At 42.2% G+C, this 121896-nt stretch overlaps 1 protein-coding gene across 2 annotated transcripts; it reads left to right on the forward strand.

Annotated features, from left to right (window-relative positions):
• Positions 1–63309: 63309 nt before the first annotated feature.
• On the forward strand, positions 63310–121635 carry ccdc93 (coiled-coil domain containing 93). 2 transcript variants are annotated; one of them, XM_033024623.1, is made up of 23 exons: positions 63322–63451; positions 65866–65979; positions 72446–72540; positions 73116–73227; positions 74880–74978; positions 77241–77297; positions 83176–83276; positions 87566–87602; positions 89231–89317; positions 91239–91289; positions 94339–94425; positions 95398–95514; positions 97403–97465; positions 102535–102608; positions 104228–104309; positions 105388–105462; positions 106023–106094; positions 107393–107501; positions 108399–108481; positions 113114–113151; positions 116902–116986; positions 119353–119466; positions 121380–121635. In XM_033024623.1, the coding sequence occupies exons 1-23, from the start codon at positions 63356–63358 to the stop codon at positions 121434–121436; spliced, it is 1905 nt and encodes a 634-aa protein (XP_032880514.1). In that variant the 5' UTR covers positions 63322–63355; the 3' UTR covers positions 121437–121635. The 2 variants fall into 2 exon arrangements, 1 of the variants encoding a protein (XP_032880514.1); XR_004412629.1 differs by lacking the exon at positions 113114–113151 and having other exon boundaries at positions 63310–63451.
• Positions 121636–121896: the final 261 nt, after the last annotated feature.

The following is a 121896-nucleotide window of genomic DNA, read 5'->3' on the forward strand; positions in this document are numbered from 1 at the left end:
GGAGCAATCCAAGATATTTTCCCTGTTCATTTATTTACAATATGTAGGTGTTCACTGGCAATCCATTATTTATGCAATGGCTGCCTCGCCAACAGTCTGTCTTTCTGTTCCTTCTTTGTTGTTTTATAGTATGTGTTAAATGTATGTTTTAGTGTAATTTAGCTGGTTTTAATGTGGGGGGTGGGAGTTGGGGGAAACTTTTTTTAAATCTCTTACCTCGACGGAGATGCAATTTTTTTTCCTAACATCGAGGAATTGGCGGCCTCTGTTGGAAACCGACCGTGATCTCCAACCACAGGCGCCTGCGGGACAACATCATGGAGCTCATGATCCTTTTGCCAGGGATCGACCTCGGAGCTCCAACCGTGGGTCCTTGCGGACTTAACATCACAGAGCTTGCAGTCTCTGGTCAGAGCGACATTGGGAACTCCAAGCCACAGGAGCTTCAACCGCCCCGATGTGAGAGCTTCGACCACCCCGACCGCGGGGCAGTCAAACCATCCATCGGGCCAATTGAAGCCGAATTGCCTTCTATCTCAGTGAGGAATGTGGTAAATCCGCTGTGGTGGATGTTTATGTTAACTTTTATGTAGTTGTATGTTTTGTTGCTTTTTTTTTTGTATGGCTGTATGGTAATACGAATATCACTGTACCTTAATTGACACACTTGACAATAAAAGACCCTTGAAAACCTTGAACCCTTTTTGACCATCAATTGACCCCAAACTGAACAGAGAGTTAAAGGTCAATTAGGATGATGGATCTGGACTCAGCTATAAACTGGACTGGGGAAAGATAGAAGATTTCTTGAAGAATCCCAAAACCAAATAGATTTTTACCACCACTCAACTGTTTCATAAATACTGTTGAGGCTAGCTTTAAAAAAAAAATCTAAAATCTATATTTACTTAATTACTAAAGTTTTGATTCCCTGGTGGCAATCACAAACGTATGTATTGTGATTAATGGCCCAGATCTCTAGCTACTTGTCAAGTAGGTTAACTACTACACTACTGTGCCCCTCTGATACAATGCGTGGATAATAGCTTTCACTTTCAGTTGTTGAATAAAGTCAGCAATTTTTACTCTGAGAACATGGGGAGATTTGTGTGATTATATATAAGATATTGCACTGGTGATGATGCGTTACAGGAATTCTTTCATGAGTGTGAAAGAACCATAATTCACAACCACTGCAGCTACTTGTAAGTTATGATGATCTTTCACATGCACATTAAATAGGTCTTGTAATGCACCGTCAACAGTGTGATATTTTATTTATTCGATTTGTACAATATATGTTTCCTTTAAAATGTATTCTGTAGCATGTTAGGTCATTTCTTGCAAATGTAACTTTTCAATCATTTAGCTATGTTAATTAATAACCTATAAATAAACCCTAATTTTTTAATTAATATATGATGATCTAGAAGAGAAAGAATAGCACTTCCACTACATTATTTCAACTACTTTGCTAACTTAGATATTACTCATCTCTTCCCACCCAAACGACCTCCATCCCAGATACATCTCCTGCGATTGCAGAGTAAAGTAACACCTGTCCATTTACGTCCTCCTTTGACTCCAACCAGCGACCCCAGCAGACATTCCAGGTGAAACAGAGATTTACACGCACCTCCTCTAACCTCATCTACTGCATCCAGTGTTCCTGATGTGGCCCCCTGTCCATTGACAAGACCAAGCTGGACACTTGAGCTTGGTCCACCAAGGCCTACCGGATCTCTGTTGCTAACTATTTGAACTCCCCGTCTCATTCCAATGCTGACTTTTCTGTTCTGGACCTCCTCCATTGCAAGAGTGAGGCCCCATGCAAACTGAAGGAACAGCACCTCATATTCTGCTGGGGCAGCTTATGAAAATTGAATTCTCCAATTTTAGGCAACTAACCCACCACAGCCCCTTTCTCCCTCCTCTTTCTCCCCCAAGAAACCCCCATCCCCTTTCATTATCTCCACAAAGACAGAACCCAAGATCAGGATTGAACCCAGCTCTCTGGCACTGTAAGGCAGCTGCTCTTCCAGCTGATCCACTGAGTTGACCTCATATATTGTCTATATACTTTCAGACTGCCCGTCTGATATTCATTTTGGTATGAAGCAGTTTACTTTGGCTTCTACTTCGGGTATAATGAATCTGCATAGCCTCAGCAAGATTCTGAACCATGCATAGGACATCCTTAAGCAGTGAGAAAACTGGTCTACCTAAGGCCTCAATCATAACTTCAAGCTTTGCAGTATTAGCATTTTACCATTAGAAAACAAAACAAAAAAATATGCAGATGATAAAAAATTGGGAATAAAACCAGAGAATATTGTAAATGCTCATCATGTCAGGCAACCTCTCGGGGAAAAAAACAGAATGAACGTGTCAGGTTTATGACTGTTCATCGTGCTTCTGATCTATTGATTATTTCCAGAGTTTCTGCTGTTATTCCTCATTTCACCATTTTAATTCTTTAGAGGCCAATTGTGGTACAGAAAAAAAGAGGATTGCTGGAGGAATTCAGCCTGTCAGGCAGCATCTGTGGAGGGAAATTGATAGTTAACCTCTGGGTCAAGACTGGATCAAGGGTATTGGATCCAAAATGTTAATTATTCATTTCACTCCACAAATGCTGCCTGTGTCCCTCCAGTAGCTCTCCTTTTTTCTGCTAAAGATTCCAGCATCTGCAGTCTCTCGTCACACTAATTGTGGTAAAGATATGTTTTATGGCTTTGCAGGTAGTGTACTTCACAAGCAGGAAGCTGCTCAATCACTCATGCTATGTAGAATATGATTCCACTTCTTTTCAGTGACACATATTTGATATAAAATGGTGCTTGTGAACATTGTTTGAAGACTGTACCTTTTACAAATTGTATTATGTGACTCTCTCTCTCTCTCAATCTCTCTGATTCATAATCTTATGATGTCTTCTCAGCCCTCTACTATGCTCCATATACACTCACAACTATGCAGCAAAGTACCAATCTAACTCAATATACAAGTTCACAGATGACACCACTGTATGGGCCGGATAGCAAATAGCGACGAGACGGAATACGGAAAAGAGATTGAGAACCTTGTAACTTGGTGCCAAGACAACAATCTCTCCCTCAATGTCAGCAAGACAAAGGAGATTGTGATTGACTTCAGAAAGTGAAGCAGTACATATACCCCAGTCTAAATTGATGGTGCCGATATAGAGGTGGTCAAAAGCTTCAAGTACCTAGGAATAAATAACACCAGCAATTTGTCCTGGATAAGCCATATAGAAGCTATGGCCAAGAAAGCATACTAAACGCCTCTACTTCCATAGGTTTAGGAAATTTGGCATGTCCCCAGCAACCCTCACCAACTTCGACAGATATGTCATAGAAAACATCTTATCAGGATGCATCACAGCATGGTTTGCAAACAACTCCATTCAAAACCGCAATAAATTGCAGAAAGTTGTGGGCGTAGCCCAGACCATCACACAAACCAGCCTCGTGCAACTGGTTCCTCAACTTCTTCATCAGCAGATCTCAATCAATATGGATTGTCAACAACACTTCCTCCTCAATGACCATCGACACAGGAGCACATTAGGTCTGCATGCTCAGTCGCTTGTTCAACTCTCTTTATTCCCATAACTGTGGAAGCAGGCACAACTCCAAGCCATCATTACATTCGCCGATGATACAACATTTGTTTCACAAATAACATGTAACAACGAGTCAGGGTACTGGAGAAAGATCAATAATCTAGTTGAGTGGTGCCAGAACAACCATCCTGCTCTCAGCATTAGCAAGGTTGTGGAGCTGATTGTTGACTTCAGGAAGGAAAAACAAAAGGGTCATGTGCAGCAGGAAAGCAGTGGAAGGAGTCAACAGCTTTAAGTTCCTGGGCATACATATCCCTGATGATTTATTCTGGGCCAAGCACATTGATGCCATCACAATGAATGCTTACAAATGTCATGACTTCCTCAGACATTTGAGGAGATTTGGTATGTTGCCAAATATTCTATCGAACTTCTGCAGGTTCAAGAACAACATTTTCTCATCAACCGTCAGGTTCTTAAACCATTCTGCACAACCCCAACTGCAACCGTACCTCAATACCGAATCACTACGGACTTGCGGTATTATGTTTTTGCGCTATCATGGTCTAGTTTACCTTACATAACAGATAATGTATGGAATATTTATTGTTTTTGTGGCATCTAATGTGCTTTATGTAAAGAAAGATGCTGTAAATATGCGTAACAATATGAAATAGATGTTTATAGGTGATAGAAGCAGAATTAGACCATTCAGCCCATCAAGTCTACTCTGCCATTCATTCATGGCTGATCTATCTTTCCTTAACCCCATTCACCTACATTCGCCCCATAAACTATGACAGCTGTACTGATCAAGAATCTATCTATCTCTGCCTTAAAATAAAATAGAATTGTACAATTGATGTACAGTAGAATTGTCCGTTGACTAAAACTAGAATTCTTAAGGAGATAATTTTCACTTTATTGTTGGCTAAAATCATTAACTCAGATGTGAAGCAAGCGATTCATTCCCATTCACCCCAAGGCTGTAACGTAAAATTACCCCATTTAGTGTTGCATGTGCACCATCTACTGGTGCATTTTGGTTCAACCTTGTATTAGTACAAACAATGATAACAGTAGGCTAGATTATGCACTTATCTGTATTAGAGCTATTTTGACAGTAAATCAATACTGGAACTACCGATTAGCTGCCATAGAACTAAGGCTATATATATCCTGCTTTAGCACCAGCTAAAATACTGCTGGTTTAAGTTAAGCCATCTATTTAAATCAAAGTTGATGCAATATAAATGCATTTGCTTAAAGGTCTATAAATGAGTTTATATTTTTTAGTGACAATAAATGCTCATGAATGACATGGTCTGTAACAAACAGCAAACATATTTGGAAATGGAATATTGCTTTAAAAAAGTATAAAAATACAAATAATCTGCCTTTGCAGGAGTAGCACTCACTTTTGCACAGTGCAACATTAGAGAGAGGTCTATATCATACGTTTAATTTAAACATATTGTGAAGGGCAAGTAAATTGCCACTGTATCTCAATAACAGTCAAAATGGCAAAGCTTATCCACATCAGGAAAGAAGAGTGGACACCAGTTGTAAATACTTTGTCAGTAAAGGTATTTTTCAAGGAATAAATGAGGTACACCAAAACTTTTTAGCAGAAAAGGATAAATATTTCTAATGAGCCCATGGATTGTGTTAGTCTTATTACTTTTGTGGGGTAAGTTAGTTTAAACAGTTATACCGCACAGAGCCATCTAATTTTGGTGTGATTTGACAAATAATAGCACAGACAAGAAACTGATCCCATTGCCAATTCTTAAAAACCTATCAGTAATTAAAGCAAGAAATAGGTTAAACTTTGTTCCAGAATCATGTCGATTAATAATTTGCTTCTAGAGCTTGTTTTCAGCCAACAAAGCTGTCACTTTTTAAATGTCAACTTACTTGCAATAATTTCAAAGCAGAGTTTTACAACGTGGTATAGGCAAATTGAATGATTGGGTAAAACTATTGAAGTAGGATCTTTAATGTGGGGAAATGTTAGATCAGATGTGGGGTGCCGCACGATTGGCAACCCTGTCTGTTTTTTCGTTTTATTTTTGTTATTTTTAGTGCGTTTAAAAAGTTTGTGTAAATGTTCTCTGGTTTGTTTTATGTGGGGAGAGGGGGAGGGGGTTGGGAGCAACTTTTTTTTCAGTCTCTTACTATGCCGGAGGTGCAATTGTTTTCCGGACCGCATCTCCGGTTGCTCTGCGGCCTAACATCGTGGAGCTGGAGGCCTCCTCGGACTGACTTTGAGCCCCACCGCGGGGCGTGGACTTAATATCGGAGCTGATCCCTTGCCTGGGATCGCTCCAACCGTGGCCTGCGGACTTTACATCGAGAGCTTGCAGTCTCGGGAGAGGCCGCATCGGGAGCTCCAACGACGCAGAGGTTTGACGCCCCGACCCGGGGTCCGATCGCCCGGTGCGGGGTAGCTGACATCCCCCCCGATGCAGGAGCTGGTCGCCCCGACGCGGATGGCCCAAATACCGCCGGCTACGGGAGTCAAGATCGTTCTGTTAACGGAAGGCTCGAGGCCCCCGACCATGGGAGAACAAAGAAAGGAAGAGATTGAACTTTTTTTTTCGCCTTCCATCACAGTGAGGAATGTGGAGAAGTCACTGTGATGGATGTTTATGTTAAAATGTATTTTGTGTTTTGTGCTTTTTATTTGTATGACTGACTTGGCAAATGAAATTCCTTGTATGTTGCAAAACATACTTGACTAATAAAGTATTATTGTATTGTATTGGAAAGACAATTTGACTATTTTACAAATGGTGAGAGATTAAGATTTAAGGATGGATTTGGGAGTTTTTTCCCAATTTAGCTGTGTGAAATAAATGATGAATAAAGAACATGTTTTTGTACGTACATATTTTGTACAAAAATAAAGGGCAGCACAGTGGCCCAGATGATCCAACCACTGCCTCACAGCGCCAGACACCTTCATGAATGTTCTTCATTCATCATTTATTTCACACAGATAAAATGAAAAAAAAACTCCCAAATCCATCTTTAAATCCTAACCTCAGGTTCTGTCTGTATGGCATTTACACCTTCTCCCTGTGACCGTGTGGGTTTCCTCTGGGTGCTCCAGTTTCCTCCCACATCCCAAAGATGCATGTGTTAGCAGGTTAATTGGGCACTGTAAATTTCCCCTGGTATGTAAGGGAATGAATGAGAAAATGGGAAAACATAAAACTGATGTGAACAGCTGATTGATGATCGGTGGACTCCTTGGCCCAAAGTCCCTTTCTCCATGGTGTATGACTAAGGATGCGTAATAGGTATAAACATAGGGAAACAGCACATTGCATTTCACTTGAACAGAATCAATCAAAAATCAAAATGAAACCAAAAAAGCAGATATTGAAGCCAGTGGTGGATATATGTTACTCACCATAATAAGAGATGACGATAACCAGAGTTTGATATAAGAATGACAATTTTGACAAATTGAAGTGTCTTTTGAGGGATGGGAACAACATTAGGAAAGTCGTCTTGCATACGATAGGACAAAGGGGCATGAGAAGAGGCCATTTTTTTACGATAGTCTGGCTATGATTGGATAGGTAATAGTGGAATTATTTTAAGGATCAGACATATAAAAAAGTGGAGACAAGACAATTAAAAGTTCGATTATACGATGATCAAGGTGACTTGAGTACGACCACTGTTGTGTGTAACAAGTGTAGAAATGTTACAAATTATTTATTGCACATGTCACTACTACTGTAACTTCAGTTTACACATATAAGCTATGTGCCTTTATTGCTAGGGGGATTGAGTATAAAAACACGGAGGTCTTGCTGCAGCTGTACACAGTATTAGTGAGACCACATTTGGAATACTGTGTACAGTTCTGGGGTCCATACTTAAGAAAGGATGTACTAGCCCTGGAGGCAGTGCAGCGAAGGTTTACAAGATTAATTCCTGCAATGAGGGGATTGACATATGAGGAAAGGTTAAGTAGGCTGGAACTCTACTCTTTGGAGTTTAGAAGAATGAGAGGCGATCTCATTGAAACATATAAGATCGTGAGGGGCCTTGATCGGGTGGATGCACCGAGGATGTTCCCAATGATCGGGGAAACTAGAACTAGGGGACATAGTTGCAGAATAAGGGGGGGCTCTTTTAAAACTGAGATGAGGAAGAACTTCTTCACCCAGAGGGTGGTTAATTTATGGAATTCACTGCCCCAGGGAGCAGTGGAAGCAGAAACTTTAAATATATTTAAGACTAAAATAGATGGTTTTTTAGCTGCCAAGGGGATAAGGGGCTACGGGGAGAGGGCAGGGATATGGACCTAGGTATGGTTAGTATAGTAAGACCTGAGTGATCTCCTGGACAAGTGTCGATCGCCTGGATTGGGGTCGGAGAGGAATTTCCCGGATTTTTTTCCCGAATTGGACCTGGGTTTTTATCCGTTTTTTTGCCTCCCCCAGGAGATCACGAGGTTCTTGGGGTGGAGAGGGGTGATAGCGGTATAAAGGGGAGGGTAGTGTCTTGTGTTCTGTGTCTTGTGTCTACTGTTTGTGGGTAAGTGTGTCTGTTTAGTGTTCAGCCATGAGCGAATGGCGGTGCGGGCTCGACGGACCTGGTGGTCTACTCTCGCACCTACTTTCTATGTTTCTATGTTTCTATGTTTCTAAGCTATGTTTCTGACTATTTTCTGGAAATTATTCATAACAGTAGTGATGTCCATACACCTCTGTGGAGATCTTGTGCCATAGAGTAATGGTAAGGAAAGTGAGTATTTTACAAAACTGTAAAATGGACAAGGACTAAAAGGGAAGATGGAGATGAACCTTTCAAAGAAAAAGTGTTTAAGACATGATTTTTTACCTAGGGAGATAGTTAAGGATTAGTACTACAAATATAAGGCAACTGACTTAGAATTGAAAATGTTGACCAGAAATTCACAAACATCGGAAATTCTAAAAGGAAAACAGACTTTGTGAACAGAGCAGCCTTTGCAGAAACCCCTATTAATCTTAGTAGCCTCTGGGAAACTATTTGAACATCTTTTGTGACCTTTACTTGTTAACATTTGCAACCTAGGTTTTTGGTTATAGGGCAAACATCCTTAATTGTACTCGGATGCGTAAGCTAACTTATTCTTTCAAGCCCATTATTAAAGTTACTTCCTGTCCTTACATTTGATTTATATTTATTTTGTAAGCTATTTTTGCAACATGTATAAGCAGTCTAACAGCATAAGGGGTAAAGCATTTAGCTGTAAATTCCAGAGCTGCCTGTCAATCTATCCCATCTACCCCTGTCAGGAACAGCTTTCATCTGTTCTTATCTCAAGGCTCCTTTATACGAGGGCATTGGTGCACTGGGTCATAGCGTTTCTGAGTAAAGAAGACATTAGCATAGATTACATTTACTTGAGGCTGACTGTATATGAATAACAAAGAGGTTTTTTTAATAACCTGCTTTGGCTCCTTGTTTGAAGTACTGACTCAAACAGGACAAAAATAAGCTGAAGTAAAGATGTGTAAATCATATATTACAATAAGTGATACAAATTACTATTAACAATATTATCTGGTGAAGATGCAACATGCTTGCACCAAATACATTAATTATTAAGTAGCACAAATAATAATTTGGTATACTATCATTAAACACAGTAATTTCTACTTTATGTTCTAATGTGCTATAAGAATGATATCTAACCTGATTTAAATCTCATATGACTTGCCTACATAATTCCACTGATAATTTCCAAAAAGTCTATGAAGGCTTTAGATATTTTGATTACTTTAATATTGGCCTCACAATGTTTTAATAGTAAAATAATAGTTTGAATTCAGCTGTGCATGTGTTACATAAAGTTTAAATTACCTGAACCAGAGAAAATATGCAGCTGAGATCCAAGGAACAGTAAAAGAACAGATGAGGAAACTTACAACAATACAGAAAAGGAATATTCAATAGAGACCTCACTTTTGATGGGCTACTGGTTGACAGCAAATGTGTGCAAATGTGAACTGTATATAGTGAACTTTAACTCTGCATTGTTTTTAAACATCATGAATTATATCTTTAATTTTGCATTTTTCGGTTAACTATTAAAAACCACACCATTATTTTAGATTTTGAATAGTCTAAGAATATGGCTATGAACATTTTGTTACAGCATTGAACTTTTGCACGGAAATGTGTAATGTAACATTGGAACTGTCAATATTGATAATAGCAAAATCTTGATGTTTTGTCAGAAAATAAGAACTTTAATTGCCAATGAGTAAATAGTATGGAAGACAAAGAACAAACACATTGCACTATATAATTTTCTTGTTTCCTGGTCCAAATAACCTTCATAGCAGAGCACCATTTCACGTCAAAATGTAGTCTCAAAGTCTAGACCAAAATATTTTCATGATAATTTACAAACTAGTGTGTTCATTACTTTGAATGTAACCTTATAATCGTAATCAATTATTTTTATCTAACATTATCTAGTATGAGTTTCTTCCCTTTGGCTACAGTCTTTGGTAGGTGTAGGTTTATTATCTACCTGTAACAAAATCCAGCCCTTGTCCCTCCAGGCACAGTCCTTCTATTAGAAGCATAGCACTGCTGACTTGCATTTATTGGGATGCAATGTGTAAAGCTTATGATAACCTAATTCAAACACAAGGCACAACACTGGTGATGTCAAATTACAGAAGACAAGGATCATTATCAGATTGTTTCTATGAACTCACCTCACAATTTGCACCATCACACTCTTTAAAAACGTTGAAATAATTCTTGTTACTAATGTTTCACATTCAGAATGTAATTTATATTGTTATTTCATATTTCTCCCAACATAGAAGGAGGCCATATTAGCATATTACCAGATAACACATTTCAAATTTGTATCACCCTAAGCAAATAAATTCTATTGCATGGTAGAATGTTTTATGTATTACACAATACAATTTTACCTGAAAACTGAGTGCATTCACAGAGTGCTTTAAAACATGATATTATGGCACATTATAGAGGTTTGTGTGAACGATAAAGTTGCAGGCAGAGACAACTGGCATGCACAGCAATGATGCGAATCAGCATGCAATGTATTATAAATGTCACTGTTTTCATATGAACACGTTGTGAATGGCATAGACCTTAAATGTAAGATCTGGCCATTACAGGAGAGTAAAGGTCTGATCCAACAATACATGAAGAACCCAAAGCCCATTATGTCTTTGCCAGTTAGATCATCATTAAAATTTTAATTTAATTTTTGCTGGATAATCCCTGACTTCATCTTTCTGCAACCCAAATTTCCCATTCTCCATTACTAGAGGGCCCAAAAAACAATACTCCGGATGACCACTCACAACCCTAGGATCCCCTATTGGTCTTCGGATGCGTGTGGCGCCCATCTCTCACTAACCCACTGCTCACCATGGTTCAAATCTACCCTCAAAGTGGTCATACTAGTTGAACCAATGATCTATTATGAACTGCCACTTTCAGAGATCCCACACTGTCAGGGAACCATGTAAAAACATTCATGGCTTTTCTCACACTTCGCCACTAATGAAATTTTCATTAGCAATTATATGCAGATGACGATCACCATTCTAATTCATTCACTGTTCTGCACATCATGCACTATACTCTATGGACTCGCACAAAGGGATGCAAGCCCCCATATAGCACCATTTTAACGAGATCTTATGTCATAGGAATTTCTCGGCTATCATTTTTTTTTTTGTCATCTTTCAGTAAACATGACAACAGTCTTCTTCAGCCCTTTGAAGATTTACTTTTTCATTAAGATTGCTTCCACTGGTTTAAAATTAATAATCGCATAAGGTATTCAAATTATTATAACAAAAGAGAGACATTTATTTTCAATGTATGACAATTTTTACGTTTTAGTGCTCAAAAGCCATCATTTTAAGAAAATATGACATTCATTGTGAGAAAATATAATTTTTTGATATTTAAAAAGATGATTAACTAGAATCCAAAATAAGTAATGAAACAATTATATCATGTTTATTTTCCGCTTCAAGGTAAATATAGTCAAAACATTAGAAGTGGTTGCCTATAAGTGGATGTTAATGGTTGCCATATTTTACTATCTGAAAATCTGGGATCCATGCAATTGTATTCTAAAAGCCCCTTGCTGCAAAATATAGATAAATGCCATTTATGGAAAATTCCAAAATAACTAGCCAATTACCTTGACAGCTCTTATTAAATCATATCCAATGAAATTAACAGCAATAGTGGCATCTGCAGATCTCAGGAAGTCATTAAATGTTATTTTCATGGTTACGATAGCAGTGTCATGTACAATAAATAATTTTACTTCTAATCTCCTGAACATTTGCTGCAAGTAGTCTGCAGTCAAAGTTTTTATCACGAGCATAGCAGAAAATATCAGGAAATAGTGTTTGCAATGATGATCTAACTTTGAACGCATTGCAAATCACAGGGTAAAGAGTTCGAAATGTAAAATAAGTTCCAACCGATTACTTTGAAATTCAATTATCTGCCAGACTTACATCAATACTTCTAGCATAGTTTTGACTAATGCATTGATTTATTATGGCTTTGCACTGAAGCGTGTCATTAGATTGGTAGCCTGTTCAATGTTAAGGTTGAAAATAGGTGTGGATTTGACACAGGATGTGGCACCAGATAGATTGCACAATGTCCATTTGGCTTTCTCCTGCAGTATAACAGGTGATGCAATCCAGACGAGGCAAAATACTCCAGCTACAAGGTAAATTGTCAGTTACAGCTGGCCAGAAGGGCAGAGACGTTATCTCTGAGACTTATCTGTGCTCTATCAAAATTAAAATGGAGTCAGCTAAAAGGAGTTTAGGTAAATTGCAAAACCAGTAATTGCCTAATCAACTGCAGAAAATAACTGTGGCTGGACCCAGAATTTCATATCATCGAGTTACAACTTGCCAAAAATTCATAAAAGCTACAAATACTTACAATAGAAATCACAGGGTGCTTACAAAACAGGAGGAAGCTATTTGGCCCATCATAGCTACAATAGCTCGCTACCAAAACAACTCTCCATGAAGGCCTTTGTCCATGGCACCCTCTGCCAGCTCTTTCTCTAATATGTTAAGATTTAAAATTTGCTAGATTTTTTTACCATCATTTGTTTTAAAAATGTGTTTAGTTTAGAGATACAGCGCGGAAACAGGCTCTTCGGCCCACCGAGTCTGGGCCGATCAGTGATACCCCAACATTAACATTATCTTACACACACTAGGGACAATTTACACTTATACCAAGCCAATAAACCTACAAATCTGTACGTCTTTGGAGTGCGGGAGGAAACCGAAGATTTCGGAGAAAACCCACGCAGTCACGGGGAGAACGAACAAACTCCATACAGACAGTACACGTAGTTGGGATTGAACCCAGGTTTTTGGTGCTGCAAGCACTGTAAGGCAGCAACTCTACCGCTGCGCCACCGTGCTGCCCTAAAATTCTGGATAACATACTCAGAAGTGATTCAGTAATTTAAACTAGCTGAATTAAATCAAGCAATTAGGTCTGCATACCATTTCATCAGCAACTTTTAAAGGCCTGTCCCACCAGCATGCAATTACATGATTCTAGCGCGATCAAACGTGGTCGATTGAGGCGTACGGCCACGCGGGGCCGGTTCCACTTCGAACTGCGGAGGCGTATGGAGTTGTGCGGGGCTGGTCCTGACATCATACTCACCAATCAGCTCGGCAGGAGGCGGGCCGACTGAATTTGGACGTTGCGCGGCGTCGGGTGGTGACGTCATCACGCTACGGCACGCCAGGCAGTGACGTCATCGCGCAACGCCACATGCTAGGCATACGCCATCAAGACGCGGCGTACGACGTCAAGACGCTGCGTACGACATCAAGACGCTGTGTACGCCCATCGAAACGCTGCGTACGCCCATTGAGACGCTGCGTACGGCCTCAATGCGGCTGCTGCGTAATTTCTTCATTGCTAATTGAGGAGCAAATCACAAATGTTTCTTTCAGCTGCAAATCAGCCACTACTTACATAAAATAGTATTCACAGGATAAACTGTCCAGCAGATCAGATATTACATTGTATTTAGAATTTAAATGCAATAAGCATTGATTGCTTAGATGCTATTCCCTATTATCTCACATTCTGGAATGAATATTTGATAGCTATGACCTTCATTTCCTTGAAATATAATGTGTTTTTTAATTCATTGGGCTAGAAATTTCTTTACTACCTTTTAACAAAAAAATAAAATAGCATTCTGAATTATTCTAATGCTGTTTGTGGAAATCATATCAAGACCAACATCTTATGTTGCTAGTTTCAGATTTCTCAGTATTATGCTGTGCTGCAATTGAAATAGTCACCATGACATTCTTGATTGATCTGCTAAATGTTTTGTTGCTACCATCAGTTGCCTTGCAAGTACAATTTCCATAGCCGGTTCTTTCAAAGGCCAAGGCAATTTTGGATCCAGTTTGCCAACTTGCTCAGAATCACATGGGACCAAACATTTTCCCATGTACCTGTCTAACTGCTTCTTAAACGTTGGGATAGTCCCAGCCTCAATTTCTCCGACAGCTTGTTCCATACAACCAGTCACCATGTAAAATGGATCTACTGATTTGTCTACACGATAAATTTAGTTAAATCTTCAAAGGATCTGCCCTTGACTAAGACCATGTTTGCTGCCTCTGATTAGTTCCTACCTTAATAAGTGATCATTTGTTTCTACCTTAGAACATTTTCCAATACTTTCTTTACCATTAATGTTAGGCTCAAGAGGGTCTACAGTTACTTGCATTTTTCCTTTTTTGAAAAGTTGCCATCCAGTAATCTGATGTTACTTGTGTCCATAGAAGACTTACAGTATGTCAGAGGTCAAGCAGTCTCTTCTCTTGCTGGCCACTACAACCTGGGGTAAACCTCATCTGGTCCTTGGGATTTATCCACCTTTAAACTTGCCAAGGCATCAAGTACCTTCCCTTTATTTATGGAGGCCTGCATTGAACATCACCTACTCTTTGAAATCTTCAACTACAAAATCTGCTTCCTTTCTAAATCCCAACAAAAGGTTGTATTTTTGGACCTCACCTTCTGTCTCCATACCTAGATTGTTCATGTGATCCCTAATGGGTCCAATATTTTCCTTAGTTAAAATGTTGTACATCATCTCCTTATCAAATGCCTTAGGATTTACACAAATCCTGTCTACCAGTGATATTTCATGGTCCTTGGCAATATCTCTTTGCCTTCCTAATTTTCTTTTTAAGTGCTTCCTTACACTTTTTATATTCTTGACAGGCTTCCCCTAACATTACTTATCTATACCTGCAATGTGGTTCCTTTTTTGTGCTTCCTCCCTCAATATCTCTCGATATCCAGTTTTCTAGACCTACTGCTGCTGGCTTTTACCATGACAGGAGCATTTTGGCCTTGAACTCTGGCTATTTCTCTTTTTAATGTTTCCTACTGTTAGATGTAGACTTACCTACAAGTAGATGCTCTAAAGTCCTCCTTATATTAATGATATCAACTTTACCCTAATTTAAGATATTAATTACTGGCCCATCACTATCCTTTTCCATAATCACTTTAAAATATACCGAGTTATGGTTACAATCTCCGAAATGGTTCTCTAGTGACACTTTCCTCTTGACTAGTTAATTCCTCAATGTCCAGAAATGCTACTTAACTAGTTGGTCTACCTACAAACTACGTTGAAAAGCTCTCCTGGACATACCTTCAAAATTCCCCCCCCCCCCACTCCCCTCTGAGCCATTAACACAAAGGCAATCCAATTTTAATATTTAGGAAACTGAAATCCCCAAGTATGATAACCCTATTTTTATTGTATCTCTCTGAAATCTGGGTAATATTTGCTCCTGTATCTCCTGTTGACTATTAGAAAGTCTGTAATACATCCCCAACAAAGTGATACCACCTTTTTGTTTCTAATCCCTACCCATACGGCTACATATGATGAAACTGCTAGGATATCCTCTATCAATACTGAAGGATTGCAATCTTTGACTAATAGTGAAATATGCCTCCCCTTTTAACACCAACCCGGCCCCTTCCACTATATTGCCTGAAAATCTTTTACCCTAGGTTACTAGTCCTGCCCATTTTAAAAACAAAATCATATACCCCCATGTTAATTAAAACTTTCCCTTAATCTATTTTATTAGTCATACACCATCCCCAGAAACAGTCCCCATAATCCAAGATCATAAAACCCTTCATGTTACAATGTCCCTTCAGCCGTGCATTCATTTTACCTATTCTTCTGTGACTACATTTATTAGCTTGTGGAAGCATTCAGAGATTACAACCTTTTAAGCTGTTCTCTTTAGATGGTTACCTAGCTTCCTAGATCAATGTTGCTGAACCTCGTCCTCCTATCTATGAAATGATACCACAGCCTCTTGCTGTTCACCTATTCTCAGACATTCTGAGCTTTCTTTACGGCCTTGCTAACCTAAAGTATAATGCATAGCAATTGGTGTATTAATACTCTGATATCCTATTGTTCCTCTATCACACAAAGATTTACACCCAGATATAAACCTTATAACCATATAACAATTACAGCACGGAAAACAGGCCATCTCGGTGCCGAACACTTATTTTCCCCTAGTCCCATCTACCTGCACTCAGACCATAACCCTCCATTCCTTTCCCGTCCATATACCTATCCAATTTATTTTTAAATGATAAAATCAAACCTGCCTCCACCACTTCCACTGGAAGCTCATTCCACACAGCTACCACTCTGAGTAAAGGAGTTCCCCCTCATGTTACCCCTAAACTTCTGTCCCTTAATTTTCAAGTCATGTCCTCTTGTTTGAATCTTCCCTACCCTCAATGGGAAAAGCTTATCCACGTCAATTCTGTCTATCCCTCTCATCATTTTAAAGACCTCTATCAAGTTCCCCCTTAACCTTCTGCACTCCAAAGAATAAAGACCGAACTTGTTCAACCTTTCTCTGTAACTTAGTTGCTGAAACCCAGGCAACATTCTAGTAAATCTCCTCTGTACTCTCTCTATTTTGTTGACATCCTTCCTATAATTAGTCGACACAAATTGTACACCATACTCCAGAATAGGCCTCACCAATGCCTTGTACAATTTTAACATTACATCCTAACTTCTATACTCAATGCTCTGATTTATAAAGGCCAGCACACCAAAAGCTTTCTTTACTACCCTATCTACATGAGATTCCACCTTCAGGGAACTGTGCACAGTTATTCCTAGATCCCTCTGTTCAACTGCACTCCTCAATTCGCTACCATTTACCATCTACGTCCTATTTTGATTTGTCCTGCCAAGATGTAGCACCTCACACTTATCGGCATTAAACTCCATCTGCCATCTTTCAGCCCACTCTTCCAACTGGCATAAATCTCTCTGTAGACTTTGAAAATCTACTTCATTATCCACAACACCACCTATCTTAGTATCATCTGCATACTTACTAATCCAATTTACCACACCATCATCCAGATCGTTGATGTACATGACAAACAGCAGTGGACCCAACACAGATCCCTGATGCACCCCACTAGTCACCGGCCTCCAACCTGACAAACAGCCATCCACCATTAAGGACCTGCAGATGCTGGAAGATCGAAGGTACACAAAAATGCTGGAGAAACTCAGCGGGTGCAGCAGCATCTATGGAGCGAAGGAAATAGGTGATGTTTCGGGCCGAAACCCTTCTTCAGACTGATGGGGGGTGTGGGGGAGAAGGAAGGAAAAAGAGAGGAGGAGGAGCCCGAGGGCGGGGGGATGGGAGGAGACAGCTCGAGGGTTAAGGAAGGGGAGGAGACAGCTCGAGGGTTAAGGAAGGGGAGGAGACAGCAAGGGCTAGCAAAACTGGGAGAATTCAACGTTCATGCCATCCGGACGCAAGCAACCCAGGCGGAATATGAGGGATGCCATCCGGACGCAAGCAACCCAGGCGGAATATGAAGTTGGAGCCCTACCTCCCAGTTCGGACCCCAACCGGACCATCGGTACTGACTGGCTATCCACCGGCATACCCAGCAATTCTCTAACCGGGCACTGAGATCCACCCTGGTCGCGATGCGCCGGCACCAGCAGGACCTCACATCGACACTCCCTGAACTTCAGGCCTCACTAACCCATACCTGCAACGGACCCCAATTATATTTCATCCGCCGGAAGATCCACCTCTTCAATCAAAAATTCCTGGCCTACCTTAACTCCACCAAGGACCTTAAATTATCCCGCCTCCAGGCCGCTCCCGACGCCCCGCGACTCAACCACCAGCAGACTCCAGGCCCCAGCTCTGGCCTGCATCGCCTGCCCGAGTCCCGCAACGCCATCTTGGCCACGAGGAGTGTCTTCAATACTCACCAGGACGCCGCCTTCACCGACCTCCACATCGATGCCGCCGCCGACCCTCACCTGCCTACCGATGACGCCCAGCCTCGCCACTTCTACGGTAACTTGGACCCCCTCCCCATTGCTGATTCCTCCGACCCGCGCCCTCCGGGACCACCCATCCTCATCGCCGCACCGGGCCTACCCAACATCGCCGCCGCACTGGGCCCATCCAGCATCGTCGCCGGACCGGGCCCACTGAACATCGCCGCCGCACTGGGCCCGCCTAACATCGCCACCGGACCCTACCCACCGGACACCGCCGCCGGACCCGACCTACCCAGCAACGCCGCCGGACCTGACCTACCCGGCATCGCCGCCGGACCGGGGCTCCCCCAACATGGCCGCCACAACGCACCCGACTCATCTTGCCGCCCCGCCGACCATGCACCCACCGGGACCTCCCACGCATCGCCCGCGGACCCCGACTCAACTGCCACGGGACTCCGACCACCGGGTCCGGTGACCCGCGCCACTGGACTCCGACCTTCAGGTCCGGTGACCCGCGCCACTCCACCCCCCTCCAACTACCCACAGCCGTCGCCTTACCTGGAGCCTGGACTCTGCACTGCTAACTCCCACTCTCCTGGGCTTAACTCCACTGGGTCCTAGTGCCCGTCTGCCCAGCCTTGCTAACATCAGTGGCTGTTCCACTGACTCTCCCCCATCCCCCTCCAACTATGTCACCCCCGCTCTTCCCCACCCACATTACAGCCCTCTCACCCCCCACCCTCTGACCACCCACCACCTGACCACCCACCACCCCTCCAACACCCACAACCCCCCCCCCCCCCCCTATACATCGCCCTGTCCCCAGTCCACCCACCTGCCTTCCTCTGGCCCCAACTCCCATCCCTGCCGGGTGTTCACCATCCCCCCCGACCTCCCACACCGAACGGTCTGTCCTCAGCAGAGGTCTTACCTTTGTCCCCCTCCGTCCCCATCTCAATGAGTTCCGCGCCCATCATGACTTGGAGCGCTTCTACCGTCGCCTCCGCCTCAGAGCGCACTTCCATGGGAAGGAGTCCTCGCCCCCCAATGATGACCCTTTTTCCCGTCTCCAACGCACCCCCTCCTCGTGGAACCCCTCTCGTAAAGTCCCGGCTCTGGAACTCTTTATCCAGAACTGCCGCCATGACGTCAACCGCCTCAACTTCTCCACTCCCCTGTCTCACTCCAATCTCTCCCCCCTGAACGCACTGCCATTGAATCACTCCGCAAAAACCCAGATTGGGTTATCAAACCAGCCGACAAGGGAGGTGCCGTGGTAGTCTGGCGCGTCGATCTCTACAAAGCTGAGGCCACGCGCCAACTCTCGGACACCTCCTCCTACTTACCCTTGGACCATGACCCCACTGACGAGCACCAGGCCACCATATCTAGCACCATCACCGACTTCATCAATTCCCACGCCCTGCCCGACCAAGCTTCCAACCTCATCGTTCCCCAGCCCCGCACGGCCCGTTTTTACCTTCTCCCCAAAATCCACAAACCCGGCTCTCCCGGCAGACCCATTGTCTCTGCTTGTTCGTGCCCCACCGAACTCATCTCCACATACCTTGACTCCATACTATCCCCCTTGGTCAAATCCCTTCCCACCTATGTTCTAGACACCTCAGACACTCTCCGCCGCCTCCGCGCATTCCACTCTCTAGGCCCTCACCCCCTCATCTTCACCATGGATGTCCAGTCACTCTACACCTCCATCCCCTACCAGGATGGCCTCAAAGCCCTCCGGTTCTTCCTCGACCAGAGGAGCAACCTATACCCAGCTACTGACACCCTCCTCCGCCTAGCGGAGTTGGTCCTCACCCTCAACAACTTTACGTTTGACTCCTCCCATTTCCTCCAAACACAAGGCGTAGCTATGGGCACACGCATGGGCCCCAGCTATGCCTGCCTCTTTGTCGGGTACGTTGAACAATCCCTGTTCAATATGTACCAGGGCCCCATCCCCGACCCCTACCTCCGTTACATTGACGACTGCTTTGGGCCACCTCCTGCACCCACACACAACTGACTGACTTCATCCACTTCACCACCAACTTCCATCCAGCACTCCAATACACCTGGACCATTTCCGACACTACCCTACCATTCCTTGACCTCACCATCTCCATCGCAGGGGACAGACTTCTGACCGACATACACAACAAACCAACTGACTCACATGGCTATCTGGACTACACGTCTTCCCACCCTGCCCCCTGTAAAGACTCCATCCCCTACTCCCAATTCCTCCGCCTACGCCGCTTCTGCTTCCAGGATGAGACGTTCCACACCAGGGCATGGGAAATGTCCTCGTTCTTCAGGGAACAGGGATTCCCCTCCGCCACCATAGATGAGGCTTGCACCAGGGTCTCATCCATACCCCGCAACACTGCTCTCTCTCCCCATCCCCGCACTCGCAACAAGGGCAGAGTCCCCCTAGTCTTCACCTTTCACCCCACCAGCCGGCAAATACAACAAATAATCCTCCGCCATTTCCGCCACCTCCAACGTGACCCCACCACTCGCCACATCTTCCCATCTCCCCCTATGTCTGCCTTCCGCAAAGACCGCTCCCTCAGCAAATCCCTTGTCAATTCTTCCCTTCCCTCCCGTACCACCCCCTCCCCGGGCACTTTCCGTTGCAACCGCAAGAAATGCAACACCTCTCCCTTCACCTCCCCCCTCGACTCCATTCAGGGACCCAAGCAGTCGTTCCAGGTGCGACAAAGGTTCACCTGTATCTCCTCCAACCTCATCTACTGCATCCGCTGCTCTAGATGTCAGCTGATTTACATCGGGGAGACTAAGCGGTGGTTGGGCGATCGTTTCGCCGAACACCTCCGCTCAGTCCGCAATAACCTACCTGAACTCCCGGTGGCTCAGCACTTCAACTCCCCCTCCCATTCCCAATCCGACCTCTCTGTCCTGGGTCTCCTCCATTGCCAGAGTGAGCAACACCGGAAATTGGAGGAACAGCACCTCATATTCCGCCTGGGTTGCTTGCGTCCGGATGGCATGAACGTTGAATTCTCCCAGTTTTGCTAGCCCTTGCTGTCTCCTCCCCTTCCTTAACCCTCGAGCTGTCTCCTCCCATCCCCCCGCCATCGGGCTCCTCCTCCTCCCTTTTTCCTTCCTACTCCCCCCCACCCCCCATCAGTCTGAAGAAGGGTTTCGGCCCGAAACGTCGCCTATTTCCTTCGCTCCATAGATGCCGCTGCACCCGCTGAGTTTCTCCAGCATTTTTGTGTACCATCCACCATTACTCTCTGGCATCTCCCATTCAGCCACTGTTGAATCCATCTTGCTACTCCACCATTAATACCCAACAATTGAACCTTCTTAACCAACCTTCCATGAGGAACCTTGTCAAAAGAACTTCCTACTTTTCCTACTTAGTGAGCTAACATGCATTTATCTATAATGAATCTGTTCTGTAAAATATTTGTCCATTCTGTGTTTATTAATGTCTTTGTGCAAACTGTCCTCAGTATTAAATATCCCACTCCCCCCTCCCCACCCACCACCCACCCAATTTAGAAATAGTGTTCTTGATCCCAACGTAGCAATCACTAATGTAAATTGTGAATAACACTGACAGCACCACTGATCGGTGTGACAAACACTATCCACATTCTTCCAACTAGCAATTTACTCTTGGACTTAAAATCTTCCTTCCCTCTGCAACCACTTACCCAGTTTTTCCATCCCTCCTATCCAAAGATGTTGCCTTCCTGCTGAGTTACTCCAGCATTTTGTGTCTATCTCCAGTTTTGATGTTGTCATTGACCTGGAACATTAGCTCTCACCACTTTCTTTCTTCTCTTCAGACAGTAATCTGCTAAACATTTTCATTTCATTTTAGATTTCGTTTTAAATTAACTTTGAAATTATTTTTTTAGTTCGCAAACCATGACTGCATACTTTGACATTCATTATGGGGTATGTTTTTGAGAGCCTTATCTACTTCTTCTACTACCTCTTCAAAAATGTCAATGTTTGTGAGGTATGGTCTTTTCAATTGAAATCCATGCTGATTCTTTGTTATCATACAGTGCATTCAGAAAGTATTCAGACCCCATCACTTTTTCCACATTTTGTTACGTTACAGCCTTATTCTAAAATGGATTAAATTCTTTTTTTTTTTAAATTATCAATCTGCACAAAATACCCCGTAATAAAAAAGCAAAAAAAAGGTGTTTAGAAATTTTTGCAAAATAATTAAAACAAAATAACTGAAAGATCACATTTACTTAACTATTCAGATCCTTTACTCAGTACTTTGTTGAGGCACCTTTGGCAGCGATTACAGCCTCAAATCTTCTTGGGTACGATGCTACAAGCTTGGCACACCTGTATTTGGGTAATTTCTCCCATTCTCCTCTACAGATCCTCTCAAGCTCTGTCAGGTTGGACGGGGAGCGTTGATGCACAGCTATTTTCAGGTCCCTCCAGAGATGTTCGATCGGGTTCAAGTCTAGGCTCTGGCTGGGCCACTCAAGGACATTCACAGACTTGTCACAAAGCCACTCCTGGGTTGTCTTGGCTGTGTTCGTAGGGTTGTTGTCCTGTTGGAAGGGGAATCGCCCCAGTCTAAGGTCCAGAACGTTCTGGAGCAGGCTTTCATCAAGGATCTCTCTGTACTTTGCTCTGTTTATCTTTCCCTCGATCCTGACTAGTCTCCCAGTTCCTGCCGCCGAAAAATATCCGCACAGCATGATGCTGCCACCACCATGCTTCACCGAGGTATAGAAACATAGAAATTAGGTGCAGGAGTAGGCCATTCGGCCCTTCGAGCCTGCACCGCCATTCAATATGATCATGGCTGATAATCCAACTCAGTATCCCGTACCTGCCTTCTCTCCATACCCTCTGATCCCCTTAGCCACAAGGGCCACATCTAACTCCCTCTTAAATATAGCCAATGAACTGGCCTCGACTACCCTCTGTGGCAGAGAGTTCCAGAGATTCACCACTCTGTGTGAAAAAAGTTTTTCTCATCTCGGTTTTAAAGGATTTCCCCCTTATCCTTAAGCTGTGACCCCTTGTCCTGGACTTCCCCAACATCGGGAGCAATCTTCCTGCATCTAGCCTGTCCAACCCCTTAAGAATTTTGTAAGTTTCTATAAGATCCCCTCTCAATCTCCTAAATTCTAGAGAGTATAAACCAAGTCTATCCAGTCTTTCTTCATAAGACAGTCCTGACATCCCAGGAATCAGTCTGGTGAACCTTCTCTGCACTCCCTCTATGGCAATAATGTCCTTCCTCAGATTTGGAGACCAAAACTGTACGCAATACTCCAGGTGTGGTCTCACCAAGACCCTGTACAACTGCAGTAGAACCTCCCTGCTCCTATACTCAAATCCTTTTGCTATGAAAGCTAACATACCATTCGCTTTCTTCACTGCCTGCTGCACCTGCATGCCTCCTTTCAATGACTGGTGTACCATGACACCCAGGTCTCGCTGCATCTCCCCTTTTCCTAATCGGCCACCATTTAGATAATAGTCTGCTTTCCTGTTTTTGCCACCAAAATGGATAACCTCACATTTATCCACATTATACTGCATCTGCCAAACATTTGCCCACTCACCCAGCCTATCCAAGTCACCTTGCTGTCTCCTAGCATCCTCCTCACAGCTAACACTGCCCCCCAGCTTAGTGTAATCCGCAAACTTGGAGATATTGCCTTCAATTCCCTCATCCAGATCATTAATATATATTGTAAATAGCTGGGGTCCCAGCACTGAGCCTTGCGGTACCCCACTAGTCACTGCCTGCCATTGTGAAAAGGACCCGTTTACTCCTACTCTTTGCTTCCTGTTTGCCAGCCAGTTCTCTATCCACATCAATACTGAACCCCCAATGCCGTGTGCTTTAAGTTTGTATACTAATCTCTTATGTGGGACCTTGTCGAAAGCCTTCTGGAAGTCCAGATACACCACATCCACTGGTTCTCCCCTATCCACGCTACTAGTTACATCCTCGAAAAATTCTATAAGATTCGTCAGACATGATTTACCTTTTGTAAATCCATGCTGACTTTGTCCAATGATTTCACCACTTTCCAAATGTGCTGCTATCCCATATTTAATAACTGATTCTAGCAGTTTCCCCACTACCGACGTTAGACTAACTGGTCTGTAATTCCCCGTTTTCTCTCTCCCCCCCTTCTTAAAAAGTGGGGTTACGTTTGCTACCCGCCAATCCTCAGGAACTACTCCAGAATCTAAAGAGTTTTGAAAGATTATTACTAATGCATCCACTATTTCTGGAGCTACTTCCTTAAGTACTCTGGGATGCAGCCTATCTGGCCCTGGGGATTTATCGGCCTTTAATCCATTCAATTTACCCAACACCACTTCCCGACTAACCTGGATTTCACTCAATTCCTCCAACTCCTTTGACCAGCGGTCCCCTGCTATTTCCGGCAGATTATTTATGTCTTCCTTAGTGAAGACGGAACCAAAGTAGTTATTCAATTGGACCGCCATATCCTTGTTCCCAATGATCAACTCACCTGTTTCTGACTGCAAGGGACCTACATTTGTTTTAACTAATCTCTTTCTTTTCACATATCTATAAAAACTTTTGCAGTCAGGTTTTATGTTCCCTGACAGTTTTCTTTCATAATTTATTTTTCCTTTCCTAATTAAGCGCTTTGTCCTCCTCTGCTGGTCTCTGAATTTCTCCCAGTCCTCTGGTATGCTGCTTTTTCTGGCTAATTTGTACGCATCATCCTTCGCTTTGATACTATCCCTGATTTCCCTTGTTATCCACGGATGCACTACCTTCCCTGATTTATTCTTTTGCCAAACTGGGATGAACAATTTTTGTAGTTCATCCATGCAGTCTTTAAATGTCTTCCATTGCATATCCACCGTCAACCCTTTTAGAATTAATTGCCAGTCAATCTTGACCAATTCACGTCTCATACCTTCAAAGTTACCTTTCTTTAAGTTCAGAACCATTGTTTCTGAATTAACAATGTCACTCTCCATCCTAATGAAGAACTCAACCATATTATGGTCACTCTTGCCCAAGGGGGCACGTACAACAAGACTGCTAACTAACTAATTAAGCCCTTTGTCCTCCTCTGCTGGTCTCTGAATTTCTCCCAGTCCTCCGGTATGCTGCTTTTTCTGGCTAATTTGTACGCATCATCCTTCGCTTTGATACTATCCCTGATTTCCCTTGTTATGTATGGTATTGGCCAGGTGATGAGCGGTGCCTGGTTTCCTCCAGACGTGACGCTTTGCATTCATGCCAAAGAGTTCAATCTTGGTTTCATCAAACCATAGAATCTTGTTTCTTATGCCTTTTGGCAAACTCCAAGCAGGCTGTCCAAACTCCAAGCATGGTGGGCGCGGAACTTATTGAGATGGCCTTCTACTGAGGAGTGGCTTCCGTCTGGCCACTCTACCATAAAGACCTGATTGGTGGAGTGCTGTAGATATAGTTGTCCTTCTGGAAGGTTCTCCCATCTCCACAGAGGAACTCTGGAGCTCTGTCAGAGTGACCATTGGGTTCTTGGTTACCTCACTGACCAAGGCCCTTCTCCCCCGATTGCTCAGTTTGGCCGGGCGGCCAGCTCTATGAAGACTCCTGGTGGTTCCAAAGTTCTTCCATTTAAGAATGACGGAGGCCACTGTGCTCTTCGGGACCTATAATGCTGCAGACATTGTTTTATACCCTTCCCCGGATCTGTGTCTCGACACATTCCTGTCTCGGAGGTCTATGGACAATTCTTTTATCTTCATGGCTTGGTTTTTGCTCTGACATGCACTGTCAACTGTGGGACCTTATATAGACAGGTGTGTGCCTTTCCAAATCATGTCCAATCAATTTAATTTACCATTGGTGAACTCCAATCAAGTTGTAGAAACATCTCAAGGATAATCAATGGAGACAGGATGAACCTAAGCTCAATTTTGAGTGTCATAGCAAAGTGTAAAAGTGTAAGTGTAAATTCCTTATCTGTAAATATCACTTATGTAAATGTGATATTTCAGTTTTTTTAATTACTTTGCAAATATTTCTAAACACCTGTTTTCGCTTCTTCATTCTGGGGTATTGTGTGTAGATTGATGATAAAAAAAATAATTTAATCCATTTGAAAATAAGGCTGTAATGTTAAAAAAATTGGAAAACGGGGTCTGAATACTTTCTGAATGCACTGTACTTACTGTAAGTTAACTGGTGTAAGACTGATGTTCCCCCTAATTATTTTACAACAGGCTAATCAGTGAATTGCCACCAACTGTTCATGTACTTGAACCAGGCAAGAATATCAAGCAATGATAATTCCTTATTCAGTGCTGATATACCTTCATAATACCTTGGTTGAAAGGTTTCAGTAATCTTAATGCAACAGCTGACAAAGATACACTCTCTGTAACTTCTATGCTACAACCTGGAAATATGACTACCTTGGGGCAAGTCGGTCAATGATGCACGATTTCTAGTGACTGATCAGGTTACCTCTCCAACTGCAATAATCTTATGGTGGAGAGATTTCACATTTATAACACAACCCTGCAAGCCATAGGTAATTGTAACTGCAAATCCCTCTTTAATCTTACACAGTCATACTAATTTTTGCATTACCTCCATGACCTGAGCAAATAGGGATTCATCAAAAGGCTAGATACTCCAACTTTTCTGTATGGTTCCTGTGTCAGCTCCTTAATATAATTTTAAAATGTCAGATACAGTAAATGCCATTCTGTTTGTTCCTAATAAAATACTGTTAGTTAGACCAATTCCTGATGGTTTGATCAGAATTTGAGGGTATATGGGCCATCAACTGCGTTATTAACATGTACTGTTTTTTCCACTCTTCCTGAAGTTATGTCTCCACTTGTCTATTAGCCCCTGGATATATTCAATTCCTCTTCTTAAATATACAGATCACATTAGCCATTCGCTAGTATGCTGGCACCACAGCATTTCCCAACAAATTATCTAATGTGTGTTGAAATGTTTTCTGCTCTCTCTTCCATACATTATTTTTAAATGTATGGGTCTATGTGGATGAAGGAATTTATTATTTCGTGCATTTGGCTAGTTAATATAATATATTTTATTTTTCTACTTTAAATATACCTATTTCATTAATCATCGTCCAATGTCATGACCACCTCTCCCATCAATCTGATAAATTTCCACGCATCCTACCACCCTGATAAATACTGGAACAAGATAATGATTTAATATTTCTTTTCTTTCCTTATCATTACATATGCTATTGTTCTGTCTACTTATTAATGTTTACTCCCAGTCCAACCATTTACTTTTTAATGATGCAGCTAAAATATTTTTTATTTACATTATTTAAAATAATTTTATTATTAAAAACACTAAATGCTGTAAATACTCATCAGATCTATGTTAATTCTGTTCCTCCTTTTTAGATTTGTTGAGCGCATTAAAGATTTTGAGAAATGATTGTTTGACAAATGATCTGGAGGGAAAGTCCAAATTATGTAGGATGAACTTTTTTAAGGGCCAGGCTTCTTAAAAGGTCATGTCATAAGGGATAGTAGAATTAGGCCATTTGGCCTATCAATTCTACTCCGCCATTCAATCATGGCTGATCTATCTCTCCCTCCTAACCCCATTCTCCTGCCTTCTACCCATAACCTCTGACACCTGTACTTATGAGTGAGAAAAGGAAAAACTTATTTCAACAAAATATCTTGAATGGATCATTGTTAGATGAGTGGAAGGTGACAACGAAGCATACAGTCAATCTCTCCTTATAGCTAATACCCTCTACACCAGACAGTATTCTGGTCCTGGGCCTCCTCCACTATCAGAGTGAGGCCCAGTGCAAAATGGAGGAGCAGCACCTCATATTTCGCTTGGGCAGCTTACAACCCAACGATATGAATATGGACTTCAATTTTAAATATTGCATTTGGTTTAATGGTTGGGATTGTTTAAAATGTCTTTTCAGTGTTTTGACGTGATTTTAAAAAAAACATTGACTTTGAAAGGCTTCAAATACTTTCAACTAACTAGGATTAAAAGCAATAAAAAAAACTTATCAGCTTTAATAAATGGCAAAACAATGCATAAGTCAAAATAATGCACAATGCTATCTGTGCAGGCTTTCTCTGCTATTTTGTGGGCAGGGCTTCCTTTTGCAGATTAAATTATATAACTTGTCTCATATTAACCTTCCAAATACTCAATGAATGAGTGACCTCAGCTCTGTGAAGATGTTTTCTGCAGGTTTGGGTCATATTTTATGACAGCCAGGGTCTGCATAAATATACAGTATTATCTTTGTTTTCCAACTCAATTTCCACGTTAAATTATGTTCACTTTCTCAAGTTCTTATTTTGAATTTTGGTGATATATACCCTTTTATCCCTTTGCCCCTCTACCTTCCTCTGCTGAGGTAATGTTGTAATGTTCTCTTTTTGAAAATTGAGACATATAAAAAAATAAATGATATGCGGTCTAACCTGCTACAACCTTCTACAAACCTGCTGGTGAAAATCAGAAATAATGTTGGAATTAACTGACCTCTAGTGGCCAAAGAATGTTACAACCTTGATATAAAGTTAAAGTAAAAGTGACCTGGATATAATTTACATACCTATAAATATTAATTTATCTATTGAGAAATACCCATATATTATACACTTGCTTCTGAAGTGACTTACTTTCATCTCTCTGTCTGAAAGTTTATTTCACGCACTCTGCATGGAATATTTTCTACTACAAAGTAAAAACACAGCTGCTGGATTTGTGAGGAAAAAACAAACTTCTGGAGGAACTCAACGGGTCAGGCAACATTTGTGGAGGGAAATGGACATTTGACATTTTGGGACAAGAACCTTCTTTAGACAGGGTCTGACCTGAAATGTTGTCTTTCCATTTCCCTCACAGATGTTGCTGCATCCGCTGAGTTCCTCCAGCAGCTTTTTTTGCTCAAATCAACCTTGTTAATAACCTATATGTTTCTTTGCCATTATCTCATCTCCTTTCCAAAAGGACACACTAATGGAACACCTGTAAAGGATGATATTCCAAAAAAACATGATTAATGTTGAATTAGACAGAAAAGATGCTGAGAAATAGAAATATTGGCGGCATGGGATGGCTGAGGGTTTAGAGTTGTCTTGTTTGCAGAGGATCTTAAATTAGGACAGGGAGGCAGAAACGTGGAAATCCAAAAGTAAAACAATGAAGAACAACTCTGTTCTGTTCTGTTCCCAGCATTCCCACGAATGAAGGATGTACAGGGGATTAAAGGCCATACTTTTAGATTAAAGGTGTACACAAATAAGAAATGAGTGAGGTGAGAATTTAAATAGCAAGATAGAAAATGTTAATTATTAATATTTGGATATTCAAAACCAAATAGGTTTACAGAGTAAATGAATTGATCTATTTGGATATAAACAGTAAAATTTAGCCAAATGGGCATATAAATTATTAATTCAATTAAATTATATAATCGCAGTTTCGGCAGTACTCAGCTCATCAGTATAAAGGATTCTATGACGAATGATGAAAGATGAGATAGAGATGGAAGGTAATTTACCTGGTTCCAGGTTGAAAACCCCAGGACTGCCCAATCTTTTCATGAACTAAGAAACATGATTCTGTACTTTGCTCCTCTCACCTTAAAGCTTTGCCCTCTAGTCTTTGACATTTCCTCCTGGGGAAAAAAGTTAGATCATCGACCCTATTTTTGCCTCTCATAATTTTATATACTTCTATCTGATCTCCTCTCAGCCCCTTCTCCAGCAAAGACAATCCAAGTTTGTCCAATCACACCTTGTAACTAATACCTTCTCATCCAGATAACATTCTGGTAAACCTCTCCTGCAACCCCTCCAAATCATCCACATCCTCCCCATAATGGGGCGAGCAGAACCACACATACTCCAAATATGGCCAAACCAAAGTCCTATAAAGCTACAAAATGACTTCCTGATTCTTATACTCCATGCCCTGAGCTATGATGGCAAGCATACCACATACATCTTTTAACACTCTATCAGCTTGTCTTGATACTTTCGGGGCCATATGGGCCTGGACCCTAAGGTCCCACTGAACATTAATGCTATTAAGGGTATTGCCATCAACTGTACACAGTCCTATTACACTCTACCTTCCAAAGTGCAACACCTCACACTTGCTCGGATTAAACTCCATCTGCCATGTCTCTGCCCATTTCTGTAGTTGATCTACATCCCATTGTATATTTTGACAGCTTTTGTCACTGTCCACAATTCTACCAATATTGGTGTTGAATGCAAATTTATTAACTAACCCACCTACATTTATAGAATGAAGATAGACACAAAATGCTGGAGTAACTCAGCAGGACAGGCAGCATCTCTGGAGAGAAGGAATGGGTGATGTTTCAGGTCGAGTCTCTTCTTAAGACTTAACCAACATCTACAGTTCCTACCTACACATTCTACCTACATTTATGTCCAAATCACTTATATACATCATAAACAATAGAGGTCCCAGAACAGATCCTGTGGAACTCCACTGGTCACAGATCTCCAGCTAGAATATTGCCCACATAGCCCTTTGTCTTCTATGAGTAAGCCAGTTCTATATTCTAGTGAACAAGTCACTGTGAATCCTATCAATCTTAATCTTCTGGATCAGTTTACCACAGAGCACTTCATCTAATGCCTTATTAAAATCCATGAAGACAGCATCCACCACTCTTCTATTGATCACCTTTGTCACCTCTTTTAAAAACTCAATCAAGTTAGTAGGACATGACATCCTATGAAATACTTCAGTGAACTAGCTAAAATTAGCTTGAAGCTTAGCCTCCAGTCTTACACAACTACAAACATCAAGAGTATACTGCAGGGAACTAAAGACAATGTATCTTGGTTCTGAGCAGAATCAAATGGGCCAAATGGTTTCCCATTAATCCTGTTGATTAGTTGATCACTCCAACTGGAAGTGTGTTGGAAGTAAAATGCAGAACTGAAGAATGATAAATAATGTATCGGCAATAACACAGCCTCACATGACACTAATCTGAACACTGAGACTATCTTGATTGTGGACTCGTTTGTTATCATAATTGTTTGCTTGCCATAGTGAATCAAAAGAAAGAATGGGACAAATTGCCAGTCAGACAAATTTGATCAGGAGGTCCACCATCACTCCTAGTAGAACATATTAAAAGTTTTAGTAAGGTTGGAAAGGACATGTAGACCTGATTCCTGCATTTCTCCAGATGCACATGTGCTCTGTGCCTGTAGATGAACAGAATTCACGCTGCAATTAGTGAAGGAACTCTGGAGATGGTGAGTGAGCCACTCACCCAGGCGATGTAATTCCTTGTGGCATCCTAAGAAGAAACTTCTGTTTCCTTCCCTTTTCTTGAAGATAGTCATGATTATGATGCCTGTGAGGTCCTCTGGCATATTCACGCCTTCTGAGAAATGGATAGTGAAGCTGTGGATTTTTGATTAAGATTCCTCACTGCTGGATTTCAGAGCTTCAGCAGACTTCAATCACACTACCAATTGTAGAGCAGGTGCCCTTCAGATTTGATCATCAACGGCAAGTGACCGAAGGTACTGTCAGGTATAAGGAACTGTGGCTGGATTCATACTGGAGCATCCACGATGCTGAGAAAGTCGTGGATAGCACGTACAGCGAGTTGGTCACACTGCAGGTAAAAGGTAAGAGGACAGAAAGGGAACGGGTGGCCAATAGCCAGCAAAGCAGTAGGCAGGTAGTGCAGGAGTCCCCTGCGGTCATCTCACTCCTAAACAGGTATACCATTTTGGATACTGTTGAGCGAGATGGCTCATCAGGGGAATGCAGCAGCAGCAGCCAAGTTCATGGCACCATGGGTGGCTCTGCGGCACATGAGGGGGGGAAATAGAGTGGAAGGGCAATAGTAATAGGGGATTCAATTGTCAGAGGAATAGATAGGCGTTTCTGCGGCCGCAAACGAGTCTCCAGGATGGTATGTTGCCTCCCTGGTGCAAGGGTCAGGGATGTCACTGAACGGCTGCAGAACATTCTGGAGGGGGAGAGTGCACAGCCAGTTGTCGTGGTGCATATTGGCACCAACGATATAGGTAAAAAAAGGGATGAGGTCCTACAAGATGAATTTAGGGAGCTAGGAGATAAACTTAAAAGTAGGACCTCAAAGGTAATAATCTCTGGATTACTACCAGTACCACGGGCCAGTCAGAGTAGAAATAGGAGGATATTGCAGATGAATACGTGGCTTGAAAAATGGTGCAAGGGGGAGGGATTCAAATTTTTAGGGCATTGGAACCAGTTTTGGGGGAGGTGGGACCAGTACAAACAGGACGGTCTGCACCTGGGCTGGAATGGAACCAATGTCCTTGGGGGAGTGTTTGCTAGTGCTGTCGGGGAGGATTTAAACTAATGAGGCAGAGGGATGGGTACAAGAGCAGAGAGGCAGGGGGTGTAAAATGAGGGTAGAAGCAATAGGTAGCAAGGTAAAAAGTAAAATTGGCAGGCAGACAAAACCAGGGCAAAAATCAAAAAGGGCCACTTTTCAACATAATTGTATAAGGGGCAAGAGCATTGTAAAAACAAGCCTGAAGGCTTTGTGTCTCAATGCAAGGAGTATTCGTAATAAGGTGGATGAGTTGAACGTGCAGATAGCCATTAATGATTATGATATAGTTGGGATCACGGAGACATGGCTCCAGGGTGACCAAGGCTGGGAGCTGAACATCCAGGGATATTCAATATTCAGGAGGGATAGAGAGAAAGGAAAAGGAGGTGGGGTAGCGTTGCTGTTTAGAGAGGAGATTAACGCAATGGAAAGGAAGGACATTAGTTTGGAGGATGTGGAATCGGTATGGGTAGAGCTGCGAAACACTAAGGGGCAGAAAACGCTGGTGGGTGTTGTGTACAGGCCACCTAACAGTAGTAGTGAAGTTGGAGATGGTATCAAACAGGAAATTAGAAATGCGTGCGACAAAGGCAAAACAGTTATAATGGGTGACTTCAATCTACATATAGATTGGGTGAATCAAATTGGCAGGGGTGCTGAGGAAGAGGATTTCTTGGAATGTATGCGGGATAGTTATCTAAATCAACATGTAGAGGAACCAACGAGAGAGCAGGCTATTTTAGACTGGGTATTGAGTAATGAGGAAGGGTTAGTTAGCAGTCTTGTTGTACGTGCCCCCTTGGGCAAGAGTGACCATAATATGGTTGAGTTCTTCATTAGGATGGAGAGTGACATTGTTAATTCAGAAACAATGGTTCTGAACTTAAAGAAAGGTAACTTTGAAGGTATGAGACGTGAATTGGTCAAGATTGACTGGCAATTAATTCTAAAAGGGTTGACGGTGGATATGCAATGGAAGACATTTAAAGACTGCATGGATGAACTACAAAAATTGTTCATCCCAGTTTGGCAAAAGAATAAATCAGGGAAGGTAGTGCATCCAGTGGATAACAAGGGAAATCAGGGATAGTATCAAAGCGAAGGATGATGCGTACAAATTAGCCAGAAAAAGCAGCATACCAGAGGACTGGGAGAAATTCAGAGACCAGCAGAGGAGGACAAAGCGCTTAATTAGGAAAGGAAAAATAAATTATGAAAGAAAACTGTCAGGGAACATAAAACCTGACTGCAAAAGTTTTTATAGATATGTGAAAAGAAAGAGATTAGTTAAAACAAATGTAGGTCCCTTGCAGTCAGAAACAGGTGAGTTGATCATTGGGAACAAGGATATGGCGGTCCAATTGAATAACTACTTTGGTTCCGTCTTCACTAAGGAAGACATAAATAATCTGCCGGAAATAGCAGGGGACCGCTGGTCAAAGGAGTTGGAGGAATTGAGTGAAATCCAGGTTAGTCGGGAAGCGGTGTTGGGTAAATTGAATGGATTAAAGGCCGATAAATCCCCAGGGCCAGATAGGCTGCATCCCAGAGTACTTAAGGAAGTAGCTCCAGAAATAGTGGATGCATTAGTAATAATCTTTCAAAACTCTTTAGATTCTGGAGTAGTTCCTGAGGATTGGCGGGTAGCAAACGTAACCCTACTTTTTAAGAAGGGAGGGAGAGAGAAAATGGGGAATTACAGACCAGTTAGTCTATCAGTAGTGGGGAAACTGCTAGAGTCAGTTATTAAAGATGGGATAGCAGCACATTTGGAAAGTGGTGAAATCATTGGACAAAGTCAGCATGGATTTACGAAAGGTAAATCATGTCTGACGAATCTTATAGAATTTTTCGAGGATGTAACTAGTAGCGTGGATAGGGGAGAACCAGTGTATGTGGTGTATCTAGACTTCCAGAAGGCTTTCGACAAGGTCCCACATAAGAGATTAATATACAAACTTAAAGCACATGGCATTGGGGGTTCAGTATTGATGTGGATAGAGAACTGGTTGGCAAACAGGAAGCAAAGAGTAGGAGTAAACGGGTCCTTTTCACAATGGCGGGCAGTGACTAGTGGGGTACCGCAAGGCTCAGTGCTGGGACCCCAGCTATTTACAATATATATTAATGATCTGGATGAGGGAATTGAAGGCAATATCTCCAAGTTTGCGGATGACACTAAGCTGGGGGGCAGTGTTAGCTGTGAGGAGGATGCTAGTAGACTGCAAGGTGACTTGGATAGGCTGGGTGAGTGGGCAAATGTTTGGCAGATGCAGTATAATGTGGATAAATGTGAGGTCTCCAAATCTGAGGAAGGACATTATTGCCATAGAGGGAGTGCAGAGAAGGTTCACCAGACTGATTCCTGGGATGTCAGGACTGTCTTATGAAGAAAGACTGGATAGACTTGGTTTATACTCTCTAGAATTTAGGAGATTGAGAGGGGATCTTATAGAAACTTACAAAATTCTTAAGGGGTTGGACAGGCTAGATGCAGGAAGACTGTTCCCGATGTTGGGGAAGTCCAGGACAAGGGGTCACAGCTTAAGGATAAGGGGGAAATCCTTTAAAACCGAGATGAGAACAACTTTTTTCACACAGAGAGTGGTGAATCTCTGGAACTCTCTGCCACAGAGGGTAGTTGAGGCCAGTTCATTGGCTATTTTTAAGAGGGAGTTAGATGTGGCCCTTGGGGCTAAGGGGATCAGAGGGTATGGAGAGAAGGCAGGTACGGGATACTGAGTTGGATGATCAGCCATGATCATATTGAATGGCGGTGCAGGCTCGAAGGGCCGAATGGCCTACTCCTGCACCTAATTTCTATGTTTCTATGTTTCTAAGGTCATGACAGGATCCGTAAACACAACATCTTTTACTAAGATAGACAAAAATGCTGGAGAAACTCAGCTGGTGAGGCAGCATCTATGGAGCGCAGCATCCTTCGCTCCATTGATGCTGCCTCACCTGCTGAGTTTCTCCAGCATTTTTATCTACCTTCGATTTTCCAGCATCTGCGTTCCTCCTTAAACATCTTTTACTAAGATATATGATTCACCAATGATGCAGCCTTAATCAATGATGGTTGTGAAGAACGAAACACATTGCAAGTGATTGTGACCGGATTGGTGGTCAAAGTATCGATATCCCGATGGGGACATTTCACCTGCAGTCTTGAATTGACTGTAAGTTAAAATGAAGGTATACATTATTATTTTCAGATCCACATTCGGTTATAGCATAAAAGTGTCATCATATGTTGATAATATTTCCACATGCATGTATAATGCTGCAAAATTAACTAATATTCTTCTGTGTTTTATGACCAAATTTGCCAGCTCAAATATCACGAGGGCATGGGGATACAGCAAAGTAGAAGCAAACATGTTCAAGCAAACACAAAATCGATTTTATGTGTAACTAGACCAACAGGGACCCGTTGGGTCCCTGCCACACGGGAGGCCTGGTCCCCCAACACAAGCCGTTCCCCTTATTCCAGCACTCACCCATAGCCGACAACTGCGCAGGGACTGCTCATTTCGCCTTATTCAGCCTCCCTCATCTTTAAACTTAAAAAAAAAATGCATTTGCACTTGCTAGGGCGAGCAGAACTCAGTGTACTTGGATAGCAATAATATTGCGAGCAGGGCTAAGCACAGGGTTAAGCACAGGGAAAAAGCAGTTATTTTTTCCATGTTTCTGCACATTTGTGAACATTTTCATAAATAACTTGGGAAATAATGCATCACATTTCCAGATGAGGCGATTTTTGACATCATGGCGTAAAACTATCGGAATATGTAAACATTTCACCATTAGCGCGGCGTGATTTTGAGGAGATGTGAAACGCAGACGAACAAATACACACTCACACAAATACACACACATCCAAGATCAGAGTTTTATAAATATATATAGATTTCACACGATGGAACCTTCTAATTTCTGATAATTGAGTCAACTAACTAGCTCACTGGCTAGGAAGATTTATGTTTGAAGTGTAATTTCAGCAGAATAACCATATCAGTTTTCAATTTTTTAAACCTTAGTAGTTCCCATGTGTTTCCTTAACAGTGATAAGATATAAGATGAGTAATGAATTATGAAACACTATTTGCATTACGCTTGCCAAATTGCTTATAATGTGATTTAGATCAAGAATTAGATAACCATTTAAAACATACTTTGGAAATTAACAAGGAGAACAAAAAGTGCCTTGGATTTAAACAGTACAGGTAGTGGAAAATTGTTTCCATGTCACTTTCCTGCAGTAATCAGACACCACTGTCTCTTTTAAGAACACAGCTGCTACTTTAACCATATGTGGTCATTGAAATTGACAAGCAATCACTTCTATTAACACTTGCACAATGATATTCTATTAAACAATTTAACATTTAGTATTCACCCGGCAGTAACAAAAATAAAATGATTGCAATTAAATATACTTTTTTTAATATCCTGAGAGCCTGAAACTCTCTAGCCCCTAACCCCATTTCCCCATTGACACAACTGTCTTTATAACACAATTTTCTAGTATACAAGGTTTCTTGGGAATAGCAGACTTGCATTTAAAGAAATTATATTTAATATAAATTAAATTATATTTATATTAAGCCCTGTCCCACTGTACGAGTTAATTCAGGAGCTCGCCCGAGTTAAAAAAAAAATCAAACTTGTGGTAGGCACATAGAATGAATGTAGCGGGTACATCGGAACTCAGGGACATCTCTTTGCGGCTCATAACACTAACGGCAGGCACTCGGGAAATGCAATAAGCTCGGGAAGACTCGTGAAGATTTTTCAACATGTTGAAAAATGTCCACGAGAGCGACCATTACCGTAAATCGCCGAGTTCAAATCAGGGCAAACTCGGGAGAACTCTTGAATGAACTCGTACAGTGGGACAGGGGTTTTAATTTGTAATGTGTGTTTCAATGTAATTCACTCTGTAAAATAGTTGGTAGACAAAAATGCCGGAGAAACTCAGCGGGTGAAGCAGCATCTATGGAGAGAAGGAATAGGCGACGTTTCGGGTCGAGACCCTTCTTCAGACTGATGTCGGGGGGGGGGGGGGGGTAGGGAAAAAGGAAGAGGCAGAGACAGTAGGCGTGTGGGGGAGCTGGGAAGGAGGGAGAAAGCAAGGACTACCTGAAATTGGAGAAGTCACTGATCATACCTCTGGGGTGTAAACTACCCAAGTGAAATATGCTCTGTTCCTCCAATTTGCACTGGCCCTCACTCTGGCAATGGCGGAGGCCCAGGACTTGGAATGGGAGGGGGAGTTGAAGTGCTGAGCCACCGGGAGATCAGTATGGTTATTGCGAACTGAACAGAGGTGTTGGGCGAAGCAATCACCAAGCCTGCGCTTGGTCTCACCGATGTAGAGAAGTTGACGCCTGGATCAGCTGATGCAGTAGATGAGGTTGGAGGAGGTGCAAGTGAATCTCTGCCTCACCTGGAATGACTGCTTGGGTCCTTGGATGGAGTCGATGGGGGAGGTAAAGCGACAAGTGTAGCGGTTGCAAGGGATAGTATCAGGGCAGGGGGTGGTTTGGGTGGGAAGGGATGAATTGACCAGGGAATTATGGAGGGAACGGTCTCTGCGGAAAGCGGAAAGGGGAGGAGATGGGAAGATGTGGCCAGTGGTGGGATCCCGTTGGAGGAGGCGAAAATGTCAGAGGAAAATAGTTAATCACTCTGAAAGATAGTAATATTCAGTTAAAAACAAACATATTGTTATTATTCAAAATTGATCAACGATATTGGCTGCATTGGACAAATGGTTGGACAAAGGCCAGAGATGAAAAGACAAAAAGTGTGAGATAGGAGATAGATAGAAGAGGTGCAAATTGTGAAGCCAGAGGATGGGGACAGATGAAACCATAGGTGGAAGGGGACAGGGGAAAGGGCGGGGAGAAATGGGTGCAGATCCACCTGGGACACAGGAAAGAGAGGGGGATAAAAAGGGGAGAGAAGGGAGGGAGGGGGGTAGTAAGTTATAGTCAGAGTCATTCAGCATAGAAACAGGTCCATCGACACAACTTGCCCACACCAGCCAAGATCCCCATCACCACTAGTCCCACCTACTTGCATTTGACCCATATCCTAAACATTTCCTATCCATGTTCCTGTCCAAATTTCTTAAATGTTGTGACAGTACCTGCTTGAACTACTTCCTTGGCAGCGCGTTCCATATGCCCACAACCTTTTGTGTGGAAAATGTTGCCCCTCAGGTTCCTATTAAATCTTTCCCCTCTCACCTTAACCTATGTCCTCTGGTTCTTGATTCTCCTACTCTGGGTAAAAAAAAAAACTCTGGTACTCTGGCATTTACCCTATTAGGTTAGTTACCTAAAGTTGGAGAATTCAATGTTCTTACCATTAGGTTGTAAACGACCTAAATGGAATGCGAGGTGCTGTTCCTCCAGTTTGTATGTGGCCTCACTCTGACAATGGAGGAGGCCCAAGACAGAAAAGACAGTATGGGAATGGGTAAGGGAGTAAAAATAGTTTGGATCTGGGAGATCCAGCAGGCCTATGTGGACCGAGCGCAAATGTTTGCCAAAATGGTCATCTAGTATATTCTTGGTCTGGTTGATGTGAAGGAGACTACATCAGGAATGCCGAAAGCAGTATTTGCGAAATGGTTGCCTATTCTATTCTTGATCTCATTGATATAAAGGGTCCTCTGCATTATCTAGTCTCCACAACATTGGAGAAAGTAAATACAGATTTGGTGACAGCTCCTGCAGATAGATTCATTTGCCAAGTGTGCCCCTTGATTCCAATTTCTTGCCACACTAATTCTCCATCCCATTCTGAACCATCTATATCTGGCCTCTGCACTGTTATAATGAGGTACAATGCAAGCTTGAAGGACAACAATCCTCTTCTGTCCTCATTGTTGAATTCTCCATCTTTAAATAACTTGCTCTTTCTATCTCTTTATATCAGAACTGGCATTTCCACCTGTCATCACTGTGATTTCAGCCTGTTAATAATTTCAGCTTTCTCATTTCATAAAAGATCCACTGACTCCCTGTTTATTCAAAGAAGGGAACAAAGAAATGTTAATTCTGTTTTACTTTCATAAAATACTGGCTGCTTAGCTGAGTGTTTCCAATATTCTATATTGTATCAGATTACCAGCATTTGCAGGTTTTTAATATTCATTCCATAATTTTATTCCCTGTTAATGTCATTTATGTCTTACACCTGCACCAATGAATACAATGTTGAAATATGAAAATAGTAAATATGTTACATCCAGATTTCTGGAATTAAGAGATGCAGAAAAGGCATTAGAAACATAGAAACATAGAAAATCATATATTACTATATGATTCATAAATACGTCTCAATACATTAATTACCTAATATACTTTAATGTTGTTAATTGTTTCCTAATTGTAATAGTTATCAATTGTGTACATAAAATGATCCAGACAATATAGTATAATTTGCTACTTAAATAATATATGATTTAATCTTTTTTTTTAATGATTGATACATCATATGAAGATAAATCTAAATTCTCCCACACTATCATGAATAACTTTACATTACAGTGTATGTATCTTGTGCATACATTAAGCTAAACAAAGTAACATTTATTTTATGCTGTAACTATATTCTATCTTGATTCGCCCATGGTGTCCTTGCAGCTGTATCCTTTGTTTTCATTTACCTTATAAAATGTAAATGGTGATCAAGCTGCACACTTTGAAAGAACTGATGCAGCTAATCTTATGATATCTTTGTTAAGCTCCTGGCAGCTATTTCTGTGCATCCCACTTCAATTTCCCATATCTCTTTATTTGTCAAATCATACTTCATTTGCAAAGAAACTAATACATATGTACTATCAGATGAAGCATCAGCAATGACATCCCTTTGACAAGGTAAAAGTTTATCAATTAAGATAGGCTAAGGTTATCTTTGATTATTGAAATACTTTTTTCAAGTATTGAAAATCATTTGTAATTAACTCTGGAATGGTATTAAACATCTTAAGTAATTTTGTTGATCCCAGGATTTGATAACTTTTACAATTGACAATATCATATAATCTTCTTCTGAGATCAGGTATCTGGGTTTATCTGCAAATAGATGAGAGGAAATTTGCAAATACTGCTTATGATTTTTTTTTTAAATTTCAGCTAGCCTGTACATTTTATATCTTTCCCTTTCAAGTCTGTTGGTTTGCAGAATGACATTACAATTTGTATTCTATATTGCACCATGCCATACATTAACCTATTTGTTCTTTAGTTATTATCTCTGCATTCCAGTCACTCTCTTGGAAAAGTACAGTACGTGTCAATCAAAAATGAACATGACTCTTTATAATTCTGGTCAGATGTTTTTTTATTGTACATATTTTTACATTATGCTTTTTAACTGAATATTAATCCTAATAATCTAACATTCACCTCGTTCATAATCACAATGCAAAGATTTTACATGTCCTCTCAAAACCAGAGTAAAACCAGGCTCATAATACTTTATTTCTCTGTGAGTGTGTAGCATTAAAATTCACTTTATGTCTGGTTATGTTTATGAAGGCAAATTGTGCTCAACACAATTCATTCTTTAATCAAATATATTAGACTTTGTTGGAAAAAGTTAATGATAAAACCCTTAACTACATTGATGTACAATGGGATCTTGAGATTCATGTCCATAGCTCACTAAAAGTAGCAAAACAAGTGGATAGAGCAGTAAAGAAGGCTTGTGGTAGGCTTGCCTTTATCGGTCGGGGCATTGAGTATACGAGTCAAGAAGTCATGTTGCAGCTTTATAAAACTTTCGTTAAGCCACATTTGAAGTCTTGTGTGCTGTTCTAGTTTACAAGTTGGATGTGCAGGCTTTGGAGAGTGTTCAAGTTTACTAGGATGTCTGAATTAAAGGGTACCAGTTATAAGGAAAGGCTAGGCAAACCTTTTTTTTGAGCACTGGAGGCTGAGGGAAGACCTGATAGAAGTTTGTAAAATTATGAGAGGCATAGAAAGGGTAGACAATCAGAATCTATTTCCCTCGAGGGAAATATCAAATACTAGAGGGCAAGGCTTTAAGGCTAGATGTGGAAAGTGCAGGGCAAATTATTTTTACACAGTGGTGGGTGCCAGGAATGCTCTGCCAGGGATGGTAGTTGGAGCAGATGTGATAGTGGTATTTAAGAGGTTTCTACATAAGTACATGAATATGGATCTCATTCAGGCAGAAGGGATAGTTTTAATTTGGCATCATCTTTGACAGCAACATGGGCTGAAGGGCAAGTGCCTGTGCTGTACTGTGTCGGAAGGAACTGCAGATGCTGATTCACACTGTAGACACAAAATACTGGAGTAACTCAGTGGGATAGGCAGCATCTCTGTAAAGAAGGAATGGCGACGTTTCGGGTCTGAAGAAGGGTCTCGACCTGAATCATCACCCATTCCTTCTCTCCAGAGATGCTGAGTTACTCTAACATTTTGCATTGATCTTCCTGTGCTGAACTGTTCTATGTCCATGTCTAAGTAAACTAGCAGCATTTTTGTTTAGTTCAGCCTGTTCATTTCCTCCAGAGATACTGCCTGACCTGCTGGGTTACACCAGCATTTTGTATCTTTTTTTTGTGGACCAGCATCTGCAGTCCCTTGTATCTCTATCCTCACTCTAGGAATCTTTGGCTAGGTATCATTTAAAACAGAATAACCTTTTGGATCGAATGGAGAGCAATGAGCATTTAAGGCTAGGTTAAGACTATATTTTTAAGAACTTTGAAACTTAAAGGATTCAAGTTGATGCCGGAAACATAGCGACTCTTCTAAACTCTCTCAGTATAATCTACTGTTCTTACATTCTTGCACTTGGTATACTTGTTCTCATGTACAGTAAAATTTTACTGAATTGTATACAAAAAAAGAATTTCACTGTACATATGACAATAAAGTACCATTGAACATTAGTATTGATAAAGACTAAAAGCCAGCAACTCGTGTGTTTTTTTTAGACTTTTTTGTTATTTTTAGTGTGTCTAAATGTGTGTTTAATGTTTTTCGGTAGGTTTGATGTGGGGGGTGAGGGGAGGAAATAGGGGGAACCCGTTTCCAGTCACTTACCTCGACGGAGATGCAACGTTTTCCTTGTCGCATCTTCGCTCCCCTCGCGGCCTAACAACTGGATTGGTGCAGCCTCTCCAGACTGGAGACCGGCCCAGAGCTTCAAGCAGCCGGCATGGCGTGCTTACCATCGCAGAGCGGGAGATGGCATCCTTTGCCGAGGATCGCCAGTGTTGGAGCTCCAACCGCGGGGCCTGTGGACTTTAACATCGTGAAGTCGCGGTCTCTGGTAAGAAGCGGCCGATTCGGGAACTCCAAGCCACGCAATGTGTTCCGATCCGTCCCGACATCGAAGTATCGATCATCGCGACGAGAGGGTCTGAACATCTGTAGTGGGGACTGCGGAGGGTTCAAGGCCACAACCACGGGTGAACAAAGGAGGAAGATGACTGAACCTTATTGCCTTCCATCACCGTGAAGAATGCTGATTCCACTGTGGTGGATGTTTATGTTAAATTCTATTGTGAATTGTGTTCTCTTTACTTGTATGGCTGTATGGTAACTCAAATATCACTGTACCTTAAATGGTGCATGTGACAATAAATGTGAACTTCAACTTGAACTATGGATGTTACAATTGTCTTTTTGCAAGCTGAATGGATTTCTTACAGTTAAACTTGGAAGTGTGTGTGTGTGTGTGTGTGTGTGTGTGTGTGTGTGTGTGTGTGGGTGTGTGTGGATGTGTGTGGATGTGTGTGGATGTGTGTGGATGTGTGTGTGTGTGTGTGTGTGGATGTGTGTGGATGTGTGTGTGTTATTTTGCATGTGATACGTATCTCCTCGAAAACCAGACACAAAAACGTCCTCTCTAGATTTCCACTCCTCTCTAGATTTTGTCAATTATTTCCCCACATTTTGAATAAAATTGTTCACAAAACATCAAAAAAAAATAAAATCCAACTGCTGCATGAGCCAAAGTGCCACCTCACAGATGTCCCATCACAATGGATCTAATTTACATATATGACATCACAATGGGACAGTGAGGGAGATTGGAACCTTCACGTGTTCCCACTAAAATCAAACTGTTTAATTTCACAGTTTAAAAAAATAAATTTGCTGTATTCATTGACAGCTTAGATCAGACAAGCTGTGTGTGTGTGGAGGGGGAGGGAGGGAGAGGGGAGGAGGGGACGGGGGGGGGGGGGGGGGGGGGGGGGGGGGGGGGGTGGTTAGTGTGTGTGTGACACGGCAGGCTGCTCCCCTGAATTCCATACAGCTGCCGACAGCTTTCGTGCATGAGACGCGTACGCTTCATTTCCAGAACATTCTGAACGCGTGACGCACGGTTGCATTTAACTCTCTCTCCCTCTCCCCTTCTCTCTCTCCCCATCTCTCTCACTCTCTCCCCCCTTCCTCTCCCCCACCCCCTGCCCTCCCCCACCCTCCCTCCCTAAACCCCCCTCTCCTCCACCCCTCCCCTACCCCCTTCCCTCCACCCCTCCCCTACCCCCTTCCCTCCACCCCATCCCCTCCCCTCTCCCCCTCCCTCTCCCCCTTCCCTCCCCCCTCTCAGCCCCCCTCTCTCCCCTCCCCTCTCTGTCCTCCCATCTCTCTCACCCTCCTCCCCCCTCCTCCCTCTCCTCCCCTCCACTCCCCTCTCCCTCTGTCTCTTGCCCTTCTGTCTCTGCCTCTTTCTCTCAGTCTCTCCCCATTCTCTCTCTGCCCTCACTCTCTACCCCCCCCCCCCCTCTAGATGAGCCTGTGAGTTGGGGGCTATGTGTTAGTGGATAGGGCGGTTATGGGGTAAAAGGAGCAAATTAATAATATTAATATAATATCAAGGGGGGTAGTCAGCATGTGTGCGGGGGGGCAGTTAGTGTGTGTGATGCTACATGCCGCTCTCCCCCCCCCCCCCCCCCCCCCCCCTCCCCCGCAACCACACTTTGGGGGAACAGACCCAACGGGTCTTGGTCTGCACTTGGTCTAGTACTTGGTTTAAAGCTGTGTGTGTGTGTGTGTGTGTGTGTGTGTGTGTGTGTGTGTGTGTGTGTGTGTGTGTGTCTGTGTGTGTGTGTGTGTGTGTGTGTGTGTGTGTGTTATTTTGCATGTGAAATGTATCTCCTCGAAAACCAGACGCAAAAACGCAGAGATTTTTACAATTTTAGTAGGGATTTAATTTATAATAATAAATTTTATATTTAATGGGCGCCTTTCATACAAAATCTCAAGGACACCTTACATAGTAAACATATAATCGGAATATAACAATAAGGACATCACAGAGACACAAATCAAAAACAGGATTCAATCCAAAAACAGAAAATCAAAAACACAGTGTGAAGAGGGAGCAGCGGCAACCAATTCGTGCCAGCGTCCACTCTCCCTTCACGTCAGCCATCTTGGACACAGACCTACAAGACTACAGTTAGACAAAAAAAAATCATCCCCCCACAGTGGATAGCACTGTGGAGGAAGGCACAATGTCCAGTCCCCACCCCTTGTTCATCCCAAAGTCAGGCTTATTGGGGCCACCGCAATTGCCTCTACGGAGGCCCGATGTCCCTGGCCGTTCTCACCGGGTGGTCTTGCCCCGGCGTCGGGAGAGTCCTTTCGGCGGCTGGGCCACTTGGAACGGCCGCTTCATGGTTGGAGCCCGCGGCTGCCGAAGCCGACAAGGCCGCGCCGGTTTGGAGCTCCCAGGCTCCAGGTGAAAAAGTCGGCGCCCCGCTCTCCTCACTGCCGCCTCTACGCACGCCGTATCTCCGCACGCCGCCTCTCCGCTCCGCAAACCCGCAGCCCGGAGATGTTGCTCACGGCGGTCCAGCTCGCCAGAGCTCCAGCGCGGCGACCCAGGCAAGGCATCGCCCGCTCCGCTCCGCTCCGCTCCAGCGCTCCAGCGCTCCAATGCAGTGCCGCCACGCATTTATGAGTTCAGAAATCCACTCCTCTCTAGATTTCGTCAATTATTTCCCCACATTTTGAATAAAATTGTTAACGAAACATCAAAAAATGTTAAAATCAAACTGCTGCACGAGTCAGTGCCACCTCACAGATGTACAATCGCAATGGATCTCATTTACACATATGACATCACAATGGAACTGGTGTGGGAGATTGGAACCTTCACGTGGTCCCACTAAAATCAAACTGCTGCATATCACAGTGCCACCTCACAGATGTCCAATCGCAATGGATCTCATTTACATATATGACATTACAATGGAACAGGCGTGGGAGATTGGAACCTTCACGTGGTCCCACTAAAATCAAACTGCTGCATGAGTCACGGCGCCATCTCACAGATGACTAATCACAATGGGACAGGGGTGGGAGATCTCTCCCCCTCCCTCCCTTTCACAATGCCATTGCTCCTGGCCGAACTGCCCCCCCCCCCCCCCCCCGCCCGCCAGCCTGCCTGGTGGCCCCGCCCACTGACCTCACAATGCCATTGCACCTGGCCCAACTGGCCCCGCCCGGCCCTGCCCCCCCCCCCCAGCCTGCCTGGTGGCCCCGCACGGCCCCGCCACCCCAGCCTGTCTGCAGGACCCACCCCCCAGCTCCCAGGTTGTAGATTCTATTGATTTTCATTGAATTTAATTTAATTATTTGTCACTTAACATCACTAATTCTTAACATTATCTTTTAATTTCAAAGACAGTTAAAAAAAAAAAAATTGCTGTCATCATTGACAGCTTAGATCGGACCCGCAGTGTGTGTGGAAGGGGAGGGGGGAAGAGGGGAGGGGAGGGGAGGAGGAGAAGGGGCAGGTTAGAGTGGGGGTGGGTAGTGTGTGTGTGTGACGTGGCAGGCTGCCCCCCTGAATTCCAAAGAGCTGCCGATAGCTTTCGTGCATGAGACGCGCACACTTCATTTCCATAACATTCTGAACGCGTGACGCACGGTTGCATTTCGCCCTCCCTGTCTCTCCCCCATCTCTCTCTCCCCATCTTTCACTCCCCTCTCTCTCTCCCCCTCTCTCTCTCTCTCCCTTCCCCCTCTCTCTCTCCCCTTCCTCTCCCCCACCCTCCCTCCTCTAAACCCCCTCCACCCCTCCCCCCTTCCCTCCATCCCATCCCCTTCCCACTCTCCCTCCCCCTCCCTGCCCCCCCACCTCTCCCCCTCCCCCTTCCCTCCCCCCCTCTCAGCCTATATCTCTCCTCCCCTCTCTCTCTCCTCCCATCTCACTCACCCCTCCTCCCCCACCCTCCCTCCCTTACCCACCCTCCCTCTCCTCCGCCCCCCTCTCCCTCTGTCTCTTGCCCTTTTGACTGCACCTTTCTCTCTGTCTCTCCTCATTCTCTCTCTGCCCTCACTCTCTACCCCCCCCCCCTCTCTAGATGTGCCTGCGAGTTGGGGGCTATGCGTCAGTGGATAGGGCGGTTATGGGGTAAAAGGAGCAAATTAATAATATGAATATAATATCAAGGGGGGTAGTTAGCGTGTGTGCGGGGGGGGGGGGGTAGTTAGTGTGTGTGATGCCTCATGCCCCCCCCCCCCCCGCAACCACACTTTGGGGGAACAGACCCAACGGGTCTGCACTTGGTCTAGTGTCTATTAAAACTCTTTGTGTGTGTGTGTGTCTGTCTGTGTGAGTGTGTGTGTGTGCGTGTGTGTGTGTGTGTGTGTGTGTGTGTGTGTGTGTGTGATTTTGCATGTGAAAAGTATCTCCTCGAAAACCAGATGCAAAAACGCGGAGATTTTTACAATTTCGATAGGGATTTACCTTATGAGTTCAGAAATCCACTCCTCTCTAGATTTCGTCAATTATTTCCCCAGATTTTGAATAAAATTGTTCACAAAAGTCCAAATTAAAAAAAAATTAAACTGCTGCATGTCATAGTGCCATCTCACAGATGTCCAATTACAATGGATCTCATTTACATATGCTATCACAATGGGACAGGTGTGGGAGATTGAAACCTTCACATGGTCCCACTAAAATCAAACTTCTGCATGAGTGCCATCTCAGATGTCTAACCACAATGGGACAGGGGTGGGAGATCTCTCCCCCTCCCTCCCTTTCACAATGCCTTTGCACCTGCCCCCCCCAGCATGCCTGTTGCCCCGCCCGCTGACCTCACAATTCCTTTGCACCTGGCCCAACTGGCCCCGCCCTGCCACCCCACAGCCTGCCTGGTGGCCCCCGCCCAGCCCGCTGACCTCACAATGCCTTTGCTCCTGGCCCAACTGGCCCTGCCCCCCCCAGCCTGTCTGGTGGCCCCACCCAGCACCGCCCCTCCACCCTGTCTGCTGCCCCCCCCCCCCCCCCCCCCGGCCTGCCAGGTTGTAGATTCCATTGGTTTTCATTTAATTTAATTATTTGTCACTTAACATCACTAAGGAGAGGGGAGGAGGTAAGTGGTTAGAGGGAGGAGGAGAGGGGGTGGTTAGTGTGTATGACGCCGCAGGCTGCTCCCCTGAATTCCATAGAGCTGCCGACAGTTTTCGTGCATGAGATGTGCACGCTTCATTTCCAGAACATTCTGAATGCATGACGCACGGTTGCATTTCGCTCTGTCTCTCCCCCATCTCTCTCCTCCTCCCTCTCTCTCTCCCCCTCTCTCTCTCCCCCCTTCCTCTCCCCCACGCCCCTGCGCTCCCCCACACGCCCTCCCCTAAACCCCCTTCCCCCCTCCCCTCCACCCCTCCCCTATCACCTTCCCTCCACCCCATCCCCTACCCCCTCCCCTCCACCCCTTCCCCATCCTCCCCCTCCCTTCCCTCCTCTCCCCCTCCCTTCCCTCCCCTTCTCTTCCCCCTCTCCTTCATCCCATTTATCTCACCCCTCCCCCCCTCACCCACCCTCCCTCACCCCCCCTCCCCCCCCTCCCCCACCCTCCCTCTCCTCCTCTCCTCCTCCCCCTCTCCCTCTGTCTCTTGCCCTTCTGTCTCTGCCCCTTTCTCTCCGTCTCTCCCGATTCTCTCTCTGCCCTCACTCTCTACCCCCCCCCCCCCCTCCCACCCCCTCTCAACACGCCTGCGAGTTGGGGGCTATGCGTCAGTGGATAGGGCGGTTATAGGGTAACCATATAATAACCATATAACAATTACAGCACGGAAACAGGCCATCTCGACCCTTCTAGTCCGTGCCGAACACGTATTCTCCCCCAGTCCCATACACCTGCGTTCAGACCATAACCCTCCATTCCTTTCCCGTCCATATAACTATCCAATTTATTTTTAAATGATAAAAATGAACCTGCCTCCACCTCCTTCACTGGAAGCTCATTCCACACAGCCACCACTCTCTGAGTAAAGAAGTTCCCCCTCATGTTACCCCTAAACTTCTGTCCCTTAATTCTCAAGTCATGTCCCCTTGATTGAATCTTCCCTACTCTCAGTGGGAAAAGCTTATCCACGTCAACTCTGTCTATCCCTCTCATCATTTTAAAGACCTCTATCAAGTCCCCCCGTAACCTTCTGCGCTCCAAAGAATAAAGCCCTAACTTGTTCAACCTTTCTCTGTAACTTAGTTGCTGAAACTCATGGCAACATTCTAGTAAATCTCCTCTGTACTCTCTCTATTTTGTTGACATCCTTCCTATAATTAGGCGATGAAAATTGTACACCATACTCCAGAATTGGCCTCACCAATGCCTTGTACAATTTTAACATTACATCCCAACTTCTATACTCAATGCTCTGATTTATAAAGGCCAGCACACCAAAAGCTTTCTTTACCACCCTATCTACATGAGATTCCACTTTCAGGGAACTGTGCACAGTTATTCCCAGATCCCTCTGTTCACCTGCATTCTTCAATTCCCTACCATTTACCATGTACGTCCTATTTTGATTTGTCCTGCCAAGATGTAGCGCCTCACACTTATCAGCATTAAACTCCATCTGTCATCTTTCAGCCCACTCTTCCAACTGGCATAAATCTCTCTGTAGACTTTGAAAATCTACTTCATTATCCACAACCCCACCTATCTTAGTATCATCTGCATACTTACTAATCCAATTTACCACACCATCATCCAGATCATTGATGTACATGACAAACAACAGTGGACCCAACACAGATCCCTGTGGCACCCCACTAGTCACTGGCCTCCAACCTGACAAACAACCATCCACCATTACTCTCTGGCATCTCCCATTCAGCCACTGTTGAATCCATCTTGCTACTCCACCATTAATACTCAACCATTGAACCTTCTTAACCAACCTTCCGTGAGGAACCTTGTCAAAGGCCTTACTGAAGTCCATATATACAACATCCACTGCTTTACCCTCATCAATTTCCCGAGTAACCTCTTCAAAAAATTCAAGAAGATTAGTCAAACATGACCTTCCAGGCACAAATCCATGTTGACTGTTCCTAATCAGACCCTGTTTATCCAGATGCTTATATATATTATCTCTAAGTATCCTTTCCATTAATTTGCCCACCACTGACGTCAAACTAACAGGTCTATAATTGCTAGGTTTACTCTTAGACCCCTTTTTAAACAATGGAACAACATGCGCAGTACGCCAATCCTCCGGCACTATTCCCGTTTTTAATGACATTTGAAATATTTCTGTCATAGCCCCTGCTATTTCTACACTAACTTCCCTCAATGTCCTAGGGAATATCCTGTCCGGACCTGGAGACTTATCCACTTTTATATTTCTCAAAAGTGTCAGTACTTCCTCTTCTTTGATCCTCATAGTTTCCATAGCTACTCTACTTGTTTCCCTTACCTCACATAATTCAATATCCTTCTCCTTGGTGAATACCGAAGAAAAGAAATTGTTCAATATCTCCCCCATCTCTTTTGGCTCTGCAGATAGCTGTCCACTCTGACTCTCTAACGACAATTTTATCCCTCGTTATCCTTTTGCTATTAATATAGCTGTAGAAACCCTTTGGATTTACTTTCACCTTACTTGCCCAAGCAACCTCATATCTTCTTTTAATTTTCTAATTTCTTTCTTAAGATAAGGTAAAAGGAGCAAATTAATAGTTAGCGTGTGTGCGGGGGGTAGTTAGTGTGTGTGACGCCGCATGCCACCCCCCCAGCCACCCTCCCCCGCAACCACACTTTGGGGGACCAGACCCAACGGGTTTACACTTGGTCTAGTAACTTATAAACTTTTTGTGTCATAATCAAGAAAGTGCAAAGAGGAGTTTCCTGTTAATTCAAATTCATGGGAATGGCTGCAACAGTTTTTCTATTTGTATTTTAGATTTCCAGCAGCTGCATATTTTTCATTTTCAATGATAATTAGTAATATTATAATATGACCTGCCAGAAGACCAGTAAATGTTTTAATTCTGGATTCTAATCATGTTCCTGGTTCATAAGTGTTTAATCTCCCTTGAGAAGTAGTTGATTCAAATCATTATTAATCAGAACTGGGACTTTGTCTTTCAATGCTAATAATGTATGTTAATCTAAGATAATAGGTTAAATGTGTGTAATAAAATGAGCAGTAGGCTCCTTATAGTTGATAATGGGTATACTCCTTACGAAATAACAATTTGCCTGATCACTACCTCATGATAGAGTATTAACCTAAATTTCTACACACACAGTGTAGGCAGACCTATTTTCAGTGGTGACCATAATAATTTCCTCCCACCATTTTGTCAATTACACTAGGCATAACAGATGTTCTGGAAGCTACCTGATAATGCACATTGGACTGCCTACCATGGGTGAGTAACTTCAAACATGGTCACTTTTCAGCATTCGGTCATCTGTATTGTTTATTGCTTTTGATGATAATGATATTTGCTTGGAATATTTATTCATTATTTTTAATTCTAATTCTAATTCTAATTCTAAAGGCCCCCAACTGGAAACTGCCAATTTTGTGAATAAAGGTATGGAAAAATATGTAAATTATTTTTTTTACTGGATAGTTTCTAACTCTAATTGCTCACAGTGGGCTTTTGATCAATTCTTTCTTTACACCACTCTCAAAATCACCTGCTGCATATTTTCCCCAAATCATGCAAGTTATTGAAATATCATTATAGAAACAAATATGTAATTTTAGAACACCTCTTACAAGTGTGATCCTTTGATAAATCTTGGAGGATTCTCTAGGTAAACACTCCACAAGGCATTGGAAGCATATTGGTGGTTCTTCCATCAGACTCCTGGCAGATGAGTGGAGATGCACCATGTGGCTTGTCCCTTCCAGTCATTTTCTGCCGTGTAGAATAGAGTGTGTTAACTGTGACATGATACGCATTAACATTCAATGTCTCAAATTTGCATAATTTTTAAGAAGAGCTGAATAAAGTCTCAATCCCTCATCACTCAGCCTGTAAGATCTCATAACTCTGCCCTCCAGCAATATTGCTCTCTTGGGTTTTAAACTGTCTGACATTCATGACAAATAACAAAGCCAATTTCATAGTATTGTGTCTCAGTGGGAAACTGTCAATCATTATAACTCTCCCTCTGACACTCTAGGCATAAATGTTAATAATCAGAAATATAAAAGGCACACGATAAAAAAAATCATGTGATCACAATATCTTGACAGGTTTGCACAGTGATGAAATTATAGATTTTCCTGTTTATCCACCATATCACTACCATCCACTTTTAAAGCATGATCAACTGGCAATAAAATACTGTGTTACCTGCCATTCTCTGGGAAATAAACATCTATCATAGGTCCACCATCTTCTATTTTAAATATACTGTGACATTCACAGATTCCTTCAAAGGTAAAATTGATTGACATTTCAGTCTAATCTCAGGGTATATTCTGTGAAGCTGTGGGGAGTATTACATCCCATGCTAACTAAGGCAGCTACACATTCAGCTGCAAGTTTCCATCAATCACAGCACAAAATGAGCAGACATGAACCTTCATAATTATTCACATTAGACATCTAAAAAAGTTACCGTAGGCAAGGATTGAACACTACTGAGATTAAATAACTACACTGTGTAATCATTACATGCAATTTTAATCAATGTTTTTTTCTTTATAAGGACTTACCTCTAGTGTAGTTTTGCGTCTCTAGTGGCACAAGAATCGCAAATATTATTGGAGCATAATCATGCCAGTTCACTACCGAGTAGAAGGGCATTTCAATAGGAACTTCACAAAATGTAACATTAAGACTTTGGGGTCTTGGGCAAACCACAATCTTTTTTGTGTTTCTAATACCCTAAATATCATACAAACACTGCCTCCTAATAGTTGGAGCTTAACCACAAGCGGAGAATTGTTGTTGTCTAACACACATTCTCGAGTAAGGCCATAATATCCACAATGTTGTGATATATAGAGATGACTCATTAGACCAAGTTATGTGAACATACACTACTGAACGCCTATGATCATCCGCAAAGACATTTGCTTCTGCATATAGTCTGTTTGGTATGAGCCGGTTGGTGCAGATTTTCTGTTTTCTTTGTGCTAATTTTGAAGACAAAGATGCCACAGGCACCGCCAAATTTATCCAAGCTTTCCTTCGTCAGTTTCTGAGCTTGCATTTGAGTGCAGTCATCATCATAGATGCCCCTTAAACTGTTTTTTTGGACTTTGGTTTTGCAAAGAGCAATATAATTCATGTATCTAAGGATGATTCCACCATTTTTAATCAGGGTTGGCAAAAGGCAGCGTTGCCGAGAAGAAGGGTCCCGACCTGATACATCATCAATTCATGTTCGCTAGAGATGCTGCCTGACTCCACTAAATTACTCCAGCACAACGTTTGAAAACCAGCATCTGCAGTTCCTTGTTTCAACATCATACTAAACAATGGAGGGGCAAGCACGCAGATCTGATGCACACCAGTAATGACCAGGGATGCATCTGAAGACTGTCATCTCGTTATTCTGGCCATCAAACCTCATGGAGTTGTTGGACAATTAGAACATAGGACATAAAAAAAGAACACCACAGGATCACGTCCAAAATATCTGTGCTGGACATAATTGTAGATTAGTTACTTACACTAACCAATGGTAGTAGTTTATTAGTAGTAGCTCCGCCTGCCATGCAGTTTATTTTATCAGAATTCAGTTCATACTGTTAGTCGAATAGCTGCTATGCTTGCCTTAACAATGTGCTGGTGTACTGAGAGTAACCTTTAATGAATATGTTGTACCATGTTGTGCGAGTGACTGACTCTTTTACATGGAGTCAGAAGTGGCTTCCTACCCACCCTGCGTTTAAGTATATTAGTTACTATTTTGTCCATCCAGTTTGTTTTGTGTACTTGTTATCACTACCATGGCTCACACACTTCGCTGTCCAGATCCTCTGATCTTTGACTCCGACATCGCTGAATGATGGCGCCTCTTCGAGCGCGACTACACCCATTACATTCGTGTTTCTCATTGCAACAATCCACCTGATGTGCATGCTTCTGTACTCTTAAATCTTGCTGGCCCTGAAGCAATGAAGCGCGCGGAGCGTTTTAAATACGCGCCTGCTGTTATGGACCACAACAACCAGATTGTGGCGCCTGCAGAAAAAAATCGAAGACCCTGCGGTTTTACTTGCTAAGTTCAGACAGCTTTGCGACCTTAGAGCCAACTCCATAATTGAACACAATACGTTTTTTGCTCGCTTCCAGCAACAAGGTGAACTGATTGAGAACTTTTTGAGTGATTTAAAACACATGGCTGCATGCTACTGCTTTGGAGATTTATGGGACGATCTCATCCGTGACAAACTCGTAGCAGGTTTATTCAGTGACAAAGTGCGAGACGAATTGGAACACAGAATTGACTTTGAACCAAGTTGAACATGCTTGCATAATCGCTGAACTTACTACTTCGCACACAAGGTCTGTAGGCTCTGGGCAACGATCCCAATTTAATGTCCATGCTACCGACACCTCCTACTGTAGCCGACGTCCACAACCCACCCCTCCCTGGCAGCCTCAAAGGTCTATTGAACAGTGCCCCAACTGTAACAACACCCATGCTCCAGGTCGAGAATTCTGTGCCGCCTACGGCAAAATTTGCCACTACTGTAAACAATTTAACCACTTCATGAAATCTTGCCATTCTCGTGCGGCTCGTTCATTCCCAAGACAAAATGTACACCTGTTCAAACATGAACCTACTGATAACAGTTCTGAGAGCTGGAAGTGCCATCCCCTACTCTCCTACCTGTGAGCCAAGATAACAGTTCAGACATTCACTTCCTGTTCGCTTCCACTAACAAGCAACTTTACCTTTAAGTCTCTCTGCTCATTAACAGCAACATTGCACTTGCAAAGCTTGACACTGGTGCGAAATGTAATGTCATGTCTTTATCTGAATTTAAATGTATACGTAAACTGAACATGTTGAAAACACCACGGCTATGTTAGGAGCCTATGGGGGTGAGGTATTGCACCCCCATGGAGAAACACGGAGCAACGTGGAGTTACAGGCTCACAAACTAACGTTTTTCATTGTTCGGGGGGATTCTGCAACCCTGCTTGCAATCAACGCATGCCAGGATCTACTCCTGGTCTCCTTTGGGGCTGCTGTCCATCAAATCTTTCCCATTGAGGGCTCCACTCAGCAGATACTTTCACAATACAAAGAACTGTTTGACGACAAGCTTGGAAGGCTGCCATCAAGTACAATATCGCCACTGATCCAAATGTCACTCCTGTGGTCCAAGCTCCATACCGTATTCCGCATGCCATGCACAACAGAGTATACAATGAACTCCAGTGGATGGTGTCCCTGGGTGTCATTGCTATGTTTACTGACCCATCTGACTGGGTTTCCACCATGGTGGTTGCAACAACAAAAAAAGGAAGAAATCCACATCTGCATCAACCCCAGAGACTTCAACACAACGATCAAACACCCACACTGCTCGATGACGACGGTACAGGAAGTTGCTGCTCAGATAGGCAGTGCATCTGTGTTCTTTGTTCTGGATGCCAAAAGTTTGTTTTTGCAGATCCTGCTGGACTCTGACTCGTCCAACCTCACCACATCCGGCACCCGCTTTGGCCGCTACAAATTCCTGAGAATGCCATTTGGCATCAACTCTGCCAGCGAGGTTTTCCAGTGCACGATGGAACAATTGCTTGGGGGGTATCCGTGCGCTATTATTGTCCATGACATTCTCGTTGCCGGACACAACATGGCTGAACATGATGCCAATCTAATTAAAGTACTAGACCGTGCTAAAGACATCCATCTCAAGCTTATCAAAGGTATCAAAGGTATTTTATTGGTCACATTCACATACACCGAGGTGTAATGAAGTGAAATGCTTTTTGCCATTTTGCAGCACACAAAGAAAGAATACAGACATAACACCAATGAGAGTCTTAAACACAAAGAACATCCCCCCACAATGGCTCCCACCATGAGGGAAGGCACAAAGTCCAGTCCCCAACCCCAGTTCACCCATAGTCGGGCCTATTAACCACCTAAAATGCAGATTTCGGGTCATAGAATTCAACTAAGTCGGCCATGTTTTCACCAGTGATGGCCTCAGACCGGACCCATCCAAGACCACTGCTATTAATGAGATGCCAGTTCCCACTGACGTTACGAGTTGACAGAGATTCCTGGGAATGGTCAACTACCTGTGGAAATTCATTCCCAAACGCAGCGATATCTGCCCCCCTGCGGGAACTGACACACAAAGACACTGCCTTGTCTGGGTACTCACAGCTCCAAAGAGCCTTAAAAATCCTAAAGTTGCAGATGGCCAGTGCTTCCACCCTTGCCTACTTTGCTTTAGAGTTGCCAGTGACAATCTAGGTATGTTGCAAAACCTACCTTCAGTGGGGCTGCAGATCTGTCCCTGCCCGTGTGCGCGATTTTGGCGCCGTTGAGAGGGGGGCGGGTTTAAAACGCGATTTTCCCTAGGCTATTCAAATCGAGGTTGTTCAGCCTACTCAGTTGCTGACGAAAAATCGCTGCGAGGTTCATTCGCTGCAGCTATTTTTAAACTTAATTGGTTAATTTAATTGTTATAGTAGGTTAAAAATTATCCTCTAAACCCGTGACCGCCGACAACGGAACGGATCTCATACAGGGGACAACGGAAGGTAGGTTGTTTATTTTTACATTAAAAAGGGCTTCTTAAGATCCCTTTATACAAAGTTCTATGTTGCAAGTAGCTAATTTGGGGCCCCATTAAATCCCGCAGTATTTTTCTGGGCATATGGGGTACAAATCCACCGCAATGGGAACTTTCCAAACCAGCGCGTTCCACAGGATCCCACTCGAAAGATGATTTAAATGGCCATTAATTTACAGCAATTGAACACTAAATTCCTTCCATTTGGCATATAAATTAATGTAAAATTTAAAAATCATGTTTTATTGTGAATTCTTTGTTAATGTTCTTTGGACACTTAGGCTATTTAAAAATGTTAATCTTTTCTTAAGAAATGGATAGATGTTTAGATCTAGTAATTGAAGTTTGGAATTAGCTACAATTGGGTAACTAACTAATTATATGCTTTAATTTCAGGTCATCCAAGTAAGATTGTTTCATATTTGTTTCAGAATGCTTCAATCTATAATAACTGAAAATTTCTTTCAGTTCTCTTAATTTTTAATAAAGTTATGGCCATTTCACTGTCCTCGATCACAGCTTTTGTGTTGTCAATGGAAAATCAATAGGGAACACGATGCTAATTTCCGAGTATGAAAATGGCCATAACCTTTTTAATACTGAAGATATGAAAGTGAATTCGGTGTCAAGTTAAACTTATTTTTGTGCTTTATCTGATAAATTGCAGACTTGATTTTTAAAATCTCAAAATTTTGTAACATTGCTGGACAATCACATGTGATGCGTCCCAGTATGGACTTGGCGCTGCTTGCATACAGACCTCCACCGATGGCAACCACAGGCCTGTTGCCTACGCCTCCCACACCCTGACTGAAACTGAATAAGATTACCCCCAAATCGAAAAATAATTACTTGCTGTGGTTTTTGCCTGCACGAAATCCAAACACTTTATTTTTGGAAAATCTGTGATTGTGCTGGTCACCATCCTGACCAAGACCATCCACAGCCTGCAACAGATGATGATGCAGCTACAGCCCTTTGATTTTACTACAGTCTACAAAAAGGACAAGGACATGCAGATAGCTGACACACTATCAAGAGCCCCACACAAAACCTGCAAACAACAGCCCTCAGAACAGGACCAGTTCTCGGTAATGAAGGTGTCGTATGTTCCTACTGAATACCTAAGCAGCCTGGCAGAGCACACGGCTGCTGAAGAGACTCTACAATTACTGTCTTCAGTCATCCGGCGCGGCTGGCCAGATAAACAACACAGTGCCCCACTTGCGATTCGCCCAGATCTACCTAGTTTGCGACTAATTGGTACTACAGGACGGGGTTATAGTCAAGGGTCACAAAGCAGTCATCCCAGCCGTTCTTCGGGACAAGTTCTTTGATGCCGTCCACGGGGGCCATCCCGGTGTGGAAGCAACCCTACAACAAGCGCAGAGCATGTTTTACTGGCCTGGTATGACCAAGTCCATACACAAAAAATTCGAAGTCTGCGCTATCTGCAACAGCCTAGCGCCACACCAACAGAAACAAACTTTGCTCTCGCACCCGGTTCCTCCTCTGCCGTGGTACACAGTCGCTACCGGCATATTCGAATGCCGTGAAAAACACTATCTGGTTGGTTTGAAATTCAGGCTGGTTTGAAATTGACCTACTCCAAACCGTCACATCTGACGCAGTCATCCAGAAGTTGTCACGCCACTTCTCCGTGCACATTTCCCCTGCACGTCTCCCATCTGATAACGGCAGTCAGTTCACCAGCCAGTGCTTCAAAAACTTTGCTCAACTATGGGATTTTCGACATGTCACCAGCAGCCCTGAATGTTCACAGGCTGTCCGGAATGCCAAACAATTAATGGAGCGTTCACACCTTGCTAAATCCGACATTTACCTGGACCTGCTCAACTTAAGGAACATCGCCCGCGATCCAATACTGGGATCTCCAGCCCAATGCCTGATGTCTCGTCAAACCCGTGCTGTCCTGCCCATGCCCCAGCAGCTGCTGCAGCCACAGGTCCATTCACCTCCCGTTGTCCAGAAACAACTCCAGCTGAAACACGATGTACAGAAACGATCTTTCGACAAGTCCACCAATCCACTCACACCTCTCTCCAGTGGACAAGTTGTTCGCCTGCAGACCGACAAGGGCTACGGCATTTTGGGTCACATTCACAGCCCCGCCAAAGAACCGCGCTCTTACCTGGTAAGCGCGGACGGATGCCTTTACAGACGCAACCGTCAACATCTCCTTCCTGTGAAGGAATCACGTCCTGCGGTTCCATATTCAGAGGTCGCACGTTTGATGTACCCTCCCACTGCCGGCCCGACTGCTCCCTTGCGCCCAGTTGCTGTAGAACAACCACTGACCGAGCCCCCTGCGCCGTGCTCTCCCGCTTTGCAGCCTCCACTCTGCGGGTCTCCGGTATCGTCCTCGGTTAATTTCCCGGTCACTTCCCCGGTGACAGGAGGAGACGTGGATTTATACCTCACCCGCGCTGAACGGGTCTATAGGCCACCCCTTAGATATGGAGATATAGATTTTGTGTAACCATCTACAGTATACATCCCTGTATGCGTTATTAGCGTTTAGTCATCACGTATCAATGTGTATCTGCTTATTGGCTCGCATTTTAGTTGTGTTTTATTTCAGTTCTACAAGGAAAGATGTAGATAGGTTACTTACACTAACCAATTGTAGTGCTTTATTAGTAGAAGCTCCGCCTACCATGTGGTTTATATTATCAGAATTCAGTTCATACTGTTAGTCGAATAGCTGCTACGCTTGCCTTAACAATGTGCTGAAGTGTACAGTGAGTAACCTTTAATAAATATGTTGTACCATGCTGTGCGAGTGACTGACCCTTTTACAAAAATGCATTTCTAAGATAAGCTCATCCCATCTGCCCACACATGATTCATACACCTCCGCTTGCAGCATACCCAAGTGCCCATCCAAAAGCCTATTAAATGCACTGTTCCATGGTGGAATTCTTAAGGCCTTAAAATGAGTGACTAATGAGATAGCAATGCATAATTGAGGCTGTTGAAGGAGACGACGAGTTCTACCAGTACTCCCCAAACTCTTTCTCTGCTACATCAAAAACCATATCAGGGCTGCCTTCTGCACCCATGCAGAACTCTTTGATGTCATTAACCTTACCCCTAACTTCCATTTTGCCTTCAAATTCATTTGGACTATCTCTGGCATCTCTCTCACCTTTCTGATCTCTCTATCTCCATCACAGGGTACAGACTATTGACTGACATATACTGCCGATCGACCAACTCCTCTGGTTATCTGGCCTACACTTCATCCCACCCTGCCTCTTACAAAGACGCTATCCCCTACTCTCAATTTCTCCATCCCCACCGCATCTGCTTCCAAGATGGGCCTTTACATTCTAGGTCATTGAAGATGTCCTTTTACTTTGATAAACATCTCTGCTGTAATCCGTCACCCGCGTCTTCTGTGTCCGTTGTTCTACCCTTGCTTCCCCCCCCCCCCCTCAGATAGAACAAGGATAGAGTTCCCCTGATCCTCAACTTTCACCCCACCAGCTTCCGCGTCCAACACATCATCATCCAGCATTTCCGTCTTCTCCAAAGTGATCCCACCACCAGTCACATCTTCCCATCCCCACGCCATTCCGCCGAAACTGATCTCCTTCATTCACTCATGCCTACCCATCCAAGCCACCCCTCCCCAGATACGTTCCCCTGCATTCGCAAGAGATATAACACTTGTCCCTATATCTCCTCCTTCAACTCTACCCATGGATCTCAGCAGTCCTTCCAGGTGCTACAGAAGTTCATGTTCACCTCATCTAACCTTAGCTACTGCATCCGGTGTTCTCGATGTGACCTACTGTACATTGGCAAGACCAAGCATAGACCCGGTGACCATTTACCCGAACACAGAATCGGTCCAGCATGGCCTGCAGCATATCTCGGTTGACATCCAGTTTAACTCCTCTTCCCATTCCCATACTGACCTTTCCATCCATGGCTAAGATTCTCCATTGCCAAGATGAAGTCATGAGCAAACTGGAGGAACAACACCTCACATTCTGCTTGTGTAGCTTTCAACCTGTATGAACATTAAAATCTCCAATTTTAGATAACTACATAACCCACCCCCTGTCTTTTTTTTCCCTATGTAACCTCCCCTCTTCATTCGCCACCCCTTCCTTTCCCCGTGGATTTGGATTTGCATCTATTTCCCTCCCCCTCCACCTACATTCCTTCTATCTTCACAATTCACAACTCTTAAATCCTTTTGGCTCACACCTTCTGTCTTTTTGTCTTTGGCCTATATCTATTTGCCTAATAAAAAAAGCCTCCTCATCTGTGTGGTCCTATTACAAGCCAAGTTTTGTCCTGTCTCTCACTTTTATTACACTTTCACCCCCACCCATATACTCAGTCCCAATCTGACAAAGGGTCCGGACCTGAATGGCACATATGCACCTATCCATGTCCTCCTGAGATGCTGCCTAGCACGGTGATTTACTCCAGCACTGTCTTCCAAGGTTGAGAAAGCTTTCTTTTGTAATGGGCCTGTCCCACTTAGGCGATTTTTCAGGCATCTGCCGGCGACTGTCATGTTGCCGGCAGTAGCCTGGAAAACCGGCACACACACACACACACATCACAAAGGCAGGGGCCTGGGCAAGCGCTGTCTGAAATTCACACGCAAAGCCAAGGTGATACAGGCACACACCGCGATGAACAGGAAGGTTGGCGCTGTAATTAAGGCGGCTAGCACAGTGTACGGTAAGTCCTTTAAAAGCGGGGGGGGGGGGGAGAAGGGACGAGGGAGGGAGAAGGAGTAGAGACAACTGTTAAGAAGCCCGACAACATTTAAGAAGCAAGAGACACACGGCTGTGAAGTTCGGCAGACATTTAACATTACCAGTTGGCTATCCTTGGTTCTGAAAACTACTGCTTACGTTTTTTTTCCCCAATGAGCCAATGAAATTCACCAGTCAGCACTGGCCACAGCTTACGAGAACCTAAGATAACTTTTGACCACCTGGCAACCCATTAGGACCTCCTTGCAACCAACCTACAGCTTGGGAATTCTCGCTACTCTCTAGGACGGCTACATTCTAGTCACTGCTAAATTCTCAACAGGGCCTGTCCCACTTTGGCAACTTTTTAGGCGACTGCAAGAGACTTTGCAGTTGCCACATGTTCGCGGGTGGTTGCCGTGGAGTCGCCTTCAAGGTCGTGAATAATTCCCACAATTTGGGAACTAGTCGCGGCCTCATTATGGTCGCTGAGAATTTTTCAACATGTTGAAAAATTAGCAGCAACTAGAATTAAGTCGCCATGGAGAGTAGCGAGAATTCTCGAGCCTTAAGTGGGTCGCAAGGAGGTCCTAGTGGGTTGCCAGGATGTCCAAGGTTCTCATAGGTTGGAGCAGGTGCCGACCGGTGAATTTCATTGGCTCATTGGGGAATAAAAAAAGTAAGCAGTAGTTTTCAGAACTAAGGAACCGACCGGTAATGCTAAATGTCCGCCGAGCTTCACAGCCGTGTATCTCTGGCTTCTTAAAAGTTATCTCCACTCCTTCTTCCCCCCCCCCCCCTCCCCCCCCTTTTAAAGGACTTAACGTACACTGTGCTAGCCGTCTTAATTACAGTGCCAACCTTCCTGTTCATCGCGGAGTGTGTCTGTATCACCTTAATAATATAATAATAATAATATATCTTTTATTGTCATTGCACGTCAGTGCAACGAGATTTAGTGTGCAGCTCCACTGATGTACGAGAAAGCTTTGCACTTTACAGTCGCCGGCAGTCCGCTGAAAAATCACCTAAGTGGGTCAGGCCCATAACACTGCAAAGGTTGCAAAATATCTTTGGATGCTTCCAAGTGATAGAAAAATATTTATCTCGATGGCTGTCATCTGTGAGAAAGATTGTGTCTTTAAACATTGTGAAATTATATTTTATGATGATAACCACAGAAATATCTGGAAATACTCATGGAGCATTCGTGAAAAGAATGGGATTAGCATTTCAGGCTGCTGGATGTTCATCAGACTCTTTTGTCCAGCATTTATATTTTGCCTTTATGTTATTGATCCCTTCGTAGATTCAATAATTTGAATCTCGAGTGTCTCATTGATTAAAAAGGAACAAATGGGTGTATACAAGAATCTGCAGTTCCTTCCTACACACGGGGTTACCAGTGCAAATTGGAGGAACGGCACCTCGTATTTCTCTTGGACAGCTTACACCCCAAGGGACTTCTCCAGCTTCAGGTAACCGTTGTACCTTCCAAAGAGTCCACCAGGGACTATACTGGAGGTTGGACAATTTTATACTGGACAAGTTTTACATTTATCAAGCCAATTAACCTACAAACCTGTGGGTCTTTGGAATGCGGGAGGAAACCGAAGATCTCGGAGAAACCCCACGCAGGTCACGGGGAGAACGTACAAACTCTGCAGACAGCGCCCGTAGTCGGGATCGAACCCGGGTCTCTGGTGCTGCATTTTGCTGTAAGGTAGCAACTACCGCTGCGCCACCATGAAGGAAACCCTAGCTTTCCTTCTCTCTCCATTCCTCCCCCTTCCTAGTTCTCTGACCAGTCTAACTGTCCCCCTGATTAAATGTTATCTCTGTCTGTGTGCTTCGTTGTCAACCTCTTCTGGGTAACAATCATTTTCCTTGAACCTCAACTCCTTTGATGTCTCGTTTTCACTTCCTTTATCTCTGTTGTCTCCCTCTCTTGACTCTCAGTCTGAAGAAGGGTCAAGAGTCAAGACCCGAAACGGCACCCATTCCTTCTCTCCAGAGATGCTGCCTGTCCCGCTGAGTTGCTCCAGCTTGTTGTGCCAGCATCTGCAGTTCCTTCCTGCATCGCGCGTTCAATGCGTCTGCGCGTGCGGTTGCCGACGGTTGGCGCCCACGTGACCTGCTGTCCCACGGGGCAGCGCGTGGAGGGTCACGTGGACGAGATGGCTGCCGCTGTCGCTGCCGCTGTGGTCTTTAACCGCCTCTCCACCGGCTCGAAGCTGGGCCCGCAGTACGACCAAGAGGGCAATGTCATCGAGGTACTCAGCTCGGGGGTCGCAAGCCGAGTTGCCCCTTCTGTGGGGTAAATGTTCGCCTTTAGTATCGGGGGCAGAGAACAAGCTGGAGGAACTCAACGGGTCGAGCAGCGTCTGTGGATTTAACGGATGGTTGAAGCTTGGGGGGTGGTGACCCTGCATCAGGGTTAAAGGGTGGAGGGAGCTTCGGTCACTGGGTTCCTCCAGCAGTTTGTTGTCATTGCTCCAGATTACAGTATCTGCTGTCTATTGAGTTTCCATTGAAACTGCAGGATACTGTGAAAATAAACTTTGCCTGTTTTACTTGGTGATCTTTTTGATTATGTTTGCTTGCATTTAATTTAAAGATACAACAAGGAAACAGGCCCTTCAGCCACATTGGTTCTATCCACTTTCTCATAAACCTCCTACACGTAAATGGCAATTTTTACAGAGGCCAATAAACCTACAAGCTTGCATGTTTCGGGGAAGAAACCGGGGTGCCTAGCGGAACCCCATGCAGTTACAGAGAGAATGTGCAAACTCCTCAGACAGCACCCTTGGACAGGATTGAACATCGGTGTCTGATGTTGTGAGGCAGCAGCTCTATCTCTAGTGCTTCTGTATTTGTTCAGGACATTTTGCCAGTTTTCTGGGGTTGTCATTGTTTTGTTTCTTGTACAGGAGAACTAATAAACAGATATTTGTTTCTTTTTTGAAAATGCTTATTTTATCTTTATTTCTATACATTTCTTGGTGTTGATTTTAATGTTTGACTTTTGCTCTTTGGCTATGATTTTCTCTCTGGACAAATGGTAGCCTGTATCTACTGCAAATGCTTTTTTATATTCCTACCTTTATTGTTTGGTGACATTCCTTAATAGATTTTTACTACTTTTAACTATTCTTTCCAAGTAAGCTTCTTAACTCTTTTAACCTACACATTGGTTGAGTGTGAAATATTGGGAGTACTAAACATATTGCTACTCATCCTAAGGTATTTATAATTGTCTGGACACTAGATTTCCATAAACGAATTCAAAGCCAGATGAAATGTAGCCCAAGCTGTTGAAGGGAGCAAAGGCTCAGCAATTTTCTCTTTTTTTTTTTGCAGGTGAAATGCCAGTAGTTTGGTCTGTTAATATCATGCTGTCCTTTAAAAGGGAATGAGGGAATTAACCAATTAGCTAAACTTTATTGATGAGAACATTAGAATCCATTCTCAGTATTGATAGCAGCCATACTTCGGCATCCATAGATCCTGCCTGACTTGATGAGTTCCTCTAGCAGTTATAGTTGTACAGCAGAGAAATGGACCCTTTGGCAGAATTTGTCCATGCTGACCAAGATGACCCATCAAAGCAGCAAGCATTTGGCCCATATCCATCCAAAATATTCCTATCCATGTGCCTGTCCAAAATGTTATTGTACCTGCTTTAATCACTTCAACTGGCAGCTCCTAATTCAGCCACCCACTGTTTAATAAAGTTGCCGAGTCTCAGGTTCCTATTAAATCTTTCCCTTATAACCTTCTACGTGCTCTAATTCTTGATTTTGCCTACTCTGGGGGGGGAAATGACTCCATGCACTCGCCTTCATGATTTCAAACCTATCAGTTTCTTCCATTCCAAGGAATAAAGTCTGAGCCTGTCCAACATTTCTCTGTAGCTCAGGCCCTCACAGACCTGGACACGTACTTGGATAGGAATGGTTTTGAGGTGATATGGGCCGGACGTGGGAGTAGTGTAGACGGCAATCTTGGTTGGCATATGCAGGTTGGGCCGAAGGGCCTGTTTCCTTGCAGAATTTATTCAGTTCTAGCTGCATCTTTGCAAATCTTATCTGCATTATTTTCAGCTTAATTACTTCTTTCTTGTCGCAGGATGACAAAAACTGAGCACTTTTTTTTTTTGCCTCAACTGTAGATACTTCAAAAGTGAGGAACCAAAATAAAGTATGATTAATTTTCTTCTGCAAAAGATGTCAAAAGCAACCAGAAGTTAATAAGGGTGTGCACCTCATTATCTCTCAGGGCAGTGGGCAGGTTCCTTCATTACATTCAGATAAGACTTGGAAATTAAAATCATGGCTAGGGATTCTGTACGAGAAAGTGATATGAGGTTGACTAGGTCTTGTTTTCTGATAAGTACATCCAAGAGAGGCTAACTGGCTACTACCTATGTTTATGCCCTTTCAATAATTCTGCTCTGGGTTTCGAGCATCTGAAGAATCTTGTATTTTGGAGCACTTTGGTATAGCTTAGTTCTGTTTGATTGCTTGTGGTAAAGCTTCATCTGTTCCCAAGGAACTCTATGTTTATGCATTTAACCCATTGTTTATTACATTTAATGCATTCAATTTAGTCATATCTAATGGTTTCTGAGCAAGTAGAATAAAATGCAATCCTTGTAAAAATGTATTAATTTTTGACCTATTAGGTCGAAACTCGTGAGGATGAGGAACAAAATGTCAAGTTGACAGAAATTTTAGAATTGCTGGTTGCTGCTGGATACTTTAGAGCAAGAATTAAGGGACTATCGTCATTTGATAAGGTGAGAATAATAAATGTAGTTCCTTCATATCTTCGGCAGTTCCTTGGGATAAAAGATGATTGACTCCAGTCTGGTTATGCGTCCATTCTGCTTCTGCACCAGAAGGGCATTCTGCTTCTGAACCAGAAGTCCATTGTGCTTCTGAACCAGAAGTCCATTGTGCTTCTGAACCAGAAGTCCATTGTGCTTCTGAACCAGAAGGGCATTCTGCTTCTGAACCAGAAGTCCTTTCTGCTTCTGAAGTAGCTAATAAGACTAAGCAGCTAATAAGCAGACTCCTACACAGAACATAGAACAGTACAGTACAGGAACAAATGCTTTAGTCCATGACATTTGTGCCAACTACAATTCCAGTTTAAATGTATCCCAATACAGATCTTCATCCCTCCATCCCTTGCAGGTTAATATGCGTGTTTAAATGCCTCTGAAAAATTCCCACCATATCTGCTTCCATCACCAACCCAGGCAGAACTTTTCAGGCTTCAACCCATCTGTGTGTGTGTGTGTATGTATGTATGTCTGTGTGTGTGTATATAACTTTGAATTTAAAAACTACTGTCTTTCGCTGATGACGTCACAATGGGTCTGCTCCCCGTGCCGTCTTCCACGCGCTGCGAGTGACGTCCCCCCCCCCCCCCCCCCCCCCCCCCGACCGCTCCCCCCCCCCCCCCCCCCCCCAACCCCCGGTTATTCAAAAGACACAGAAAGAACGAGCAAGTCGGGCCCTGTACTCACCCCGGGTCGGCGCAGGGTGGGGAGGTTGTTGCCGCAGGCCGAGCCCAGTAACTGGTCCTGGGCAGAAGCAGAGCTGGAGCTCAAGTGAGGGAGTATTGTGTTTGGTATTGTGTTAGGCTGTTATTCATTGACTACAGCTCGGTGTTTAATACGATCATCCCCTCCAAGCTGGTTACCAAGCTCTCACATCTGGGTCTCTGCGCATCCCTCTGCAATTGGATCCTCGACTTGCTCATCCACAGACCACAGTCTGTCCGTATTGGTGGAAATGTGTCATCTACGATAACAATCAGCACGGGAGCACCTCAAGCCCCTTGCTCAGGAGACGTGCTCAGCCCCCTGCTTTACTCACTCTATACTCATGACTGCGTAGCCGGACATAATGCGAACTCCATCATCAAGTTCGCAGACGACACCGCTGTTGTGGGACGAATCACTGATGGTGACGAGTCAGAGTATAAAAGTGAGATCGACCGATTGACCAAATGGTGCCAGCACAATAAACTGGCTCTCAACACCAGTAAAACCAAGGAACTGATTGCGGAATGGGTAGGATAGGGATCCACAATTCCGTTTATATCAATTGTGGAAAGGGTCAAGAACTTCAAATTCCTGGGCGTGCATATTTCCGAAGATCTTTCCTGGTCCCAGCACACTTATGTAATTATAAAGAAAGCACATCAGCACCTCTACTTCCTGAGAAGATTACGGAGAGTCGGTATGTCAAAGAGGACTCTCTCGAACTTTTACAGGTGCACAGTAGAGAGTAGCGTCCAGGAGCGGAGAGGAATGCAGAAAGTTGTGACCACTGCCCAGTCCATCATCGGCTCGGATCCCTTTGATGGTGGGGAGGTCAATCGCAGTCGCTGCCTCAAAAAGGCTGCCAGCATCATCAGTGATCCACACCATCCTGGCAACACACTCATCTCTCCGCTGCCATCAGGTAGAAGATACGGGAGCCTGAAATCTGGTACATCCAGGTTCATGTACAGTTTCTTCCCCACAGCCATCAGGCTATTAAACTCGCCATCAAACAAACTGAACTATAACAGCCTATTGCACTTTATCTGTTTGTTTATGTGTATATATATATGGTCTATGCTATATAGACTGTTCTGCATTTATACTAACTAAACTCTCTTGACTTGACTACTCAACTCCTCTTGTTATGAAGGCCAACATGCCATTCGCTTTCTTCACTGCCTGCTGTACTTGCATGCGTACTTTCATTGACTGATGAACAAGGAACCCCAGATCCCGTTGTACTTCCCCTTTTCCCAACTTGACCCGACCATTTAGATAATAATCTGCCTTCCTGTTTTTGCTACCAAAGTGGATAACCTCACATTTATCCACATTAAACTGCATATGCCATGCATCTGCCTACTCACCCAACCTGTCCAAGTCACCCTGCATTCTCATAGCATCCTTCTCACAGTTCGCACTGCCACCCAGCTTTGTGTCATCTGCAAATTTGCTAATGTTACTTTGAATCCCTTCATCTAAATCATTGATGTATATTGTAAATAGCTGCGGTCCCAGCACCGAGCCTTGCGGTACCCCACTAGTCACTGCCTGCCATTCTGAAAGGGACCCGTTAATCCCTACTCTTTGTTTCCTGTCTGCCAACCAATTTTCTATCCATGTCAGCACTCTACCTCCAATACCATGTGCCCTAATTTTTCCCACTAATCTCTTATGTGGGACCTTATCAAATGCTATCTGAAAGTCCAAGTACACGACATCCACTGGCTCTCCCTTGTCCATTTTCCTAGTTACATCGACACCATCAAAAGCTCCTTCATTTCAGGATAATTCGTCTTCTGATATTTCCAAACTAATTTATTTGTGTGGATGTATGTATATATTTTAATGTCCTGTACACCCCTGGAGCTCTAAAATCAAATATGATTACATTTGGACTTTAGACGGTAAAGATACAGCATGGAAACAGGCACTTCGGCCCACCGAGTCCACGCTGACCAGCGATCACCTCGTACATTAGCGCTACTCTACCCACTAGGGACAATTTACAATTCACAGAAGCTAACTAACCTTCAAACCTGTATGTCTTTGGAGTGTGGGAGGAAACCAGAGCACCCAGAGAAAACCCTCACGGTCACAGGGAGAACCTATAAACTCCGTACAGACAGCACCGGTAGTCAGGATCGAACCCGGGACTCTGACGCTGTTAGACAGGAACTCTACCACTGTGCCGCCCAAAATGTTAAATATTTAGAAAATACAAATGAATCCTGCGTCACAAAGGTAGTCCCGATGTCAGAAACATTGGGGCAGGGATCTCTGCTGTTCCATTGACCACTTTTTGTTCTCATTTTGAGGTAGCTACAATGATTTTGGAAGTCATCCTAGTCTTCCAAGATCTTGCTGTGATCCATTATTGGTGGAGGGCAGTGTGGTGTGGTTAGCGGAGCTTTGTCTTTGCTTTGAAAGTGCAAACAGCAGCTTTGAGTTTGGCTGCTGAGCATTAACAAGCCTAACACCATCTACATACTGCAGCTCTATTGTTGAGGTTTGGGGACCATGTCACTACCAATGCACAGAGTCATTGAGTCAGACATCATGGACTTATCCATGCCGCCCAAGCTGCCTCATCTAAGCTCATCCCATTTGCCTTAATTTGACCCATATCCCACTAAACCTTTCTTATCAATGTGCCTTTCAAAGTGTCTTTTAAATGCTATAGTACCTGCCTATGTACTCTGGATCTCGATTCCCCTACCCTGAGTAAAAGACTGTGCATTTGCCCTATCTATTCACCTCATGTTTTTTATACCCATCAAACTCAGTATGGGAAGATTATGTGGATAAGTACAGATTTGAAAGAAAATACCATGATCAGTGCACATTGTGACCTTGTTTTTATAAATTATTCGATAAAGATCTGTCCTATATTCAACTTTAAAAACCCTTTTCTTGCAAGTTGAAAATGATATAAAGTCATGAAAGAGATATAAGAATGACCGAGTACCTGATTAAGTGTATGGGTAGAATCAGGAACTAGTTTGTTTAGGTGTGGCTGAAACCAGATACCAACATATACTGTAGTGAGACCAGGCAGGTTGAGCAAAATAGTTTTTATTGACAAAACACAAACAAAAGCTCGTAACACCGCGTATCTAGTCTAACTAACGGATACAACTCCTGGCATTGCGAGGAGCGCTAATTACTATATAAAAGACCGCGAACGAACCCCCGCGGTCACGTGACAGTGCCGACCAATGACGAGGGTTCTGACTTCCCAGCCCTACCACTAGAAGCCGCTACAATACCATATTAACCACTGGGCTAATAATTTGATCATTGCAAGGGTGTAGTCAGGGCAGGTTAGTGGAGGACATGATTAATGTATCCTTTCATGGCCACTCAGAATTTAATCTTCCACAGAGTTACCACTCATTCTTCTAAACTACAATGACTTTTGTCCAACTGGCTGAAACTTTGCTCAAATAACAACCCATCCTTGAGATGAGTACACTAAGTAAACAGTCTGTAGTGCTGGTATCCTAACATAAATGTGGAGACAAACGATGAGTTATACCAAATGTGGTTTGAATAATGTTCTGTATGGTTGCATGACTTTTCCTATTTCCATACCATCTCTAGGCCACCAGTCTTAATTTATCCTCCTAATTACTTGCTATAATTTAGGAGATTGAGAGGGGATCTTATAGAAACTTACAAATTTCTTAAGGGGTTGGACAGGCTAGATGCAGGAAGATTGCTCCCGATGTTGGGGAAGTCCAGAACAAGGGGTCACAACTTAAGGATAAGGGGGAAATCCTTTAAAACCGAGATGAGAAGAACTTTTTTCACACAGAGTGGTGAATCTCTGGAACTCTCTGCCACAGAGGGTAGTCGAGGCCAGTTCATTGGCTATATTTAAGAGGGAGTTAGATGTGGCCCTTGTGGCTAAGGGGATCAGAGGGTATGGAGAGAAGGCAGGTACGGGATACTGAGTTGGATGATCAGCCATGATCATATTGAATGGCCGAAGGGCGGTGCAGGCTCGAAGGGCCGAATGGCCTACTCCTGCACCTAATTTCTATGTTTCTATGTTTCTATACCTTTTCATTTACAAGGGCATCAGATTCTTCTGCAGTCAAGACTGTTTAATTGTCATATGTACTGAAACAGAACAATGAAATTCTTATAGTGGCCCAATGGGTTTGTAAAACACAGTACTCAATAGATAACATAACAAGCAAACAGTCAGAAGTCCCTAATGCAACCAAGATAATTTGTAGTATAGTTGGAGCTCATGGTGTTCAGTAGCCTGATGGTTGTTGGGAAGAAGCCGCATATTATTTTGTATTCTTTTCATTTAAGCAATATTATGCTCTCCTGTTCTTCTTGTTTACCCACATTATACACCACCTACTAAATTCTTGCCCATATGTCTTTCCTGTCCAAAACCTTTGGCCAATTATTTGTGTCCTCATGACTTACTTTCCATCTCACTTTTGTTCCAGTAGCAAATGAGTTTATAACACTCTCACTCTTGTCATCTAAATCATTGTGTTCACAAATCAGCCTTCCCTCCCTCCAATCCTGATTGACTCCATCTACATTTATCGCTGCCTCAGGAAAGCAGCCAACATCACCACATAATCAAAGATTATTTTCTTATCATTTCCTTTTCTCCCCTCTTCCCGTGGGGCAGAAGATACAAAAGCTTGAATACTCCAACTCTCATGTATAAGTATTCTCATAAGCTGAGAGTGTAGTCCCGATCTACCAACCTACCTCATTGCAGCCCTTGCATTTTTTATCTGCACTTTCTCTGTAACTAATGCTGCAACACTACATTTTGTCCTCTAGTTATTTCTCTCTTTGCACTGCCCGGAGCACTTGTGTACGGCTTAATTGTACTCGTATATGTATTATTTGACTGGATAGTTGACCATCCGTTTAAATTTATTGTCATGCGCATGCGTGAAGAAAGACTGGATAGACTCGGCTTGTACTCGCTAGAATTTAAAAGATTGAGGGGGGATCTTATAGAAACTTACAAAATTCTTAAGGGGTTTGACAGGCTAGATGCAGGAAGATTGTTCCCGATGTTGGGGAAGTCCAGAACAAGGGGTCACAGTTTAAGGATAGGGGGAAATCTTTTAGGACAGAGATGAGAAATACATTTTTCACACAGAGAGTGGCGAATCTCTGGAATTCTTTGCCACAGAAGGTAGTTGAGGCCAGTTCATTGGCTATATTTAAGAGGGAGTTAGATGTGGCCCTTGTGGCTAAAGGGCTCAGGGGGTATGGAGAGAAAGCAGGTACAGGATACTGAGTTGGAAGATCAGCCATGATCATATTGAATGGCGGTGCAGGCTCGAAGGGCCGAATGGCCTACTCCTGCACCTATTTTCTATGTTTCTATGAGATACAGTGAAAAGCTTTTGTTGAGTGTATATCGGTACATAGGCCAATAATATACCATAATAAAGATTGCAAATAGCTAAGATCCCTGTACTGATTCCTTGCAACTCACTAGTTACTGTAGAACAATAATTATGATTAAATGATGGCATGTATAGGCCGAGAATGAGCAACAATAAAAGTTGGATGGTTGGGATTTTTAACTGGTGTTCAAAATTGTTGTCCTTTCTGTTTAGAATATATAAAACAAAACAAGTCACTTTAACAACATTATTAATTTAAAAATTGCTAATTTAAAAGTATTGTAAAGAAAGACTCATTATTTCCACAGGTGGTAGGTGGTATGACATGGTGTATTACGACGTGCAACTTTGATATTGATGTTGATTTACTTTTTCAAGAAAATTCCACAATTGGTCAAAAGATGTAAGTTGAAATATTTTGAACATTTTTTATGGCTTAATGGAATGTAGCAATTACTTGTACTGTGCACCTTTTCAGGCACAATGCCCGAGAGTGCTTGGCATGAATGCAAACAGACCAAGCAATACCAGAAAAAGCAATTTAATATGTTTTAGGAAGATCAGAATTCAGTAAATGGAGATAAATTTAGGAACAGTTTCAGAAAGTATCAACATGCAAATGACCAAGGCCTGCAATAGTAAGAGTAAGGGGCTAAAGGATGTGTGCTGCAGGGCTGCAGCAAGTAACATTACTTTCGAATGTCGAAAGAGTACTTCAGAAAGATAAGTGAATACTTTAGCTTGAAGAATCATAAGTAATTTGTAATTTAATCTGAGCAACTAAATCATATTTCTTACTTGCAAAGTTTCTGTGGGTTTCTTTCTCTTACCTTCTCTGGTGAAGTTTGTTGAATCACCAAACTTTGAAATATTCTTATGATACAGAAATTACTGTATATTTTAATATTTAGTAGCACTATAAAATAGTTAAACTTGCATGAAAAGTGTCTCATGACATTTTACTTCTGGCATATATAGAGCCTTGACAGAGAAAATTGTATCTGTTTTGCCAAATATGAAGTGCCCACACCGTTTGGAACCACATCAAATTCAGGGTCTGGATTTCATACACATATTCCCTGTTGTACAGGTGCGTAATGTTACCGAACACCAATTGATTTTTTTGTTCGTTGGTAGATTTTTTCTGAATGTTGTAAAATTCTTGTAATGAACAGAATGTTTCAGAATATGAAAATTACTTGCTGCTTAAAATGTTTGACATAAGCACTATTCCAGTCAGGAGCTAAACAATTTTATATAAAATAACAGCATTTGTTTAATGTTGCAAGGCATCCCAAGATATTTCACAAGGATGCCGTGATCCTGATCAGAGAATTTAAGCAGCATTCTAAAGAGGAAGAGTTGGACTGTGGAGATGGTGGAAATTTTATTTTATTGAAACACTCTTAAATAGGCACAGCACAGAAGGATATAGATTTAATGAGGACCAATGGGTCTACTGTAGATGAGTAAAAAGGTTAGCATGGAGCAAAAATAAACTTAAAGGAACTCAGTGGGTCTAGCAGCATCTGTGGCCACAAAGGGGTGATCAACATTTCAGGTAGTGACCCTGCATCAGGACTACATAGGCTCGGGTGTGAATGGCTGAAGGGCCATCTGACTAGAGTTGATCTGGACGAATGAGTTGCAAATTATAAAATAGTCACTTGCTCTTTTGAAGATTAAATTGTTTTTCGAAAGTGAAAGCAACAATGGCCTTTTAATATTGATTTAGGTGGGTATAACATAGATAGCTTATAAATTAAAGGCCAATGTATGCACTGCCAATCAGCAGTAAACAGTTAGCGTAGGAGCTGCTTTTCGTAATTTTTCCCAATGAATAGTATTTGTATTAATGGCTATGTTGTCTTTAATCACAAGTTAAATAAATCTTCATAACTAAAACACATGGCATGATGTCATAACCTTCATTGAATTACAAAAAAAAAAAATTCTATTTATTTCACAAAATTTGTTGTCTTTTTATAAACTAGTTATTTTCTACTTTATGTGTATTTTTTCATTGGAAAGCTATTCTTTACTGGGTTTAGTTTAGAGATACAGTGCGGAAACAGGCCCTTCGGCCCGCCAGGTCCATGCTGACCAGCGATCCCCGCATATTAACACTATCCTACGCACACTAGGGACAATTTTTACATTTACCAAGCCAATTAACCTACATATCTGTATGTCTTTGTACAGGAGGAAACCAAAGATATCTGTATGGGATGCTCAGTCTAGCTAGCTATCCAAGTATGTAGCTCAATCTAGCTAGCTACCAAGTTATCCAGTATGTAGCCATCATCTAAAGATTAGTTAAAGTTCTCGAACAAAACCCACACAGGTCACAAAGAGAACGCACAAATTCCATACAGACAGCACCCGTAGTCGGGATCGAACTTGGGTCTCCAGTCCTGCAAGGGCTGTAAGGCAGCATCTCTATGGCTGTGCTGCAGTGCTGGGTTATTGTAAAAAAGTTGTAGACAGTCTATAATCACCCTGAACATTAAAATCTATAGTTAAATTCAAAATAAGCCGCAACATTTTTGTGTGGTGGGGGGAGGGGGGGAACACATTACATTTTCTTATGTATTTTTCAGATTTCGTTTCAACAGCACAATAATTGTTTTGAAGTTCCCAATAGCTATAAAGTACCTTTTGATTTGTTTATTGGACTGTGATTTCATGGCAGATTAGAAATGGTCAACTATTGCTCAGTAACATGTCATTATTACTTTTAAGTGGTTGGTAAAACGTGCAATTGAAACCAGAGAAGAGATGGGAGATTATATTCGGGCATTTTCCATATCTCAATTTCAGAAAACCCACAGTCTGCTTGAGGTGAGTTTCTCATTCGCATTCACACTGTAAACTTTTAGAGTCATCAGTTAAAGTACTGACAACAGAACAATGAAATTCCTACTTGCAGCAGCATGACAGGCCTGTGGATATGGTAATTAGTTATGATATATTTATCATTATGCAGTGTGAGTTCGTAACCCAGTTAGATTGTTTGAAGAAAGGATCTCCATCCAAAATTCAAACACTAAAAGTTAAAATATTTTCTAATAACTCTGAGGTCAGTCCTTGTGGGCTTAATGATTTGCTGAAGATAAAAAAAACAATTGAGATAAGCAAATATATTGTAGAGATAAGGAACTGCAGATGCTGGTTTACAAAAATATGCACAAAGTGCTTGATGAACAACTGGTCAGGCAGCATCTCTGGAGAACATGGATAAGTGTGTTTAGGTCGGGACCCTTCTTCAGCTGATTGTGGTAGGTGGAAGAAAGTTGGAAAAGATTCCACTAACTTCCACCCTGCCCTTAAATTCTCTTGGACTATCTCTGACTTCCTTCTCCCCTTTCTTGATCTCCCTGTCTCCATCATGGAGAACACACTATCGACTGATGTCTACTACAAACACACTCTCACACAGTTATCAGTACTGTTACCCGAAACGTTGCCTATCTCCTTCGCTCCATAGATGCTGCTGCACCCGCTGAGTTTCTCCAGCATTTTTGTGTACTATCAGTACTACACCTCCTCCCATCCAGCTTCTTGCAAAGATGCTATCCCTTGCTTTCATTTTCTTTCTCTCTGCCACGTCTGCTCCCAAGGTAAGGCTTTCCATTCTGGAAATATCAAAGATGTCCTCTTTCTTTAGTAAATGTTGTTTCCCCCAGTTATCATAGATGGATTCCTCGTGTCCTCTGTGTCCTGTAGTTCTGTTCTCACTCCCCCCTACACTCAGACGAATATTTGAATGCCAAATTCTGGATGCAATTGTAAAACTCATCCTTGATTACCTTCTCACAGCTGTAAAGTCATTCATATTCTCCATCTTTAATTAATATTTTTTCAATAATGACCATGTTTGCTTTAATGGAAAATTCTCTCATAAAAGACACGTGTAGTCTTTCATCATGTTGTGTGGTTTCAAATGAGCTGCCTGACAGGAAAAATGCAGTCTATGTAGTCTGCTTCCTTGGAATTCCATCTGTACACTGGCATTTGCTCTTTTCTCGAACTGAGCTTTTCTAATATGGCCAATATTTTTGGTGAATGGCTCAACAATGCCATACTCCAGTATTTGGATATATTTGTTTGGCTTCCTTTGTTTTTCTAGGCTATGGTTTTTTCCAAATCAAAGGGTGTCATTAATTCTTCTGAGGGTTTTAAATTTCTCTGTCACTGTTCTTTTTTTCTACTCTTTTAGGGTGAAAACTGAATTCTGCATTCCCTGGAATGTAATTATGGTGCTGTAAGATTCAACAGTCTTAGTGAATTGATCCATCAACTGTATTGTGTCTCAAAATAGGTGCATGTTGAATTGCATGTTTTTAGTGGATTCGGTGCGAAATATGTGGTGAATTGTATAATTTATTAACATAGAAACATAGAAAATAGGTGCAGGAGTAGGCCATTCGGCCCTTAGAGCCTGCACCGCCATTCAATATGATCATGGCTGATCATCCAACTCAGTATCCTGTACCTGCTTTCTCTCCATATCCCCTGATCCCTTTAGCCACAAGGGCCACATCTAACTCCCTCTTAAATATAGCCAATGAACTGGCCTCAACTACATTCAGTGGCAGAGAATTCCAGAGATTCACCACTCTCTGTGTAAAAAATGTTTTTCTCATCTCAGTCCTAAAAGATTTCCCCTTTATCCTTAAACTGTGACCCCTTGTTCTGGACTTCCCCAACATCGGGAACAATCTTCCTGCATCTAGCCTGTCCAACCCCTTAAGAATTTTGTAGTTTTCTATAAGATCCCCCCTCAATCTTCTAAATTCTAGCGAGTACAAGCCGAGTCTATCCAGTCTTTCTTCATATGAAAGTCCTGACATCCCAGGAATCAGTCTGGTGAACCTTCTCTGTATTCCCTCTATGGCAAGAATGTCCTTCCTCAGATTAGGAGACCAAAACTGTACGCAATACTCCAGGTGTGGTCTGACCAAGACCCTGTACAACTGCAGTAGAACCTCCCTGCTCCTATACTCAAATCCTTTTGCTATGAAGCTCCTATACTCAAATCCTTTTGCTATGAAAGATATAAATATTAAAATATTGTATTTCCTTTCAATATTTTTGTATTAGGATGATGACTTCAAGCAGCGGAAAGACAAGGCTATGAAAACAGTCGTAGAAGTATCTGTAAGTAGAATATGGAGATCATTGTTTACTCTTCATTTTATTTCAAGCCCTGTTTGGGAAGAAAAGTACAATGTCATCAGAATCATCACATTTAACATGTTTATCAATTTGACTTCATCCTAAGCATTCTATTTATTTGTATGTGTAAGGATATGCACAGAATGTGATCAAACCATGCTTGCATAAAACGTGCAAAAAAAAAGCAATCGTGTGCAACACCTTTTTAAATTGCAGATTCACCATTCTTCTGTGGAGGAACACATTGAGCCATGACGGAGTGCAATATTCAGATCATACAGACTCTGATTCAGATTAGTTTATTGTCACATTGACCAGGGTGCAATGAAATTCCTTGTTCTTATAAAGTTTATAGAGTAAACAGTATAGGTTGTAACAATAAATCCATCAATAAATACAACGATGAGTGCAAAACACCAAAATGGTGTAAAGATTGGAGTGCATTTGGAAGTAATTCAAAAGCATATACTAAAGTACAATAATAAATTAATCGAAATAAATAAAGTTAAGAGTAGGAGTACATGGCAGCACCTCTGGGAAGGGGGTGTGAACAAGTTGATTGAATCAGGTGCCTGATAGCAGTGGGGAAGCTCAACCTGTTCTTGAGCGTACACAAAATTGCTGGGGAAACTCAGCGGGTGCAGCAGCATCTATGGAGCGAAGGAAATAGGCGACATTTCGGGCCGAAACCCTTCTTCAGACTGTTCTTGAGCTCTGGTTTTCAAGCTCCTGTATTTATTTTCTATCAGAAGGTAAAAAGTTATGGACTGTATTCACCACTCGATGCAGAAGGTCAAGAGCAAACAGTTGCCATATCAACTACAATGTTAAATCTTGGCAATAAATGTCATACCCGTTATCCTTTACTGAGTACTGTGGACGGCTTGATTGTATCCATGTATAGTCTTTTCTTTAAAGGTACACAAAATTGCTGGGGGAACTCAGCGGGTGCAGCAGCATCTATGGAGCGAAGGAAATAGGCGACGTTTCGGGCCGAAACCTTTCTTTGACTGGATAGCATGAAAACAAAACGTTTCCACTGTACCTTGGTACACGTTACAATAATAAACTACATTAAAGATGCACCTTAACAGGATACTTTCTATAGTGCATCTGTTGAAGTTTGAGAGAATCAGTGGGAGCAGACCAAATGTTCACGGTTACCTAAGAAAGTAAATACACTGAAGTACTTAAACAACTATCGCTTTATAACCTGTTCCTGCAGTTGCTCTGTATCCTTCTGTGCAGTTCAAGTGTTTGTGGGCTTAAGATTCTCATCACCCTAAGAATTAAAAAAATCATCTTCCACTACCCTCTGAACCTTTTGGCCCTTTCCCTAAACCTATGCTCTTTAGCTTTAGATAATTCTGCTATGGGGGAAAACGTCCTATTATTCATCCTATATGTTCTCCTCATAATTTAGTATACATCTTTCGGCTTTTTCTACTGCACGGAAAACAAACTCTGTCTATCCAGTCTCTCAACTGAAATGCTCCATCCCAAGTAACATCTTGATTGAATTGAATACCTTTATTTGTCATTCAGACCTTTCGGTCTGAACGAAATGCTGTTGCCTGCAGCCATACATGTAATAATAACAAAACACAACAAACACAAATTAACATCCACCACAGTGAGTTCACCAAACACCTCCTCACTGTGATGGAGGCAAAAGTCTTAGAGTTACTGTCTCTTCCCTCCTCTTCTCCCTCTGCGCCGAGGCGATACCCCACCGGGCGATGGCGGCCCGGGGGGTGGTCGAAGCTGCCCGCAGCTGTTGCAACGGGTGCTCCGGAAAACAGGCACCAGCCAGTGACCTGCGAGCTCCCGACATTGTCCTCCACCGGCCCGCGGCCGAGCCCAGGATCCAGGTCGCCGCCGCCAGAACGCCGCCGTAGCACCGTCTCCGCTCCGCACCGGGCCGCCCACAAGGCAGCGTCTCAGCCCCGCACCGGGCTGCTCACACGGGAGCACCTTCCAGCCGGGAGCCGGTCCGGCCGCACAGGAGTGTCTCAGCTCCGCACCAGGCCGCTCGCTCGGGAGCGCCTTCCAGCCAGTAGCCGTGCCGGCCGCACAGGAGTGTCTCAGCTCCGCACCGTTCGCCCTCACCGGAGCGCCGAGTCGTGCCGCTACCCGGACGTCGCCACAGCTCGAAGACGGCCAGCCTCGCGTTGGTGAGTCCTGGCTGGCTCTACCTCCGGACCCTCGAGGTCGGTCGCAGGTTGGAGGCCGCCAGCTCCGCCATTAGGCCTCAGCGCAGACGGGGGAAGAGAAGGGGGATACGACAAAAAGTCGCATTCCCCCGAAGGGAGAGACAGAAAGCTCTGTTTCACCCTCCCCCCACACACATAACACCACCTAATAACCAAAATAATTACTAAACTAGACAAAAAAAAACGACATAAAAAGTAAAAACAGACAGACTGCAGGCGAGCCGCAGCTGTATCACAGCGCCGCCACTTCCGGATGAATCTCTTATGTACACTATGGTGTAATTGCATCCTTCCTGTCGTGTGGATTTCAAAACTACACAGTACTCCAGCTATGGCCTATCCAGTGTAAAGTTACACCTTTACTTTCCTTGGTCTTGTATTTTATTCCCTTGTTAACATAGGAAAGTATCCCATGTGCTTTCTTCACTTCTTATCAGTAGAGCCAGGATTTTGCCATAAATGCCATGTGCCTTTTCATGCCTTTTTTGATGATTTCAGGATGATAATGCACTTTTCACGATTGAATGCCTAAATCAGCCTTTTTTTGCCATTTTAATGTAATTTACAAGAAAATTTACAGCACCGGGGCGAAACCCGGCTGTAAGTGGGTGTTAAGTGGTGATTGGAAAGGGGTGCGTGGGAAAGGGTCCAGTCTTTGCAGACTGGAGTCATGCTTTAAGTCGGTGTGAAGTGGTGATTGGGGAGGAGTATGTGGGGAAGGATCTAGTCTTTTCAAATTGGAGTCAAGCTGTGAGTAGGTGTGAAGTGTTGGTTGGGGATGGGGTGTGGGGTACCAGGGTTAAGTTTCTGTTTATCGAACCTGCAGTAGAACTCGTTCAGGTCATTGGTCAGCTGACGATTGCCCAAGGAGCGGGGGTTTTTCCTCTTGTAGCTTGTGATTTCTTGCAAGCCCTTCCACACTGAAGAAGAATCATTTGCTGATAACTTGCTCCTCAACATCTCGGAGTACCTTTCCTTGGCAGCTCTGATTCTTCTTCTCAGCTTGTACTTGGCCTGCATGTAGAGATCTGCATCCCCGCTCCTGTAGGATCTACCCTTGCAAGCGTCAAAATGCCTAAAGTCAAGTCAACGCCTTGTAAAAAACTGAACAATTTGGTGAGAGTGTACGGGAGTGATATATTATCTACAGACAACTGTGTGCAGTTTTGCAAAGCAAGTGAGAAAGCAGTGAATCATGAGAAGAAATATTTCATCTCCCAGCATGTACAGACATCTAAACACAAGTCGACAGCAGAAAAAGGTAGTTGCAATGCACAAGATATCAGCATGAATGTTGAGTTTGTAGCTTGTTTCAGGAATGCACCAGTGGCCTCAGCTGGGGTAGAAAGAAGTTTTTCACAACTGAAGCATATTCTGTCTGACAGACGGCATAGTTTAACACCAGATAATTTGAAAAAAATGCTAGTAGTTATATACAATCAGGCAATAATGTAGTATACCTTTATAATTATCATTTTTACCCATATTTTGGTGGTGGAAATACATGCCTTTTTATGCCTTTTTGTTGTTGTCAATAAATGCCTTTTGTGTCTTTTTTGTAATTTTATTTTGCCTTTTTGCCTGCCTATTTCAGAGATTTTTAGCACCTAAACATCCTGGCTCTACTTATCAGCATGTACTACCACCTACAGGGATTCTTGGACTCGTACGCCAGGTCCCTTTGTCTCTCAATATGCCCTCAGTCCTGCCATTCATTGTGTATATCCTACTCTTACTAGTCCTGCCATTCGTTGTGTATATCCTACTTTTACTAGTCCTGCCATTTCACCTGCTATTGGCTTTGCCCATCTTACCAACCGATCAAAGTCACCTTGTGACCTAGAGGTCTCTTCCTCAATCTCTGCAACACTACTGATTTTCATCTCTTCGTACTAATCACACCTACTACATTCATGTATATTCATGTTTCAAGGTTTCAATCACGAATAAACAACTGACTACCACTGCCTCCTGTTGCCAAGACTATTTTGTATCCAGTTATACTATTTGCTGTTTTCTCAGTTTTCCAAAATGAAATGGAAGAATAGTCTGATCTGATTTGAAGTTATTTTTTTTCCCCCACTTGGAGACATTAGATAATATTTATTTGTCCAGCTTTTCTCTTGCCCTCACAGAAGGTATAAAGGCCATTAGATAGAAGATAGACACAAAAAGCTAGAGTAACTCAGCGGGACAGGAGAAGGAATGGGTGATGTTTCAGGTCGAGACCCTTTTTCAGTCGATCTTTGGTTTAAACCAGCATCTGCAGTTCCTTCTTGCATATAGACACCATTATTTTCCCAAATTGACGAGACCTTGATTCTACCAAATCTGTGTGGGGGGGGGGGGGGGGGGGGGGTCGTCGTCAGTTCCATTTGTCTTTTTGTCAGTGTTTTGATTTTAAACTTAAGTCTTGTTATTTCAAGTCATTACAAGTCTATCAGTAATTGAAAAACGTATAGGATAAACCTCCTCCTTGGTGAAGCATCGTCCTTTAGGGGCATCTGGAAGCTATTTGGCCATCCCGCAACTATTGGTCTTAAATTTGAACACAGACTAAGTTAAATAAAAGCTATTGCTCTGTTAAAAGCTGTTGTTAGTGTAGAACCACCAGATGGCCAATAAATAGCATCCACTTTATTCTTAAATAACAACTAAAACTCCAGGCACTCAAGTAAATAATAGAAAAAGAGCAGGATGATGATGGATAGGATGGTAAAAGCAACACATAAGAATTAGCAGGAGTAGGCTGCTTGGCTCCTCCAGCCTTCTCTGCCATTCAATAGCATCATGACAGATTTTTTCCTCCAAGCCTCATCTCCTTTTCACTGCCAGTTCCCCATTGCCTTTAATTCTCTGACCTTTCATTAAAATGTATGTTCATCCTTTTTAACCCTCCTTCTCCCTCCCAAGAATCTAGCCTTCACAATTCTCGGAGGTTGATAATTCCAAAGTTCTGACACACTGTTGTTTTAAAGGACTTCCCACTAATCTTGCTAATACAACCCTTATTCAAGGTTCTCCTATCAGTGGAAAACATCTGCTCTAGCATGCCCCCTAATGATCATTGGTCAGTTGAGCTGATTTCAAGATTACTCTCTTTTCCCCCCAAATCTCTCCATTATCTCAATCTTTTCCTTCACCATATTTCATCCATTCTTATGTTATCTGCACTTTTCTTGTCCCAGCCTTTTAATTATTACATTTCTGATAACCCTAACCTTTACACCAAGTATGAAGTGGGCATCCAGTGAAAGCAGTGGAGACAGGTACAATTATAAAGTTTAAAAGCTGCTCAGATGAGTTCATGGATAGAAAAGGCTTTGAGGGTCTCATGACAAATGGGATTGGTTTGGATATTCGCTTTGGTCAGCTGGGATGTTTTTGGGCCAAATGGCCCATTTCCTTGCTCTGAATATATGATCTTAAGGTCTGGAATTCCATACCTAAGCCCCTCTGCTTAATTTAAAACGCTCCTCAAATCTTACCTGCTTTTTGTAAATTTGTAATTATTTGTACTAATTTCCCTTATGACAGTTAAATCTTGATAAATCTTTTGTGAAGCACACTACAGCTTTTCACTATTAGCAATGCTGTATAAATGTGTTGATCACATGATCATTAGTTAAATTCTTCTGTATTCACAGGACGTTTATAAACCACAACGCAAGTATAAACGTTTGGCTGGTGCTGGCGAGTTAGTGGATGAAGAATCCAGAGTCCATTCTACCCTTCTGGAATTTGGCCGGTATGGTTTGTGATATTGATTATTTTAAAATAGTAATAGCTTTGTTTTGCTATGTTTTAATTAGATTTATTAGCAGTTAAATTGATCTTTGCATATAAAGTGGTTGTAATTCCAGTTTACCATTATCCATTGCTAATTTCAGCTCCTCTGTCATTTTCTATAGTTTGAAAGACGCTGTTAAGCTTTATTAATATTGACTTTACAGTCTGAATAACTTTTACGGACCATTCTTTTGAGCTGATTATTATGCAACTTCAACACATTTTATACATCCAATGTATGTTACTATTCAACTTCCACAGTGACATGAGGGAGTTACTCTTTGTTGCAGCTTGAGTATGAAGAGACTTCTTGGGTACCCTAGATGTTTTTTCTTTAATAGTTTCCTCTTGCTGGATCGGTTTGCAAATTTGCATCACTCGCTCATTTTGGATTAGATAGCTGTTGCTGGTGTGCTTAGTCTTGCTGTTAGCATTTGCAAATTTATAAGCAATAAACAAATGATTTATTGCCTGTAATCAATAAGGCAATATCATATTTTTTGGCAGTGGAAAGTTTTTGAAAGTAAAACAAGTTTTCAAAATATTGTCTCCACTGGGTACTATAAGTCATTGGCCAATAAATACTTGTTTTTTTTTTAACTGCAGTGGCTGTTGTCAGGTAATTATATGTGGTAGTTAATGCAGCAAAGACTTCTGCATTCCAAAGGGAGAAAAACTTTCCTTATTCAGAGCAAATTATTGATTGAGAAATCAATCCCAAAAACAATTAGATGTGCTCATTAGTAATGGTTGATGCAAAAGAGCATAATCTTACACTGGGAGAATTCTGTATTTGTTAGTGCCAAAAATTGGCTGACAATAGACAATAGGTGCAGGAGTAGGTCATTCGGCCCTTCGAGCCAGCACCGCCATTCAATGTGGTCATGGCTGATCATCCCCAATCAGTACCCCGTTCCTGCCTTCTCCCCATATCCCCTGACTCCGCTATCTTAATGAGCCCTATCTAATTATCTTTTTAAAGTATCCAGAGAACCGGCATTCTGAGGCAGAGAATTCCACAGACACAACTCTCTGTGAAAAGTTTTTTTGTTTTTTTTTAAAGTACCAATACCGCATAAATAAACATCTAATTATGCTCCTTTTCTTCAAGAAACTAATTTTAATTCACTTAAATGGATGAAATTAAATCACAAATAAAACTTGGCTTTCCAGACCTTAATTTTCAGTAATACACAGGTGATTGCAGAAATAATCTGCTATCTCAATCGGAGTGCCGGATATTTTATCTAAAATAATATTTTCTTCAATTGTCAAGTTTGTCTTTAACAGATGGTTGGTAGATAACTAAATTATTGCATTAATGGAGCTTGCTACACAAAGTAAGACCATCAAGGCTAGTCCCAGTTTTACAATGTTCTGGATTATCTAAAGTTTGTTCAATTTTATTTTAAATCCAGTTTTATTTAAACTTTTACAACTTTTTAGAAGTTGTCTCAGATTTAGCCTTCATTACTCGCTACTTGAGAATTATATCAGATGATAATCCTGACGTTTCAAACCTTTTAATGTAAGAAGTTGTTTGCAATATAACTTAACCCCAAGGCTTTATCAGATGTATTCTATTTCATATGAGGAGATCTTAGCGTATGTTTGAAGTTTTTGGAAATGAAGCAGAGCAAATGACTGAACTGTCAGAGGGAGCCCTTTAGAACCAGTGACTATAATTCTATTAGTTATAGAGAATAGTTGTAGAGAAATATAGAACTGTCATCGATGTTGAGAGAGGTTAGCCAATGCTAAAAGTGCTGGAGGTAAATAACGGACAAACTAGAAGATAAATTAACTAAATCCTGAGTTGGAAAGCAAAAGAGAAACTGTAAACCACCTGTACAATCCAAGAAAGAATTGCCCTATGACAATATGGGAACACAATATTTTTTTTGTCATTGAGTATCCTTTTAAGCAAGCTTTATCTTATTGCCTTTCCACCATTGTTCAAAATTTAATTTAAGGCACTGGCTAATACCTCCACTCATGACAAAATTTGTATAATTTTACACAACTTGTTTTCTTTCAGAATATTGTTATGGTGGGGATTTGGCAAAGACATCCCATTATTTTGGGCTGTCTTTATGCAAGTGTCATAGGGTTTATCAACAGAATTGGCGTTATTGCCTCATTTTGCCATTGTTTCAAATTATTAGTTAGCCTGTAACTGTTCGCACTATATAAATAACATGACTAAACTATGTCATGCACTTAATTTGCATGTTACAACCCAGTTTCAATTGTAACAATATAACAGTTGGTTATTTATTTTGTGTTCATTTTGACATGATCACAAAAATTGCTCCAATTAAAAGACTGGTATTAACATGGAATGCTGGATATTTCTGGTTCATTCTGCATTTGTGGCATGAAAGCCCAAAGTTATTTTACCTGAATTATTCTGCAGAATTACAAAGTCAGTAATAGTGTACATTCATGAAGAATTGTGACCAACTACGGAAATGTGCTCACGTTTGAAGTCCTTGGCAATGTTATAATTATAAGAACTCGGTAATTAAATTTTGCTGAATTTTAGCACTTTAAATATCAAAATTAAGTTGCATGTGAACAAGATTTTCTATAGATCTTTGAACAATTATGTACGTAGCTCTGAAAATTGATCTTGTGTTCACAAAACAAGAAGAATTAATTCATCAAGATGAAAGGTTTGAATGGAATTGTTGCACAATTGATCAACTGAAAAGTTTGGAATTCATGTTTTTAACTATTTAGAATTGGGTTCGTTCAGTACTGAACTCATGAATTCACTCTGAGCGAATGTAAATGAAATAGTGAATGGTAAACAGGCTGAATCTCCTTTACCCAAAGGATTTTGCCTGTGGTATAGTTTTAATTGTTTGCTTCAAGGTGTTAAAATTGTCAGCATGATTAGCTTCATGGAAGAGATATAACCAAAAACTGCATGTAAACCTGGTTCACAGCTAATGTAAATTAAAAATTATTAACATTAGGTGTTTCTTCGCAACATTTTTTATAGTAACTTATTAACAGCAGATGTTTAGATATTTTCTTTCCTTGCCACTGCCTTTCTCTTTTTATTTCCATATTACTGATCTTAATGACTTCCAAATCTTTCAATTACTTACAATTTATTCTTCCTGTTTTATGTTAAAACTTTATTTTCTCACTCCTTTTGTTGTTTTCTGACATTCTTCATTTTCATTAGCTTCCCTGATTCCCTCATGTAAGTATTTAGTATTAATTTTCATTTCAAAGCAATCTATCATATTTAAAAAGCTGATGCACTTTTAAACCTCATTGCTAGTTTTCAAATTTAGTATTGATTTCTTAATTATTGGTAATTTAAGATAGTTGTGAATAAAATTCACAATAGGTAATGGGAACATACTCAGTTACCAGCTAGAAGAGTAAACACTGGGAATTGTTTTTATTTTATATGCATAGTAGAATTTAAGGAACTGAAAGGCAATTTTATAATTGGAGCCCTAGATGACTAAGAATGTGGTTACTAAGGGTGCAAATGGAGCAATATAAAGCTCATGGAAAGTTGTTAAGTAAATGTAGGCTATTCAACCCTTCAAATCTGCTCCATTATGACTGACTTTCTACCTGATCAAATTTGAATTTATCCCAGTTTCCCTTGCTCTCAAAAGATATTTGTCTGAATACACTCAATGATTGAGCATCCACAGTTTTCTGAGTAAATTGTTCCAAAATGCATTCAATTTTGCTCAATCTATCTGTTAAACAGTTTTCTGTGACCATGTTGTTGAATCTTTAGCCAAGTGGAATGGCCCACATATAGACTACAGTCTCACGAGAACCCTGTATAATTGAGCTAGATATCTTGTGTGGTTTGCATCGGTTCTCCTTCATTGGATCAGTTCATTACCCAATGTCCACACTGTAGTACAGCCCACTGGGGCTCATGCAAATTTTGTCACCTGCTACCCCTCCACCCAGCTCTACAATTCATAGTGTTGTCACAATAAGCTGTTACTTATCTCTACTGAGTCTGAGAACTTTATTCTGCTTATTACAACATCAATTTGGCGAACAAGTTGTTTCAAATGTGGTTAGATGCAGAATGTGGTGACAGCTAAATTGACACTTGAATATGATGTTAATTTTGAAGAGGTGGTACATTCATTCTATGTTACAATTATTGCAGTGTGCTTTTGATCAGTTGATAAACATGTGTATGCTTGAGTATTAATTGTTTTCTCCTCCACTATCCCCAAACCTCTCTTTCTGCAGGAAGTACGGTTTCAGCAAGCAATCTAAAACTGAAACGGTAAGAATTTAGCATAAATCTAATTTACTCTAGTTTTTATTTCATCTTTGGAGACAAGAGGCTGCAGATGCTATAATCTTGAGCAATGTACAAAGTGGTGGAATAACATAGCAGGGCAGGTAGTATCTTCTGTGGTGGGCAATGGAATAAACCATTTTGGGTCAGGATCCTTCTTTAGGTGGATCAAGTAGAAGGGTCGTGTCCCAAAAGTCATCTACCCATTTACCTCCACCAGTGTTGTTTGACCTGCTGGGTTACTCCATCACCTTTGCTCGGTGTAGCATTGCTCTGTATAAACTGCTAATTTGGATTTATTGGTTAAGGTTTTGAGTCTTGGATCAATGAATATACTCATGATTATACAGCCAAAATCAACACTAATTCCATCTACAAGTTTTCAGATGACACCACTTTGGTGTGCTGAATAGCAAACAATGACACGGCAGAGTAAGGAAGGAGAACTTAGTGACATGGTGCCAGGACAATAACATCTCCCTCAATGTCAACAAGACGAATGAGCTAGTTATTGACTTCAGGAAGCATGGTGGAGTATATGCCCCAATCCTTATAAATGATGCGGATGTGGAAATGGTGGAGAGCTTCAAGTTCCTTGGCTTTAATATTACCAATAATCTGTCGTGGACCAACCACATTGGTGCGAAAGCCAAGAATGCACACCACGCCTATGTTCCTGAGGAGACTGAGGAAATTTGGCACATCTCCAGTGACTCTTACGTATTTGTACAGATGCACCATAGAAAGGATACTGTCGGGTTGCATCACAGCTCGGTTTGGGAACTGTTCTTTCCAAGACTGCAAGAAATTGCAGAGAAATTGCAGGGAGTTGAAGATATAGCCCAATCCATTACACAGACCAAGACTTCCTAACATTTACTCAATCTACATTTTGCTGGCACGGAAAAGCAGCAGACGTGTCCCACCCCGGTCATTCCTCTTTCTCCCTGCTTCTGTCCAGGAGAAGTTAGAGAAGCTTGACAGCGCACACCGCCAGACTCTGAAACCGCTTCTTCCCCTCTGTTATCAAATTTCTGAACGATCCCTCCGTAAACTAGGGTACTGTTCGATTCACCTCTACCCCATTGAGGACATTGGTCTTAGTCTAAAGAACTCGCGCGCTACAATGCTGAGAATTATATTCTGCACTCTGTATCTTCCCCATTGCTGTATCTATTATACTTTAGTTTGAACTAATTGTATCTATGTATGGTGTATCTGACCTGTTTGAATAGCATGCAAAGCAAAGTTTTCACTGTACCCTAGTACATGTAACAATAATTAACCTAAACCTGAAATTAATAAGTATTACAACCAGAGGTTCTTGAAAATCTGTGTTAATTTATGCTCATTACCATAGAATATTGGGTACAATAATTAATTATGATGTTAGTGATATATCTTTATAAAACAGTTTTGGAGATGTTGTTTCTTATTATTCACTATTTCCTCTTTGTATTAAATGTTCACATTTGTTCAAACGTGTTACATGTAAAAGTGTGTTAACACCCCAAAACCTGGATGGCATTCTAGTGCTTCGCAGTTGTTACAGTAATTTTGAAGAAATTTGTGGTAATCTACATAATTTTTTATTTTTCAACATGGGATTACAGACTGAAGACAAAAAAGGCATCTTGCCAACAGGGTTGGCAGCTGAAATTACTAAACTCTCTGAAGATGATCTGGAGGCTGCTGAAGAGGTAGATAAGAACACGTTCAATTTTATAATGAGAGATCCTGAAATATTTACCTTTTTCTGTTTGTATATTATATTGCTCCGCAACTTGTGGGATGCCAGTTCAAAGTATGGGCCATTGGTTTTCCAATTTGCATATATTTCAGGTTACTAATCCTAAAATATTTTTTAAATGGGGAGCAGTTTAGGAATATTTCTTTAAAAAGCCAATATTATGAGAGAATAGAATTTGGATGAAATTATTTCCTTTTTAAACCTTGAACTGTGCAATTAAAATATAGTACATCAGGACTTGAGGTACATCCTGGAATTTGTTGACTAGCCTTTGAGAAGGATATTGACATAAGCAAATTAGAATTGCCCATAGTCAATGTAAATTGACAGCTTGTAATGAGTAGGCAGTGTCAAAATAAAATTTCTTTTAGAACCATTAATTATAACTGAAATCTTTCATCTGTTTTTGACCAAAATGATTGAAGAAGAAAATAGCTAGCTGCTTAAAACCATAATGTTCTCAAGATGAGAAGAAAATTCCTGAATGAATCTTAGAACAATAACTTTTGAAATATAATATTATGGAAGAAATTGAACTTTGACTTAAACACTCACATTGTATCTCCTGATGTATGATATTAACATTCTACTGCAGCAAGTTGTTCTGCAAACTACTACAAATGCAAATTCAATCTAGGTTTGCAACAGCATTGCAGCTACCCAACTCAGTTATTTGGTTGCATGTGCACAATTCTTTGTACATTGCCACGGCAGCTAAAAATTAAATAATTATGTTTATAGATGTGGGGCTTGCTTTTAATTATTGCTATAGTTGCAGTTCTTTTGGAAGCAGAGGAAATAAATAATGATATGTGTGGAAAATATATGGATATATGAAAGCTGAGTGTGGAAGTGATGCTTGCTTTACAGTTTATAGGAATTTAATCATATTACAACCCTGGCCAGACTATTACCTATCAAAATTTGTTAATCCTGGCTAAAATAGAGCAGCCATAGCACCAAAATTTAGTAAAGGACTCGTGTATTGTTAGGCCATTTTGGTCAAGTCTGATGTGCTCTGCAGAAATAAGACAAGCTTCTGAATGATGCTAAATACAATACAATACAATACAATACCGTTTATTTGTCATTTGAACCTCACATGAAGTTCAAACGAAATTTGGGTTCTGCAGTCATACAACCAGAAAAGAACCAAGACACACCAACACAATCCACACATACATCCATCACAGCGAATCTCCTCCTCACTGTGATGGAAGGCAGTGTTGCATTAAATGTTGCATTATTCAAGTTAGCTTCTTCTGGAAGCTTCTCCTGCAACAATGTAAGGGAGATTTTGTTATTGGTCTGGGTAACTGTCAATAATGTATTGTAATTAATATGTTTGATTGGATTGTAAATAGACCACCCCTCTGTAGTTCGGCCCCTCAAGGTTCGGGGACCTATAAAAGGCAGCCCCCACAAGGTCCTTTGTCGATCTTCTGGAAGAGCGCTTGGGACTGCGTGACCTTTTGGAGTGTTTCTGCTTGCACGAGGCTGAAGGGCTTGGCTAGGCAGATACAAGGATCGAACCCGCGGTGGTTTAGGTATTGTATAGAGGAATTTGTTGTGCATTCCAAAAATGAAGATTAGTTGTTCCAGCGGTTGAATCAGTGTTTTATTGACTGAACGAGACTGGGGGGGGAAGCTTAGAAGAGCTTATTTACAAATGCACGGTATTTTAAGACTAATGTATGGTGAATGATCATTGTGAATATTGGCATAATGAGCAAGTTGAATTGCATTCAAATGTAACATTTAGAATATTGAGATGATTCATAAACATTTTGAACTTCCTAATGTAGAAAATTATTGCTTATTCTGAAACTTTTCATCTTTAACCATATTAAAATTTCCATTTTTCCAATTAGCTTCGCATTAAGACATTGATGACTGGAATGGCAGCAATGGCAACAGAAGAGGTATAGATTAGGAATGCTCTAGGCGAAGCATTCATGATTCTGCTTGCAAGATACAGATACAATTAAGTACCCTGATTTTTGTGAACGGGTTGCAAGCAGAAGACTATTTTAAGGTTTTTTGCACTTTTAGAATTTTTGTGATGAAAAGCAACTGGTAACCCTTTTAAGCAACTGGTAACCCTTTTAAAGACTAGGCAATCCATCATTTAACAACATTAACATTTTCAATATTTGTCCCAATTTGTTGCCAAGTGATGGAAACTTGAGACAAATTTAACAAAAGATGGTGATTATCTGTTTTTTTTTAATGCCAACTAAAATGCTATATCCTTTTCATTTTTTTGTCTCCAATGCTAACGTGTAGCTGGTGCTTTATTTAAATTTGACTTGCATTCTCATAATCTCAGATTTAAAAATACTTCCCCTATTATATTTTCATCCAGAATCCTCCAGTGTTCAGAATCACTGTTGTAGTTGTAGCATTAAATTATCTCCCTACTTTTCATGTCTTCTGTACTGTCTAGTAAAACCAATGAGGAATGTGTAAATATAGTTAGTTGGAATTTAATGTTATTATAAATGTTTGTACAATTCTACTTTTATCAATTAAACTATCTTTTAGACACACTAAAAAGATTGAAGTTGTCAAATTGATGGCAAACTCCGCCTGGCTCTGGTCATTTTCCTGTTTGACCCTTTTCAGGCATGAGAGTTCTCCGCAGATATTGAAATTCGGTTTTAAAAAAAATCAAAAAATCCGCGGAGTCTATTTTAGCGGAAAGTTTGTACGTGGGTGCGGGCCGACAGTCTTTGCATGCGCATCTCTATGGCTAGCGCTCAGCTCCGCACATGTAGAGTAGCGGTTTTTCTCCCTGGGGCGGGGAGCACAGTTATGTACCCAACGCTCGCACTGCATTCAAGAGTTTGTATGTCAGACCTACAATGTTCTTTTTTTTTTTTACCTGATTCATTCAGGTTAAATGTGTTATTGTAAGGTGCAATAAAAAAATAAAAAAATTGCAGTATAAATTAAGGATGAACATGTAAGGAAATGGTGTCATTTCAAGGTATAATTAACAAAACATTATCAAAAATGTCCTGTATAAAGGTTACTTTTCCCTAATTAGAGTAAACGAGCAAGGGACAGGTATATGTTACAAGTAGGCGTAGGTAACATAAAATATTTTCAATATGACTTGAGTGTAAACAAGCAAGGAGTTAGTGTCATTTTGAGGTATGATTATCACAAATTTCCTGTGTAAATAAAGAAGTGACAAGCAAGTAAAATGTGTTATTTTAAGGTACAATAAAAAAACCCAGTATAAATTAAGGGTGAACAGGCAAGAAAGTGTCATTTCAAGGTACAATTATCAAAAAATGTCTGCATAAAAGGGGCGCCACGCCCTTTTACTCCCGCCAGGGGCATTGCCCCTCGGAACCCTACCTGGACCCCCATCTCTCTTCCTCTTTTTTTCATTTTTTCCTCTCATGCCTGCCTTTTTAAGTACAACTACACCACCTTGCTTTTTTCTATTTCGTCCATTTTTTCTATTTTGTTCATGTTTAATTCCTAGTCTTTTTTTGCTGTCCTCAGTGTCTTCATGATTTTTGCTTTGATTCCAGGCCACATATGATTGCCTCCAGTTTCCAAATTGTATTACAGACATTAAATTACTCGAAGATAATTTAGCTCATTTTTAGTAGGATTGTCCCTTTTTATGGCTAATATTTTTCAAGAGTTTTAATCTATAAACCCTCTTTGCTTAATCAGTATCCCCACAAAATCTTATGCTTTTCATGCTTGCCCTGTTTTTATAATTGGACTGTTTTATAATTGGTTCTGGTAGATCCTTCTCCTTACAAATTTAACACTTTTGCTGCCACCCTGTTTAAACTTTCAAATAAGATAGTTCCTTCCTGTTAGTCAGCGAGCACACGTATTGCTACAGCTCCTTCCTATCCTGGAACTGGTTCTAGTGTACCTTGAAAAGAAGATAGTACCGTTAGCTCTATTTTTTCAATGAGTCTAATTGAAGTTGCTCTTTTCAGGACTTGATTTCCTTTTCCCTCCTTTACTATTTGTTCTGTCATGGACTACAACAAGTGGAATATTCCTTCCCTTATTTCTTTACAACCTCTATGAGATATCACTTAAGTGGCATACTCTTTTGGATTTTTGTGCTTGACTTTAAAGAATGATATTATAATTGTGAAGTTCACTATATCTGCCATGGATATATTTTAATCCCACTCAATTCAGGATGACTTTAGAGCCACAGTCCTGATCTGTAATGTGGCTGCTATAATGGTCTCCAATGCATTTTGCATAGAATTACCTGCCCAAATTCAACCCCTTTTTAATTTGTTACCTTTCAACCAACCATTTTAATGTACCTTTTCAAATTTGAAGTGCTATTTCTCAATATTGAATATCTGTTATTGTTCGATTCTTTGTAATTTCATATATAGTGTCATATTGTGTTAATGATTTCTAATCTGAAGAATTTGACAAATATTCCTGGATATAATTGCCTTTTATATCAAACAAGATTCCCTCAGATTGTTGCTACCATAGGACTGACATGGTAGGAATTATGTTGCTGCATACAGATCTCAAAACAAGAGTGGCCCATATTGTTCATTCTGTAGTTAACCCTTCCTCTCTTCCCAACATTTTAAAAATACACTTGACCATGATCACTGGAAGCTATTGGAAACTATGCCATGAATGAGTTTTATATCAGGATACACCTGCCCCGTAATATTTGACAGCATGACTATGCACTCGCTTTACCTCAAAGATATGCTCAATTTAGGATGGTACATTATTTTAGTTAGTAAAAACAACGCACTCTTCCTCATCTTGATGATGCTACAGTATATAATGTTACTGAAAGTGTACCTGCATGTTTAAAGCCAGCATGTGTAATCATTTATGCGTTTCTGTTGTCGTTATCTGAAAGCATCAACTGACGAATGTGAGGAAAGTGATATCATCATTCTAAACTTTGAACCTTTGCTTAATGTTTGCTTCATATTTTTGATTCAGGGAAAATTGACCGCAAGTTCAGTGGGTCATATAGTAGGACTACAGTCAGAAGAAATTAAGCAGATTGCATCAGAATACGCTGAGAAGGTAAGAAGTTATTGCATCTGCCTGACATTCCAATGTACTTCAAAGTCAATACTTTGATTATCAAGGGGTTATAATTTAAGTTTGGTCAACCTGCACAGAACATTGTAATATAAATTGCAAAATTGATGAGTGACAAGTTCATTAAAAGTTTGAAAATGATTAAATGATTGATAAGTTGTAGTTTTAGTCCTTCGCGGTTGGCTTCTTTGTCAGTTGGGATTGTAGAACTACGGGGAAGAGAGGGATGGAGAAAGATTAAATTGTGATTTGTTTGATCCTTTAAACCTGCCATGCCATTTGTGGCTGATCATCGAAATCAGTACCCCATTTCAACTTTCTTTCCATTTTCCTTTAAACCCATCTAGCCCTAAGGACAATCCCTGACTTTTTGAATCTATATTCTTCATCTCATTGGCTTATTCCTTATCCCTTGGTCCTGGACTCCTCAGAACATCTTTCTAGCATCTCTTCTGTTCTATTAGTTTTTTCCATGTTTCTACAAGACTCCTCATTCTTCTTTACTACTATGTCTAGTAAATATAAGATGAACTGGCCCAATCTCTCGTCAAATATCAATGCAGCCAAGTCAGGTATCAATCTAGTGAACAAATATATTGGCATTTAGTACCAAATCTCCTGCAATTAATTTTGTTTCTATTTTCTGACTGACGTCACAGCTGCACAGTCAGCAAAGGTGGAGGATTTTCCCTTCCCGAGATCATTATACATTTTACCTGGAGCTTTGACCTACGACTCAAGACATAGTGGCAATCTTGACTTAGTTGTGAACATGTATGTACCCCTCGATCAATGTTTTGGTTTTGAGTTTCACTGCAGCAATTTGATCACAAAAATAAAATAGATTTAACACTGCCTGCTCTTTTGCCCCCCCTGCCTGCTATACCCACCTTGTTGTACTTGTTATACAATGAAGAGATCTACTGCTTTTAAAAATACAATTTACACTTGCAGCAATCAGAGCTTTCAGCTGAAGATCGTCCTGAGCGGCTTGGAGCTGCTCAACAGTATCGAAGACAAATTGCGTCTCTCAATAAACAAATCTTGCAAAAATCAAAACAGTTGGAAGAGGTAAATAAATGAAACTTTCTCACAGTTTGGAGAGAGATTTTTTCCTCTTCATAATAAGCTCTGTATTTTCATCAAAACTAAAGTGGAAATTACTCAAAATCAAAAAAAACAATTAGAATGCTGCAACACATTCTCCTTTATGTAGTTTCTAGTATGTTTTGATTTACAACTGACTCGCCTAAACTGGATAAAAGTCACTGCATTCACTATATCTCCCTCATGATTTTATACACAGTAAGATCACACCTCAGTTTTCTGCACTCAAGTTTATTCGTCACATACACATACGAGATGTGCAGTGAAATGAAAAGTGGCAATGCTCGCAGACTTTGTGCAAAAAGACAAACAAACAAACGACCAAACAAACTATAAACACAATCGTAAACACACACATATTCTTTTACATATTAAATATTGGAAGGAAAAACGTTCAGTAAAGTTAGTCCCTGGTGAGATAGGAGTTTACAGTCCGAATGACCTCTGGGAAGAAACTCCTTCTCAACCTCTCCGTTCTCACAGCATGGCAACGGAGGCGTTTGCCTGACCCTAGCAGCTGGAACAGTCCGTTGCATGGGTGGAAGGGGTCTCCCATGATTTTATTGGCTCTGGAGTTGCACCTCCTGATGTATAGTTCCTGCAGGGGGGCGAGTGAAGATCCCATAGTGCGTTCGGCCGAACGCACTACTCTCTGCAAAGCCTTCTTGTCCTGGGCAGAGCAATTCCCAAACCAGATGGTAATATTTCCGGACAAGATGCTTTCCACAGCCGCTGAGTAGAAGCACTGGAGGATCCTCGTAGACACTCTGAATTTCCTCAATTGCCTGAGGTGGTAAAGGCGCTGCCTTGCCTTACTCACGAGTGCTGTGGCGTGTGATGTCCATGTCATATCCTCAGAGATGTGGACTCCCAGATATTTAAAACAGCTCACCCTATCCACAGTATCCCCATTTATCCTCAATGGTGTGTACGTCCTCGGATGATGTGCCCTCCTAAAGTCCACGATCAGCTCCTTAGTTTTTTTGATGTTCAAGAGGAGGCTGTTGTCCTGGCACCAGAGTGCTAGATCAGCCACCTCCTCTCGGTAGGCCTTCTCATCGTTGTCTGAGATCAGGCCCACCACCACAGTGTCATCAGCAAACTTAATTATTGAGTTGGAGCTGAACCTAGCCACACAGTCATGTGTGTACAGGGAGTACAATAGGCTGAGGACGCAACCCTGGGGCGATCCTGTGCTCAGGGTGAGGGACTTCGATGCATTCCCTCCCATCTTGACTACCTGGGGCCTGGCGGTGAGAAAGTCCAGGGCCCAGGCACACAGGGGGGTGTTGAGCCCTAATTCCAGTAGCTTCCCGGCCAGTCTGGTGGGGACTATCGTGTTGAAGGCTGAACTGAAGTATTTAAAGTCCTAGCCTTCTCAAACTTTCCCTAAAGCTTAGGCCCTCGAATCCTGGCGACATCCTTGCAAATCTTCTCTGCACTCCTTCCAAATTAATAACACCCTTCCTATAGCAGGGTGACCAAAATAGAACAAATTTCTCCAAATACAGCCTCACCAATGTCTTGCACCACTGTAACACTCCTGTCATAGGGAAGAAGATATAGGAGCCTGATAACTAATATCCAGGCTCAGGAACGGCTTTTTCCCTACAGCCATCAGGGTGGGGAAGTCAGTAGCCGTGATGGACTAGACAGTGTTGACCACTGTTTGCAGTCGTCTTTACTCCTGTGCGTTCAAGTTGCCGAACCAGGCCATGATGCAACCTTGTGCAACAAGTTGGATTTCAACTGACATTAAAATGGAACTATAAACTCTGAGAATACTCATTATAAAGATACAACTAAATAGAGGTCACTTATATTGATATACCCTTTACCACTTTTTTATTAGCTGCAAGTTAAATACAGTGAGATCCAGGCTACATGTGAGGAAGAGAAAAAGAAACTGGTGGAGGTATGATTTTATTTTGTATGTATGGAAGCAAAGTATCTGGACATTTGCTAAATAACTTGCACATAGAAGACAGAGTGTGTGTTGTAAATAGCAGATATAGTTTAATCTGAGCAAATGTGAGATAATGCACTGTTGAATGTAAAAGAAAAGGACCTTTAACAGCATTGATGTAAGAAAAGGATTTTGAAGTCCAATTCCATAGCTCCCTAAAGGTAGCATCACAAGTCGATTGAGTGCTAAAGAAAGTATATGGCCTGCTTACTTTTATATTCAGTGCCCCGACTGATAAGTGTCAGTCATGTTGCAGCTTTATAAAACTTTGCTTAGGCCACATTTGGAGTATTGTTTGCATTTCTGGTCGCCCCATCTCCAGCCAATCAATTCACTCTACATGATATCGAAAAGAGGCTGAGAGCATTGGATGCAGCAGACTACAGGACCACCCAGCATCCCGCCCATATTATTGAAGACATGTGCTACAGAACTAATTACATCTCCAGCCAAGTTATTCCAGTACTATTACAACATTGGCATCTACTTGTGATAGTCAAGAAAGCAGTTTGCCATTACATTATCAAGGACTACCAGGGATGAGCAATAAATGCTGGCCTTGTTAGTGGCAACCAATCCTTAAAATGGATATTTAAAAATAAGGTGGTAATAATTTCAGATGGGCCGAAGCCTACTCAACAGGATTAATATGGGGAAGATGTTTAAGTTTACAGAAGTCATGAAGACTGCCGTTGTTGTGGAGAGCATTCGTGGTTAGAGAATAATATCAGTGGTGAAATACGCTGCAGGGTCTTGGTGACATTGATGAACAAAGGGACCTTGAAGTACGTCCAGAGATCCTTGAAGATGGCAGCACAAGGAGATTACATGCATATGGCATATAGGTGTGGGATTGGATACAAAAGCAGAGGAATTATGCTCCAACTTTATAAAACGTTGGTTATACCTCAACTGCAGTGTTGCTTGTAGCTTTGGGCACCACACCAGAGTCATAATCATACACAGGTAGACACAAAATGCTGGAGTAACTCAGCGGGAAAGGCAGCCATCTCTGTAGAGAAGGATTGCAGAGATGCTGCCTGTACCGCTGAGTTACTCCAGCATTTTGTGTCCACCTTCGATTTGAACCAGCATTTGCAGTTCTTTCCTACTCATAGTCATACAGCGTGCTGCAACAGGCCCTTCAACGCAACTCGTAGAGTATCCATCTACGCTAGTCCCTTTTACCCATGTATGACATATCCTCACCCACTATAGGAAGATGTGATATTGATAGTATGAGTGCAAAAGAGATTCATCAGGATGTTGTCTGGGATGGAATGTTTCAGTTATGAAGAGAGACTGGGAAGCTAGGTATGTTGTCCTTGAAGTGGAGGTGATTAAGAGGGGACACAACTGAGGTATACAAAGGGGTATATAGGAGAAGCATAGATAGGCTCGACTGTAGGAAACCTTTCCCTACATCAGAGATAAACAAAGGACATTATTTTTATGATGAGAGAAGAGATTCAGAGGGTATATGAAGGGGTCCTTTTCCTCCCAAAGAGTGGCGAGTACCTGCAGTGCAATGATCAAGAGAGTGGTTGAAGCAGGTTCACTGGCAGCATTTAACTAGTGTCCAGGCTTAGGCCCAGAAAGAAATAAGCCAAGAGCCGAAGATGGGATTGGTGCAAGAGTGCACACTGGTTGGTGTGAATATGATGGGCCGCAGGCATGTTTCAGCACTGAGTGTCTCTGACTGTTTTCCCCTGAAAGGGTCACAGTTTCAAAAGGAGCCAAGCTCTGCAGGACAAATGAGAAAAATCTTTACTAAAAAAGGGAGGTGACTCTACCCAAGAGGGCTGTGAAGTATAATAATAATAATAATACATTTTATTTATGGGCGCCTATCAAGAGTCTCAAGGACACCTTACAAAAATTGAGCATGTATAGGAAAAACATGTAAGGGGAATGAAATAAATAGTAGAGACATGACTAGTACACAAAGTAAAGACAGAATTCAATACAAAACACAGCATGAGGCAATTAATGCACAGATGAAAAGGGACGGGGACGTGGGGCTAAGGATAGGCAGAGGTGAAGAGATGGGTCTTGAGGCGGGACTGGAAGATGGGGAGGGACACGGAATTGCGGATCAGTTGGGGGAGGGAGTTCCAGAGCCTGGGAGCTGCCCTGGAGAAGGCTCTGTCCCCAAAACTGCGGAGGTTGGACTTGTGGATGGAGAGGAGACCGGCTGATGTGGATCTGAGGGACCGTGAGGGTTGGTAGGGGGAGAGGAGGTCAATGAGATATGTGGGGGCCAGATGGTGGAGGGCTTTGTAGGTGAGGACCAGGATTTTGTAGGTGATCCGGTGGGAGATGGGAAGCCAGTGAAGTTTTTTGAGGACTGGAGTGATGTGATGCCAGGATTTGGTGTGGGTGATGAGTCGGGCGGCTGCGTTCTGGACCAGTTGGAGTCGGTTGATGTAGGTGGAGCTGATGCCAAGGAGAAGTGAGTTGCAATAGTCCAGTCGGGAGGAGATGAAGGCATGGATGAGTCTTTCAGCAGCAGGCGGAGTGAGAGAGGGTCTGAGTTTGGCGATGTTGCGGAGATGAAAGAAGGAGGTTTTAATGACATGGCGGATGTGAGGCTCAAGGGAGAGGGTGGAATCAAAGATCACGCCAAGGTTGCGGGCCTGGGGAGATGGGGAGACAGTGGTGCCGTCGATGGTGAGAGTGGGGTTATTGATTTTGCTGAGTGTGGCTTTGGAGCCTATGAGGAGGAATTCTGTCTTATCGCTGTTGAGTTTGAGGAAATTATGTTGCATCCAGGTTTTTATAGCTGACAAACAGGAGTTGATATGGGAGAGGGGGGGGTTGTGGGGGGATTTGGTGCCAAGGTAAATCTGGGTGTCATCAGCGTAACAGTGGAAGTCCAGATTGAAGTGGCGGAGTATCTGACCAAGGGGGAGGATGTAGATGATGAAGAGGAGGGGGCCGAGTACGGAGCCTTGGGGAACGCCTTGAGTGACTGCGGCTGTAGCAGAGGTGTGGTTGTGGAGAGAGATGAAGTGGGATCTGTTGGAAAGGTAGGAACGGAGCCAGCTGAGTGCAGAGCCTTCAATGCCGAGGTCCTTGAGTCTGGTGAGCAGGATGTTATGGTTCACTGTATCGAAGGCTGCGCTCAGGTCGAGGAGGATGAGGATGTTGAGGGAACCAGTGTCAGCAGAGGTGAGGAGGTCGTTGAGGACTTTGAGGAGAGCAGTTTCTGTGCTATGGAGGGGGCGAAAGCCAGATTGGAGGGGTTCAAGTAGGTTATACGCAAGGAGGTGGGAATGAAGTTGCGACGCAACGATACGCTCCAGGGTTTTTGAAAGGAAGGGGAGGTTTGAGATTGGGCGGTAGTTAATGAGAGAGGAGGGATCAAGACCAGGTTTCTTTAGGATTGGTGTAACGGCAGCAGTTTTGAAAGCGGAGGGGACAATTCCTTGGGACAATGAGGAGTTGAAGAGATTAGTGAGGTAGGGGCAGAGTACGGGGAGGCAGGACTTCAACAGGGGAGTGGGGAGAGGGTCGAGGGAGCAGGTGGTGGGTTTGGAAGAGCTGATGAGTTTGGAGATTTCAATAGGGGTGACCAGGTCAAACTGGGAGAGGAAGCAGTGTGGAGGAGGGGTAAGGAGGTCAGTGGAGATGTTGAAAGGAGGGGCCGTGGTAGGTGGTGGAGTAGATGCTGGGGAGTCGGGTACAGGGGATAAAGATTGATAGATGGTGCTGATTTTATCAGCGAAAAAGTGGAGGAATGAGTTGCAGAGATCCGGAGTAGAGGTAGGGAGAGTGTTGGCTCGAGGCTTGAGGAGGTTGCCCACTGTGGAGAAGAGGGTTCTGTGGTTTAGGCAGGGATCGGTGAATATGGAGGAGAGGTAGGCAGATTTTGCAGCAATGAGGGCATCTTTGTAGTCAGTGAGGTGGAGTTTGTAAGCTTCAAGGTGGACTGTGAGAGATGATTTCTTTATTAGTCGTTCGAGTTGGCGACCAGTCTGTTTCAGTTTACGAAGTGCAGGTGTGTACCAGGGTGAGGATGTGTTGAAAGTTACGGTTCTTGTTTTGAGGGGGGCCAGAGTGTTGAGGGAGGTAGACAAGGTGGAGTTGAGATGGTTTGTGAGATCATCAGGTGAGATGGGGGTTGAGTCCAGTGGGAGAGTGGTGGAGAGCAGGTCAGAGAGATGGAGGGGATCAATGGATTTTAGATTCCGGAAGGTGATTTCTCGGAGGAAGCGGGGGCGAGGTGTCGGAGAAGGGATGGTGAACCGTATAAGCTTATGATCAGAGAGGGGGAAGAGGCAAGGATGGAGGTCGAGTACCGGTTGATTTATGGAGCAGACCAGATCAAGGATGTGACCTTTGTCATGGGTGGGAAAGGTGACGTGCTGAGAGAGAGAGAAGTTGTCCAGTAAAAAGGCGAATTCAGATGCGAGCTTGCAGGTGGGGGAGTCCATGTGAATATTTAAGTCACCAAGTAGTAGCAGACGTGAGGAGAGGGATGAGGCAAGTGTGAGGAGTTCAGTGAAGTCAGATAGGAAGGAGGGGTTTGGTTTAGGTGGCCGGTAAATGAGGATGACTGTCATGGAGGAAAGGGTTTTGAAGGCGAGGAATTCAAATGATGCTACTGGGGGGAAGGTGAGTTCAGTGATACGAAAATTCTGGTATGTCATTGATTGCATTCAATTGAGAGCAATAGGTTTCCTGATGATGGAGGAACTGGGATATGGAGATGGGGCAGGAAAATGGTGGCGAGGTAGATGATTACCTTTGATCTTGCTGAATGTCAGAGCAGGCCTAGTTGCTGATTGCTTTCTGCAGTATTTAGCTTTTGCTTACAATGTCACCTTTTAATATCCCTATCAAATTTATTTTTCTACACACTAATTAGATGGCCTCCAGTTTGTAGTTTACTTTCATGCCTAGAACATAGTGATTCTGTTATCTTTGGCAAGAAGGGCATAGAAATGTTGACTTTCTGTACTTCCAACTTTCAGAGTATTTTGCTCTTATTATCTTGCTTGATTTTGTATTTTCAGGTTATGAATTATGGGCAGAAACTGGATAAGGAACTGGCGAACCTCGAAGCTGTGGAATCTGAAGCTGATTCCAGGTAAATAGGATTTGGACTATATATATAATTCAGTCTTCTGGATTTTGCAAATACTGGAAAGGCAGCATTTGAGACCCTTAAGATATCAACAGATATATTAGTTCTTTAATAAATTACTAAATTGAAAATGTTGTATCCTTTGGGATAATTAATTTGTCTGATAAAATTGGAATAATGGAATAAAGTGTCAAAATAAAATTAAGAGATAGAAAAATAACTAGTTGAAAGAGATAAAAAGCCTTGTCGGTAGCTTTGTGTTATGTTTCTTGCATATGTCTTCTGCAAATAAATGGAAATACAATGAGAGGCTTAGAAAATCAAAACATTAAACAAACCTTCCAGCATTGTAATTCATACAGGCATCAGAATTTATCTTACTAGAAAATAAAGGTATAAGGAGCGTATGGAATCAAGCTCAAACCTGAGAAATAATCAATTAGGTGAGATCTTTAGTTCTTCAAACACAAAGTTTGGCTAAGTTTAAGAATTAGATTACAATGACAGTTTGAAATGCTGATGGCAGTTTGCATTCACTCCACTTGTTCATTCAGACCAAATCATTTAATCTTCAAAGGAAACATTTCCTCACTTTTTATTCTATATTCATGGGAAAGCTTAACAAAGGCTGGTAGTCAGCTTTGTCCGTTACAATGTACAATAATACTAAAATATTTTGAAGTAAGATAATATAAAAAGTTAGTCAACCAACAGCAAAAAAAGAAGGGATTAACATTTCAGCAAGATGACCTTTTGTAAGATCTTGTATTAGGTGCCACATTTATTGTAGTTTTTACTTCTCATGGATATCAGCCTTGATCCTAAAGATTGTTATTTAAAAAAAACATTTAAAAAACTTGAAATGCTCTGTCCCAGTATTTTGCATACATAAGTTTATTAGGGAAAATATAATGTTTGATCCTAATGTTCTAATTTCTATCCTAAATTTAGCAGATTAAGTTGAAAGGGCCTTGATTTTGTTTTTCCCGTCAAAACAATTGCAGCCCCCTCTGAGAAATGTCTAATTTGTTTCATCCTTTCACAATGTAAAGTTTACCTTTTTGTTCCACAATCTGTATTCTATAAAAAATCAAATTTCTAAGTCTACTTGTGCTTTTTTATTAAAGGGACTTTTTTTTTTGTTTAGAAACAGAATGCTCAAGAGTACTAAATCCATTACTGCACAGTATACCTGACTGGGCCCTATTTGATCTAATATATTAAGATTGCATTGCTACAAATGATAAATACAAATATATATTCCAAAATTATCACTGCCCGGTGATCTGACTTTTTTGGAACAACTTGCATTTGTGTTTCATTATCTTAAACAATATTATCATAAGAAAAAGATCAAAAATGAACTCAAATTATTAATCAATTCTAATATTGTGCATATTTTCCTTTAGTTGTCCCTGTTTTAATTCTTTTTACGCAGCTTTATATAAATGTATTGTGTTAAAATAGTTTTCACTCCAGCATGTTATATACCAAGTTGTGTTCGTAGGATCCATCATTTTCATAGTAAACGAGAGGACCTATTTCAACATTTACTGACCTCTGTATTTATTGCAAGTTTTTATTTCTGCACTGATTCTAATACAAGCACCTGTATTACATAGCATCCTAGAAAAGCTGAGAGAATTGGTGACAATGAATGAAGGTCTAAAGGATCAAGAACAACAGTTTAGGAATCATTGCAGGGTAAGAATGTACTTCAGTATGATTATAGAATGATAAGACACAAAAATAACATGCCTAAATTGCGTAAATCTTACTATTTCTATCCTTAAAAAAGCAGAATTCCCTTTTATTTTATATCATTGCCATGCCTTCTTCTTCTCCCCCTCCCCCCCTTGGCCCCCATTCTGCAAGTCTTTAATGGCTTTGTCAAAGTAGTACTAGATTGAGTGCTTTATCCTGAATTATTTGACCCCAATTACTCTGTAAAGTTTAAGTAGCTTGTTCTTGTGGTACTTGCAGTCTAAAGCAGAAACGTATTTTTATTAAACTTAACTATACTTAAATTACTATGTATACTTTTCCAGAAAATGATAAGATTAGCTTAGCAGTATATCATTATTAAATGGGGTGACAGGTTTCTTACATTGTCAGTTCGTAGTGCTGCTTCATGGCTTCTGAAACCCAGATTTGATTTTGATCATTGGTGCTGTATGTGACATTTGCATTGTTTGTATTGCACTGTGTGAGTTACCCTTAGGTTATCTGACCAGTGTAACTTTCTTCGAGTAGAGTTGGTTGGCAGGAGAATTGGCAGTGGTGGAGCCTTGGGTTACTGATAGGGATATGCAGGAAAATGGGATTAGTTATATAGGTGCTTTTGATGGTACGAATACCATGGGCCAAATGGCTTATTCCTCTGCTGTATAACTTATTTTCTAAATGTGTGATTTTTAAGTTTGAGTATTGATAACAATAAACCTTCTCTTCCTGAATCCATGCAGTCATAAAATTTCATCGTGTCAGATCATTATATACTCCTTCCTACTTTCTGTCCAGCAACATCAAACAATCCTCGTCTTTCTGTAGTATAAACCAGCTTGTTTTTTTTAAGGTTGTTTAATTCGAGTAGGACCAACCAATTAGGTTATGTCTGCCATTCCAGTCCCAAGTGCCATATTCAATATCGACCCAGTATTTCTTTTTGTGGAAATAAAAAAATTACAGATGCTGGAAATCTAAAATAAAATCAGGAAAGGCTGAAGAATTTTACAGCTTAATTTGAGACAGTTTACATTATATTTTGAGTTACTTATTGCAGGAGGAGATGGCCCGATTGCAACAGAATATTGAAAACCTCAAGAGTGTAGCTGGGAATGAGGAAGCTGAAGTAAAGGTACATTGTACTATCATAAATATGCTAATAAATCAATAAATAATCATTCTAATATCAAAGTAGATTTGTAATGATGAACATGAGAAAGGACTGATAAAGTAGCAATACCCTGAGAAAATGGAGATGCCCAGTTTGAATTTTCCATTCATTTTTTGCACATAAGTACTGAAATCAACATGGCCCATGATCTTGAGGGTATTGCTACTTTATCAGTCCTTTTTTTAATAATGGTCTTTGTCACATTTGTCCTCCAATTAAAAAGAATTGTCATTTTCTACAGTAATGTACAGTTTGTAACTGTTATTTAAACTGTCATGCTGCTGGTTATTCAACAGGAGCAATCCTAAATAATTCAATTTCTTTCCCTACTAGTTCTAGAAAAGTGCAAGTTCTTATGAATGCCTTTTTAATTGGTGTATTAGTGATCTACTTCATGTAATTATGAAGTAACTTGTTTGAATATAATAAGACTATTTTAAGGCGTTTTTGGGATACTGTATGAGAGAATGATCTATCAAAGCCTGTTTATTTAAATTGTTCCACTTTTTATCTTCCACTAGGAACACGGTGAATTAATAGAACAACAGTATAAAGAAGATCGAGATAAGCTTCAGAAAATACGACTCTTGTTGGTAAGAATATTTTGGATTATTAATTCTCAAACACACATGTTAATGAAAAGTCTTCTCTGGTGCATCTATCTTAAAACACTGAAGTTTTAACTCAAACTTTACCAATGTTCTCAAATTTGTGTCTATTACTAATATTGCCAAAAGTGGAATTGGTCTTAATACTCTACCTAGGCCTCTCATAATTTTGTGCATTCGCAATGAAATGCTCTTTAAACATCAATAAAAGAATCCCACTCTGGCCCTCCCTCGAGTACACTCAACAGATTTCATAATTCTTATGTATATTCTCTAATGCGGCCTCGTACAAATTTGCTTTATATTTAGCGAATCACTTTGAAGTGCAAGGGCAAATACAGTACCCAGTTTTACACGTGTTTATTATTTCCTTATTGCAAAATCTTGTAGTTGTGGGTGAGAAAGATGTTTCTTGTCCACGGTTTGTTCATTGGACATTGGTATACTAACAATGCAGATACTTAATGTCCATCCATAGTTGTTGCTGAGCAGAGTGAATGAACTACAGATCTAGAGTCACATACAGGCCAGTTAGAGTGAGGATAGCACACTTTCATCCCACGAGTTCATTAGTGAGCTGAGTTAATCCACCACTTTGTTTTATGTTCAAGATTCCGGCATCTGCAGTTTCTTGTGTCTTCATCAATGAACCACTAGGGTGTTTACAACTGTACAGTGGTTTGTTAGTTACTGTTGCAAGTTTTATTTCATTCTAGCTCTCAGGGTGGGATTTGAACATTTTTCTGAATAAATAATCCATGCTTCTGGATGTTAATTCAATTATTTAACCACTCTGCCACTGTGCTTTTTGATTTTTGCCCCCAGTGACCTAGATTTGTGATATTATTTCCAAAATTAAGCAGTTTACTGTGGGATGCTTCAGTGTGTCATCCACGTAAATGATTTGCTCAGTTGGGTAATATAATAGGTTAATCTGGACCAGCTATTTGCTTTGTCCTGAGACACCTGAATGCTCTTATGCACATTGCCTGATTAAAAATATTAACCTTGTATGATACCTGGAAGTTTGAGTTGCAAAAAGGGTTTAGGTTTATGGATGTATATTTGAAAAAAAAAATCTGCATTTGCATTCTTGGGGTTTAATAAATTAAACTGAACCAGGATTACCTCGGTTAAATGTGGTCAGTTATCAATGTTGAACTTAAAATTACTGATTCAAATTATAGAATCACATTATAACATCAATGCTGTTTTGCTATGTGGGATAGCCTATTAAATTAACAGTTTGAAAATAAGGTAAATCATAGTTCATTTGCATACAGGCTCGACGAAATAGAGAAATTGCTGTTTTGCAACGAAAAATTGATGAAGTACCAAGCAGGGCAGAATTGACCCAATATCAGAGACGATTTGTTGAGCTCTACAATCAAGGTATGTATTTGATCTAATTTTCTTTTTTCTTCACAAAATTTGCTCTGCAGAACAGCTATAGGTCCATTATTAAATATATATGATATATAATATAATATGTGTGTGAAATAAAATACAATAACTAAGAGTAGGGGAAAATGGGAAAATAACCTAATTTTGCTAATAAAAATTGAAAACAACTTGTGTTTTCAATTTTCAGTTTTTTACATGTTTTAGAATTGGGTCATCTTGTACTTGTGAGGCTATTTGAGTCCCCCCTCAGAATCACCCAAATCATTTAAAAGCCAGTGGGATGGTAGTTAAACTACACTCACCGGTGTAATATAAGAGATGCACTGGAAATTTGAACACTGCATACTCCACAGTACCATAATAATGATTGGATAATCTGCCTCTTGATACTTGAAGTATAAGCATTGGGTAATACACTGGGGCCACCCCCCCCCCCCCCCCTGCTTGTCAAGATGGTGCTGTGGGTTTTTTTTTAACAGCGATCTGGAAATGTGATCTTTGTTTAATGTCTCAGCCAAATTATGGCTTCTCAATCAACCAATACACTGGAGTGTTGGCTAAGAATTTTGTATACAAATCTCTTGAGTAAAATTTGAATATGGCTCCAGCTGACTCCAAGACATGATTGCTGCCAATTGGGTCACAGTTGTCAGTGTGACTAAATCTTGTGCATGCTTTATTACTTTTAAACTGGATTTTACCCAAATTCATACCTGAATAAGTATTTCAAATTACTTTCTATATTTAAATTAGTGAAACAATCCAATGATTATTTTGAAGGATTCCACGTGTATTATATTTTGCAGTGAAACATTTGAAACATAGATAAGGATTTGCCCGAATTAGATTTTAAATTCTTTCTGGTATCCATATGTTTTGTTGCAGTTGCAGCAACTCACAAGGAAACAAAACAATTTTTCACTCTTTATAATACACTTGATGATAAAAAGGTGTACTTGGAAAAAGAGGTAAGGAAAACAGAAACCCATTGCATTGTATTCTCAGTCACTGATAAGTTAAAACAATTGTGGCAAATACGTTCATCCAAAGCTATGACTATTAAAATATAAATAAATACACATGATGAACCATGGAAATAAAAACAAAGGATGGACTGAGCAAAATATCAGTCAAACCTGCTAATTGAAGAGTTATTTATATTTTGAGTTTGTCCTTCAGAAAAGGATATGGGTAGTCCCGGGGTTATATTAGGCTTCCGTTCCTGAGAACTGTCCAGAAACTTTATTTTTGTTTCTTGTTAAGCAGAAACTAACGATTTTAATATAAAATTATCTTCCTCTGTGCAGTTATCGAAATGTCCCATTGCTGGTTTTGAAAATCTTCATGTATTAATGAATATTAGTGATTGATAAACAATGTTGCAATGTCAATAGAAGCCTTTGTGGCGGGCTGAGCCATTTTGGTATTGAACTGTCGTTGGTCGGGCTAGAACTCTCGCGTGGGCCGGGCATGATCTGGGCCGACCAATTACGCGGTCAGAGGAGCGGGCCGTCGTGGGGTTAGAGAACAAAGGATTTGGCGGTTGTAGTTTAACCCGTGTGTGCTCACGAGCGACGGCACGGGAATAGTTACATATTAACTTGATACGTTCGTGAGCGACGGGGCTGTAGCGGTTAATTATTAAATGGTGTTTACACAATACGTGGACCTCTACAGTGGTGACCCCAACGATCCAAAATGTCCTATTTTGGATTTTATCATGTTTGCAGCCGACAACCCAGATCAGCAGAACGCAGTTTTGATCAAACTGCCCACTTTCTGGACATCACAGCCCTGCTTGTGGTTTGAACAGGCTGAAGCCTAGTTCCACATTGCCAGATCACTGCCGATGCCACCAAATACTACTATGTGGTCAGTGCCATGGACCAGGACACCGCCGGGCGCCTAATCGATTACCTTCGCCAGTCACCAGCCGACGGCAAGTGCGAGGGCCTCAAAATGCTCCTCTTGCGCACTTTCGGTCTCAGCCGCCGCGACAGGGCAGCCAGACTCCTGCACATGGATGGCCTAGGCGACCGCAAGCCGTCCGTGCTTATGAATGAAATGCACGCTTTGATGGACGGACACAAGACCTGCATCCTGTTCAAACAGGTTTTTCTCGAGCAGATGCCTGATGACATTCGCCTGCTCCTCGCGGATGCCGATTTCACCAACACCCGATAGCTGGCTGCCTGTGCTGATGTGCTGTGGCAGGCGAAACAGCAGGGTGGCGCCACCATCAGCCAGGTGGCGTCGGGTCAAGCGGCCGGTCCCAGCTTCTACCAAAGGCACAGCAGTGAGGCCGGCCACGAGCGACGCCGGCAAATGTATGTGATGCTACTACCACCAAAGGTGGGGTTCCGAGGCCCGCCGATGCCGACCAACCTGCACGCATCCAGGAAACGCCTCGGCCGGCCGCCAATAGTCGCTACTGCGGCAAGCCAGAAGCACCAACTGGCCAAAGACAAATTTCGCAGGATGGAGGAAATGGGCATAGTGCGCCGCTCAGACAGCCCGTGGGCATCCCGCTTCACATGGTCCCCAAAGCGTCTGGGGTCTGAAGACCCAGTGGGGACTACTGCCTTCCCAATGACGTCACAACGGCCAACTGGTAACCTGTCCCTCGGATCCAGGACTTCACGGCCAGTCTGGACGGCGCCAAGGGTTTTTTCCTAAATCGACCTGGTACATGGCTACCATCAGATTCCAGTCCACCAGGACGACATCCCCAAGACGGCTCTCATCACCCCGTTCAGGCTCTTTGAGTTCCTACGGATGCCTGGAGCTCCTCGCGCTCTACCTGGCCATCCGGCATTTCCGCTACTTCCTTGAGGGCAGGGGTTTCACAGGGATGACAAGCAACTCAAGTTTGCCTTTGCCAAGGTGTCTGATTCCTGGTCATCCCGGCAGCAGCGTCACTTGGCCTACACCTCCAGCACATCGCAGGCAAGTGTAATTGGGTCGCAGATGCGTTGTCCCGCACCGTCATCAATGCCATCCATGCTTTGGTCCCAGGTTTCGACTACCCGGCCGTGGAGGACGTATGATTCGGGCCCGCTGACACCACATCTTTGCGACGTGTCTACCGGACAGCAAAGACCCATCATCCCCGCAGCCTGGCGCAGCCGGATTTTCGATATGGTTCATGGTCTGGCTCTCCCATCCACCCAGGCAACAACGGCACTGGTGGCAGCCAAGTTCATGTGGCACATGTTGCACAAACAGGTCGGCAACTGGACCAGGGCGTGCATCCCTTGTCAAACCTCAAAGATTCAGCGACACATCAAAGTGCCGCTGCAGAATTTTGCCCTGCCACACCGGTGTTTCGACCACATCCACGTCAACATCGTTCGACTGCTGCCCCCATCCACAGGTGTCACCCACCTTTTCACCATCAAGGACCGATTCACGAGATAGCCGGAAGCCGTCCCGCTCTCGGATACCTCCACTGTGACGTATGCATGTGCCCTCACTGCCCACTAGATCGCCTGCTTTGGTGTGCCGGTGGATATCTCCTCCTACAGAGGTGCGCAGTTTACCTCTGATTTGTGGTCAACAATGGCCCGGCTGCTTGGCGGTCAGCTGAATCACACTACGGCCTACCATCCGCAAGCAAACTGCCTCTTGGAGCATTTTCATCGGCACCTGAAGGCATCCCTAAACGCACAGCTCACGGGCTCAGACTGGATGGACGAGTTACCATGGGTCCTGCTGGGCATATGCGCTGCCTCAAAAGAGGACCTGACAATTTCCTCGGCTGAGCTGGTGTACAGCGCCCGCTTACGGTCGCAGGAGACTTCATCTCGGCGACACATGGACATCAGGAACTGCCCACGACCATGCGGATGTGCCTCTGGGAGAAGGTGGGCACACTCACGCCAGTCCCAACATCCCGGACTCACCACCACGTACATCCCACCCGCCCCCAGGACTGCCAGTACGCCTTCCTTTGCCGCGATTCCCACCGTACGCCACTGCAAAGGCCTTACGAGGGACACGGCACCACGACTTTTGTCATCAACATGGGCGGCAGACACGAGACTGTCTCTGTGGACCGTCTTAAGCCGGCACACTTGGACATTAATCAACCAATGCAAGTGGCACTGCCCCGCTTTAGAGGGCGTCCACCATCTTGACCACACCCGCCCTCAACTCTGCCAGCTGCGATCCCGAACGCAGGAGACGCTTACACAAGATCAGGCCGCCTCACTCGTGAGCCTAACCGTTTCCATTACTCCGGTTCTGGGTCATGTGGCTGAGCCATTTTGGTATTGAACCGTCGTTGGTTGGGCTCGAATTCTCTCATGGACCCGGCTTGATTTGGGCCGACCAATCACGCGGTCAGGGGGGCGGGCCGTCGTGGGGTTGGACAAGAAAGGATTTGGTGGTTGGAGTTTAACTCGTGTGTGCTCACGAGCGACGGCACGGTAATAGTCAAATATTAACTTGATGCGCGCATGAGCGACGGGGCTGTATAGGTTAATTATTAAACGGAGTGTTTACGCAACGAGTGGACCTCTACACCTTGTCAGTTTCCAAAGCTAAGGGGCTGTCCCACTTAGGCGACCTAATTGGCGAGTTTAGGAGAGTTTGAAAAAAATGTCCTCCTTTGTAGAAGACCTCCTTCGACTATGTTGAAGACTAGCTACGACTAACTTCGGGAAAATTGGACACCGAATAGTGGAGAGTGAAGACAACCTCCTTTGGCCTCCCTTCGACTATGATGAAGACTATCTACGACTACCCTCGACTACCATCGATTACCTATAACTAACATGCGGACCTACTACAATTAAACCTACACGTAAAAAAAGTATTTTTTTTTTTTTCCATGGCGACCTTTTTTTGCTCGCGGACATTTTTCAACATGTTGAAAAATACGCTGCGACCTAGCTGAGGCCTCCAGTACACGGGGACTACTCTCGAGCATGAAGGAGAGTTACAAAGACCTCCTACGGCCTCGTGTCGACCATGCTGCGAGTATGAGTCGAGGGCAAACTCACCAGAACTCGCAAATCAGGTCGCCCAAGTGGGACAGCCCCATAAGTGCACTCCCTCTGTGGTCTGGCAGGTGCGTTATTAAAGTCGCAAGGAGGTTACATGTATACACATTTTTAAATTGGTTTTCTTTAGAATCAACTAGCTTCTGCCCCAATTCCATAATGCGTGCAGATGTTTGCATTTCAGTAACTTCCCTCTCAAATTATTTTAAACTTTATGGGAGAATTTGCTTAAAATAACAAAATTAATAGGGGATTCAATACAATTTTAATAGCTACAATACTGTTAACTTTTATGTTGGACAAGTGGCTCCATGGAATTATGTATTTCCAATGTAAGGACACTAAATGACAAGACACGTCTGAATGTTCAGACACAATTATCCTCACACTTCATATAAGTACAAGAAAAAGATATGGGTTTCCTGATCATTGTCTTGGTAGGTTTGGCTATAATGTCTTTATTGCATGTTATGGTGTTCATTATCTAATTTTAAGATTGCAAGATTTGGATTGGTTTAAATGTTTCAAAAGTAATAAATGACACAATGCTAAAGCAATATATGTCAAAAGGACTCAATCGGTTTTCTTACTTCCTAGGTTAACCTGTTGAATTCAATTCATGATAATTTTCAACAGTGAGTATCATGCAAGTTACATGGAACAGTTACATTTATGCCAGGAGAGGAATACTCAACTGCATTGTTCATGAATACAGTACCCTCCATAATGTTTGGGGGAAAAAACATCCATCCTTTATTTATTTGCCTCTGTACTCGACTGTTACGACTCCCGAATGCAGGTACTTCAGAGCCGCGTAACATAATTCAAAAACCAGGTTCAAGTTCAAAAATCTTTTAATTATTCAATGGAACACAAAACCCAAACCTGATTTAAACAACCCAGTCAGGGATATGGATGGACTAACAAACAATTAAACAGTGCTCCAGCCAGCCATGTAATGGACCGTCGAACCGGAGACTCTAAAACCTGCCTAAAGAGATATAACCCTGAAACAAAATACACGAAAACACTAAGGTCAGCCCTTATCCGTCCCAATTCAATATTTGTTAACAAGGAATGGTGAAAGTACACAAAGTTCTATGCCATGTGGCCAGGCCTTCCTCAGCTCACACCAGCAGGCTGCTCACAAGTCAGGGTCTACGAAGAAAGAGAGAGAATCCTGGGAAACTCTGGTATTTAAGCTTCAGATGAGTCACCCGTCACCTGATGCAGCTTGGCCAATCGGGTACAGGAGCCTTTAACCCCTTGATTCCAGACTCACAGCCACGAGGCCTGTACTCGGGAGAGAAACAGAGAAAGGTAAGTACATAGCATTCACCAGGGGGGGGGGGGAAGCGCCTAACATCGACAATTTGAGATTTGTAATAGAAAAAATCACATGTGGTTAAAGTGCACATTGTCAGATTTTTTTAATACATTTTGTTTTCACCATGTAGAAATTACGGCAGTGTTTATACATAGTCTCCCCCCCCCCCCCCCCCCCCCCCCCCCCCCATTTTAGGGCACCATAATGTTTGGGACACAGCAATGTCTCCCATCAATTTGCATACAGGGCAAATAGATCGACAGAGGATGCCATCTCTCTGGCCCTTCACACTGTCCTGAATCACCTGGACAGACAGGGCACGTATATGAGGATGCGCTTCATTGACTATAGCTCTGCATTCAATACGGTCATCCCCACCAAGCTCACCACCAAACTCCACCAGCTAGGCCTCAGCTCACCGATATGCGCTTGGATCCTGAACTTTCTCACGGAACGACCGCAGGCAGTGAGACTGGGCCCGCACCTGTCCTCCACCATCGCCCTGAGCACCGGCACACCACAGGGTTGTGTACTAAGCCCCATGCTCTACTCCCTCTTCACTCACGACTGTGTCCCTGCATTCGACACCAACACCATCGTGAAGTTTGCAGACGACACAACAGTGATTGGGCTGATCACCAACGGTGATGAAACAAACTACAGAGCGGAGGTGCAGAACCTGGCGGACTGGTGCGCCAATAACAACTTGGCACTAAACACCTCCAAGACCAAGGAGCTGATTATTGACTTCAGGAGGTCCCATTCTGGAGAATACGCCCCAATCTCCATTTACGGGGAAAGTGTGGAGAGAGTGTCCAGCTTTAAGTTTCTGGGCACTCACATTTCAGAAGACCTCACATGGTCCACAAACACCGCCGCGCTGGTCAAGAAGGCACAGCAACGACTGTTCTTCCTGAGGACATTAAAAAGGACTGGTCTGCCCCAACAGCTGCTGACAACGTTCTACCGCTGCACCACAGAGAGCATACTAACGTATGGCATCTCTGTGTGGTATCTCAGCTGCACGGAGGCGGAGAGGAGAGCTCTTCAGCGCGTCGTCAACAGAGCGCAGCGGATCATCGGGACAGAGCTACCAGCCTTGGAGGGCATCTACCACACGCGGTGCCTCAGGAAGACCCTCAGCATCCATAAGGACTCATCACACCCCTGCCACGGTCTGTTTCAACTACTTCCCTCCGGCAGACGTTACAAGGCCTTCTACGCCCGAACCTCTAGACTCAGGAACAGTTTTATCCCAAGAGCTATAGCGGCTCTGAACCGGCCCTAATGAGTGTCCCCCCACCCACTCCCTTTGGACAGTCTCCCTCAGATGGTCACGTCAATCAATTCAGCTTGCTTATTTATGTATTGTATTTATTTACCTATCTTGTACATCAGTGGAGCTGCACACTAAATCTCGTTGCACTGACGTGCAATGACAATAAAAGATATATTATTATTATTATTATTATTATGTAAATGAAAGTAGTCATGTTTAGTATTTTGTTGCATATCCTTTGCATGTAATAACTGCTTGAAGTCTGCGATTCATGGACATCACCAGTTGCTGGGTGTCTTCTCTGGTGATGCTCTGCCAGGCCTGTATTGCAACCATCTTTAACTTATGCTTGTTTTGGGGGCTCGTCCCCTTCAGTTTTCTCTTCAGCATATAAAAGGCATGCTCAATTGGGTTCAGATCGGGTGATTGACTTGGCCACTCAAGAATTGACCATTTTTTAGCTTTGAAAAACTCCTTTGATGCTTTAGCAGTATGTTTGGGATCATTGTCTTGCTGTTGAATGAACCGCCGGCCAATGAGTTTTGAGGCATTTGTTTGAACTTGAGCAGATAGAATGTATCTATACACTTCAGAATTCATTATGCTACTACCATCAGCAGTTGTATCATCAATGAAGATAAGTGAGCCAGTACCTTCAGCAGCCATACATGCCCAGGCTGTAACACCCCCACCATAGTGTTTCACAGGTGAGGTGAAATGCTTTGGATCTTGGGCAGTTCCTTCTCTCCTCCCTACTTTGCTCTTGCCATCACTCTTGATATGTTAATCTTCATCTCATCTGTCCACAAGATGTTTTTCCAGAACTGTGGTTGCTCTTTTAAGTACTTCTTGGCAAACTGTAACCTGGCCATCCTGTTTTGGTGGCTAACCAGTGGTTTGCATCTTGCAGTGTAACCTCTGTATTTCTGTTCATGAAGTCTTCTGTGGTCATTGACAAATCCACACCTGACTCCCGAAGAGTGTTTCTGATCTGTCGGACAGGTGTTTAGAGATTTTTCTTTATTATAGAGAGAATTCTTCTAATAGTCTCTAACGGTTTTATTCTTGTTTCTCAGTCTCATAATGGCTTCTTTAACTTTCATTGGCACTACTTTGGTCCTCGTGTTGATAAACAGCAACAAAAGGTCTCCAAAGATGATGGAAAGACTGGCACTCTCTTATACCTGCATTAAGGAGGCAATGAAACACACCAGAGCAATTACAAACACATGTGAAGCCATGTGTCACAAATAATATGGTGCCCTGAAATGGGGGAATATGTATAAACACTGCTGTAATTTCTACATGGTGAAACCAAAATGTATAAAAATGGCCTTTAATAAAATCTGGCAATGTGCACTTTAACCACAAGTGATTTTTTTCTATTACAAGTCTCAAATTGTCGAGTACATAGGCAAATAAATAAATGATCGGTCTTTGTCCCAAACATTATGGAGGGCACTGTATCTTGCAGTTTTTCCTCATTTATCTTTCTCATTATGCATAAGCAAAATACACAAGATCAGTATAATGAAAATTCATTGGTGCAGGTGTGCTCACAGTGTCCTTTAATTAGAATCTGTTAATTTTGAAGCATTAAATTATTAAACTGACAATTAGCACAATCTCCCTTAATTTGTGATGTAGATTAGGGTATTTTACATTTTTTCTCAACAATTATCAACCATCTATTGCATTGAGTTTCTACAAGTATTTGTAGATATGAGCATTTTAATCATTTGATCATTGTACACATTTTTAATTAAACTTGCATTTCAGGGCAATGGCATCCCCAGCTACTCGAGAACAGTTTTTGCGTCAGATGGAACAGATTGTAGAAGGTATTAAGCAGAATCGCATGAAGGTAAGAGTGCAATTGATTTCAAATACATTCTACTTGGCAATGTGATTAACTACTGATCAATGACATTTTGAGAGTAAAAGAAGAATTCTAGGTAGAAAATGGTAATGATAGTAAATTGGAGACTTAATTGAGAAACGTTCTAAGAAAGGATGGAGCTAACTAGAAATATTTTTTTGATATACAGTTGGTTGAGGTTGAATGGTTATTAATTTAGAATAGTGGGGGGAATCTATATTTTCTTCAAACATTCTTTCACATTTAAAGCTAACATCTAATCCAAAAAAGATGGAAATTAATATGAAGTACACTTTTTTCCAGTTTTATAACTTGAGGGTCTATTTTGAATACTCAAGTTGACAGTGGTGAAACAAATTATAAAAGATATCAGTTGCTCAAAGTTCTGTCATCAATTAAGTGTCATTGCTAATCTCAAGCAGCTGATTTGCACATAAGGTTTCACAGATGACAAATTGAATGTTTAAACGAAGAACTGCAGGTACTGGTTTACAAAAAAGACACAAAGTGCTGGAATAACTCAGAGGGTCAGGCAGCATCTCTAGAGAACATGGATAGGTGATGTGCTCAAAAAGCTGGAGTATCTCAGCAGGACAGGCAGCATCTCTGGAGAGAAGGAATGGGTGACGTTTTGGGTCGAGATCCTTCTTCAGACCAGGTCTCTGAAGAAGGGTCTCGACCCAAAACATCACCCATTCCTTTCCCAAGAGATGCAGCCTGTCCCGCTGAGTTACTCCAGTTTTTTGTGTCTATCTTCGGTTTAAACCAGCATCTGCAGTTCCTACTTGCACATGGATAGATGATGTTTTGGGTTGGCACCTTGCTTTCTCCCAACATGAAATGTTATCTATCCATGTTCTCAAGGGATAGTGCCTGACTCGCAGAGTCACTTTAGCATTGTGTGTCTTTTTTTAAATGGAATATTTAACCATTTTTTATGATTTTGGTGGAAGAGCAACAGCTGATATACTAGTTTACATATCTCAGTTTACAAAGCGCCATGTACTATCTTTACATACCAGTTGTGTTGCTGCAAGTAATAATTATATTGCCCCGTTTTGGGACATATGATGATAAAGCACTCTTGACTCTTGAGGAGAATGTTGAATTAAATGTGCCAATAACATTTCTACATGTGTATGCGGGCTGTACTTTAAATTTATTTATTGTTCATTAGATTAGATTAGATTAGATAGCCTTTATTGTTCATAGTAAATTAGCTATGAAAGATTTGCTTTATAATATAACCATATAACCATATAACAATTACAGCACGGAAACAGGCCATCTCGACCCTTCTAGTCCGTGCCGAACACATAATCTCCCCTAGTCCCATATACCTGCGCTCAGACCATAACCCTCCATTCCTTTCCCATCCATATAACTATCCAATTTATTTTTAAATGATAAAAACGAACCTGCCTCCACCACCTTCACTGGAAGCTCATTCCACACAGCTACCACTCTCTGAGTAAAGAAGTTCCCCCTCATGTTACCCCTAAACTTCAGTCCCTTAATTCTTCAAGTCATGTCCCCTTGTTTGAATCTTCCCTACTCTCAGTGGGAAAAGCTTTTCCACGTCAACTCTGTCTATCCCTCTCATCATTTTAAAAACCTCTATCAAGTCCCCCCTTAACCTTCTGCGCTCCAAAGAATAAAGCCCTAACTTGTTCAACCTTTCTCTGTAACTTAGTTGCTGAAACCCAGGCAACATTCTAGTAAATCTCCTCTGTACTCTCTCTATTTTGTTGACATCCTTCCTATAATTAGGCGACCAAAATTGTACACCATACTCCAGAATTGGCCTCACCAATGCCTTGTACAATTTTAACATTACATCCCAACTTCTATACTCAATGCTCTGATTTATAAAGGCCAGCACACCAAAAGCTTTCTTTACCACCCTATCTACATGAGATTCCACTTTCAGGGAACTGTGCACAGTTATTCCCAGATCCCTCTGTTCACCTACATTCTTCAATTCCCTACCATTTACCATGTACGTCCTATTTTGATTTGTCCTGCCAAGATGTAGCACCTCACACTTATCAGCATTAAACTCCATCTGCCATCTTTCAGCCCACTCTTCCAACTGGCATAAATCTCTCTGTAGACTTTGAAACTCTACTTCATTACCCGCAACCCCACCTATCTTAGTGGATATTTATTTATTTTCTTACTTTTGCAGCTAACAAATGTACTTTAAATGTAATGTCCTTTTTATAACTAGCTATATATTCATGGCTATAAAAAAATGTTTTTTGTTGGCCACCTTCTCTCTCTGACCCTCCTTTCCAACAACGCCCTACGCAACCCCTCCCTCCCCTCTCCTCCAATTCCACAAAAACTAGCTGGAGAAGAAAAAGCAAGAAAATAAAATGAGACGTGATCAGCTGAATGATGAGTATCTTGAAGTGCTGGAGAAACAACGATTGTACTTCAAAACTGTCAAAGAATTTAAAGAGGTATTATATTATTTTAGCTTATACAAAATAAATCAAATTAAGTTGTAATTTTATAGAAAATTTAAGTAGTGGGGAGTGAATGCTTGGGCGGAAATCTCGTGGGGGGGGGGGGGGGAATGGGGGACACACGTCCCTCCCATGTTTTGAGAGGTGGCGGACAATTCTACCCCCCCCCCCCATGCTTTGTAATCCGGATTTTGAAATTCGGTGACAAAAAAAATATTTAAATCTCCACTTTCCGCGAGACAGTGGGGGTGTCACTGTTAAGTGCTTGTTAATTGTCTCTATTAACATCGTATTAACATGATGAGTCACCAGTTGTGTTTTGACCAAGTATTACTGAAGGTATTCACGGAGAATTTCTTAAAGCTGTCTGAGAATTTCTTAAAGCTGTCTGATGCGGGTACAATTACCATTTGAACTAATTGGATGTATTGATGGATGGGAAAGATTTAAACTGATATCGGATTTAAACGGGGCAGGTCATTAAGGGCTCCGGTCGAAAGGGTTTCCTGACTGGCTTGCAGGTAAGTCCCTCATTCACGGTCACTCACGTTATTTAGTATTTTTTCCCATCTCTCTCTCCGCCCTCCAAGGTTGGTTCTGTTTGTCTTTATTTGCTTCAGTTTTATTTGTTTAAGTGTTATTTATCACATTGTAGCTTTTGAAAGATTCAAGCGGGTATCAGACGCTTTCTAAGGGCTGAATCGGCCCGTTCACGGGGCCTTTCATCACCCGGCATGGCTTAAAATCAAATTGCTGCATCGAGGAGATCGAGGCTCCCGATATTGAAACCCACGCTGGCCGGTTTTAAGCCGTGCCAGGTGATGAAAGGCCCCGCGAACGGGCAGTTTCAAGCCCCACGATTCGGGGCGGACGAAGCTGGAGTTCTGAGTCGGTCACCAACCAGGTCAGCTCCCGATGTTACCGTCCACAGGGCCCATGGCTGAAGTCTCGCCTGTGTGTGTGTGTGTGTGTGCGCGCATGCGCGCGGCCACCAAGAAATTGTGTCCCCCCTCCCCCCATGTTTTCATAGCGATTTCCGCACCTGAGTGAATGGAGATTAGAGAATATCTTTAGGGCCTACTATCAATCTGAACGACGTATCAAATTTTAATTAAGTGGTATAGTTCAAGAAACTATTACTTTACTATATTTTTGTCAAGTTGTAGATTAGTAAACATGTTTCTAGGGTGGTTCTGTGGTTAAAATAATTTTTCTTGTACCAACTGGAAGCAGCATTGAAATATTCATTATTGAGTGGCTGAGTATTTAAAGAGCAACTAGAACATAAGGGAAATATAAACATATTTTATCAAATCTTCAATAACATTCTATTTGCATAAATTTGCAATATAATTAGAGAACCATTCGAGTAACTTTTATTATGTGAAATCATAATGCTTTAATGTAAAATCAATGAGAAGTTAAATTTGGCACAGCACATAATAGTATTCCACGCATGTCCCATCCTTTTTGTCTGTTTTTTGCTTCTGTACTTTCGTTTGCAACATTATAATTTTTGTTCATTACCAGAATACTTACTGCATCCCCCACCATTCATCTCCTCGTTTAACTTTTTCTCACTGAGAGTAAAGCATGTCAGCGCTATCAGATTTATGTGGAGTAAACTCCGGCATTGTACTGATGTGGATGGAGGAAGTTAAGAGTGACTGAAGATGGAGCTCAAGCATGGAGAGCAAAGAAAGGAGACTTGTCATGAATATAATTGGTTGGTTCGACCAAAAGTAAGGGAATTAATTTTGGCAATTGTGGAACTTGCATTGCCAATCATTTTTGCAGATGAACACAAACAAATTGGATTTGAATATTTTTCATGGTTTATTTCCTTGCAGACGAATATTGCATCTATCAGCTGAACCCTAAATGTTTGATTTTTTTTAAATCTACAGGAGTGCCGTAAGAATGAAATGTTATTGAACAAATTGAGGACAATGGGGATTTCCTGATTGAATTCACCAATGATGGCCTTTCTAACACCTAAAAACAAAAGAATGGGTGCATGGAGCCATTTGCATTTCATTTACTTGTTTTTGTATCATGTAATTTTGTCAGATTTTGTTTCAGTGTCAATTATGAGTTGAGCAAGCCATTGTTTCGATGTAAAGAAATCTGTCGTGCAATAAAAATAATGCAAATTGACCTGAATTTGAGTGATTTTCTTGGTTAATCAATTTGAATTTAGTTATACAAATTATTTATGCTACTGCCTTTAGGAATTTAAAGATACTCTGTTATGTGACAGGAGCCTTTTTGTTTCCTGCAATCTAATTGAAAAGTAAACATTTGTGCAATCATTTTCCAATTCTAGCACTTCCTGGAGTCTTTGCTGCTATCCTTTACGAATTCTTCTGAAGAATTCAGCTTTTTGGTCTTTGAACCAAGGCTGTGATGCGGTCTGAAGTTAAA

This window comes from Amblyraja radiata, chromosome 7 (assembly GCF_010909765.2).
Source record: "Amblyraja radiata isolate CabotCenter1 chromosome 7, sAmbRad1.1.pri, whole genome shotgun sequence".
Taxonomy (NCBI): Eukaryota; Metazoa; Chordata; class Chondrichthyes; order Rajiformes; family Rajidae; genus Amblyraja; species Amblyraja radiata.

Bases quoted from the DNA above. Each gene is read 5' to 3' on its own strand.
- ccdc93 (XM_033024623.1), top strand. From the start codon at position 63,356: ATGGCTGCCGCTGTCGCTGCCGCTGTGGTCTTTAACCGCCTCTCCACC. The intron at 77,298-83,175 runs GTAAGTAGAATA...CTGTATTCACAG, and splicing joins AAACAGTCGTAGAAGTATCT to GACGTTTATAAACCACAACG. The intron at 94,426-95,397 runs GTAAGAAGTTAT...TTACACTTGCAG, and splicing joins CATCAGAATACGCTGAGAAG to CAATCAGAGCTTTCAGCTGA.